The sequence below is a fragment of the Carya illinoinensis genome, chromosome 12 (genome assembly GCF_018687715.1).
Source record: "Carya illinoinensis cultivar Pawnee chromosome 12, C.illinoinensisPawnee_v1, whole genome shotgun sequence".
Taxonomy (NCBI): Eukaryota; Viridiplantae; Streptophyta; class Magnoliopsida; order Fagales; family Juglandaceae; genus Carya; species Carya illinoinensis.
This window is the reverse complement of record NC_056763.1, coordinates 28,841,771-28,971,904: the sequence shown is the minus strand read 5'-3', so window position 1 is coordinate 28,971,904 and position 130,134 is coordinate 28,841,771. Positions and strand designations below refer to the sequence as shown.

At 35.0% G+C, this 130,134-nt stretch overlaps 12 protein-coding genes and 1 pseudogene across 15 annotated transcripts; 7 read left to right on the top strand and 6 right to left on the bottom strand.

Moving 5' to 3' along the window:
* Window positions 1-5,698: 5,698 nt before the first annotated feature.
* LOC122289394 (RING-H2 finger protein ATL77-like) lies at window positions 5,699-7,519 on the bottom strand. Its single transcript, XM_043096365.1, has 3 exons — window positions 7,452-7,519; window positions 6,405-6,456; window positions 5,699-6,283 (listed from the first exon to the last, which is right to left on the bottom strand). Exons 1-3 carry the CDS (start codon window positions 7,517-7,519, stop codon window positions 5,699-5,701), a joined length of 705 nt encoding a protein of 234 aa, XP_042952299.1.
* LOC122290503 (thioredoxin 1-like) lies at window positions 7,497-9,434 on the top strand. The gene is made up of 2 exons (XM_043098254.1): window positions 7,497-7,891; window positions 8,892-9,434. Exons 1-2 carry the CDS (start codon window positions 7,648-7,650, stop codon window positions 9,203-9,205), a joined length of 558 nt encoding a protein of 185 aa, XP_042954188.1. The 5' UTR covers window positions 7,497-7,647; the 3' UTR covers window positions 9,206-9,434.
* A 4,442-nt stretch (window positions 9,435-13,876) lies between these two features.
* Window positions 13,877-16,515, top strand: LOC122290501 (E3 ubiquitin-protein ligase RMA3-like). Of its 2 annotated transcripts, XM_043098251.1 has the most exons (3): window positions 13,889-14,032; window positions 15,027-15,453; window positions 15,595-16,515. In XM_043098251.1, exon 3 carries the CDS (start codon window positions 15,606-15,608, stop codon window positions 16,389-16,391), a length of 786 nt encoding a protein of 261 aa, XP_042954185.1. In that variant the 5' UTR covers window positions 13,889-14,032; window positions 15,027-15,453; window positions 15,595-15,605; the 3' UTR covers window positions 16,392-16,515. The 2 variants fall into 2 exon arrangements, with proteins under 2 accessions (XP_042954184.1, XP_042954185.1); XM_043098250.1 differs by lacking the exon at window positions 15,027-15,453 and having other exon boundaries at window positions 13,877-14,032.
* A 30,023-nt stretch (window positions 16,516-46,538) lies between these two features.
* On the top strand, window positions 46,539-75,457 carry LOC122290495 (probable leucine-rich repeat receptor-like serine/threonine-protein kinase At3g14840). Its single transcript, XM_043098236.1, has 24 exons — window positions 46,539-46,879; window positions 47,005-47,173; window positions 49,671-49,742; window positions 49,836-49,907; window positions 61,483-61,554; window positions 61,653-61,724; window positions 61,917-61,988; window positions 62,139-62,210; window positions 62,315-62,383; window positions 62,485-62,559; window positions 62,688-62,768; window positions 63,566-63,640; window positions 64,128-64,193; window positions 65,021-65,104; window positions 65,201-65,242; window positions 65,377-65,426; window positions 65,768-66,153; window positions 66,299-66,494; window positions 73,253-73,390; window positions 73,556-73,674; window positions 73,801-74,011; window positions 74,152-74,389; window positions 74,532-74,682; window positions 74,963-75,457. The coding sequence occupies exons 1-24, from the start codon at window positions 46,786-46,788 to the stop codon at window positions 75,338-75,340; spliced, it is 3,054 nt and encodes a 1,017-aa protein (XP_042954170.1). The 5' UTR covers window positions 46,539-46,785; the 3' UTR covers window positions 75,341-75,457.
* Window positions 75,458-76,122: 665 nt separating this feature from the next.
* On the top strand, window positions 76,123-79,044 carry LOC122289393 (annotated as a pseudogene).
* A 2,143-nt stretch (window positions 79,045-81,187) lies between these two features.
* On the top strand, window positions 81,188-84,243 carry LOC122289060 (putative pentatricopeptide repeat-containing protein At3g15200). The gene is made up of 2 exons (XM_043095971.1): window positions 81,188-83,012; window positions 83,876-84,243. The coding sequence occupies exon 1, from the start codon at window positions 81,347-81,349 to the stop codon at window positions 82,997-82,999; it is 1,653 nt and encodes a 550-aa protein (XP_042951905.1). The 5' UTR covers window positions 81,188-81,346; the 3' UTR covers window positions 83,000-83,012; window positions 83,876-84,243.
* A 4,862-nt stretch (window positions 84,244-89,105) lies between these two features.
* On the bottom strand, window positions 89,106-92,448 carry LOC122289104 (protein CUP-SHAPED COTYLEDON 2-like). Its single transcript, XM_043096047.1, has 3 exons — window positions 91,392-92,448; window positions 91,006-91,289; window positions 89,106-89,959 (listed from the first exon to the last, which is right to left on the bottom strand). Exons 1-3 carry the CDS (start codon window positions 91,570-91,572, stop codon window positions 89,348-89,350), a joined length of 1,077 nt encoding a protein of 358 aa, XP_042951981.1. The 5' UTR covers window positions 91,573-92,448; the 3' UTR covers window positions 89,106-89,347.
* A 6,559-nt stretch (window positions 92,449-99,007) lies between these two features.
* On the top strand, window positions 99,008-101,869 carry LOC122289009 (homeobox-leucine zipper protein ATHB-52-like). Of its 2 annotated transcripts, none has more exons than XR_006236072.1 (2): window positions 99,008-101,191; window positions 101,337-101,869. XR_006236072.1 is itself a non-coding variant. In XM_043095879.1 (2 exons), the coding sequence occupies exon 1, from the start codon at window positions 99,152-99,154 to the stop codon at window positions 99,671-99,673; it is 522 nt and encodes a 173-aa protein (XP_042951813.1). In that variant the 5' UTR covers window positions 99,008-99,151; the 3' UTR covers window positions 101,337-101,869. The 2 variants fall into 2 exon arrangements, 1 of the variants encoding a protein (XP_042951813.1); XM_043095879.1 differs by having other exon boundaries at window positions 99,008-99,673.
* A 389-nt stretch (window positions 101,870-102,258) lies between these two features.
* LOC122289008 lies at window positions 102,259-105,132 on the top strand. Its single transcript, XM_043095878.1, has 4 exons — window positions 102,259-102,788; window positions 103,264-103,479; window positions 104,616-104,641; window positions 104,733-105,132. The coding sequence occupies exons 1-4, from the start codon at window positions 102,423-102,425 to the stop codon at window positions 104,971-104,973; spliced, it is 849 nt and encodes a 282-aa protein (XP_042951812.1). The 5' UTR covers window positions 102,259-102,422; the 3' UTR covers window positions 104,974-105,132.
* A 2,377-nt stretch (window positions 105,133-107,509) lies between these two features.
* On the bottom strand, window positions 107,510-110,290 carry LOC122289007 (eukaryotic translation initiation factor 5B-like). Its single transcript, XM_043095877.1, has one exon. It carries the CDS (start codon window positions 109,880-109,882, stop codon window positions 107,690-107,692), a length of 2,193 nt encoding a protein of 730 aa, XP_042951811.1. The 5' UTR covers window positions 109,883-110,290; the 3' UTR covers window positions 107,510-107,689.
* Window positions 110,291-113,694: 3,404 nt separating this feature from the next.
* On the bottom strand, window positions 113,695-117,729 carry LOC122289726 (reticulon-4-interacting protein 1, mitochondrial). Its single transcript, XM_043096953.1, has 7 exons — window positions 117,200-117,729; window positions 116,526-116,753; window positions 115,892-115,965; window positions 115,193-115,352; window positions 114,985-115,104; window positions 114,776-114,884; window positions 113,695-114,132 (listed from the first exon to the last, which is right to left on the bottom strand). Exons 1-7 carry the CDS (start codon window positions 117,428-117,430, stop codon window positions 113,951-113,953), a joined length of 1,104 nt encoding a protein of 367 aa, XP_042952887.1. The 5' UTR covers window positions 117,431-117,729; the 3' UTR covers window positions 113,695-113,950.
* Window positions 117,730-118,052: 323 nt separating this feature from the next.
* Window positions 118,053-123,234, bottom strand: LOC122289725 (protein SAWADEE HOMEODOMAIN HOMOLOG 2-like). Of its 2 annotated transcripts, XM_043096952.1 has the most exons (10): window positions 123,086-123,234; window positions 122,839-122,954; window positions 121,791-121,876; window positions 121,666-121,711; window positions 121,441-121,588; window positions 120,126-120,201; window positions 119,933-119,984; window positions 119,348-119,491; window positions 119,114-119,233; window positions 118,053-118,639 (listed from the first exon to the last, which is right to left on the bottom strand). In XM_043096952.1, exons 2-10 carry the CDS (start codon window positions 122,890-122,892, stop codon window positions 118,262-118,264), a joined length of 1,104 nt encoding a protein of 367 aa, XP_042952886.1. In that variant the 5' UTR covers window positions 122,893-122,954; window positions 123,086-123,234; the 3' UTR covers window positions 118,053-118,261. The 2 variants fall into 2 exon arrangements, with proteins under 2 accessions (XP_042952886.1, XP_042952885.1); XM_043096951.1 differs by having other exon boundaries at window positions 122,839-123,219.
* Window positions 123,235-124,948: 1,714 nt separating this feature from the next.
* On the bottom strand, window positions 124,949-126,975 carry LOC122288871 (transcription elongation factor 1 homolog). The gene is made up of 4 exons (XM_043095684.1): window positions 126,845-126,975; window positions 126,436-126,506; window positions 125,254-125,275; window positions 124,949-125,150 (listed from the first exon to the last, which is right to left on the bottom strand). The coding sequence occupies exons 1-4, from the start codon at window positions 126,955-126,957 to the stop codon at window positions 125,066-125,068; spliced, it is 291 nt and encodes a 96-aa protein (XP_042951618.1). The 5' UTR covers window positions 126,958-126,975; the 3' UTR covers window positions 124,949-125,065.
* Between the last annotated feature and the right edge of the window lie 3,159 nt (window positions 126,976-130,134).

Here is a 130,134-nt window from a genome sequence, read left to right as displayed (position 1 = left end):
AATCCTCCAAGAAATTATTATCTTCTTTGTCGTCATATTTATATATAGTTCTTCCTTTTATTATTAATATTGCTAGTTATATATATATCCTTGTTATTTGGCAAGAATATTAGTCAAAGAGACCCAGTACTAGTAATTAGCAGCATAAGGGAGATCAGTTCGATCGAATACGTTGTGGGTACTCAATTCAAACAACAAGATAAGGATCCACTCTTATTTCAAATGAAATCAATAGTATCGGTTTAAAATTGAGTTAATAATTTACATCAAAAAACCTTAATTTATAAATTTATTTTTATTATTAAAAAAAAAGGTATCATTTCTATTCAGATTTGCTCGATAAAAACAAAATAGTACATGATCTAACATCGGAGCATTTAATGCTTTGGAAATGGAACCCCGACAAATGGGAAAAGTCGGACTCTTCTTGATCAACCAAGCTGGTTGAATACAAATATTAGATGCATGGAACTTGTTCATGCATGTACGTAGTACTTAATTACACTACGCCGGAACAACTACTTGACACAATTGCTTCTGCAGGAAACCTTCGAAACAGATAGCACAGACGTCAACTCAACTCGATTCTATATCCGGCGGCCGGCTTCCATAATAAATTGGCGGTGGTAGCTAGTGTTGAGTCAACTTAAGTGTGAATGCAAATAATGTATAGCTGATGCACATGCAGAGTTTGATGTTTTGTTGTATTAGACACCAACTGCAGCCACCAAATCACTCACACGATTTATGCAGCAAATTTATACACCGAAAGAAGCCTCCCTCTTGGTCAAAAGTTGTGGGAGTTTGTTCCTCATGGCTCCTCCTATAAAAGGAGGTTATTTGCTGAACATTAAGGTCATCCTCACTGCAGTGAGAGATCAAAGGCAGTGAGAGAAGAGAAAGAAAGAGGGATGTGAGGGATAGATGAGAATTTGTAGATTTTTATAAATCTTGTACAAATTCTATAAAAGAAGCTCCAGTGGACGTAGGCAATTTGCTGAATCACTTTAAAATTATTTTCTGTGATTTTCGGATTGGCCGGAGGCGCAACAATTGGTATCATAGCTCTAGTTCAAACTGTCTAAAAATTCAAGTTGGTCAAAATCAATTTTTGACAACTCCAGGGTGTTCCTCACGTCGAGACGAATCTGTTGCCGCAAACAGAATCGAAAACGGAGGTTGGAAGAGCCCACACGCACCCCGAGAAGATAGGCGCGTGCATCTGCTGTAACCCACGTGCCCCATGCGCACTAGAGGAAGAAGACGAGTGGGAAACACGCACACACACGCCCCCACGCGCGGCTGGAGGAAGAAGACGCGTGGGAGACACGCGCCCACACTCCCTCACGCGCCTAAAGGTGCTCCGCGCATGTACGTCACGCACCACAGACGTCATAGACGCGCGTGCACTGCACGCGCCAGATGATCTGGTCCGTCTGTTTTTTCAGATCTTTGTTGGGCTAGATCTAAGCCATTCGGAGTTCGATTTCGACGATCAAATAGTGCTTTCTAACTATTTGGAACATTCCGGACTCATCCGTACGGTGAGAATATTGATATTTGTCATCGATACTTTTGATCTGAACCGTCCATAGTTGCATATCATTTTGGCCTAGATCTACGCCAGTTGGAGTTCCATCGCGATGATCAAATAGTGGTGACAAACTATTTGGATCATTCCGGACTCATCCATACGGTGGGAATGTTGAGATTCACCATCAGTACATTCGATCTGAACCGTCCACGTGTTGCAGATCATTTTGGGCTATATCCACGCCAATTGGAGTTCCATTGTGATGATCAAATAGTGCTGACAAACTATTTGGATCATTCCAGACTCATCGGTACGGTGGGAATATTGAGATTCGCCATCGGTACTTTCGATCTGAACCGTCCACGTGTTGCAGATCATTTTGGGCTAGATTCACGCCAGTTGGAGTTCCATTGCGATGATCAAATATTGCTGACAAACTATTTGGATCTTTCCAAACTCATCGGTACGGTGGGAATGTTGAGATTCGCCATCGGTACTTTCGATCTGAACCGTCCATGTGTTGCAGATCAGTTGTGGGCTTGATCGTAGCCAGTCAGAGTCGTGATGGACTCATTTGTTTTGGGCTTGATCGCAGCCAGTTGGAGTCATGATAGACTCATGTGTTTAGGGCTTGATCGCAGCCAGTTGGAGTCGTGACGGACTCATTTGTTTTAGGCTTGATCGCAACCAGTTGGAGTCATGATGGACTCATGTGTTTAGGGCTTGATCGCAGCTAGTTGGAGTTGTGACGGACTCATTTGTTTTGGGCTTGATCGTAGCCAGTTGGAGTCGTGACAGACTCATTTGTTTTGGGCTTGATCACAGACAGTTGGAGTCGTGGCGGACTCAATTGTTTTTGGCTTGATCTCAGCTAGTTGGAGTCGTGCCAAACTCATTGGTTTTGGGCTTGATGTCAGCCAGTTGGAGTCTAATGTTGCTGGACTCAGTTTGTTTGGGCTTGATTTAAGCCAGTTGGGATCGTGAAGTTTGAGGAGCAAACTTCAAATCATTGGACGATGCTGATTAATTTATTATATAAGCAAGTTTTTTGCAGTCATACAACTCATGGAGCATAATATTATTAAGAGGAGAACCGCAATGGATTTCATTGTAGCTTTCTTTGAAAAGCCAATTGCAAATAACAAAGTGCATATGAAGAAACAGTTCAACTTTAGAAAAGGCAGAAGGTACTATTGTTGCCCAATAGCATTTGGCGTTGTGGTCAAAAGGTTGGGAGGTCATGAGAATGGCTATGAGTAATTCTGCAAAGAAGTCGAAGTTGAAATTTCTTAATGTAAGAGATCTTATCCTAGATAAGGAGGTGTGCAGAAGTGATTCTGGAAAGATCTCGAGTTGTTGGTCCTAAATATTGATAGTAAGGACAGAGGCAAGTCAAGATTTGGACAACAGATGACTCGCTAGAAATTGTGGCAAGACAGGCCACAAGAGACTGCTAAAATCAGGAGAAAATTGAGAATGATGCTGTGAATATGGTGACTGAAGAAATACATGGCGTTGCATTTCTTGCAGTGCACAATGCTGTTAAAAACAGCTTGAAGACAGCAGTTATTTAGTAGTGTTTTCTCAAAAAGACATTGAAGGTCACGAATGATTCATTGGTCTTGGCTCGTGGTAATGGTCGTGTGAATTAGATGAGGAAGTAAAATGAACTCAGTTTTACTTTTCCTCATCTAAACCTGAAAAAATCTACATAGACCACGACATGAAGTACATGTGTGAGAAATAGAAACAAAACGTTAGATGTTCCAGGGATATCTACACCTAAAGTTGATCACATAACTACCAAGACGATCAGACCTCCATGGTAGTTACTACCTTAAACTATATCCTGCTGAATGAAGGTAGTGAACTATGGTATGAAGAAAATCTTGCAAGAATGGAGATTATGCAAGTCGAAATTAGCAGAGACTGCACACAAGATGGGCACATCGACTGAAGACAGAATATGTTAGCAGCAGGATGGGGAGTCAGTCGCCCAAGTCAGAGATGGAGACCTCAGCAACAAGTTCTCTGATATGTGTCAAGGTCCGTGCGAGACCATTGATTCCCAGTGCAGTGGGAGATGTGTTGCCCTATATAGATGTGTTGATTAAGGGCATTGTACGTGATGAACTAAAGTTATACATCACTTTAGTTAGTCTTCTAAGATGAAGACATGAGCTGTAAAATTGTATAGATGATAAGGGATCAAGCTAGAGATAGAGGCTAGCATGTTGAGAACCAGTCTCCAAGTTAGAGATTTGTGTGATTGTAGGATTTTGGAGTCTGGTTTGAAAGCTGTAAAGGCACCAGGCAGATTGTTCGCTCGGATGTGACTCGAGTGAAGCTCAGTTCGCTCAAGGTGTGCATGAGTGCGGACTCATGGACTCGAGCGAAAGAAGAATCCTAGAGAGTTGAGATTGTGCAGTAAAGTACTTGTAAATCTCCTCTGAAGAAAATCCCTTGCAAGTTTCGTGGATGTAGACGATGCGAATACATTTGAAAATGCATTTGGAGATGCATTTGGACATCTATTTGAAGACGTACCTGTAGATGTATTTGATAGCAGAAATATCTCATGTCAAAGAAAGAGGGACGTGAGGGAGAAATGAGAATTTGTAGATTTTTATAAATCTTGTACAAATTCTATAAAAGAGGCTCCAGTGGACGTAGACAATTTGCTGAATCACTTTAAAATTATTTTGTGTGATTTTCAGACTGGCAAGAGGCGCAACAGCTAGTTTCACCGCTAGCTGCTACTTGCTGCAGCACCTTTTGTCTTCTATCTGCCTGTGACCCCTCTACATGCAGTTCTATATATCCAGTGAATCGAACAGCTAGCCTAAAACTGTTTATAAGACGAATGACTCTGCTTCAAAAAACTCACACATAGGACCTCATCTCACACTTGATAACTCAACAGATGCTCATGATCAATATAAGTTGCATGCAGAAATCAAATGATGTTGTTGGTAAACTTCAAAATGACATTATCTTATAAGAAACAACAACAATCAGATCACACTAATTAGATGTTCTTATCGGCAGTTTAGTTCATATCCATTGTATCATATTCCAACTCTTGTATGCCTATGAATTGATTAATACAACACAGTTTCATATTCTGGCCGCTTAAACTATTTTTCTGCATTTTATATCTTCATTTAAACTCTATAAAAAATTAGGTCGGACTAAAGCTTCATGCATGGATCGCAATCATGCATGCGAAAAGCATGTAGAATGAATCCGAGTTGATGAATCCTTAGTTCTGCTTGTTCTTCAACAATATCGCCATGCATGCTATGCTGCAAAGTCTGATCTCCTGGTCATCTATCAATGGCCAGCAAAACAACTCATGATCGGAAACAACATAAATTATAACAATGATGCATGCTGACATTGTCGATGGTGACGAGAAAACAATCCATGCATGGGTTAAGGCCGGAACACAATAATACGTTAAATTATGGTAGAATTAATCTAAAATACCTGCGGAAGCCGTCTTTTTAGCTACGCTGCAAAAACTCCCTTCGAAGGAAGGAATCAGAGCCAGAGGATAGAGAGTCTAATTAGTTTTTCTAGTTTAATTACATTGCAGATCTAATTAATAACAGCCAAACTATATATTCTATTCAAGTATAGGACGTTGCACAAATACCATTTTTCCAGTACTTGGACGCGGTGCGCGATCATTAATAATCATTATTATAACAATCCAGATATGGCAGCAATAGGCCAGACCACATGAGATTGTTGGCAGCACCCCCCCCCCTTTTTCTCTCTCTCTCTCTCTATAGATTCACAGTCATTGTTAAAAGCTGAGACAGTATCGCGATGGTCGTCTTCGCCTTTAATTTCTATCTTAATGTATCGAAGGGTCTTGTTGATATATATGGTAGCTGGCCGGGTCATTGCGAAAGAAGTGAAAATATGGTCCATGCATGCAAAGACTCAAAACATAAAAGAAAAAGCAACTGACCAACGACACAAGAACAGCAGGGAAAAAAATGCCTAAATATATAAATTAATGTACAGGTGTTTAGAGTTTGTTTCTTGTTCTTCTTCAATCTTATTCTTCTTTTGTTTTTTTTTTTTTTGTTTTTTGGTGGTATTTACTGGCGGCTCTGGACACGAAGAGGCAGCTCATGATGATCATACGCCCTGCTAGAGAACACAATTGCGGCAAACAGGACAAGTTATCTTATTTCTCAACCAGTGGTCAATGCAATTGGAATGAAAAATGTGATTGCACACTGGGAAAACTTGACATGAGTCGCCAACTGCAAAATCCTCCAAGCAGATGGCACAATCAGTACTACAAAAACTGGCCGATTTTATACCATGGCTTCCATAGTTTACCAAAGTGGGCAGTTTCTTTGAGGCCCTCAGCCTTTGCCCTCGTCTTTCACCTACGTCCCTCATAAACCTATCTAATATTCCAAACACCCGGACATTGTTTTCTTCTATAGCTTGATAAAATGCAGCTGGATGAGATATTGGATTAGAAACATTCATGTCTTGTCGATGAATTCCTTCTCCTTCTTCAAGATCATACCCAGGCCTCACCTCTTTCAGCCATTGAAAGAAAGCATGTAGAATGTGAGCAAGGATGAGGAAGAACAACATCACGCTAATGCACATAATGATGGAAGTTGGGAGATCAAGAGTTATTGTAAAATGAAAAGGAGGAGAAGAAAGTGCTGTAGCAAAGCGTGGTGGAACGACCTTGCCATCGGCCATGGGAATAAACTGTGAGAACAAATTAAGATCGGCCATATGTTTTAGATAGCCAGGGACGTCTGTACGTACGTGCTTCGACTCGGGATTTTTTATAAACAACCAAAACCGAGTGCCAACCGAGATTAAGTACCGTCTGCGTCCAAACCTGTATGGGCTGTGGATTCCTATTATGGGCGCCTAGCCTTCAGATAATAGCGGACATTATGGGAGACCTTTGTCAAAGGTAGGCTGGCAGGCTCTGTCAAACAGTCACGTCCACTATAGATAGTTAATTAAAGTTGAATTTATTAGAGTATTAACCCTTTTTTTCCCTAAGATTACCATTTTTATTATAAATTTGTCGTGATTTAATTTATTATATTAAATTATAAAATTATTTTTATTATAAAATAGATCAAACCTATTATATCAAATTGAGTTAATTTATAATTTATTTTTTTTTATAAAATTTATTTGTGACTCGAGAATCCGAGGGGGAAAGGGGGGAGATGTAAAGAGGGCCGTAGATGGACCGTGGGCGTGGGCTACCAAATAATATGATAAAAAAAAAAAAAAGTTTTGTTCTTTTTAAAAAAACGAAGGAGAATAATTGGGCTTTGATGGTGACGAAATGTCCATGTCCTTCGGCCCATTTCGATTGGATCAATTAAATATAATGATTTTCAAAAGCATATACAAAACGATATAACTTTTGTATATTATCTTAAAATAATATACGTATTTCTCAGAAAAAAAGAAATTTTGAAACGTGAAAGATCTATAATGAGAAAAAAACAATACTAATCTTATATATTTGGAAAGATAATGAATATTAATATTGAATTTTAATTCTCAAGATATTTAGTTTAAAATAAGAAATAAATAGATAGCATAGCATTATTAATCATTAATATAATGCTATAATTAAGATAAAAATTATTATAATGGATTTATCATTTAAAAACGAAAACTGTTATATATATAAAGAGATTATATAAAATAAATATATAAATTAATGTGATTTTATAATTTTTATTATATATATTTTTTAATAAAATTAATTTTACAATTTAACGTATCACATAGTTTAATTTTAATTTTGTGTTATCTTTTTTGATGAAGTATTTTCCCTTGCAAGGTCCTTAGTCCACGCGGCCTGATCCTATTGGGCACCGGACCGCACTGCAGCAGAATTAACCTGAGAGTAACCCATTTCCTCACCCTCATCCTTGCAAGTGCCCCACTGCCACCTCGCTTGTCATCCATTCCCGATTCCCTCACCAAAACACCAAACCCTACTCTCTCTCTCTCACCCCGCATTCTCGTAGATCCCAAACCCTCCACTTCACACCCATTCTTTCTCACTCTTCGTAGGGCTTTGATTTGCTATTGCCATGGCCACCGTGCTCGAATCCCTTATCGTGCCTCGCGCCGCCACTCTACCCTCCCTTACTATCTCTCCGATCGCGGCCTCTTCGCTCTCCGCCCGTAGATTGCCCCGGTTCGGAGGCCTCAGGGCAAGACCGAGTTTCTCAACTCGCTCTTTTGGCTCGGCGAGTCCGATCCCGAGTTCGGGTTCGCAACTCGCTCGTCGTGGTGGCCTAGTCGTGTGCGAGGCTCAGGACACTGCTGTCGAAGGTCAGGATTATTCTGTGCTCCAGTGGCCTGCTTGGCTTGATTCTTTTATCCTTTTTTTTCAATTATGTTTAATTTGTATGGCAAGGAAAAGAAAATCATAGAAAGTTTGGAAATTTTACGGAGTTAAAAGACATAGCGGAGTAAAGCGATAATGAACTAATCTCAGACTTCGTAAGTTAGATTATTTCTGCTCATTTTTATGTTTTCTGAGCAACCAAACATATTGCTTCTGTTCCCCCTTTTAACTTAAATTTGTTCTCGTAACGTTTCTTTTTCCTGTTTAGTTCCTTTGATTTTTGCGGGGACTACTCTGGATGAAGAAATAGTGATACTTTCGAATTATTACTTCGAAGCGCCTTCGGTGGCCAGAAAAGTTCAATTGTTTCCGGGTTTCATTAGCTGAGAGAATAGAACAGAGGAAGATTTTATTAGTAGGCAATATTTTCTTCCGATAAATAAGAACGTAAAATAAATTTCTTGGTAGGGAAGTATTTTGATAATACTTGCGTATTCTATGGGATCTGGTTTAGGAATATCATGAAGCGATACTTGTTCAGTCGAGTGTTCGACCTGGACCTGGTAGTGGAGTAGGACTTGGGCATGCGGTATCACTTTGTAGGGAAACGGAGACAGTTTTTATGTGGCTTGTGGCGAGGAAGAATCTTACCAGATATAGATTAGAGACATCCAAGTGACTCATCCAAAAAAAAATTGAAACATATCCAAGTGGTTGCCATAAAATTTGGCTTCGGTCCCCTGGAGTCAGGCCCGCCACTGACAGAATTCAGTAGTTGATAGCTACCTTCATACACTCTTCTCTAAGTTCTCTTCACACAGTTGAGGCAAGCAGGACTTTGTAGCCTATCTTTGGCAATAGTGAAAGTTTGCTTCTCCTCTTTTGGTGTTGTGCACTCTGAACCATGGCTGATCAGTGTCTCTTTCGATGGTTTGACAAAACTCTTAACAAAACTAAAACTTTGTGTTATTTGGACAATTGCAGTGGCTGCTGTGACAGATGCAAATTGGCAGTCGCTCGTTCTAGACTCTGAGTTCCCTGTTTTGGTTGAATTCTGGGCCCCTTGGTGTGGGCCATGCCGTATGATCCATCCTATCATTGATGAACTGGCAAAGCAATATGCTGGGAAGCTCAAATGCTACAAAGTTAATACTGATGAGAGCCCATCAGTTGCCACACGATATGGAATTAGAAGCATCCCAACTGTCATAATCTTCAGGAATGGTGAGAAAAAAGATGCAATTATTGGTGCTGTTCCCAAATCCACATTGACAACTAGCATAGAGAAATTCTTGTAGAGGTGGCAAGTAAAGAAAGCCTATACTGGAATCGAGCTGTTTGTAGTATTTATTTCTTTTCTTAGTTTCTGATGTCCCAAGATTGGAAACATTGTACCCACAATAAACTCATATTTGCTCTCCTGTATAGTTATCAGATGCAGCTGTATCTTCTGTTACCTTAGGAGAATGTACTTGCAAATATACTTGTTTGAAATGTCTTAAGAGTATTCTCCTGTGCATGAGTTAATATAGCTAGCAACTGTTGCCTGTTGGCTTATGTTTCTTTATATTATTGTGGAAGACCAAAGGTAGAGGGGACTGGGGAGGGTTATATTAGTTGCTTTAACAACTAGGACTCGGAACACAGATCTTCGTACCATTTGGTTAATGGCTGCTGCTATGCTCGCCTTCATCAGAGGAATCAAGGCCATGAATCTTGCTAAAGAAAAAGGTAAAGATTCGGCTGTGTTTGAGTAGGGAGATGACTCTACTTTTATTTAATATGTTATCATTTCACCTGTTTTTCACTGCTTTTTATTACTATTTACTATTATATAATATATCATTATATAAGGCCATTTTTTTCCTTCTTATTTATATCTCTATTTTTCTTTCTTATAACTCTATCTATTACTATAAAAATAAAAATAAAAAACTAATAATTAAATGCAAGGTTTTTCTTTTTTGTTTTTCCTAGTTGCTGTTGCAAATGTAAGTCTCTTGCCGCGTTGATTGGATGCAGGTGGAGGTTTGACAGAGGAGCCAGAGGAAATGACTGATTTTATTGGGGGTTAGGGATTTTTCGACTTCTAAAGAATTAAGAGGGAATTTTTTGTTTGGGGGGGGGGGGGGGGGGGGGGGGCGGGGTGGGGTTAGACTTACCTTTTATATATTTATATAATAAAACAACAACATGCCATGTCAAGCGAGAAGTGAAAACGGTAAGAGGGAGCAGTAAATATAGCATTACCCTTTATATATTTCACTCTAGACCCCAAAAGACAAATGATCTTGTTTTTATTTATTCTTGAGTTTTGGTGTTAAGAAGTATTGTGAATAGTAGTGAAAAAGTAATAAGATAATATTAAATAATAGTAAAAAATAACAAATAATAATAAAAAGTAAGTAAAAAATATACTTGAGATATGAAGAATACGAGAGACTTTCAATACCCAAATATTGGTAATAAGTCTGCGTATTTAAAAAAAAAAATGGATTATTTATTTATCTATTTATTAGAATTGAAACATGTTTTTGTACCCTAGATTAGCTGCGTGAATGGAGGAACGGGGTTTACCAAATTACCAGAACATTATTAGCCGTGGGATTGGGTCGAATTTCTGTCGTGTTGGCCGAGGTGTTAGCCCAGATGTTCGTAACTTCATATCCGTTCAATTTACGAGCCATGGCTGACAGCTTCACATTTTTCTTTCTTTTTTATTTTTATTTCTTTAAAACATGATTATTCCAGATATAATAATATAAAATAATGTTATATCATGTTTATACTCTTTTTAAAAATAAATAAGATTTATTATTAAAAAAAAAAATTTCTAATGTAAGTTCTATATTTATCTTTTTTTTTTTTTTTTAAGTAACGCGTAATACTTGAATATTTTAAAATTGTAAATATCAAAATTTTGAAAATCATGTCGTACCGGCCGATATTTACCATGCTGGTTACTGTTCTTACACAATGAGGTATATGTTTCGTGCTGGGTCAAACACTTGTAGTATCAGTACGTTTCGATTAATACTAGCCAATTTTTAGTGTACCATCCAAAATTAATATATTTTTGTAATTAATATAAAAATATTAAATTTTTTTAATTTTCACTCCAATTCTTAAGTCTAAAGAATATTTTCTTAACTTTTTTTTTAATCTCCTTTTTTCAAGAACTGAAAAATCAAATCTCTACTTTCATTTTTATAATGAAGATAAGTAATTATTTTTTTAATAGTTAAATTAAAAACTTAAAAATATTATTAAGTTTTATAAATATGTATTTTAATTTTTAAAAATTTATATTAATATTATTTTAAAATATAATTTATATATAATTAATTTATCTATATATAAAATATCTAGAACGATACTCGAAACAATAACGATTGGGAAATATTTAGTTCAAAGCCTTAACCATATTCAAAACTTTAGTAAATATCATCTTTCAGTAATAAATTATAGCCGGAGAAACTTCTGCAAGCCAGACGTCACTCAAACCATTTAAAGTCAAAATGTTTGGTTTATAAAAATTAAAATATTTCATTTCATTTTATATAATTATTATAAATTTTTTAAATTTTTATATAAAATATAATAAATAATTTTTTTTTTTAATTTTTAAATAAAATTAATATTAAAAAATTATATTATAATAATATTTTATTTTATTTTTAATAAAATATTTCATTTCATCTGTGTGTAATTAAAGTTACTAAACGGTAATCTACGCAGGCGAATCAGAGCATAAGATCCAACGGGTGCCCGCGTGTCATCAGTCCACCTCACGAAATCGTTGACAATTTGATCCAGCGGTCACATTCTTCTGGATTGTCACGTGGTAGGTTCGGCCATTCAATTACGCTCTCCCTTTAATTAAATTATTTTAAATATAAAAAAATAATATCTTGAGGAAGCAGTCATAGTTTATAACATTTGTCCATTGTCACCAAATCTACGCCTTTGACTGCTCCATCTACTTGCTTTCCCTCTAGAACCGTTTCCTTTTCTTTCTTTCTTTTTTTTTTTTTAATCAAACATACTTAATATTATAAAAAAGTCTGAATACAAAGAAAATTTAAGGTGAATTATTTCCGCTATCGATAAACAAATTGCATCTATAAAGATTTTTTAAATTAATATTATTTTTAATAAAATATATTTTTTGATCAATTATATTAGATTAATATATATATTAATGCGAGTTGGGCTTATAATTAAATTTTTTTCAAATTTTAATTAGATTTGTTAATTTCCAACGCGTTCGTACAAGCCATGTGTCGACGCTATATAGATCAACTTTATTCTTTGAAATTATTTATCGTCTCCGCCTTTGCTGACATTCATGTAGCCACCTATCTCAATGAATGCGAGGCTCCATATTTCTATGGTCTTGAAAGAAATTCAAGGGCCTGTTTCGTGTATAAAGCATAATTAATATTATATAATAAACTTGGTTATGATGAAAATTCGAGCCTAATGCTAGTCGTTCATTCGAGCATTTCGTGTCTATCGTGGATTAACATCATTTCATGACTTCAACTCATGTAAATAGGGAAAATCATTAATTTTAAAATTTAAAATTATATTTTATTATTTAAATAATATATATAATTTACTTTACACGCATGTTTAAAACTATAATAACTCACTCCAAATTAACTACTAAAATTGCAATAAATTATATAAAGTGTTTGGGTGCAGAACACGAAATATCGTTATTGTAACTTTGAAAAAGTAAAGAGTTGCATTAAAACGGCATCTAAAGCTAGCTACTCTAGCACTATGCCTTTTATGAGAGAAGAGTTTTGGTTCAAAGAGAGAAAGGGCTCTATTTAATATTTATTTAAAAAAGAGGATAGCTTTAGGCCTTGTTTGAATTTAAACAATATATCACTCATTTTATCTTAATTTATTTAATTATTATAATTTTAAAACAAAATAACTAATATTGTGGTGGAACAAGAGGAAGATTATAAATAAGTTGGCTTGGCCAGTCCTACTAATTAATTATGTTTAAATTTTAAATTTTATAAATTTAATCTTACTATTTTAAATGATGTAAATACTATATTCTATATATCAATTTGAAAATATAATAATTCAAAAGTAGATGTAAAAGTAAATGCATTTCTTTGGGATTTTCACTAGAGACTCCATATATATTATTTTAAATATATAAAATACTTAAATAAAATTTGATTGATATAGATAAAAATTCGGCCGTTGACCAGACAAAATTATCGATGTGAATTCCACCGATCTACTGATCTACACATGTTAGTACTATTACTGATATTTTGATAATTGCCTCGTTTGTTACGTAATTTAAGTGAGGTGAAATGTTTTATTGAGAATAAAATAAAATATTATTATAATATAATTTTTAGAGTAATGTTATATATCATATTATCATTTTATTTATATTTAATTATATATGATATAGTGTATTTATTATTATTTAATGATAAAAAGGTATGTAATAAATAATTATTTAATAGTATTAAATATGTCACATTTTATTTAATAAAATATAAATAAAATGATAGTATGATGTATATAAATTTTCAATTGTTTGATATTAATTTTATGAGTAATACGATACATCACACTATCATTTTATTTATATTTTATTATGTATGATGTGATATATTTGTCATTATTTGATAATAAATAAATATGTAATAAATGATCAGTCAATAGTAATAAATATATTATATTTTATTTAATGAGATATAAATAAGATGATAACATAATATATATAAAATTTTTGTAATTTTATTTTAAAATTTTAAAAATTTGAATTATGTATTGTATATTATTTAAAAATTTAAAAAATTATAATAATTAAATAAAATAATATACTTAGATTTTACTATCACCAAACCAGCGTAATTTACACGCCATTCTAATTTGTTTAAGAGGTGATTGTAAAAGATAATTTTACTACGCGTTAAGCGATACGTTGAACGCCTCTATATATTTATAAAAATAACCCCACCCTGTTCAACAGTACTCAGATCTCAACCATTCCATTTCTTCGCGATTCAACGTCTCTCCCATAAGAGTTCGGTTCAAGGTTTTGATTCAGAGGCCCTTTTCTTGTTCTCTTTCTAAACGAGGTATGATTGTTTTGTTCTACTTCCGGCTTTTTGGTGTGCTGGGAACTAAGAATTCTTTTGGTATGCTTATTTGATTGCGGTGTTTTGAGTAAACAATGGGTTTTCTTTGTTGTTTTCGGATTTTATTTTTTCCTAATAATGATCGAAAACGATGTCCAGTCCCGGACTTCGTTTCCTAAATCAATCCTTTGGGAGTTTTTATAATCTGTTCTATATGATGGGGAGTTTATTTTGTGCCGAGAGTTTTCTTGTGAGAAAAGTTATCTCTTTGGATCTTAAATTTTATACTTCTTTTTCTGGTAATATTCATCGGCTGAAACAAGAAGGGCCGTACATATTTTCGAGGGATTGAGGGTCATTGTTCTCTTCATGGCAATATTTTCTCTCGTTGTCATTAGGCCGAGGTGAAGTTGAGGGACAGGAAACAAGAAAATATTTTTACCCATATTGATATATTTCTGTCGATGAAGTGGAGACAAACGTTGAACTGCTGAACTTTCAGTTTATCCTTTTTGGTTTTAGAAAACTGCGAAGGGAGACGGTAGGATCTAATTATCAGGAGGATCATCCTTTCGTTTCGTGGCTCGGGCCCAACACCACACCCCCCCCCCCCCCCCACAAAAAAAAAACAAAAAAAAAAAAAAAAAAAAACAGAGGGGGCATTAATTTTGGTCCCTCCTCCTTTTCAATTTGACTTAATGGAGAGATGAATACTTATATTTTAAATTTTATTTTGACTTTATTGATGATTTGATGTAAAATATTATATATTTAAAATTGTTTATAAGTTGTAAATGGGTTGGTGGTGTATCATTAGTCTACTGTATAGGCCATAGTTTGATCAGTCTGTAATTATCTTAGCTTAAATGTATAAAATAAGTTTGAATCAGAGGTCAAATAAGTGTTTTCAATTTTGATGATATCTTTTATTCGCCCAGTCTGGCCTTCGATCGGCTATAGAAAATCATATATTTTGGATTTTTTGGTGTTGTAGACAAATCCACATGAGCGGAATGAATTGAATTATTAAGAAGACCTGGTCTTTCCAATGAAAGAGAGGTTTTTCAGTTGTCTACTGCCAGAATTCCAGAATTCTGGAATTGATGCGCGTCTGTAAATTGTAATAGATTTTCCTAAAGCTCAAGTGCTCCTCGGATATTAGAGGTGCCAGATAGGAAAGGAGTGCTGGGTTGCAGGGGGGCCTAGCGTGGATTATGCTGCAGGAATAACAGACATAATTCTCTCTTTTACTTCTTAAATGTGATGACGATAGGCAAGAGTCCATATTTCATATTCTTCTTAGCCGTGATTCTGGGGTCCTTGAAGCTTGTTTTTTGCTCCTCCTTCATCTGTTTGTAGCCAGTCTGGCAGTTTGACATTCCCTTTTCTCTTGTCATTTGATGATTGCCACTAACTTAACGGTAGATTATTTGATCTTGGCCCCTCCCCTCCCTTTGTTCCTATTCATTCGTTCAAAAAATATATCCTGATCTTTTATTGATCAGTTTCTATGCATATTTCTGCATCCAGTATCATCCTAACGAGGCCTCATTTTGTAACAGAGTAAATAGCTATGGAACATAATTTCTTTGAGCCCGAGTTACATATTGAATCAACTGGAGATGTTTCTTTTCATCAGACATGGAAATCCATTTCTGCCCCAACATCAATCTCAGACGGTGAAAATGGCTGCTTTGATTGCAACATATGCTTAGATTCAGCACATGAACCTGTGGTCACTCTCTGCGGTCACTTGTACTGCTGGCCATGCATTTACAAGTGGCTTTATGTACAAATCTCCGCGGATGACCCAGAGCCGCAACAGAAGTGCCCCGTTTGTAAAGCTAACATCTCACAGACATCGTTGGTCCCCCTGTATGGCCGGGGTACCTCACTTCCAGATTCTACTGGCAAGAAACCCAACTCGGGCCTTGTCATACCCCACAGACCAGCTCCTTGCGGATTGAACACTCTTACTTCTGCTACAAACTCTAATTTGGATTCCAGCCAGCAACTTCACCCAAATTATTTTCAGTCACAGTCACAGTCATTTGATCACCAGCAATATTTTCCTCACATGTATGGAGGTTCAGCTGCAGATGCATCAACTTTTCTTGGGGGTGAAGCGATGGCTGGTTTATTTAGTCCAACAATTGGCATGTTTGGGGAGATGGTATACGCGAGGATGTTTGGGAGCTCAAATACAACTGTGTACCCTTATCGTTATCCAGGTTCCTATCCTCGCACAGGGATTAGCAGTACTAGGATGAGAAGGCAGGAAATGCAGCTTGACAAGTCTCTTAATCGACTTTCCATTTTTTTCTTCTGTTTCATATTTTTGTGTTTTCTTCTTTTCTGATGACGTTTGCGTTCTGGCTTTGCCCTTTATCGTCGCCGGAAGATGTAACAATTTGTGCAGTAGATCACATAAATACTTGTATCGATTTTGCAACAATTCCACTATTTTTTTTTTTTTTGGTGTATACAATTATGTGACATTTTTTTTAGCTGGATTTACGATGAATTATTGGTATGTATGTATCTGCCGCTTACGATCACCAGTGGAGACAGGAATTTGATTGGATTGGGATTGCATTTTGAAGGAATTTGTGCCAATATTGTTAATGCAGAAGACTTTGGTATCAAGAGGAACAGACAGATGTTCCTAAACATTTGCGCTCCCTTCCTGCCTAGTGAAAACACAAATGGGAATGTGTAAGTTACCTATATATTTACATAAAGTCAACGTGACCAACCCAAGAAATTTGACTAAATTATAACACCACTTGAATAAATAATTATTTTAAATATATCATATCAAAAGATGTAATTGATGATGACAAAATTTATAATGAACAACATATAAATCTGGATAAAAAAAACTATTTATTAATATATAGTTTAACCAATTTTTTAATTTATCTAAAAAAGAAAAACCTTTATCATCAATTTAACAACTTTAATTTAAAACAAAGTTGTTAAATTTTGTGCGTCGGTGGCTCTGCATGACTGGGAAAGCTATCGTTAATTTCACTGTATATTTCACAGTTATATATATTTTAAAATAAGAATAATTTTATGAGATATTTTACGAAATATTTTTTTTTAAATATAATTATACGAAATATTATTAAAAGTAGTAGGTTCATCCTTTCTCTAATTTAAGCGTGCGCAGTTGTTTGAAGGCAAGCATGATTCTTAGCTTTAACTTCACCGCTTGAGAGTTGAGATCATGAAGCAATCAAAAGAAAAATAAATTATTTATTAATTATAAAATAAAATAATATATATTTTTAAAATTTTTATTTTAAAATTATTTTTTATTTTAGATTTTAAGATTTAAAAAAAAAATAGATATGATTTTTTTTAAAAAAATTGTTAGTTGTGAACGAGACGTTATTCTTTAACCTAGTGTCAAGTAAGGGAGTTTAAAAGCATTTAGCCAATTTATTTTAAGGAAAAATGATTGATCCATACGAGTACTATATATATAAATACCTTAAATTATAAAATATATTTTATTGTAAAATAAATTAAACATATCACACTAACACGTGTTAGTTTATAAACTTATTTTTCATACATCTAACAACTGATCTTTAATTGGAGACTTATGAAACAGCTCGTCCTGAAGATATCAGAGAAAGAGAGATGACAACGTACATGCCCACAAGGCGGTATGAGTATTCGGTGCCATTGACGACGCAGTTTGCTGTAGTTAAGAGCATCTACGTCCGATTCTTTATTTAAATCTTTATAATTTAATACAAAGTTATATTTTTTAAAATTTATTTTTAAATTTTATTCATTTTCTAAAAATTTCTTACATCCTATTCTTCACTTCTACCTCTATTCTATTAAATAATATTTTTTTATTACTTTTTTCTCTCTCTTCTATTTACAATCTTAACTATTAACTATTTTATCTTATTATCTTTTTTTCAAATATCACTTTCTATTAAATATTTATATGATTTTGTTTATCCAATACAATATTTTTTTCAAACCGAAATTCGTATTATAAAAATAATAATAATTTTTTAATTAGTACATTTTTTAACATGATAGCAAATTTTTTTAGAAGAGTACTCTTTATCAATTTCTTTAATGGGAATATGTAATCACGTATTGATAATAAAATTTTTTAATTGGCTATAACGGTAATATTTTGTCATTTATCCAACAGTATTATTTTTTGTCTTCTCTCCAATGGTAACTTTTTTTATCTTCTCTCAAACGGTAGCATATTTTGTCTTATATATAATGATAACTTTTTTTTCTATAAATACGCATATTGCTAGCATTCACATTCTCACAAACTCAAGTCTCATTTCATCTATAGAACCAAAATTCTATTGTATCTTTTGATCTCCTACTCCCTTCATCAAATAACTCGTACATTCTTTCGCAAATTGTTGACATACGTATCTTTTGAAGAGAATAATGATGTTCATAATGAGGAGGCCAATGGACAGTCATTGAGGCATTGTGGCAACAGCCAACATCGTAAATTTATTCGGCGTAATCATATTCAGGGGCACGAGTGCCTATTTTGTGATTATTTTGCAGAAAATCTCGTATATCTCTCGAATCTATTTCAAATGAGAATTCGGATAAGCCATCCCCTATTTTTTCATATTCTAAATGAGGTAGAGTTTTACGAGCTATACTTCGTCCAAAAAAGAGATAATATTAGAAGACTCAGTTTATCTTCTATGTAAAAAATAACCGCAGCACTTAGAATGCTGGCGTATGGGGTTACTAGAAATTTTATGGATGAATAAATACGTATTGGTGAAAGCACAGTAATGGAGAGCCTCAAAAAATTCTCTGAGATAATAGTAAATATTTTTTCAGATGAATATTTACAATTTTCAAATACTAATGACATAGCTTGATTGCTTGTGATTGGTGAAAAACGGAGATTCATTAAATGTTAAGAGTAATTATATTATAACATTTAAAATATAATTATTATCAACATTTAACAATATTTTTTTTAATATTAATTTAATTAAAATATAATATGAGTCCACGTCAGCCACTGTAGTGACGGCCGATCGAGTTGATATATCATTTCATTACTTACGAGGAATATTGATCCCCTAGAATGGACCTCCATCTTCTAATTTGTCTCTGTAACCAGTAGTGATTGAGGTTCATTGTACGTCATCGAACTTGAGTTTACATAATAAAAAGTTATATATGTTATTGCTAAAATGATTGAAATTAATTTCAGTTTAAAATTAATTTGTTTTTATAAATTAAACTTTTATATTATATATTCGTATATATAATATAACATATATATAATATATAGTCTAATACTATATAGTAAAAATATATATTATATATAATATACTATATAAATACTATTATATAATATTAAATAATATACTTATATAATATACTATAAAAAATTCTATATACTATACTACCATCCCACTTTCATCCTATTAAGTATAATATGACACATTTATCATTATTGAATGATCATTTATTACATGTTTCTGTATCATCTAATGGTGATAAATAAACTACATTTTATTTAATAAAATAAAAATAAGATGAGAGTGTGGTATATAGTATTACTCACTATATTATATATATAGTATATTATATATGTTATTGTTAAAATGATTGAAATTAATTTCAGTTTAAAATTAATATTTTTTATAAAATAAACTTTTATTGTAAATTTATATTATCATGTCAATATTATACTATATATATTCTTTACTTGTCTTTTTTAAATTGGGAAATACTCAAGGCCGGTCGGGTGGGGTATTTGCTTTTACACCAACCAATATGAATTCACTACATAAGATGTGCACGAAAGACACATGTACCTGCATGCGGACCATTCTGTTAGACCCTCTAAAAAAGTGGTATCGGGCCAAGCCTCGATACACTCACTGACGTGCCTAGTCAGCACTACTGATGGCCATGGCATGATGGCCCATGCCATGGCAAGCCCATGCAACAGCCAGCCAACGCCCATGGCTCATGCCATTGGCCATTTTTAGCATAGGCCCACACCAATCAAGCCATGGGCCCCACGACCAGAATAATAATAATATTTTATTATTTTATGTTATTTCCTTATTTTAGTATTACTAGGAGTTATTTCCTTATTCTAGTATTTATATATTTCCTTATTTCCTTATTTTAGTACAACTAGGAATTAATTCCTAATAACAACTAGGAATTAATTCCTTATGTTAGTGTTACTATGAATTAATTCCTTACTAAGATTTATTTTCTTATTCAAATACCATTAGGAGTCTCTCCTTGTAAGCCTATATAAAGGCCACCATAGTCCTATTTTTCACTATCTTTTGACAAATTTCTTTGTAGACGGCTTATTTGTTCTTGAGATCTCCTTCGGTGCTTGGCACTTGGGCTATTTGAGTGCAACCCGTGTGAATCCTAAATAGAGATTCAACACCTTAACGTTTGTGGACGGGTGTTGTTTCATCTATCTATTATGAGCAAGTTTGTTTATCTTTTCTATTATTGAGTTTCATTCTTGTTATTTACTTGTTATTTGCATTACTCTTTTTGTACTTAATATTATATATCACGCCCCATATCATCCCAACACACTAGATCTACTTTGCCAAGTAGATCTAGCCTTGTTGGACTATTCCCTTCATATTTCCTTCACTTCCATATCATCCCATCACCATATTAGCCTCCATATACCTTCCATAATCCTAGATCTAAACCCTTTCATCATAAAAACACTAGATCTACATTAGACCTAGTGCATCCATATTTCCTACATAAAAACCTAGCCTCCATAAAGATTTTCTATATTTTAGGAAACCTTAAACCCTAGTCTCACTTCCATATTTATCATAATACCACCCAAGGGGCGCCTACCATAGCCAAATCATACATTCGGCCATCATCATACCATCACCATACCATCATCATCCCATACACCATACAATCCCACCAAGATCAAATTCACAAACCACAACACCAATCATCCATATTCACCAAATCTCATCACTCAAGTCTAGACTCAAGTAAGAGGGCACGCAAGAAGAATAGGCTCATCAGTCATAGTTGGGTGAAGCGGATCTAGAGAACCATAGTATTCAGGGACTAGACCGAGGTCCCTAACACATTCTTCTTCCCCTCCCTCTCTCCCCCTAAGTTATTTTCCCCCTTCCTTCCTCCTCACGCGTACCATTCTACTTCCCCTCCCACTCTCCCCCGAGTTATTTTCCCCCTTCCTTCCTCCTCCATATTTTCCCCCTTCATCTTTTCCACGAATTCTTCAAGCATGTCCTCTCCCATTCCATTTGCAACCCTTTCTGAAGAGTTCTCTCTCCCTTTCATTTCGAAGCCCAGCCAACAAACACCACCCCCTCCCTCTCACGGTGTCAATTTCACCACCCCCTCCCTTTCGCAATCTTCTTCTTGAGTGGGTAAGTTTTCAATTTATGCATTTCACATGTCAGTTTGTGGTATGATTTAGGGTTTTATTTATGAGTTTATTTTTGCATTTCATGATGAGCTCCATCCAGAATTAATGGACCAAGCATCTAGAAAAATGCTTTCTTTTTGTCTAGCTTCCATCTCTATTCTATACCGTAATTAGTTTTTGAATGGCACACACCCACATAAACACATTTCACATGGAGATTGTTTAGTTATCTCTTCAAATTCAAAAGCATTGAATATTGGTGCTTAAATTTGTCACCTTGTTAAGTCATAAATTTAGTCATAAATTTCTGGTAGATAGCATGTGCTTAGCAATTTGCATGACATTGTAACAGAGTTTGCAAAAGTATTTTAGTGTACTTGATGTTTGCGTAAAATTTGATTTTATGTTAAGATCACTTTAAATGTACTTCTACTAATTGAATTGATAATTTGTCTTGAAATTGCCGTCAATCTCATTACTTTGGCGGGGAAATGGTAGTCGAAAATGCATACTAATTTGTTCCTGTGAATGATACTTGATAGATTCACTATGTACATATGTACATGTATATGAGCATAGCTTTGTGTATACGTTTTTGTCTCCAGTCTTTATTAACTGTATTTATTTAAATTTGGTGGCATGGCTTGTCTATTCTGTGAGTGTTTTTTATGAGTGGAAACGTATAATGGTGTTTAGTGGTGGGAGGTGGTTAATACACAAACTTTTGTCCCAACAGATTCGAGAGAGCAGAGAGGAAGTAGTTATATTATCAAGTGTGTATCTGCATTATACAATTGTAGATATCCCTGGAAGTAGTAAGTGTTGTTTAGGATTTTGGTAGAGAGGGTTCTGCAGGAAAAAAGACTAGTGTTGTCATACATGAATTATCTTATGAATTATCCCACGTTGCCCTTTTTTATTTTATTTTTTTTATTTTTCTTTCTTTTGAACATTCAAAATTATGTGATTAATAATTTCTTTTAATAATGAGTTTTTGCAGAATACTGAAACTCCTTCAAAGATCAACCTCATCAACTGCTTGTCTGCCATCCAACAACCATTATATAGACATGAGGTTGCTGCTGAATACGGAAGAACTTGAGAGCAAAGATAGAAAATCACTTGCACATCCTTGTGGAAAAAGAATGATAAATAAAGTGAACGATAATGTAAATCTGTTTAAAGACTTTCCTCCCACTTTACAATGTGCATGTATGCAATATAGTTCCTGACTTGGATGGCACTTACAGATAAGTTTCACTAATACATTCGTAATTACTAAAGATTTAGAACATTCCAAGATATGGCCATAAAATCATCTGCACGCATATGCCTTCAAAAGCATGAAAGTGCTCAGGTTTGTGGGAATTATGTGATACTGACCAATTAGAGTCTAGTATCCGCCAGAATAAAAGATAATACGGAAATCATCTAACTCAAACGATGTCCAAGCATCCATAATTTTCTTTCAAATCAAATCTACCTCTATTACACCACTATGTCAAATTAAAAAAAAAAATGTTGCATATATTAGACAAATGAAGAGATAGATCTATAACTCAAACGGTAAGATTAAGAGGTTATAACTAGAGTGCATATCCATACACACAAACAGAGTGCATATCCATTAGTTTCACACAAAAAGAGTGCATATCCATTAGTCTCACACAAAAAGAGTGCAGAATCCATAAGTCTTAGACAAATAGAGTGCAGTATCCATAAGTCTCACACAACCATATCCATCTCACATATCACTTGGCTTATAGTCATCTAGTTTGAGAATTTTTTTACAACCAAGACAATGAAAATGTTTAATGAGTCTAATGATCATCAGGCATATGAAAATTCCACAATGAGTCTAATGACATTGCTGGGTCTTGCATATTCCTACAAACTAGAAAAATAAAGATTAGAATAATTGACACAAAAAAGTCAAGTTAAATAAACAAGATCAACGTAGTATTTATACATATCAAATGTGGTTGACATCGTGGCCGGATTTGGAGAGAATATAGTGGAGCTTGGTTCCCCCATATTCCTACCAAAAAAAAAAAAAAAAGCATCAACCAACTAGCAAATGCCCTTCTTACATGCCAAGTTAAAAAAAAAAAAGATAGTCAAGTTAAAAAAATAAGATCATCGTAGTATTCATACATATCAAATGTGGTTGACATTGTGGCTGGGTTTGGAGAGAATATAGTGGAGTTTGATTCCCCATATTCCTACAAAAAAAAAAAAAAAAGCATCAACCAACTAGAAAATGCCCTCCTTACATGCCAAGTAAAAAAAAAACGAAGTTAAAAAAAATACCTATGTGAAGGGCATTTGCTTCTTACATGCCCTTCAATAATTATGTGTAAAACTCGACTGTCTCATTTATCAGTAAAGCACATCCAAATATCACAGATTGATGATGATGGTTAACCCCATTGAATGGAACAAAGGGCATCTTGTAGCGATTTGTCAAGTATGTAGCGTATTGCCCAGATGACTAACACAAGAGGGGGGGTGAATTGAGTTGTATTAAAAAAATAACTATTATAAATTCAATATACAATATAAAATATAAAAAAAATATGAAATAACAATATGTTGAACTCAAGGTTTCAAGTTTCATGTGATTATAAATCTACACATGGATTTTGATGATAACAAATGAATTCAAAGAATAAAGAAGTCTCAAGCTCAAGTTGTCTACACAATGGAGTCAAGCACATCAAGGAAACAAGCATGAGCAAGAAGGGAACAAGTTCACATTAAAATTATAGAGTAATGTTGTAAATCTCTTCAAAATTCGAAATTAGGATTAATACTCAAAATTAATATTTTATCATAAAGCATTAAAATACATTTTCCACATGTGCATGAATATTTTTGAAAATTAAATTTGAAAATTTTGAAAGATGATTGATTGTCATCTTTTGCATGTGCATGCCTTGATTAAAGGGTTGAATTTTGAAAATATTAAAGATGATTGATTGTCATCTTTCACATGTGCATGTTTTATTTGAATATTTTCAAAAGTGATTGATGCTTTTTTAGACTTATACAAAAAGTAAAAGATTAGGTTTGAATTTTTTGAAAATGAAAGTGTGCTCATTTTGTCATATGCCAAAAGTAAAAGATTAGGTTTGATTTTTTTGAAAAAGTGAATGATGTTGTCTTTGACAATTGAGAAAGAAGAACCTTTTATTTGAATTCTTTGAAAAAGTGAATGATGTTGTCTTTGACAATTGAAAAAGAAGAACATTTTATTTGAATTTTTTGAAAAAGTGAATGATGTTGTCTTTGACATGTGAATCTTTTTAAATTTGAATATGAAGTCTCATATGCCTATAAATAGATCATTTGAGAGCTTCACATTTACAACACCAAGAGCATACAACATTCATTCAAAGCTTTCATTCTCTCTTCTCTAAACATTGAGCCTTAATCCTTGTTCATTTTGAGAGATATAGTTTGCGCTGTATTGTTCTTATTTCACTCGTTGAGGAGTGTTTTCTGATAACCTACCCACTATCAGCTTTTGTATCAGAAAAAGGGTGTGTATAACCCTTGTGTGTGTAGAAAGTATCCTATACAGGGAATAGTTGAATCACCACGTGTAAGGTGATTGCAAGTGTAGAGGGTGTTCTACACGGATCCTTTGTAGCGGTGTTGTTCAAAGGTGTAATAGGTTTCTATCTCCACCTGAAGGAGGTTGAATAGTGAATTTGAGAATCCTCAAGGGGTAGCTTGAGGCGAGGACGTAGGCAGTGGGGCCGAACCTCGTTAACATACTGAGTTTGCTTCTCTCTTACCCTTACTCTTTATATTTATTGTTATTTCATATTTTGTTTATATTTTATATTATATATTTGATTTATAATTGTTATTTTTTTTAATACAACTCAATTCACCCCCCCTCTTGTGTTAGTCATCTGGGCAACAATTGGTATCAGAGCTAAGAGCTCTATTATAAGATTAACTATCTTTTGAGTTAAGATCTTATGGCTAACATTGCAGCTTCATTTGGTGAAGGTCAATCTAGTAGTCGGCCTCCACTCTTTTGTGGAGATAATTACTCATTCTGGAAAGTTAGAATGAGAATATTTCTTCAAGCTCAAGGTAGAGAAATATGGAAATGTATTGTAAATGGACCTTATATTCCAACAAAAGTGGTTGGTGGAGTAAAGGTCAAAAAGGAAGAAGAAGAGTTTGATCGTGAAGACGATAGACTTTATACTTTAAATTTAACTGCTATGAATTTATTATATAATGCTCTTAATGGAAATGAGTTTAATAGAATAATGAATTGCGCTACGGCAAAGGAAATTTGGGATAACTTGGAAGTAACTTATGAAGGAACTTCGCAAGTCAAGGAATCAAAAATTTATATTCTTACTCATGAATATGAAATGTTTAAGATGAATAATGATGAATCTATTTCTAGTATGCACACTCGTTTTACTAACATCATAAACAGCTTGACAGCTCTTGGCAAAGTTTATTCCAAGGTGGAGATAGTAAGAAAAATTCTCAACTCTTTACCAAAACGTTGGGAATCAAAAGTTACAGCGATTCTTGAAGCTAGAGACCTCAAGAAGCTCGAAGTCAATGAACTCATCGGGTCACTTATCACCCATGAGTACACATTGAAAAGAGGAGAAGAAGAAGGAAAGCCAAAGAAGAGCTTAGCACTTAAAGCTGTTCCTCATGAAAGTGAAAGTGATGAAGATGAGGAAAATGACGATAAAGATGAAGAAGTTGCGATGATAACAAGAAGAATTCAGAGGTTCTTGAAGAAAAATAGAACTCCTCCGAGGAAATCTTTCAAAAAGTTTTCCAAGAAAGATTCAGGTAAAAACGACACTTTAATTTGTTATAAATGCAATAAACCTGGTCATATCAAACCAGATTGTCCTCTGCTAAAGAAAGATCGAAACAAGGGCAAGAAAGCAATGAAAGCTACATGGGATGATGATTCAAGTAGCTCAGATAGTGAAGCAAGCAATGAAGAATCAACAAATCTTTGTCTTATGGCTAAAGATGACATTGAGGTAACAAATCTTGATAATATTGAAAATCCTTCATATGAAGAATTGCAAAATGTTTTAGAAGAGATTTATGAGGAATTTGAAAAATTAGGTATCAAGTATACTGCTTTGAAAAAGAAAAATTCTTCTTTAACAAACGAAATTGAAATTTTAAGAAAAGAAAGTATCATTTTGAAAGATGAAAATCTTGAATTGAATAAGAAGAAAACCGATTTAGAAAATATTGTTGAAAACTTTACGAATGGAAAAAGAAATTTTGAAAAACTTCTTGGTAGTCAAAGATGTGTTTTTGACAAGGCAGGTTTGGGATATATGCCAAAACAAAAATACAAACCTTATAAAAATTTCTTTGATAATCATTCTACCTCAAAGACTAATATTCAAAATTCTTTTCATAAAAATAATTTTGTCAAAAAAGGATATTATTATAATCATTCAAGTTTTTCATATATGTCACATGCTATTTGTAATTTTTGTAATAGAAATGGTCATAATTATCATACTTGTCCTATTAGAAGAAATCATACAATGACTATTAGGGCCATATGGGTACCTAAAAATCTTGTTTCTTCTAATACTAATAAATAAAGGACCCAAAGAACTTGGGTACCAAGAAAAATCATTTTAATTGTTTTTATAGGTATGCATGAAGTCATCCACAAGCAAAAATAAGTGGTTTTTAGATAGTGGATGTTCAAGACACATGACGGGAGACAAGAATAAGTTCTTTGATCTTAGATCTAAAGAAGAAGGACACGTGACATTTGGAGACAACTCGAAAGGGAAGATCGTGGGAATAGGTAAAATTGGTAATGAATCTTCTCTCATAATTGAAGATATTCTACTTGTTGAAGGTTTAAAACATAATCTTTTGAGCATAAGTCAATTATGTGATAAAGGATTTACAGTTACTTTTAAAATGGATAAATGCATTATTTTGAATGATCATGATTGTAATATTTGTTTTATTGCTTTTAGAAACAATAATGTTTATACAATTGATTTTGAAGAAATTACCTCACAAGATGCTATTTGCTTGTCAGCTCAAAATGAAACTAGTTGGTTATGGCATAGAAGATTAGGTCATGCCAACATGGAACTTATTTCCAAACTTTCAAAAAATGATCTTGTGAGAGGTTTACCAAAAACATATTTTCTTAAAGACAAAATTTGTGATGCATGTCAATTTGGTAAACAAACAAAAACTTCTTTTAAAACTAAGAAACATATTTCCACTACTAGACCATTGCAACTGATACACATGGATCTTTTTGGACCAAATAGAGTTGCAAGTTTAGGAGGAAAATATTATGCATTTGTTATTGTTGATGATTTCTCTAGATATACTTGGGTCATCTTTCTTGCTCATAAAGATGAGGCACATAATGCCTTTACCAAGTTATGCAAGAGAATTCAAAATGAAAAGGGCTATACTATTTCAAGTATCCGAAGTGATAGGGGAAAAGAGTTTGTTAATAAAAATATTGAAACATTTTGTGATGAAAACGGTTTTATTCATAATTTTTCTGCTCCTCGAACTCCTCAACAAAATGGGGTAGTAGAGAGGAAAAATAGATCTCTTCAAGAGATGGCAAGAACAATGCTCAATGAGAACAACTTGCCTAGTTATTTTTGGGCCGAAGCGGTAAGTACTGCATGTTATGTTATAAATAGAGTTATGTTAAGGTCTAAATTAGATAAAACCCCCTATGAGCTTTGGAATGAGAAAAAGCCCAACATTGGTTACTTTCATGTATTTGGATGCAAATGTTTTATTTTGAATGACAGAGATAATTTAGGCAAGTTTGATGCAAAATCTGATGAATGTATTTTTCTCGGGTATTCTACTAATAGTAAAGCTTATAGAGTATTCAACAAAAAGACTTTAACTGTACAAGAATCTATGCATGTAGTATTTGATGAATCTAATTCTCCACTCTCCAAGAAATCTATTGATGAAGAAACAGAAGGTATAAATAACACAGAAAGTCTCAATCTCAACAAAGAGAAAGCAATAGAGGAAGTTCAACATGGAGCCATCAGGAAAGATCATCAAAATTTAATACAAGATGCAACCAAACAGTGGAAATTTGTGAAAGATCATCCAGTGGAACAAATTTTGGGAGAACCTTCACAAGGTGTAAGTACTCGATCATCTCTTAGAAATATTTGTAATCATACTGCTTTTCTATCTCAAATTGAACCCAAAAATATTGATGACGCACTTCTTGATGAATCTTGGATTCTAGCTATGCAAGAAGAGTTGAATCAATTTGAAAGAAATGATGTTTCGACACTTGTTCCTAGACCCAAAAATTATACTATTATTGGAACAAAATGGGTTTTTAGAAACAAGAAAGATGAGTCTGGAGTCATTACTAGAAATAAGGCTCGACTTGTAGCCCAAGGTTTTAATCAAAAAGAAGGAATCGATTATGATGAGACATATGCACCTGTCGCAAGATTAGAAGCTATTCGAATGCTACTTGCATATGCTTGTTATAAAGATTTCAAACTTTTTCAAATGGATGTTAAAAGTGCTTTCTTAAATGGTTTTATAAATGAAGAGGTATATGTTGAGCAACCTCCAGGTTTTGAAAATCATATTTTCCCAAATCATGTTTTCAAACTCACAAAAGCACTATATGGACTTAAACAAGCTCCTAGAGCTTGGTACGAGAGACTCAGTGGTTTCTTGATTGAAAAAGGTTTTTCAAGAGGAAAAATCGACACAACTCTTTTCATTAAATATGAAAATGATGATATTCTTTTGATTCAGATTTATGTTGATGATATAATATTCGGTGCTACTAATGAAAATATGTGTCAAGTTTTTGCTAAGACTATGCAGGAAGAATTTGAGATGAGCATGATGGGTGAACTTACATTCTTTCTCGGATTGCAAATTAAGCAAGCAAAAAGTGGGACATTCATCAATCAATCAAAATATATTAAGGAATTACTGAAGAAGTTTGGGATGGAAAATGCTAAGGAAATTGGAACACCAATGAGCCCATCAACTAAACTTGATAAAGATGAATCCGGTAAGCCAGTTGACTCGAAGATATATCGAGGTATGATTGGTAGCTTATTATATTTAACAGCCAGTAGACCAGATATTATGTTTAGTGTGTGCTTATGTGCACGTTTTCAATCATCTCCAAAAGAATCACATTTAATTGCAGTTAAGCGCATTCTTAGATATCTTAGTGGTACAATTAACCTAGGGTTATGGTACCCTAAGCACACATCTTTCGATCTAATCAGCTACACAGATGCAGATTATGCTGGCTGTAAAATAGATCGAAAAAGCACTAGTGGAGCATGCCATTTCTTAGGTCATGCATTAGTTTCCTGGTTTAGTAAAAAATAAAATTCTGTTGCACTATCTACTGCTGAGGCAGAATATGTTGCTGCGGGTAGTTGTTGTGCTCAAGTTCTCTACATGAAGCAACAACTTGAAGATTTTAAACTCATGTATAATCACATTCCAATCAAATGTGATAATACAAGTGCTATAAATCTTTCAAAGAGCCCAATACAACATTCTAGAACTAAGCATATTGAAATAAGGTATCATTTTCTTCGAGATCATGTGCAAAAAGGTGATATAATGTTAGAGTTCACAAACACACACGATCAGTTAGCAGATATTTTCACAAAACCTTTACCAGAAGATAGATTATGTATGATCAGAAGAGAAATAGGTATGATGCATACTATGAATATCTCTTAAAAGATAGACCAGAGTCAATAAAAATAGAGATAGATTTTTTTTAATACTTTTACATAAATTTGAGATTCTTAGCCTCATGTTTGAGACGCTCATTCTCTTCATACAATATCATGTCATTCTTATTCATGGGAACCGGCAAGCGGAATGAAGAATCTAATAAAGATTTCAACTGTTTATTCTTCTGCCGAATGATTCCTTCCCTTGTGTGAGACTCTTGAACAATTTGTTGAAGTACAACAATTTGTTCTTTGAGCTTTTCAACTTCGTGATTTTTGGCTTGTAGCCGCTGAGAAAAAGCCACAATAGAGGAAGAGTAGCGAGTCCCAAGACTCACCAAGTCATAAATAGCATCAGAATCTGACTTATTAGTCAGATTATTATTTTCTTGCTGCAACATGGCACCAATGGTAGCTGCAGAAAGAACAGGAGGTTGAGATGCAGAATGCCTCATGGATGGATCTAGAGAAATGTTAGAAGAATGAGCCATTGAGAAAAGAATAGAAGGCTTAAAACGAGAATGCTGAAGGAATGCAGATGAGTTATAGAGATGAGATGAAAACTTGATGCGGATTAGATGAACTTCAGGACTGATTTTATAGAGATAGCATAAAGAATAAGACAAACTATTTTCTCTTCAAATCTTATTTAGTCAAAAGAAATACAAGATATGCTGGACACACATTGTCAAAAGTTTTCTTACTAAGCCAGCGAGATTAACAGTAGATTGTCCCTATTTTTCTAGTAAACGATGAACCTCTGCTGTTATCTGCCGATGTTGACCTTGTATCTGAACCCTTTCTCGTTCCAGCTCTTCTATTCGTGGTTGCAGATCATGAGCATACCAATCTGCAAATTTTTTCAACTCTTGGTTTTCTTGCTTTAGCCTTTTATTCTCACTATCCTTATTAGCAAGCTTCTGTCGTAACTCAGATATTTGCATGTTAAGATGATCAATCTCACTCACCCTCGCCATTAACCTTCGAGACATGATCGTAACAAAGGCAGCATATTGATTACTAAGCATTCTTGATTCTGCAATAATCTCAGAATCAGCCTTACTAGAAAAACGGTTCACTGCTCCTATCATGGTATTGACGGCCTCAGGAGAGAAGATTGATGATTGATGCGTCAAGGGTTCCTGATTCAAGTCTGGAACATTAGTGGAAGAGAATTGCTCAGCCATTCTATCGTTGTGGAAAAACAGAACTCAGGTCAAGAAGTGATTATTTTTTTGGCATCCGATAGATGAAAATGATCATTTTTTTATAGAAACTCGGAGCCTTCAATCCCGTTTGTCAACAACATCAGGCGATTGTTTAAATCTTCAGCCGTATTAAATTCATAGAGTTAGGCCTCGAGGCTTTGCAGCACTTGTCGGGTCACGGACGGCTCCATTTTTCAACTATCTACAGTGACTATTAAACGCATCGTTTTCTTTAGTCCATTTACTTGTTGCGGATCCTTTTTAATGATGCCAAAAGGGGGAGAAGTGTTAGACTAGAACATTAACATTGTTTAAATTGCTAAACTTGTTATATATGCTTGGAATTATATTTATACTTTTGCTTGAAAAACTAACGCATATTTTCAGGGGGAGCTTAAGTATTAATATAGGTTTCAAGTTCTATCAAATATTTGTCATTATCAAAAAGGGGGAGAATGTTGAACTCAAGGTTTCAAGTTTCATGTGATTATAAATCTACACATGGATTTTGATGATAACAAATGAATTCAAAGAATAAAGAAGTCTCAAGCTCAAGTTGTCTACACAATTGAGTCAAGCACATCAAGGAAACAAGCATGAGCAAGAAGGGAACAAGTTCACATTAAAATTATAGAGTAATGTTGTAAATCTCTTCAAAATTCGAAATTAGGATTAATGCTCAAAATTAATATTTTATCATAAAGCATTAAAATACATTTTCCACATGTGCATGAATATTTTTGAAAATTAAATTTGAAAATTTTGAAAGATGATTGATTGTCATCTTTTGCATGTGCATGCCTTGATTAAAGGGTTGAATTTTGAAAATATTAAAGATGATTGATTGTCATCTTTCACATGTGCATGTTTTATTTGAATATTTTCAAAAGTGATTGATGCTTTTTTAGACTTATACAAAAAGTAAAAGATTAGGTTTGGATTTTTTGAAAATGAAAGTGTGTTCATTTTGTCATATGCCAAAAGTAAAAGATTAGGTTTGATTTTTTTGAAAAAGTGAATGATGTTGTCTTTGACAATTGAGAAAGAAGAACCTTTTATTTGAATTCTTTGAAAAAGTGAATGATGTTGTCTTTGACAATTGAAAAAGAAGAACATTTTATTTGAATTTTTTGAAAAAGTAAATGATGTTGTCTTTGACATGTGAATCTTTTTAAATTTGAATATGAAGTCTCATATGCCTATAAATAGATCATTTGAGAGCTTCACATTTACAACACCAAGAGCATACAACATTCATTCAAAGATTTCATTCTCTCTTCTCTAAACATTGAGCCTTAATCCTTGTTCATTTTGAGAGATATAGTTTGCGCTGTATTGTTCTTATTTCACTCGTTGAGGAGTGTTTTCTGATAACCTACCCACTATCAGCTTTTGTATCAGAAAAAAGGTGTGTATAACCCTTGTGTGTGTAGAAAGTATTCTATACAGGGAATAGTTGAATCACCACGTGTAAGGTGATTGCAAGTGTAGAGGGTGTTCTACACGGATCCTTTGTAGCGGTGTTGTTCAAAGGTGTAATAGGTTTCTATCTCCACCTGAAGGAGGTTGAATAGTGAATTTGGGAATCCTCAAGGGGTAGCTTGAGGCGAGGACGTAGGCAGTGGGGCCGAACCTCGTTAACATACTGAGTTTGCTTCTCTCTTACCCTTACTCTTTATATTTATTGTTATTTCATATTTTGTTTATATTTTATATTATATATTTGATTTATAATTGTTATTTTTTTTAATACAACTCAATTCACCCCCCCTCTTGTGTTAGTCATCTGGGCAACACAATAAATATAAAGAGTAAGGGTAAGAGAGAAGCAAACTTAGTATGTTAACGAGGGTCGGCCTCACTGCCTACGTTCTCGCCTCAAGCTACCCCTTGAGGATTCTCAAATTCACTATTCAACCTCTTTCAGGTGGAGATATAAACCTATTACACCTTTGAACAACACTGCTACAAAGGATCCGTGTAAAATACCATCTACACTTGCAATCACCTTAAACGTGGTGATTCAACTATTTCCTGTGTAGAATACTTTCTACACGCACAAGGGTTATACACACCCTTTTACTGATACAAGAGCTGATAGTGGGTAGGTTATCAGAAAACACTCTTCTCAATGAGTGAAATAAGAACAATATAGCGCAAACTATATCTCCCAAAATGAATAAAAATTAAGGCTCAATACTTAGAGAATAGAGAATGAAAGTTTTGAATGAATATTGTATGCTCTGGATGTTGTAAATGTGAAACTCTCAATGAGTGGAATATGACAAAAATGGCACACTTTACTTTTCAAAAAATTTAAACCTAATCTTTTACTTTTTGCATATGACAAAAGGAGCACACTTTACTTTTCAAATATTTCAAACAAAAACATCTACCTTTTGCATAAGTCAAAAAAAGCATCAATCACTTTTGAAAATATTCAAATAAAATATGCACATGTGAAAGATGACAATCAATCATTTTTAATATTTTCAAAATTCAACTTTTTAATCAAGGTATGCACATGTGAAAGATAACAATCAATCATCTTTCAAAATTTTTAAATTTAATTTTCAAAATATTTATGCACATGTGGAAAATGTATTTTAATACTTTATGATAAAATATTAATTTTGAGTCTTAATCCTAATTTCGAGTTTTTAAAAAATTTATAATATTACTCTATGACTTTAATGTGAACTTGTTCCCTTCTTGCTCATGCTTGTTTACTTGATGTGCTTGACTCCATTGTATAGACAACTTGAGTTTGAGACTTCTTTATTCTTTGAATTCATTTGTTATCATCAAAATCCATGTGTAGATATATAATTACACAAAACTTGAAACATTGGGTTCAACAATCTCCCCCTTTTTGATGATGACAAATACTTGATAGAACCTGAAACCTGTATTAATACTTAAACTCCCCCTGAGAATGTGCGTTAGTTTTTCAAGTAAAAGTATAAATATAATTCCAAGCATATATAACAAGTTTAGTAATTCAAACAATGTTAATGTTCTAGTCTAACACTTCTCCCCCTTTTGGCATCATTAAAAAATATCCGTAACAAGTAAATAGACTAAAGAAAACGGTGCGTTAGTAGAAACTGTAGATAGTTGAAAAAACGGTCCGTGACCAGAAAATTGTGGCTGGAGATTTGAAAAAATCGCCTGATGTTGTTGACAAACAAGATTGAAGGCTCCGAATTTCTAAAAAAATGTCATTTTCACCAATCGGAAAAAAATCACATTACTCTTTGACTTGGATGATAGCTCGTCTTGTTCTTTATGCTATTTCTATAAAATCAGTTTTAAAGTTCATCTAATCCGCATCAAGTTTTCTTCTCATCTCTATAACTCATTTGCAGTCCTTCAACATTCTCGTTTTAAGCCTTCTATTGTTTTTTTAATGGCTCATTCTTCTAACATTTCTCTAGATCCATCCATGAAGCATTTTGCACCTCAACCTCCTGTCATTTCTACAGCTGCCATTGGTGCCATGTTGCAGCAAGAAAATAATAATTTGGTTAATAAGTCAGATTCTGATGCTATCTATGACTTGGTGAGTCTTAGAACTCGCTACTCTTTCTCTATTGTTACTTTTTTCTAGCGGCTACAAGTCAGAAATCATGAAGTTGAAAAGCTTAAAGAACAAATTGTTGTACTTCAACGAATTGTTCAAGAGTCTCACACAAGGGAAGAAATCATTCGGCAAAAGAATAAACAGTTGAAATATTTATTAGATTCTTCATTTCGCTTGTCGGTTCCCATAGATAAGAATTACATGATATTGTATGAAGAGAATGAGTGTCTCAAACATGAGGCTAAGAATTTCAAGTTTATGTAAAAGTATTTAAAAAATCTATCTCTATTTTTATTGACTCTGATCTATCTTTTAAGAGATATTCATAGTATGCATCATACCTATTTCTCTTCTGATCATACATAATCTATCTTCTAGTAAAGGTTTTGTGAAAATATCTGCTAACTGATCGTGTGTGTTTATGAACTCTACTACTATATCGCCTTTCTGCACATGATCTTGAAGAAAATGATATCTTATTTCAATATGCTTAATTTTACAATGTTGTATTGGGTTCTTTGAAAGATTTATAGCACTTGTATTATCACATTTGATTGGAATGTGATTATACATGAGTTTAAAATCTTCAAGTTGTTGTTTCATGTAGAGAACTTGAGCACAACAACTACCCGCAACAACATATTCTGCCTCAGTAGTAGATAATATAACAGAATTTTATTTTTTACTAAACCAGGAAACTAGTGCATGACCTAAGAAATGACATGCTCCACTAGTGCTTTTTCGATATATTTTACAGCCAGTATAATCTGCATCTGTGTAGCTGATTAGATCGAAAGATGTGTGCTTAGGGTACTATAACCCTAGGTTAATTGTGCCACTAAGATATCTAAGAATGCGCTTAACTGCAATTAAATGTGATTCTTTTGGAAATGATTGAAAGCGTGCACATAAGCACACACTAAACTTAATATCTGGTCTACTGGCTGTTAAATATAATAAGTTACCAATCATACCTCGATATATTTTCGAGTCAACTGGTTTACCAGATTCATCTTTATTAAGTTTAGTTGATGGGCTCATTGGTGTTCTAATTTCCTTAGCACATTCTATCCCAAACTTTTTCAGTAATTCCTTAATATATTTTGATTGATTGATGAATGTCTCAGTTATTACTTGCTTAATTTGCAATCCAAGAAAGAATGTAAGTTCTCCCATTATGCTCATCTCAAATTCTTCCTGCATAGTTTTAGCAAAAACTTGACACATATTTTTATTAGTAGTATCGAATATTATATCATCAACATAAATCTGAATCAAAAGAATATCATTATTTTCATATTTAATGAAAAGAGTTGTGTCGATTTTTCCTCTTGAAAAACCTTTTTCAATTAAGAAACCATTTAGTCTCTCATACCAAACTCTAGGAGCTTGTTTAAGTCTATATAGTGCTTTTGTGAGTTTGAAAACATAATTTGGGGAAATATGATTTTTAAAATCTGGAGGTTGCTCAACATATGCCTCTTCATTTATAAAACCATTTAAGAAAGCACTTTTAACATCCATTTGAAAAAGTTTGAAATCTTTATTACAAGCATATGCAAGTAGCATTTGAATATCTTCTAATCTTGCAACTGGTGCATATGTCTCATCATAATCGATTCATTCTTCTTGATTAAAATCTTGGGCTACAAGTCGATCCTTATTTCTAGTAATGACTCCGGACTTATCTTTCTTGTTTTTAAAAACCCATTTTGTTCCAATAATAGTATGATTTTTGGGTTTAGGAACAAGTGTCCAAACATCATTTCTTTCAAATTGATTCAACTCTTCTTGCATAACTAGAATCCAAGATTTATCAAGAAGTGCGTCATCAATATTTTTGGGTTCAATCTGAGATAGAAAAGCAGTATGATTGCAAATATTTCTAAGAAATGATCGAGTACTTACACATTGTAAAGGTTTTCCTAAAATTTGTTCAACTGGATGATCTTTCACAAATTTTCACTGTTTGGTTGCATCTTGTATTAAATTTTGATAATCTTTTCTGATGGTTCCATGTTGACCTTCTCCTATTGTGTAGTCTTTGTTGAGATTGAGACTTTCCGTGTTATTTATACCTCCTGTTTCTTCATCAATAGATTTCTTGGAAAGTGAAAAATTAGATTCATCAAATACTACATGTATAGATTCTTGTACAGTCAAAATCTTTTTATTGAATACTTTATAAGTTTTACTATTAGTAGAATACCCAAGAAAAATACATTCATCAGATTTTGCATCAAACTTGTCTAAATTATCTCTATCATTCAAAATAAAACATTTGCATCCAAATACATAAAAGTAACCAATGTTAGGCTTTTTCTCATTCCAAAACTCATAGGGGGTTTTATCTAATTTAGACCTTAGCATAACTCTATTTATAACATAACATGCAGTACTTACCGCTTCGGCCCAAAAATAATTAGGCAAGTTGTTCTCCTTGAGCATTGTTCTTGCCATCTCTTGAAGAGATTTATTTTTCCTCTCTACTACCCCATTTTGTTGAGGAGTTCGAGAAGCAGAAAAATTATGCACAAAACCATTTTCATCACAAAAAGTTTCAATATTTTTATTAACAAACTATTTTCCCTATCACTTCGGATACTTGAAATAGTATAACTCTTTTCATTTTGAATTCTTTTGCATAACTTGGTAAAAACATTATGTGTCTCATCTTTATGAGTAAGAAAGATGACCCAAGTATATCTAGAGAAATCATCAACAATAACAAATGCATAATATTTTCCTCCTAAACTTGCAACTCTATTTGGTCCAAAAAGATCCATGTGTATCAGTTGCAATGGTCTAGTAGTGGAAATATGTTTCTTGGTTTTAAAAGAAGTTTTTGTTTGTTTACCAAATTGGCATGCATCACAAATTTTGTCTTTAAGAAAATTTGTTTTTGGTAAATCTCTCACAAGATCATTTTTTGAAAGTTTAGAAATAAGTTCCATATTGGCATGACCTAATCTTCTATATCATAGCCAACTAGTTTCATTTTGAGCTGAAAAGCAAATAACATCTTGTGAGCTAATTTCTTTAAAATCGATTGTATAAACATTGTTGTTTCTAAAAACAATAAAATAAATATTACAATCATGATCATTCAAAATAATGCACTTATCCATTTTGAAAGTAACTGTAAATCTTTTATCACATAATTGATTTATGCTCAAAAGATTATGTTTTAAACCTTCAACAAGTAGAATATATTCAATTATAAGAGAAGATTCATTACCAATTTTACCTATTCCCACAATCTTCCATTTCGAGTTGTCTCCAAATGTCACGTGTACTTCTTCTTTCGATCTAAGATCAAAGAACTTAGTCTTATCTCCCGTCATGTGTCTTGAACATCCACTATCTAAAAACCATTTGTTTTTGCTTGTGGATGACTTCATGCATACCTATAAAAACAATTAAAATGATTTTTCTTGGTACCCAAGTTCTTTGGGTCCTTTATTTATTAGTATTAGAAGAAATAAGATTTTTAGGTACCCATATGACCCTAATAGTTATTGTATGATTTCTTCTAATAGGACAAGCATGATAATTATGACCATTTCTATTACAGAAATTGTAAATAGCATGTGACATATATGAAGAACTTGAAGATTATAATAATATCTTTTTTTGACAAAATTATTTTTATGAAAAGAATTTTGAATATTAGTCTTTGATGTTTTTCAAAATTTCTTTTTTCATTTGTAAAGTTTTCAACTATATTTTCTAAATCGGTTTTCTTCTTATTTAATTCAAGATTTTCAATTTTCAAAATGATACTTTCTTTTCTTAAAATATTAATTTCATTTGTTAAAGAAGAATTTTTCTTTTTCAAAGTAGTATACTTAATACCCAATTTTTCAAATTCTTCATATACCTCTTCTAAAACATTTTGCAATTCTTTATATGAAAAATTTTCAATATTATCACTCAATGTCATCTTTAGTCATAAGACAAGGATTTGCTGATTCTCCATTGTTTGTTTCACTATCTGAGTTACTTGAATCATCATCCCATGTTGCTTTCATTGTTTTTTTGCCTTTATTTCAATATTTCTTTAGCAGAGGACAATTTGAATTGATATGACCAGGCTTATTACATTTATAACAAATTAAATTGTCACTTTTATCTGAATCTTTCTTGGAAAACTTTTTAAAAGATTTACTCGGAGGAGTTTTATTTTTCTTTAAGAACCTCTGAATTCTTCTTGTTATCATCGCAACTTCTTCATCTTTATCTTCATTTTTCTCATCTTCGTCACTTTCACTTTCATAAGGAACAGTTTTAAGTGCCAATCTATTCTTTGGCTTTTCTTCTTCTTCTCCTCTTCTCAATGTGTACTCATGGGTGATAAGTGACCCGATGAGTTCATTCATTTCGAACTTCTTGAGGTTTCTAGTTTCAAAAATCGCTGACACTTTTGATTCCCAGCGTTTTGGTAGAGAGTTGAGAATTTTTCTTACTATATCTACCTTAGAATAAATTTTGCCAACAACTGTCAAGCTGTTTATGATATTAATAAAACGAGTGTGCATATTAGAAATAGATTCATCATCATTCATCTTAAACATTTCATATTCATGAGTAAGAATATAAATTTTTGATTCCTTAACTTGCGAAATTCCTTCATAAGTAACTTCTAAGTTATCCCAAATTTCTTTTGCCGTAGCGCAAGTCATTATTCTATTAAATTCATTTCCATTGAGAGCATTAAATAATAAATTCATAGCAGTTAAATTCAAAGTATAAAGTCTATCGTCTTCACGATCAAACTCTTCTTCTTCCTTTTTGACCTTTACTCCATCAACCACTTTTGTTGGCATATAAGGTCAATTTACAATGCATTTCTAGATTTCTCGACCTTGAGCGTGAAGGAATATTCTCATTCTAACTTTCCAAAATGAGTAATTGTCTCTACAAAAGAGTGGAGGTCGACTGCTAGATTGACTTTCACCAAATGAAGCTGCAATGTTAGCCATAAGATCTTAACTCAAAAGATAGTTAATCTTATAACAGAACTCTTAGCTCTGATACCAATTGTTGCCCAGATGACTAACACAAGAGGGGGAGTGAATTGAGTTGTATTAAAAAAATAACTATTATAAATTAAATATACAATATAAAATATAAAAAAATACGAAATAGCAATAAATGTAAAGAGTAAGGGTAAGAGAGAAGCAAACTTAGTATGTTAACGAGGTTTTGCCCCACTGCCTACGTCCTCGCCTCAAGCTACCCCTTGAGCATTCTCAAATTCACTATTCAACCTCCTTCAGGTGGAGATAGAAACCTATTATACCTTTGAACAATACCGCTACAAAGGATCCGTGTAGAACACCCTCTACACTTGCAATCACCTTACACGTGGTGATTTAACTATTCCCTGTGTAGAATACTTTCTACACGCACAAGGGTTATACACACCCTTTTATTGATACAAGAGCTGATAGTGGGTAGGTTATCAGAAAACACTCTTCTCAATGAGTGAAATAAGAACAATACAGCGCAAACTATATCTCTCAAAATGAATAAAACTTAAGGCTCAATGCTTAGAGAAGAGAGAATGAAAGTTTTGAATGAATGTTGTATGCTCTGGATGTTGTAAATGTGAAACTCTCAAATGATCTATTTATAGGCATATGAGACTTCATATTCAAATCTAAAAAGATTCACATGTCAAAGATAACATAATTCACTTTTTCAAAAAAATCAAATTCAATTGTCAAAAACAACATCATTCATTTTTCAAAACCATCAAACATAATCTTTTACTTTTGGCATATGACAAAATGAACATACTTTACTTTTCAAAAAATTCAAACCTAATCTTTTACTTTTTGCATATGACAAAAGGAGCACACTTTACTTTTCAAAAAATTCAAACCTAATCTTTTACTTTTTGTATATGACAAAAAGAGCACACTTTACTTTTCAAATATTTCAAACAAAAACATCTACCTTTTGCATAAGTCAAAAAAATCATCAATTATTTTTGAAAATATTCAAATAAAACATGCATATGTGAAAGATGACAATCAATTATCTTTAATATTTTCAAAGTTCAACCATTTAATCAAGGTATGCACATGTGAAAGATGACAATCAATCATCTTTCAAAATTTTCAAATTTAATTTTCAAAATATTCATGCACATGTGGAAAATGTATTTTAATGCTTTATGATAAAATATTAATTTTGAGCCTCAATCCTAATTTCAAATTTTTAAGAGATTTACAATATTACTCTATGACTTTAATGTGAACTTGTTTCCTTCTTGCTCATACTTGTTTCCTTGATGTGCTTGACGCCATTGTGTAGATAACTTGAGTTTGAGACTTCTTTATTCTTTGAATTCATTTGTTATCATCGAAATCCATATGTAGATATATAATTACACAAAACTTGAAACATTGGGTTCAACATAGCGTCAAATGTAACAACGTCTCCAAAATACTGATATGCTGCTCTTGATCTAGCATCTGCCCAAAAGCAATTCCCCATCGACCCATCTTCATTAAGTTGGATCGAATATACGAAGCCTGGATTGTTACGTTCATTTTCTAAAAATTACTCAATTTCCTTCTCCAAGAAGCTGCCTCATTCTATTGCCCAAATAATTCTGAACGTCATTAGCAATGCAACCAATGTTATAACCACCACCTGACTCCTTACTCAAGACGGACATTATTTTCCGTGTTGGTATCCCCGACTTATTTAACGTGTCTATCAAATTTTTTTGTGCTGATGTCATCCGTCTATACCTGCGAAGCAAACTTATACTCATACGTGTTAACAACTCATAATTATGCTGAAATACAAACTTGGACACAACCCATTTATCTCAATCATTCTTTATTGTCATCATCTCCTTACACCCACACTTTGTTTCCGCAGCCTCAAGTCTTGCTCTCTCTTTAAGTTTAAAATTATAACGACGGGATCCTTCTCTCGAACATGCATACTCTACACCAATTAATGATCCGTCTATGTTTGACAACCGAGTATGATTTGTTCGAATGCTAAAACCAGTTCGTCTGGAAAATGCTTTTATAGCAACCATGTGCATCCTTTATATCATCAAATTGTAGACTCACATACGGTTCCACATATGAAAATGACATTGTATGACCTTCCTTGGACATATTCTTATATTATTCAACCTTACCATCCTCTTCAATCATCTCAACTTCATCGGCACTAGAATTACAACTGTTTAAAATCTCAACATGATCTCATGATGTACTCATCATTCACTCAACCTGATATGATTTATAGGGCAAAAATAGCTCAATAGACAATCAAATTAGGTGTAGTATATATAGCTCAATACAAAACTCTAGAATAAAAAAAAAAAAGATTTCAATGTAAAACTCATTAGAAAATCACACGATGTATATATATGTGCTGCTACTGTATGTGGCGCACCACACAAGTTGAAAAAAAAAAAGGACAAGGAAATGTCACGAGACCACTTAGTTTGCCTTATAGACCATACATGCATAAGGGTCACAACACATTTATCATCATAACAAATAATTGATACATAAAAATAATGTTAGATAAATTAATATATATATATATATATATATATATATATATATATATATATATATGATCTTTAGATTTTAAAAATATAATCGTTTCAAGCTTTCATATGATTAAAAAAAAAAGTTGCACATTGTAAAATAAAAAAAAAAATTATAAAAAAAGAAAAAAAAGAGAAATGACTACATACAGGTTCACCTTTCAGATGATTAAAAAAAATTGCACATTGTAAAATAAAAAGAAAAAAATTATAAAAAAAGAAAAAGAAATGGCTACATACAGATTCACCTTTCATATGATTAAAAAAAAAGTTGCACATTGCAAAATACAAAAGAAAAAAATTAAAAAAAAAAAGAAAAAAAAAAAGAGATATGACTACATACAGGTTTACCTTTCAGATGATTAAAAAAAAGTTACACATTGTAAAATAAAAAGAAAATAATTAAAAAAAAAAAGAGAGAAATGGCTACATATAGGTTCACATTTCATATGATTAAAAAAAAATTACACATTGTAAAATAAAATGAAAAAAATTATAAAAAAAAAAGAAAAAAAAATGTCTATAGATTTACCTTTCAGATGATTAAAAAAAAAGTTGCACATTTTCCTTTATTATATTCATAAACCCTAAAATAATTGATAAATTTTATAAGATAAAACAAGAATAAAAGATTAAATAAATAAAAAGTTTTACTTTTTATAAAGTTTAACCAACACATAGGCCCACAAATCTTGAAAGCGAAACACCAAACCCCACAAATCTTCGGAAACTAGAAGTGCAGAGAGAGATGGTTCGAACAGATATATTAAAAGAGTGAAGAGCAGAAAGTGGAAAACCAAAAAGTTATTAAAGTCATTTTATCACATGTGTGAAAGTGCATAAAGAATCATGAAGAGTAACCTATGTGTTGTACTTGGATTGGCTGGTGTAAAAGCTTCTTTACTCACCCGACCGGCTCCAAGTGACACCCTTTTAAATTTGGTTCAATTTCATCAACTTGTGTAAAGTTGGGCCCTAGTTGATTATGTCATGATTTATCTAGCAATAATAGAGGCACTGGTCTTATCTAGCAATCCTTTCAGGATCCGACTCGCCTCCAGTTTCATAGTAACAGAACATCTCCTGTTAAAACTTAAACGGCCAGCATAGAAAAATAAAATCCAACCATGCTAAAAATATACTTGCAATTTTAATAAAAATAAATTTAAAGAGACCATTGCTATGTTATTTATATGTTTGTATATAAATATTAAAAAAATATATAAATATATTTGATACTAGTTACCATGTTTAATTGATAAATAGATGGTTTATTATTATTATTATTATTATTATTATTATTATTATTAGTGTGTTTAATAATTAAATAAATATATTTTTTAATTTTTTGGTTAAAAAAGTTATAGTTGATGCAATATGTTGGGCGTAAAGTTATTGATGACTAGCGTGGGAGACAAAATTTCTTTATTTTTAATATTAATATTTTTGCAAGTGCCAGGATAAAAGATATTAATATATTTTTGTTTTTCTACTATTTATAATAAATAATATATTTATATATCAACACATAAATAATGTAACAAAAATAAGAATCTTTAAAATTTATTTATAGTAAAATTTTGACAAAAATGAACAAATAAAAAATAAATAAAACATGTGCCCTGCCTCTCTCCAACCCTTTTTTTTGGTTTAAAAGAAGCAATAATATTCATTGAATCTACTAACAAGAGATGTCCTATTACTTTGAAACTGGAGGCAAGCCGGATCCCATCATTCAACGCACGCAGGCTGCGGAAGAAGTTGAGGCCCCAGTTAAAATTATTGTAAAGGCGCACCGGCCTGAGTGGCTGCATGAGGACCACAGGTCCTCAACTCGATGTCCACAGGTGTTCATGAAGATCTGTCCCAAGTTTTTCAGAGGGACTGCATCAGTCTATTATGCATGGCCTACAAAAGACTTTTCTAACCCGTCTCTCTCGACTTTATTTGCCCAATTTCCTCGAACCCGCTTCTTCGATCCCTCGATGTCGGTAAAAGATGTTTGGGAGTATTTTTATTTTTTTATCTTTTCTTTTGATGGGATGTTTGGGAGTGCTTTTATATATGCAACTTGGGGCAGATTTTCATGAACAACTGTGGAAATCGAGTTGAGGACCTGTGGTCCTTCGTGCAGCCACGCAGGCAGGTGCTATACAATCATACAAAGTTGAGTTTGATTTGGATACTGACAGAGTGCAATAATATTTTTTTTAAAAAAAAAGAAATAGACATCGGGCTCATAAAATATAAAATAATTAAATATTTCATATATAGATATCTCTCCAGAGGGAAGACAGATGCATACGTAAGTGAGAATATTAAAATATAAAATAAATAATAAAATTTATTTCTTTTAACCAACTGAATCTATTTTATTTCAGAATCTGTTTTCAGCAACCAATATTGACAATTAGTCGCGATTCCGGATTTTAGGCATTAAATTCGTAATTCCATTAACAACTTAGCATGTAATAATTTTTTTTTTTTTTTCATGTACAGCTTTAAACTGTTACTAGGACAATAGTTTTGAATTAAATGGAAAAGAAATAATTTACTAACATGAAATTATAGATAAATTATAGAGCAGGTGGTATTTATCATTATCCAATATATTATATTAATCCTCTTTCTAGAAAAGTTTGATATTGGATTTTTTTTTTTCAAATAAAATTTTCAAATGATTAATTGAAATTAGTATTTTTGTACCTTTTCATATCATCTGACCGTGTCTCCAGCATTTCTCTTTCTATATATATACATCATACATATATCTTCTATATATAAAAAGTGTGTATGAAACGGAAAATCTTATTTTAACGATTTTTTTATTTTTCCGTTAAAGTTAACACCGTTTGTTTAAATACGTGTGAATGTAATTGGCATATAGAATGAAGACATAAATGTTGAGAGAAATAACATTTAATGTTGTTATATGATTTATTAATCACAATAATTACAATACTTAATAGTTTATATAATAATAAGTAATTAAAGATTAGTTATTATATTTTTCTCTTTTTCCTTAACATATACACGTGTATTAGGTGCATAAGACGTGAATTCCTAAGTACATTTCATTAAATCAGATTATTGAGTATTCTAAATTTAAAAATCTCATATAATATATAATACAAGTGTGTTTAATCAAAGTGTTTTTTTTTCCATGGTAGTAGGACGTAACTTCCACTAAGTCATATTCCACACGTGGGCTTGCCATGATGGGTACGTGACAAAGGTCGTAATCCTTGAGCTAATCAAGAAATAGTAAATTCGGCCAATAACTTCAAAATATATTTTAGGATTTATATATACGCTATATATAAAAAATATTATACCACAAATTTTATAAAAAGATTATATTTTAACTTTATGTTGATCCTGATCGATTCAACCAACAGCAAAATAAGAATTTCAATGTTGTCTCTACTGATCGTCTACAGGATTATATAAATTGATGAATTATAATACAAACATCAAACGACACATATTTTGAACTACCGTTTGTGTTAGACTTTTATTAAATTTTTCGTATACATATTTGCTAAAATTATGGATGTTATAAATATGTATTAGATTATATGATATTTTAAACTAATTTTTTTTTATCTTCTCCAATATGCCTTAAATTATTAAGTGATATCGATAATTTTTATAAAATATATATTATTTTTTACAAATAATCATTTCATAAAATTAGACAAACGTGCTTTGCACGTTGCTCCCACCTAGTATATATATATATATTTAAAGTTGGCCGGTGTGATAATATGATAACCTGATGATTATGATCTATTAATTATGAATTTTTTTATTTATAAAAAGAAGACTTAAGTCTCAAATTGATTAGTAAACTTAAATATATAAAATATATTTTTTTGAAAACACTGATACTAGTCTTAATTTATAGTCTTTATTGTGCGAGTCATAAAGAATTTACAGTCTCTGTCAGCTCGTCCCTGGCTCCCTGCCTGTCTCCAACGAAAGGTCCTTCCTTTCATTTGCTCTCCACTTCTGCTTACGTCCCAATTAAATTCAAACTCCTATCGTCACTCTCTCGCAATACTCCGATCTCCTTCGTACAACTTTTCAGCCATTCGTGTACGTACTACTTTCACTTGCTAATTGGGTATATATGCTGTGAAGTTGGTATTTTCGTTGGAAAACAAATATGTTTCTTGTTCGGCTTCTTCTTGCTTCAATCATCGTGGCCGTTTGCTTTGCAACTTATGTTTCTGGAGCCTATAAACTGCCCGGTGATGAAGGTATACACCCACATGACACACAGATATCTCAAAGCCTTTTTTTGTATCGATTATATTATATAGTCTGCTCTGGCCAGGAGTGAAGTGGGTTTGCTAGCTTAATAATTCTGGAGTTTAATTTTCAGTTGAAGCTTTACGTGATATATTCAATACGTTGGGGAAAGACTGGGACTTCTCTAATCCTTGTAGTCATGATGTAACAACATCGACGGCCGGCTTGAATATTTATGCTGCTGTTAATTGCAGCAACTCATGCGTCATCAATGGCAACAAGTCAGACCGCGTTGTGGGCATGTACGTTGTCATCTCTCCTTCTCTAATCATCTTAATGACAAGCTGTTTCATAAGTCTCAAATTTTTTTTTTTTTTTATATAGGAAAACACTTATCAATAACAGAAAAAAACAGTAAAAATTGTTAACGTGATATATATGCTTAATTTATTTTACAGTCAAATGTATTTTATAATTTAACTTATTCACGAACTTGTATAATTCAATTATTTTTTCAAAAAAACAGTAACTAAGGTCTTGTTTGTATAAGCATGTATTTTCAGATATTTTATTTTCAAACATCAAGCATAAAATATCTTTTTTTTTTTTTTTAAAGTTTAAATTGTTGACTTTATGATCTAATCATTATAAGTTTCTTAAACTTTTAAATTCAACATAAAAGATAATTCAATTTTTTTTACATCTCAAAATAAAAATTTTATTAAAAAATTATATTCAAACAATATTTTAACTTTATAATATTTTTATTTAAATTTTTTCTCTCATTTTTTTTAAAACTCAATAAAACATTTTAAATCGAACAATTTATAAATAATCTTAAATATTCTAATTTCCAAATGATTCATAAATGCTTTTAAACTCCCTTGCTCGACACTATTTTAAAATATAATAATATTTGTAAAAAAACTAAAAATTAAAAATAAATAATTCGTTTTCCGAACTCAATTCTCAAGCGAAGTTAAAAGGTTAGAAACTTGGAATGATGGCTTGGTTGGAAACCGCTAAAACACAAACTAACGACCGCTTGCCCAAACATGCATTGAGTCGCCGACACCGAAATATAATTATGAAAAATATTAAACACACGTAACTTTTTATAATACTTTCTATAATATTGATTTAAAAGGAGTGGTGTTTTTGTAAAATATTTTATAAAACTAATATCGCTTTATAAAAATATCCTTATTTTATATTAACATGTATTGTGAAATGTGTTGGGTTGATATCATTACCCATACAAAATTCATCTATTCATTCTCACGCTTACACACGTACACCTGTCAGATATCAATTGGGTATTGGTGATAAGGTTGACTTCGTTTTATTAATCTCATATAGTGATTATAATTTTTTTAAATTTTAAAATAAAATATAATATTAAAATATAATATTTTAATTATATTTTATTCAACTTTTAACTTTCATATTATTTTACCTATATAATCAAACAAGAAAAATTCAAAGTCAATCTTCTATCTTTTCCTTGAATGACTTGCTCTTATGGTAAAGTTAGCTAGCATTAGGGTTGGTTTGGATTCCGAAATAAGATGAGATGAAATGATTTTAGATAAAAGATAAAAATTAAATAAAATATTGTTAAAATATTATTTTTTAATATTATTATGGTTTTGAAATTTAAAAAATTTGAATTGTTTATTATATTTTGTATGAAAATTTAAAAAATTTATAGTGATAAAATAAGATGAGACATGATATTTTCTGAATCCCAATGAGACCTTAGTGTTCCATGCTAAAAAGTTTTTTTTTTTTTTTTTTTTTTTTCCAAATCAAATCAAGTAATACTTATTAATAAGCTTCTCTTTGCATAACAAAGATAAATAAGCCATGTAAATACTTTAATAAATATGTTATTCACACAGCTTTATTAATAAGCTTCTATTTCCATAACAAATACATCTTTATTGGTTTTCATGTTCTTTTGATCTTACTTTATTGGCTAATTATAATTTTGATAAATAATATTTGCAGTCATAGATTAAGTATGTAAGCGCTACGCACTCATTTAAAAAAAATAAATAAAAATCGGATCAATATGAAAAAATTAATTTTTTAAAAACAGACCCCGCTCTTTTTCAAAAAGAATGCGTGGCTCTTGCATAATCTATAATTGTATCTAGCACTATCCTAAATTTATATATGCTATCCTATTTTATTATATATTACAAAATAGTTTCTTCATTCAGAGATGCATGCTGTTTATTATAGATTTTGTCATAATCAATTACACCTTTTGATTTAATATAATTTAAGTAATTATCTATTTAAGTAGTGAAATCATTCAATGCGTGTCACGTAAAGTATAATTGTGTTTAATAAAATTAAAGATAAAGAATAGTATTACTCTTTTAGTATGATTATAGTCTTAAAAATCAAGATTTAGTTGCTATATATATAATATGTATGCATTGTAATCTGAAAGTTAAGCACAATTATTGAAAAAAGAGTAGTGATAGAGAAGTACTCTGTTACAACTTTGTTTTAAATTGATGACATTTTTATAAAATAATGATACTTAAGCAGTTTGATTTATTAAAATGTCATCTGCTTAAGATAAAGTTTTGAAACAGTTTTAAAAAATGATTATATTTTTATCAAATTTTTTTTTTGTGATAGAAGCATAATTATTTTACAACTTTGTTTTGAATTGATGACATTTTATAAACAATGATACTCCTATAGTTACAATTATGTTTTATAAAAATATTTTTATTTTTATCATTTTCCTTTTAAAAAAACTATTTTCTACTGGAATTTCAGAATTCTCAAAGGACAAAATCTAGCAGGCACTCTTCCTCCAAATTTGGTGAAGTTACCTTGCTTGCAACTACTGTAAGTGTATTGTACTTGTAATGTTTTCTTTCATAAACTAACTTACCTATACATTGGAACTCATTTCTTTATCTCACTTTACCGTATCTACAGTGACCTCAGTCGCAACTACCTTAACGGTTCAATCCCGTCGGCATGGGGCTTCGTGCCGAAGCTGGTCCAAATGTACTCCTCTCCCCCTTATATAAATTTCCTACAAATTCTTTATAAAAAGTTTGTTTTACTAATAAATTAATAGATTTTTTTAAGCTTTTTGAAATAGAGTCTACTTTTTTATAAATGAATTGTGTAGAATTTATTTACGTGAAATTTGTATAAATAATTTCTCTATTCATTTGTTAATTTAGGTTAACATTATTCTCGTGTGCAGGTAGCTAACTGTACGTTACATATATATATATATATATATATATATATGTATATATAGATTAATGGCAAGAATTAAACATGAACAGATATTTTTGGCGTCTCAGACTGCCGATGCATGAAATGCTTGATATGAAAATTAAAGAAATAAAGAACCAAAACTTTCAAATATTATTAATTGAAAGTAAATATTCAAACAAAACTTTAAACAAAACTTACACAAGCTTGAAATAAAGAAAAGAAGAGAAGGAAGGTGAATTTGAGCTTGCAAGTAAGTTGGGAAGCAGTTCTTGCTGAAGGTTTCTTCGGCTAGAAAGTTCTGCCCCTTAAATGAAATGAAGAGCCCTTTTATAGAAGAATGAAGCCCTTTTATAAATAGTGAACCCATAATTCACGAAATGAACAGTGAAAGTGAACAGTAACTTTTTTACTATTCACTTTTCAGAAAAGCATGCACTCGTCGAAAATAGTCTTGTCTTCTTTCGCCGAAAGTGAAATATTCCTTCTGCACTCAAAGTACCGAAAGCATTTCTGTCTCAATGTGCTGTCTGATTGTGCCGAAAGCAAAATGAAATGATTAAAGCACCGAAAGCATTTATGTCTTCAATGTGCTTGTCTGATTGTAATGATCAAACCATCAAACCATCTTTCCGCCCCCGAAAAGTTGTGACTCCGAGGTTGAGAAGAGGCCACATGGTCAGGCATGATTCAATTATCACCCAGTCTAGGGGGATAGTCTTCTAAGTCATGTCCAAAAACATTGCTGTATGGAGCAGAGGCTGCCGAATCGGCTGACGAGGCTTCTGACTCCTTATTCGAATCTTCACTATTGGAGGCTCCTTCAGTGGATTTCTTCAACAATTCAAGTTGTAAAAGTAAATCCTTCTTCGTTTGTTTTGAAGAAGAGGATGAATCAGTAGAATCCTTCTTTTTGGCTGAAGATGATTTCTTCTTCTGCTTTGATGAAGAACTCTTAGATCTTGAACTGGAAACTTGATCACTTAAACCTGGAATGGCTGGATATGTAATCAAAACTTGAACTGGGGTGGGGGAGGGGAATTCCTGTTTATCCTTGAGATTAAGAACAACAAGGGGAAAATCAACTGAAATCCTTGAAATAATGTCATTTGTATGGGGAAATTTATCCCACCATTTGACAAAATATTGACGAATCAAGATATGGTCTTTTTTTGTGTATTGCCATCTATAAATCCAAGGAATTTTGTATTTGGCACAAAAATGGAGTAAGGGCGGGAGTAGAATGTCTCGTCCTTTCATCTTTGATACACTGGAAATAGTAAAATGTTTGATAGCCTGTTGAAGACTATCAGGAAATAAATCATTAATGGGGCCAAAGAAATGCCACCATTTCTAAAACCACAAAGGAAAAGATTGTTTGCACTTCTTGTTGAAATTGAAGAACCAAGAGTGCTGCATAACTGGGTTTTGAAACAAAGGAAACTTTAACCATGCCTCAATATAATCATAATAATTATACTGAGTGTTAGAATCCTTGATTGTTTTGAAGGTAGAAGGGTGGGTTTCCCATTCTTCCTCTGTTATGACTGAAAGAATATAAAAATTGTGAAAGATGATCTTTGAAGGATCAACTTTACAATAAATAGGTTTAATGGAAACGGAACGAGGTTTTTATTTGGGTCTTCTGGGATCCAGTGGAAACCTCGAGGAAAATAATCAGAAGCAATCTGGAAGGGATCTGTTTTTACCTATTTCTCAATGTAAAACAGAGTCTGAAACCAGGCTTTTAAGAAATATTCTGCTTTGTTAGTAGAGGGAAATCTGGGGTTTACCGTAGCCAATGGATTCGCATACACATCGTATGGAGCGGCTAAGGTAGAAGCAAAAGAACTGGGGGGAATAGGCCTAAGAACTTGTCATAAGCTGGTAAATCTATTGGCTATCTCCAGTGGGGAGGAAGCCAAAGTTGATGCAGATGCCGGAGGCATAAGCATTGGTAAAACAGGTACAGGGGGTGGTGAAGTAACCGGTGGAACTGGTTTCTTCTTCTTACTCATGTTTTCTGCAAGAATTCACGGGTAAGGAAATCAGGGATCGAATTATCAGAACCTTTGATAAATTCAATATCAAAATCAAAAACAATTAAAATAGCTTGCCATCGTGCAAAAATATGTTTTGATGCAATATTTTTAACATCTTGTTCTAAAACAGTTTTAGCAGTTTTGCAATCAATGCGTAAAAGAAAATGCTGATTAAGCAAATCACTTTGAAATTTAGAAATACATAGTACTACAGACAAAATTTCTTTTTTAATAGTACTATAATTATGTTGTGCATGGTTCCAGGTTCCAGAATGGAAGCGAACAATCTGTTCAGAGGAGCCTGGTGAAACAATTTGTTTCAGGATGCCGCCATAGCCTGTGTCAGAGGCGTCAGTTTCGACAATCTTGAAACTGTTTGAAGTAGGAATTCCAAGACACGGAAGAGTTTTGACATGTGTCTTGATTTGTTTAACAACTTTGGTGTGAACATCAGTCCACGGAGAAGGATTAGAACGCAATCTCGCAAAAAGAGGGCGACATTGTTTTCTCATATCCTTGTAGAAATCTGAAATATAATTCAAGGAACCAAGAAATCTTTGAAGTTGGTTTTTGTCAAGGATGACATCAGGAAACTTGTCAGCAAATTCAATGGCTCTTTGGATGGGCCTGATTTTGCCTTCAAAGATGTCATAACCAAGGAATCTGATCTTGGTTTGAAACAGTTTAATCTTTTTGCAGAAACAACAAGTCCATTTCTTTTGATGATCTCAAAAAACGTTTTAAGATGTTTCCAATGTTCATCAATAGATTTGGAGAAAACAAGAACATCATCTATGTAGACGATGGTGAAATCAGTGAATGATAAGAAAATATCATTCATAATATTTTGAAATTCACTCGGAGCGTTCTTCAGCCTAAATGGCATGACGTTCCACTCATAGTGACTGAAAGGAGTAGTAAAAGCAGTCTTATACCGGTCTGACTCCCTAATTTGGATCTGCCAAAATCCGGACTTAAGGTCAAACTTGGAGAAAACAACTGCATCACTTAACCTATGAACCAAGTCATTCTTGTTAGGAATGGGATACCGAATCCACTCTAACACCTTGTTCAAGGGTTTGTAATTAATGACTAAACGGGGTGTACCTCGCTCAATCTCAGCATTTTTCTGAACATAAAAAGCTGCACACGACCAGGGTGACTTACTATGCCTGATGATATTCTTAGCAAGAAGATCCTGGATTTCATTTTTACAAAACTCCAAAGTTTCTCTATTCATTTGAATAGGTCTTGCTTTGGTTGGAATTAAATTTTCAGAGAAATTTTTAACATAAGGTAATGAAACAACATGTTTTTTCCTATGCCAGAAAGCATTAGGAAGTTCTGAGCAGACCTCATAAATCAAAGTTTTTTGAAAATCTTCAATTTTAGATCTAAGCAAGGGATCATGCAAATTATCAGAAACACGTTTGAACTTGATTTCTTGTTTAAGAAAATCTAAATGTTTTCTTTTTGCAGAAAGCAAAAATATAGATCTTCTAGCAGTATCACGTTCAAATTTAGATGCAAACTTAAACTTAACTTTCTGTCCAAAGGGGTCAGTAGTGATCTCATCGGCTTCAGAAAGAAATGGATAAATCATGTTAAGAAAAGGCATACCAAGAATAACATCATGAGTTAAATTCTTAACAAGCACAGAAGGAATTTTAAAGCAAACATTGTCCTGGCACACATGAGCTGTGTTCAGTTCATAACGAATCTTCATCTTAGATCCGTTTGCCAAGAATAAATTCTCTTCGGACTTTTCGAAATAGGAGGTAGGAACTAAGCCTTCTCGGATACAATTAAGATCCGCTCCTGAATCGATTAAAGCAACAGCAGAGAATCTGTATTCATGGTTAACAACAATTTCTACCAAACAAAACCATTTCTGTGGAACAGAACGGTGGACTAAACAAATTTCCTTAGTTGGACCAGAGGGTTCAGCATGATCTGACTGGTTTGATTTTTCACCAGAAGGACATTCATGATCAAATTCTTTATCCAGCTTTAAACATGCCAAATCTTGCTTAAAAGATGCATTCTCAGATTTGAGATTTTTGATCTCTTCTCTGAGTTCAGTAATCTCTCTTTTTACAAGAGATACTTCATGCTGTAAATCATTTAATGAAATGTCTTTGGGTTTTTGTTTTTGAAAACATCCCAAAGTTTCTTCAGAAGAAATCTTGCCCTTGGAAGTTGATGGTTCTTTACGAGTCATTGTTTCCTTTAGCTTTTTGAGATATTTCTCTTTAAGCTCAGGGTCTTGGATCTGTGAGATAATCGAGAGGAGCATGTTTTCATGTTCCTGCTCTTTATTCAAAACAGGTCCTTGCTCTCTTCCTCCGTCTAAAACATTAATTGTTTTGACTTTAGAAGCACAACAAGAATCATTGCATCCAAACTTGATATTTGGTGAGTTAATATGATCAGAGTCCGAGTGGTAATCAGATCCACTAGAACTAAGTTCATCATCATCCGAAGATGTAGGAGATCCATGTTCGAGTAATCGAAACAGATCTTCTTGATCAACGGCATTGATATTTAACTCATTAAGCTTCTTTTTAAAACCCTGTGGCTTTTTTGTACACTTATTCGCATAGTGTCCAGGTTGGCCACAATTAAAACATGTTCCCTTTGCAGGGGTTTTTGAAATCTTTTTATGGAATGGTTTCTTTCTGGAAACCGATTTTGAAACAGGTTTTTTATAAAACTCCTCACGGGATCTGTTATAGTTCCTGCGAGGTTTTGAAAACTTTTTAGAACTCTTTCTGTGCTATACAGATGGAGCAATAGGAGGAAGGCCAAATTGTTTGCAAAAGTTTCTCATCTCATATTTGGCTTTCTTTCTATCTTTCATCTGTTGAGCAATCATTCTTTGATCATTGCACATACTAATACCAAGTTTCTGAATCATACTTACTATGTCACCGTAAGTATAATTATTATAATTCAGATAACCCGTATTATCAGTAAGTGAGTCCTTTACCTTAATGGCAAACAAATGAGGCAATCCATCGATGAACTTTTCTTTCCAATAAGGTTTTTGGGAATCTTCTCTAAGCATAACACGAGACATAAAAACATCTTTATACCAATGATAATCAGACATTTTATTGCATCGTAAGTTATTCAAATAATCAGAAACTCTATTTGTGATGTTGGAAGGGGTTCCAACAAAATGTTTAACTATGGTAAAAATCAGGGTATTGACACCATCGGGGGACCCTTGGGTTCCTTCCCTTCGATCCTCTTCAGGTGGCAAGATGGGTAAACCATCTGTGTCTCTTTTGACAGCAGAACGAATGGTTTCCCTTCCTTCGGTAGTGAGATGTTTGTCCCACCAAGAATGAAGCATCCCTGAAAATCCACTAGTCAGGATATCAACAATCTCAGTCTGGCTGAGTTTGTTGTTGTAATAAGCAATAGCAACCATGGACATACGATTCAGAGTATTGAGGATTTCTTGCTTAGAGAATCCATCAATATTCCATTCATACATTTGGTCAGCAGATACGGAGAACTGAGAGTGTGAACCTTTCTCTTCGTACTGTAAATCTGGAGGTGTGGGTCTAGAATACCAGTTTTTCGTGAGACCTATTGGTTTAATGTCTCTCGAATATATCCTGGCAAGTTCGGGTTTTTCAACTTGAATACCCTGAAACTCTTTTTCAAGTAAATCAATTTTCTGAACTAAGGAATTATCAGACAAAGAAACATCATCATCAGAATTCCAAGTATGCACAGAAAAGGAATCGTCAAAATTAACCCCTGGGCCGTTTCTGTCTATAACAGAACAAGAGGGTTTTTCTTGCTTAACTTCAGCAAGCATCTGATCAAGTTTAGCCATTGTATTGGTCACTCCAAAATGGATTTTTGACCTATCAGCTGGCAGGACGATCAAAGATTTTTCAATTGTTTTCTTTAAAGCAGGTTTTTCAACTATATCCTCTATACGGTCAAGCTGTTGACCTATTGTATGGAGGGTCTGGTTGACGAAATTATTTTATTCTATTATCTTCTTTGTTTCTGTAAAAACATTTTCATTCGGACCTGGATCCGAGATTTTAAAAGGTGAAGCTCTCACTTCTTTTCCTTTAACAGAAACAAGGATGGTTTCTAAAGGAGGGTGGCTGGTTTTTACAACTTTCCTGCCTTCTTCTTTAGTAAAACTTGTTTTTAAAACGTTCAAATATTATTTTGAATTATCTTTCTTTGAAACATAATGATTTTCAAGGAAATCGAAGAACAAGATGTGCTTGTTATCTTTGTACATCTTTTTCTTCCATTCTTTTCGAATCTTCTGTTTCTCAAAAACTGAGTAAATCTTATGATAAGTTTTTCGCTTATCATGGTTTTCTTTAGACATAAAATCTGCATGTAAATTAATCATATCAATTACAAGCAATTCAGAATCTAAATCATCCAATGCTTTATCCAAAACACATAGACTGGGATGGATAGGAGCAACCATATCAGAAGCTGTAGGAGATGTTGATTCAGCATCATCTTCTACTTGTACTTCTTCCTTTATGGATTTACCTTTTTCTTATGTTCTGGAAACAGGAAAAGTTTGTTCTATGGTTTTAACATGAAACGAGCTTTTCATTTTTTATTGAATCCAAGTACGATGATAAAGAGAATCAATTTTGATCTTTGGCATATGCCATTGATCAGAACTATTTGAATCATTTTCTGAAATCTCACAATCTTCTTCATTAATAATATCAGGAGGCATACCTGACTGGGAACTAGCAAATGAGCTAGATCTATACATCTTGCTCACCTTGGTAATTACTGAAACAAAATTCTTTGGTACATCCTAGACCTAGGTCTTTTCTTTTTCCTAGTTGCAGGACTCACACATACCGGAGGGCCACAAGACCAAAGCACAACCTCTATATCCCTTCAACGTCCTTCACACGCCTACCCGACTCACACGGACCACAAGGAACTCCGGATGTATCTCGTAGGGTCTATTCGACTGCGGTGGTGTACAACAGGAAAGAGAGAAAATAACTAGAAACAGAATGAACTTAGAATGTTTCCAGAAATTATGGTATCAGAGCCATCTTCTGGTTCTGGATTCTAACAGCTTTGTTATATCTTTATCTCTTTCTTATCTTGAAGCCAAAGTTGATGCAGATGTCGGAGGCATAAGCATTGGTAAAACAAGTACAGGGGGTGGTGAAGTAACCGGTGGAACTGGTTTCTTCTTCTTACTCATGTTTTCTGCAAGAGAGAACATGAGTAATTCTACTGGAGATAGCCAATAGATTTACCAGCTTAGGATAAGTTCCTAGGCCTATTCCCCCCAGTTCTTTTGCTTCTACCTTAGCTGCTCCATACGATGTGTATGCGAATCCATTGGCTACGGTAAACCCCAGATTTCCCTCTGCTAACAAAGCAGAATATTTCTTAAAAGCCTGGTTTCAGACTCTGTTTTATATTGAGAAATCGGTAAAAACAGATCCCTTCCAGATTGCTTCTGATTATTTTCCTCGAGGTTTCCACTGGATCCCATAAGACCCAAATAAAAACCTCACCTATTATCTTGGAATCTTGGTTAGCACCGGTTCCGTTTCCATTAAACCTATTTATTGTAAAGTTGATCCTTCAAAGATCATCTTTCACAATTTTTATATTCTTTCAGTCATAACAGAGGAAGAATGGGAAACCCACCCTTCTACCTTCAAAACAATCAAGGATTCTAACACTCAGTATAATTATTATGATTATATTGAGGCATGGTTAAAGTTTCCTTTGTTTCAAAACCCAGTTATGCAGCACTCTTGGTTCTTCAATTTCAACAAGAAGTGCAAACAATCTTTTCCTTTGTGGTTTCAGAAATGGTGGCATTTCTTTGGCCCCATTAATGATTTATTTCCTGATAGTCTTCAACAGGCTATCAAACATTTTACTATTTCCAGTGTATCAAAGATGAAAGGACAGACATTCTACTCCCGCCCTTACTCCATTTTTGTGCCAAATACAAAATTCCTTGGATTTGTAGATGGCAATACACAAAAAAAGACCATATCTTGATTCGTCAATATTTTGTCAAATGGTGGGATAAATTTCCCCATACAAATGACATTATTTCAAGAATTTCAGTTGATTTTCCCCTTGTTGTTCCTAATCTCAAGGATAAACAAGAATTCCCCTCCCCCACCCCGGTTCAAGCTTTGATTACATATCCAGCCATTTCAGGTTTAAGTGATCAAGCTTCCAGTTCAAGATCTAAGAGTTCTTCATCAAAGCAGAAGAAGAAATCATCTTCAGCCAAAAAGAAGGATTCTACTGATTCATCCTCTTCTTCAAAACAAACGAAGAAGGATTTACTTTTACAACTTGAACTGTTGAAGAAATCCATTGAAGGAGCCTTCAACAGTGAAGATTCGGATAAGGAGTCAGAAGTCTCGTCAGTCGATTCGGCAGCCTCTGCTCCATACAGCAATGTTTTTGGACATGACTCAAAAGACTATCCCCCTAGACTGGGTGATAATTGAATCATGCCTGACCATGTGGCCTCTTCTCAACCCCGGAGCTTCAACTTTTTGGGGGCGGAAAGATGGTTTGATGGTTTGATCATTACAATCAGACAAGCACATTGAAGACAGAAATGCTTTCGGTGCTTTAATCATGTCATTTTGCTTTCGGCACAATCAGACAGCACATTGAGACAGAAATGCTTTCGGTGCTTTGAGTGCAGAAGGAATATTTCACTTTTGGCGAAAGAAGACAAGACTACTTTTGACGAGTGCATGCTTTCTGAAAAGTGAATAGTAAAAAAGTTACTGTTCACTTTCACTGTTCATTTCGTGAATTATGGGTTCACTATTTGTAAAAGGGCTTCATTCTTCTATAAAAGGGCTCTTCATTTCATTTAAGGGGCAGAACTTTCTCGCCGAAGAAACCTTCAGCAAGAACTGCTTCCCAACTTACTTGCAAGCTCAAATTCACATTCCTTCTCTTCTTTTCTTTATTTCAAGTTTGTGTAAGTTTTGTTTAAAGTTTTGTTTGAATATTTACTTCCAATTAATAATATTTGAAAGTTTTGGTTCTTTATTTCTTTAATTTTCATATCAAGCATTTCATGCATCGGCAGTCTGAGACGCCAAAAATATCTGTTCATGTTTAATTCTTGTCATTAATCTTTGAGCTTATTTCATCTTCTCTCTATCTTCACTTACTTCCGCTTTTTATGGATATATATATAAGTCGTTATAAGTCATTATTCGTGGCTTTAAGTTTAAAGGCATATTTAGATGCTTAAAGTATTTTTAAATTTTGTGAATAATAGCGAAATGGTTTGAGTGAAAATATTTTATTAAATTTTAGGAAAAGAGAAAATTTTGAATAAAAATATATTTTAAAATAGGGATTTCCTTAGGACCGGTCGGGCTGGTTATACTTAAATAACAGCCTGTCAATCGTGAACCGACACGTAGGACTTCCTCCAAGACTTCCGTAGACCAGCACTACACGTGAAACGATTTCTTCCCAAACGTAGGACTTCAAAAGCGATTTCTTACCAAGCTCAGCTTCAGCTTCGTTGTCTTCAAGCCCTAACTACCTCACGTCGAGCTCTCTAATTTCTCTTCAAGCCCTAACTACTTCACGTCGAGCTCTCCTATTTCTCTTCAAGCCCTAACTACTTCACGCCGAGCTCTCCGATTTCTTCCGAAGCGATTTCCCATTCACAAGTCTGCTCCTATGTGATCTGATCAATTTTTGCTTCGCTTTAGAATTCAATCTTGTTAGGTTTAGGTTCATAATCATCATTTTTTGCGATTTCAGGCAAAACAATAGGGTGCTTATGGGCGATCCGTGCTGGGTAAATTCATTCATTGCATGCTTTCCTCTTAGCTTGGTTGCTTTCTTTTGTGAAAGGCATGTGAGTGAAACTGTGCGGTAGCAATCGGGGTACATGAAAGGAGGAAGGAAGAATCTGAAGAGGGCAGCAGAGGAAGACAAGTTCAATCTCCAGGATGGTCAAACCATCATGCAAGTGCTGTCTCTTCGAGGTTCTAATCTCATTGAGGTACTCTGTTTTTCCTTTTTTTTTTTTCCTCAACTGTTACCTTAGCAGTTGCCTCTCTGTGTGTGGTGTGTGAGGAATTAGTGCTAGCCCGACAAAGTTCTTAGCTTTTTGCATATGATGTTAGTTAGTTATTTGAACCTTTTATCTGCTTTGCAATTGCAGTTATTGGAATTTGGAAGTCACTGGACTTTCAAGTTACAAGTTCGAAATGGGTTTAGCAAGGTCCTTGAATCTTTCTAGGAAAGCTACTCCAAAATAACCATAATATCTGATATGGTTATGTCAGATATTAGTGTTGTTGTTTTCTCTCCGTACATTTAATATTATTTCCTAGGGACAGCAACGTCGGCGTCGGCTTCAGACTGAGAAGGGGGCGATTTTGACCTACGTCGGCGTCGGCTTCGGCTTCGGCTTCACAGTCAGATTTCTGGGTCGCCGTCGGGCTGAGCTTGCCGGTCAGTTCGTCGTGCTCACAGTTTGATTTCTGGGTCTGGGTCGCCATCGGGCTTAGCTTCCGGGTCAGTTCATCGTGCTGATGAATGGGAGAAGGACTTACGGGAATGGGAGAAAGGCATAGGCAGATCGAAGGGGAGAAAGGTTTCCGTGTGCCCGAGTGCATTTTCCTTTACCTTGCCTTATCCTACGTGGCGACTCATGAATGGAGGGCTGTTTTTAACTCATTTACAGCCCGACCGGTAAGAAGCGTTCCTCTTTAAAATAACTATTGTACTGGAGTTTGTGAAAATGAATATATAAAATTAAAAAATTGTTTGAGTATAATTTTTTATTTTAGAATTTGTAAAACTTGTATTGAATTTTGTGTTTGAGTATTAATGATTAGGTAGTGATTAGATTAAAATTTTAAAATTAAAAGGATTTTATATTTTAATTATGTTAGAAATGAAGTCATTAGATAGATTTTAAGAATTTTAAAAAGCAAATTGTTTCTCCCACTAAAGGTAGCCACTGATTGTGGATTTTTATTTTTTATTTTCTTAATAGTTAAGTAAATATTTTTTAATGAATTTATGAATTTTATTTTTTTTAAATATTTAATGATTTTAAAAAAATATTTAAAGAAAACAAAAAAAGAGATGAATAAAACTTTTATCTATTCGGTAAGGGTTTCTCGGCGGCCTCCCTACGTGAAATTAGCACCGTCTTTTTAAAAATTCTCATTTGCTGTATTAAACATGCCCTAAATTTCCTTGATTCTTGAACCAATACTTCCTTGTACTAGAAGGATTTTAACATAGGGTTTATATTGCAGTTCCCTTTTAGGAAACCGATTAACGGGTCCTATCCCTGGAGCTCTTTCAAATATCAAAACCCTAAAGAGCTTGTGAGTTTTGATTGCATCCAATCTCATTTCAATATTTGAAGAGTTTTTCATAGTATTATTAATTAAAGTTATGAGGAATTCGATTTTCTTCTTTGTAGGACGGTTGAGTTCAATAAGCTTTCTGGAAATCTTCCTGCAGAGCTTGGGAATATGTCCTCCATAGAAAATCTGTAATATGAATTTCATATTCTCAATTGCTAGTTCCATCTCTCTTATTTGCAGTGAGAATTACTTGGATTGGATTTTCTGTAGAAAAGAGTGTTGAATCCTGATAATATTGCTGATAATTAAGCCATTGGATGGATTAATTACTAGTACTTTTACTTGCATATTTATATTTTATCTGTTGTTTTCAATCATAGTTTTCTCAGCTCAAATTATTTTACCGGGCAGCTACCTACTTCATTTGCAAACTTGACCTCTTTGAAAGATTTGTAAGCTTCTAATTACTTCTTTCTATATATATCTAGATTAATTTCCACGTGCTGAAATTTCAAGTTACTTATAATTTTTGCATCTTTTGAGATACACATGACACTTTTTTTTTTTTTGTCTTGTCCATCAATGATTAAATGTAAATGCAGCCGGATCAGCGACAATCAGTTTTCTGGACAGATTCCCAATTACATTCAAAGATGGAAAAACCTCACAAAATTGTGAGATATTCCTTTTTTGAACTTTTGCAAAGATTTTGTTGTTATTATATTACGAAAATCGTGTATTATCATGATTGATCAAATCCAAATATTGCAAACAACAGATTTATTCAGGCTAGTGGTTTGAAGGGGCCAATTCCTTCCCTTGATCCTTTGGAAAAATTAACTGACTTGTAAGTATGAATCCCTATTAATCTCACAGCTATATATATATGTAATCATCTCGGTATAATATGATTTGAACGACTATTCTTTGTTGAATTTTGATATACAGGAGAATCAGTGACTTGAATGGATCTGAAGTAATTTTTCCGTTGGAAAACATTAACGTAGCACGATGGGAAGTATTGTGAGTTAAATATAATATATATATATACACATATATGTTTTGACCAGTTACATAATTTTCCAAAGTAACAATCCTTATATATGGCTACTCAAGTTTTACATAATTATTTACTTATTTTTTTTTTCAAGGATATTGAGGAATTGCAATCTTACTGGACGGCTACCCGAACCAATATTACCTCCCGGGGCTACGACAAAATTGTCAACCTTGTTAGTATAGTACTTCTTGATCATCTTCCAGTACTATTTCCCAGCCCGTTTTATGATATTTTATAAACCTTCGTGAAATTAATAGCTTGATTGAAAGAAAATTTAATCGCGCCGCTTGAAAGGACCGGAGCTGTTTGCAAAATCTTTTAGGGTTCTATATATTTATTTTCTAAGAGTATTATTAGTGGGTTCAACAAAGTTAAAATTTGGCAAATATTTGACTAGGAAGCATAAAAATGGATTGTAGTGGACTCAACAAAGCTACAATAATTTTAGTTTTCGTCAATTTCACTAGCCAAATCTGTTGAGTCGTAGTTACTGGCTAAATATTATTTTGGTATAAAAAATTCTCTTTTCCTCTTGCTTTTCGATTCTTACCTGTTGCATTTCCTAGTTTTTATTTCTTAAACATATTTAATCATTTGCGCAACTTTTTACTTTAATTTGCATCTATACTAAAAAAAATATATCAATTAAAAAAATATGACATTTATTAAAAAAAATGACCGTTGGCAAATTTGATCCGTTGGAATAATATAACGTTAAAAGATTAATGTGTAATTTTTCAATAATGAATAAATATTCAAATTACAATTAGAATTAAAATAAATAAAGATGTTAAGATCAATATTTTAATAGAATAGTGATAAATTTGTTAAGTCTGTTATTTGGTATCGTTGAAAAGTAAGTAAGTAGCTAAATTTATAAAAGTTAATTTCTTAATCTAATTTTGGCCAAACTTGATGAGCCAACTACTAGTGCTGCTCTAAATCAGTTAGTTATAAATTCTCCTGCAGAGATCTCAGCTTCAACGGACTAAGTGGACAAATCCCAAGCAACTTTGCAACACCACTACATTCTGTAGCCGACATGTAAGCAATATTGTAGAAAGAAATTATAGATTCATGATTTCATTCAAATTAAGGTTGACATCGCCTAGCTAAGTATTGGCATATTGGGGATGTAAAAGGCCCATTAATTTAGAATAGCCTGATCAATTAAGCAATCTCTCAACCCACTTTTCCAGTTTAAGTAGTGTTCACTCTTAATATAATGTAATCATTAAAACGCGTGCCCTGTATTATTATTGATATGTTTAGCGTTTTCAACGTGTTAATGACTTAGCTCATCACATATCAATATTACTGATTTAGTCATTTCAATTTCTCTAGATTGAAATTTATAAAATTACTACTTATTTTAAAAGTTTAAACAGATAAAAAGAAGTAAGTTTAATTATTTATATTGTCTTTACAAGATTTGTCTCATCAGAGCAATTTACACGAAGAACACTAGCTGTAATGCACAAAACTGCGTATGTAATGATGCTGACTAGTTAATTATACTGATTCTGTACAGATACTTAACCGGCAACTTGTTCACTGGACCAGTACCTGATGGGATACTGAATGGAGGAAAAAATATGTAAGCTTCTCAGCCAAATTCCATATCTATATTTGAGCTTTCCTGGAATGCGCGGTAGGCTGGCATTTAAGACTATATATATAATTAATTAGTATGATAGTAAGGCCGCTGGCTTGACACTTCTCTTGTGTGGTTATTTTTCATCAGCGTATGATCAATAAGAAAGCGTTCGCTTTGTGAGACTTTTTCCTTGATTTCTAAGCTCAAAGAAGAGTTCTTAGATCTAGCATTTGGAAATTCTGCTTTATAAATACACTACGTACCTATCATCAGTATCACAATATCCCAATTACTAGCTTAAAAATGGATGAATGAAAAAAGTTCTCACCGAAACCAAGTTCTGTACAATTTTACTAATGCTAATATCTCCTTTTAAATTCGTGACTCATATATTTGTATTATTGCTGTATTTGGTCATCCAAGTTGAAGGGAAAGAACTAGTCTCCTTACTGGTTAATTTCGAATCGAAGGTTCTGGTATTTGTTTATGCGATTAGTAGCAAACATAAATATTATGACTATGAAGAAGATGATCATTATGATCATTTTAGGCAGTATTTGTAATTATTAGATTATGATAATTAATTGATTATAAGCTGCATACCCCATTAAGAGTAATGGATTGAGCTTGCAATTGTAAGCTTAATCTTTTGGACAATATACAAAAACGAACTATATATGAAGAATAAGAAGAATATTTTGAATATGATATGATCATCTTTCCAAGAAGTTGATGATCTGTCATGTAAAGTAAAAGTAGTACTTCTGATGATTAGATCATGCTGCACTATGGAAGACGATGAAACACATTGCATCTTTTGTGTGCAGCGATCTTTCATATAACAAGTTTAATTTTACAATTCATGAAGAATCGGAATCAACATCATCATCAAGTTGTCGACATGGGCAAGGGTACGTAAGACTTTCATCTAATAATATAAGACGCACATGCATGCATTGTCACATATACTCAGTGAACTTTATCTTAATTGGTGTTATTTTCCTCAGGATCAACTTGTTCGCAAGTTCCTCGATGGACAAGATTGAACCGTAAGTATTAATTTGTTTTATAAGTTTTTCTAAGGTCAACTTTCTTGTGATGTATGACACAAATCCAATTTCGTTGATGTTATATTGATGCTAACTTGTTGATCTGGATCTTCATTGTATTACGTACGTACCAGTGGCAATATTGTTTCGTGTTTGAGGAGCTTACCGCGTTCATGTCCCAAACGTAAGTTGAAATGTCATACACTTCCTGATCTAGATTGTTAAATTCTCGTGGTTACATCTTGGTCAGTACTAGTGTATATACCATCCTAATTTATAGCCAAAATGCGTATAATTTCTGATCAGTAATATGACATTTTGCTTAGCCAAACTTCTTACAGTTAGTAAATATATTGATTTAAAAAAAAATGATCGAAAAAAAGAGGTGGAAGACCATAGGTTGAAAACTCGTCTGAAATTGTAGAGGTTTTCTTTTTTTTTTTCCCGTTTTTCTTTTTAATGAAATTAGGCTTGTTTTGTCTACCCGATGAAAACGTGTGGTTAAGATGTTGCTTTTTGTCTCAGATCGCCGGTACAAGCTTCATATAAATTGCGGCGGAGCAAAAGTAACTGTTAATAAAAGTATTAAATTTGATGCTGATACAAATCCTGGGGGACCTTCAAATTTCTTCCTCGCACAAGACTGGTCGTCTAGCAGCACTGGTCAATTTATGAACGATGGCCGCTCCATAAAAGCTTTCATTTTGTTAAATTCATCCGAACTCTCTACGAACGCGACGGATCCCAAACTGTACATGACAGCGCGCATTTCTCCTCTCTCTCTTACTTATTATGCCTTTTGTTTGGTAAATGGGAATTATACAGTAAAGCTCCATTTTGCGGAGATAGTGTTCACTGATGATGAAACGTACAGCAGCTTGGGTAGACGTATATTTGATGTTTACATTCAGGTTAGTTGTTATTACCACATGATATACTTCCATGCATCTTCTTCCTTAACCAATTTCCTGTGTTAACATTGTTGCTAGCATGAAACAATTGTTAATGCATGAACATGTAATTAATAGATTTGAACATTATATATATATATTGTAGGGAAAGCGAGTGTTGAAGGATTTCGATATTGTAAAAGCGGCAGGTGGGGTTCGTAAACCAAATATACAAAGTTTTAATCCTGTCGTGACTAATAATACCCTAGAGATCCGTTTCTACTGGGCTGGGAAGGGGACAACTGATATCCCATCCAAAGGAGACTATGGCCCTCTGATTTCAGCCATTACTGTGGATTCTGGTAGGTTTTCTGTTGAATATTGAGCTCTTGCATTCACTTCTAATGGCCTGGTTTGCTCATGGATCTATGCTTTTGATTTTACTTTTCTTTCTGTGGATAATTTAAGGCAGCATGATGACACACATATTTCATGGAACATGCCACACTCATTAAATTCCATCAATTCATTTTTTATGGTGTTCATTTCAATGTTTTCCACATTTTGGGAAAAAAATCATATAGATTATTAAAATTTCAAATTAGAGTACTGACTCAATAAAGTTATATTTTTGCCAAAATTTAACTAAGTTGCATAAAAACTCATTGTAGTAGACTCAACAAAGTTACAGTGATTTTAATTTTGATTATTTTCACTGGCCCAATCTTGGGCTGGCCAAATATTATTTTGGCACAACAAATTCTTGTTGGGCATGTACACATATGTACTGAACTAAGGTCTAGCATTCATATGTTTTCCCCTATGCCACTAGATTGGTAATAGTAGCGTGTGAATTTTTTTAGCTTAAGCGTACCTAGGATAAGGTGAAGACCAAAAAAGATGTGAAAATCTGCTAGCAAGCACCCAAACACGAGCTTGATGGAGTGAGAAATACAGCTATTAAAAAATTTATCAATTAAAAGAATATGACTGTTGTAAAAAAAATACCATTAGAAAATTTTATCAATTGGAATAATATGAACATTAGAAAATTAATGTGTAATTGTTTAATAATGAATAAATATTTAAATTAAAAAACACATGAAGAAAAAATATTAAAGAAAAGTCTGGCCTATTTTGGAAGTCTTCTCTCTCTTTGTTCTCTCTGAAAAAAGGAGGTGAAGTTGAGTGAGTGTGTGTGCGTAAAGGGCACGAGTGTCAGAGGTGGTTATAACAGAAATGTGCAAAAAGTGAGAATATTCGGCTGAGGGAATAAAAAAGGCCAGAAAAGTGGTGGTTGTTCAGCCGTGATAGGTGGTGAGTACTGGGAAGTTAACGGTTTACGATGAATGATTTGGAGGAAAAATAGAGGAATTTCAAGCTGACAGAGGAAGAAGTTACTGAGATCATTTTCGAGGATGAAGAAGATAATGAACTGAGGTATAAGGAAGATAGAAGTGTGGTGGGGAAAGTATGCTCATCTCGACAGATTAGCAATGAGGTGCTGGGGTCAACAATGGCAAAAGTGTGGAGGATAAGTAAGGCAGCTATCTTTCTTGAGGTACGTCCAAATACTTTTGTCATTGTGTTCGAGACGCATGCAGATAAGGAGAGGGTATGGGGGGGGGGGGGGGGGAGATCGTGGCTGTTTGATAATCAACTCTTAGCTATGAAAAGATTTGATGGCTTCACTCCCCCTCATCGAATGGTTTTTGAAACTGAGAGCCTGTGGGTAAGGATGCATAATTTACCTTTGGCTTGCATGAACAAAACCAGAGGAGAACAAATAGGAGGAACAGTGGGGTTAGTGGAGAAGGTGGACACGTTAGAAGATGGAAGTGGATGGGGACAATTCATGAGAGTTCAAATTCAGATGAAAATCATGGAGCCTCTACCGAGGGGAAGAACTATAAAGGTGAAAGGGGAGAGTATTTGGATCCCTTTTAGTTATGAGAAGCTTCCTAAGATATGTTTCGAGTGTGGATGCATAATGCATGGTGATGCAGGGTGCACAAGGCAGGAAAAAACTAATGAAGGGGTGGGTCAGTTTGGTGTGTGGATGAGGGCTAATCAAGGTGGGAGGGTGAAGATTTACAAAAAAAACACTTATGAGACTAGTGAAGTTCAGTCAGACAAAATGAGTGAGGGAGGGGGAGAGAAAACTGGGATGATCATGGGAAGCTCGGGAGGAGTAAACTGTTTGGTTGATAGGGGGGTAACAGATGATCACACAATGAATGACACACAAGAAAAAGTAAGTGAAGGGAGGAAGGGGGATAGGTTTAGCTCACTGCAAGGGGAAGAGAGAAGAGAATGGGAATGTAAGAAAGCCAAAGAGAAAGAGATAGAGGTGGCAAAGAGTCTTGGTGGTCAGGTTAGATTGGAAGAGGCTGAGGAGGAAAATGAGTTAGAGGTTGAGAAAGGTGGCTTACTAAAGAAAGGGTCGTGGAAGAGGAGAGCAAGAGGAAAGGGGATGAGAATGGAGGGAGAGAGCAAGACTCGTGGGGGAACAAAAAACGGTAGTTGGAAAAAAGTAAGGAGTGAGGAAGGGAAGGTGCTACTTGATGGTTCAGAAGGTGTGGCGGAGGCTGGAAACCAGCCCCGCCATACATTATGAAAATCTTATGTTGGAACTGCCGAGGGTTGGGGAACCCTCGGACAGTTCAAGATCTCTGCAACCTAGTAGAGAGTAATAAACCCAATGTGATTTTTCTTATGGAGACTAAAAGTTGTAGGGTGAAGTTTGACAGTTTGAAAAGGAGGCTCAGGTTTGAAGGCTGTTTCACAGTGGATCCTAAGGGGAAAGGAGGTGGATTGGTACTTCTATGGAATGACAAGGTTAACACAGTTATAGAGAGTTACTCTCAAAGGCACATAAATGCATGGATTCAAGGTGAAGGGTCAGAAGAGAAGTGGTTGTTCATTGGTTTTTATGGGCAACCTGAGGTGACAAAAAGAAAGGAATCCTGGGACCTTCTAGATGCTTTGGAACCAAATGGAAGGGTGGGTTGGTGCATTGCAGGGGACTTTAATGAAATATTGACTAATGATGAAAAAGAGGGGGGGAGAGCAAGGCCTGAAAAACAGATGGAGGACTTCCGAGAGGTTATTTCAAGAAAAAGTTTGCATGACTTAGGATGGAAGGGTGAGAAATTTACCTGGAGCAATGGGCATGCAGATGAAACCTTCACCCGGGAGAGATTGGACAGAGCTGTTGCAAACACAAAATGGTTAGAGAAGTATAAGGATGTTTGGGTGGAAGTACTACCTGCTAGAACTTCAGACCACAAGCCTTTACTGATTCATGTCTTGCAAGGAGACAGGAGGAGGTGGGTGAGGAAACAGGGGTTCAAATATGAAGCAAGCTGGGATCTAGAGGAAGAATGTTCAGAGGTGGTTAAGGGAGCCTGGATTAAGGAAGATGGTAGTAGGAATCCCTTGGAGAAAGTAGAAAATTTATTGACCAGAAGTAAGACAGCCTTGCAGCAATGGAGTAGGAAAAACAAGAGGGGGGCAGAAAGTGAACTTGAAGTCCTTACAGCAAGGTTAAAACAGTTGCAAAAGATTGAGTGTAGACAAAATGTTGTTGAGATCAGAAAAGTACAGGAAGAAATAAGCTTGCTATTGGAAAAAGAGGACTTAAGGTGGAGACAAAGAGCAAAGGTAAACTGGTACAGGCATGGAGACAAAAACACTAAGTATTTTCATGCTTGTGCTAACCAAAGAAGGAAAAGAAATACTATAAAGCAAGTTATAAATGAGAATAACAGAATGGTGAGTGGAAGTGAGGATATTGAAAGAGCTTTTGGCTATTATTTTGAGGATCTGTTCAGGTCTACTGAGCCCACTAGAGAGGACTTGGAAGGCTGTCTGAGTAGCATGGAGCCAAAGGTGACTCAAGACATGAATGATAGGCTTTTAAAGATTTTTTCAAGAGCAGAAGTTGAGGAGGCATTGAGTCAAATGACTCCTTTGAAGTCTCCTGGCCCTGATGGCTTTGGTGCTTGTTTCTACCAAAGTCATTGGAACCAAGTAGCAGATGAGGTGTGTGTTGCTGTGCTGTCTGCTCTCAATGGCAATTCATGGCTTCCTAAGCTGAATCACACGTTTATTGCCCTTATTCCTAAGCTGAAAGAGCCTAAGCATGTGAGGGATTTCAGACCTATTAGTTTGTGCAATGTTTTGTACAAACTAATTTCAAAAACCATTATAAACAGATTCAAGAAAGTTTTGTCTAAGATAATTGCCCCAACTCAGTGTGCATTTCTACCAGGGAGGCTTATTTCAGATAATATCATGTTAGCATATGAGATGATTCACTCTATGAAGACCAGAAAGAGAGGGAAAGAAGGAAATATGGCAGTAAAATTGGATATGTCTAAAGCCTATGATCGCATTGAATGGCTTTTCTTGGAGGCTGTTATGAAGAAACTCGGTTTCAGTGAGAAATGGATTGCTTTGATAATGAGGTGTGTAACCTCAGTAACCTATTCTGTACTGGTCAATGGGAAGCCGGGGCAAGTAATTAAACCTTCAAGAGGTTTAAGGCAGGGTGACCCTTTATCACCTTACCTTTTTATATTATGTGTAGAAGGGCTGAGTTGTCTGCTAAACCAGTCAGAAAGGAGGGGGATAATCAAAGGTTTTCAAGTGACAAGAGGAGGCCTGTCTATAAATCACCTGTTGTTTGCAGATGACTGCATTCTGTTTGGTAGAGCTTCTATTGAAGAGTGGCATAAGTTGCAAGAGATATTGAAGACATATGAAAAGGCCTCGGGTCAGTTCCTTAACAAGGATAAGACCTCTATTTTCTTTAGTACTAATACCTCTTTAGGTACTAAGAACAGAATTTTGCAAGCAAGTGAGTCAGTAGCATGTGGAAGCTATGAAAGATATCTTGGCCTGCCTACAGTTGTAGGTAGATCAAAGTTCAACACATTCAGAGTAATAAAAGAGAAGATTTGGCACAAAATCACTAGCTGGAAAAACAACTTTCTATCTCAGGCTGGTAAGGAAGTTCTAATAAAAGCTGTTTTGCAAGCCTTGCCCACATATACAATGAGTGTTTTCAAGTTACCTATGAAGCTTTGTAATGAGATAAACAACATGTTATCAAAATTTTGGTGGGGCAAGTACCAGAAGGAAGGGGGAATTCAATAGAGGAAGTGGGAAACGATGGCAGGGCAAAAAGGGAAGGGTGGCATGGGGTTTAGGGACCTGAATAGCTTCAATCTAGCTTTATTAGCTAAACAAGGTTGGAGATTCATTCAGTCCCCTAACTCTCTGGTCTCAGCTATCTATAGAGAGAAGTACTACAAACATTCCAGCTTCATGGATGGAAAATTGGGCTCTAAACCTTCTCTGATATGGAGAAGTATTTGGAATGCTTGTGATTTGATCAAGGAGGGAATGAGATGGAGGGTTGGTGATGGCAAGAAGATTCGAATATGGGGGTCATAAGTGGCTGAATACACCTACTTCCTATGCAGTTCAGTCACCAGTAGCAGTGCTAAGAGCAGATACAACAGTTGATGAATTAATGGGGGAAAACAAGGGGGAGTGGAATGTAGAAAGGATTCAAGCTATCTTTCAGGAAGAAGAGGCAAAACAGATTCTAAGCATCCCACTAAGCAAAGGTCGAACTGAAGATAAGGTTGTTTGGGGTCCATCTAAAAAAGGGTTTTTTTCTATGAGAAGTGCCTATTACCTGCAGAGGGAGAAAATAAGAAGGAGCAAAGGGGAGTCTTCTATGGATAAACAGGTTGATCATGGTTGGAAGAAGATATGGGAGCTCGAAGTGCCAAATATGGTGAAGGTATTCTTGTGGAAGGCAGCTAATGACTTACTAGCCACAAAGAAAAATCTGTACCAAAAAAAGATTGTGAAAGATCCCAGTTGTCCTATATGCCTTAGTGAAGAGGAGTCTGTGATGCATGTACTATGGGAATGCAAAGCAGCAAATGATGTATGGGCAAACAGATTGAGTGTACTGCAGAAATGGCAAAGGACTGAAGGGAACTTTATGGTTTTATGGGAAAAATTGATGGAAGGGCTGGATAGAGAAGAGCTAGAAGTTGTAGCTATACAGATGAGGAAGGTGTGGCTGAGAAGAAATATTTTCGTCTTTGAAAACAGACTCTCATGCCCAAACAGATTGCTCTTATCAGCTGCAGAGGCACTGGAGGATTTTAAGCAGGCTAACAAATGGAAAAATGCAGGGATTCAACCAAGGATTAGGCCAGTTCATAATGCAACCTGGATTAGGCCTACAGATGACTTTGTAAAGGTGAATTGGGATGCCTCCTTTGATATCAAGAGGGGGATGATGGGAATGGGGGTGATAATGAGAGATGTTAATGGAGAGGCTTTGCTTGCAGCATGTGACAGAAAGTTCAATGTTCAATCAGCAGAAGTGGCAGAATGCTATGCTCTTTGGAAGGCTCTGAAGGTATGTAGTGATTTGAATGTGCAGAAGGTGATTTTTGAAGGAGATGCTAAAGGAGTTATATCAGTAGTGCAGAGTGAAGAAGACAATTGGTCTGTCATAGGTCCCTTAGTTGATGACATTAGGGATGTGCTAAGTAATAGGAAAGGGTGGAGTTTACAGTTTGCTTATAGAGAAAGGAACAAAGTTGCACATAATTTGGCAAAATTTGCTGTAAGTTTAGAAGAGGAAAAAATTTGGATAGAGGAGGTACCAGACTGCATTATTCATAGTCTGGATATGGAAAGGAGATGTAAGTTTTTGAATTCATAAATGAAATTGAGGTTCTTTGATTAAAAAAAAAATATTTAAATTATAATTAGAATTAAAATAAATGGAAATGTCAAAATTAATATTTTAATAAAATAATGATAGATTTGGAGAACTTGTTATTTGGTGTTGTTGAAAAATAGTTAGCTAAATTTGTAAAAGTGAATTTTCTAATTAAATTTTAGTCAAACTTTATTGAGTCCACTACTAATGTTCATAGTGGAAAAAAATAATGTTGTTGCTTTTAACTTTTGAAACTGTCGGTCATATATTTCTTAGTTGGATGGTTGATGATTTCTCTTATCAATTAATGCCTTGACATTCATTTTAAACTATAACTCCTAAATATATATTTTTTCAATGCAGACGATGAACCTTCAAGTATACCTAGAGGGGCAGTGGTTGGAATTATCATTGCCGGAGTTTTTGTTATAATATTATTTATTGTGGCTATACTCTGGTGGAAAGGCTGTCTAGGAGAAAGATCAAGTGCTACTGAACATGGTAGTTTCAAGGCAATTAATATTTTTATTATCAAGCAGTTTCCCTTCTCTATAATCAATATGTAGAAGTTTCATTAAAATATTTTTCATGTGTACCATAAGGTATGTTAAGTATTCTTCAAATTTCCTATAGATACTTGCCTATCTAACTTGGCACCTTCCTCAGATTTAAGAAGCCTAGACCTGAAAACCGGAACATTCACCTTAAGGCAAATCAAAACAGCCACAAACAACTTTGATGCGGCAAATAAAATTGGGGAAGGTGGTTTTGGTTCTGTTTATAAGGTATAGTAGAGAAAATAATTTCCTTTGATTGATGCGAGTTGAACTCTTCTTAATTGTAGCTCTTTCTTTTTGAAGTATCATTGTTTAAGCATCAAAAGAAGTACTATGTTTTCCTTATGTGCGTAGGGCCTTTTGTCTGATGGCACCATGATTGCAGTCAAACAGCTTTCTTCCAAATCAAAGCAAGGAAATCGTGAGTTTTTGAATGAGATCGGCATGATTTCTGCTTTGCAACATCCACATCTTGTAAAGCTCTATGGATGCTGTGTTGAAGGAAATCAATTGTTATTGGTATACGAGTACATGGAAAATAATAGCCTCGCTCGTGCTTTGTTTGGTAAAGTTTTATCTTCATGCACATAATTCCTTTGTTTACTTGTATGCGTATTTACATGCAATCAATGATAACATGCATGTATCATGTATGCATAATGGTAATCCTAATTAAATGCTTTCTATTAACTTGACTGATTGAAGGGCTAGAAGAATATCAATTACAATTGGATTGGCCAACAAGACATAGAATTTGTGTTGGTATAGCAAGAGGTTTGGCCTATCTCCATGAAGAATCAAGATTGAAGATTGTCCATAGAGACATCAAGGCTACTAATGTCTTGCTTGATAAAAATCTCAACCCTAAGATATCCGACTTTGGTTTGGCCAAGCTTGATGAAGAGGATAATACCCACATTAGCACCCGAATTGCAGGAACTTAGTGAGTTATATTTTATAATGCACCTAAGACCTTTGTTTTAAAGAAAAATAATAATAATTAGAAATGATTGCCTTTGATTATATAGCAATGTTAGAAATTCCCGATGCTGAAAATGCTACATGTTGATCTGTAATTTTTTCAGTGGTTATATGGCACCTGAGTATGCGATGCGAGGTTATTTAACTGACAAAGCAGATGTTTATAGTTTTGGAATTGTTGTCTTGGAAATTGTCAGTGGGAAGAGCATCACAAGTCACCAGCCTGTGGAGGAATCTCTACATCTTCTTGATTGGGTAATTTGAATCACTTTTTGTCTTGAATTTCTCGCTTTTACACTCTTGTTTATTTTTATTTTCTTGTGTTTGCTAATATTAAAAATGTGGACTAGCTAGGGAAATATTTCACAACAAATATAAAACAGAAATATCCAATTGCCACACTTGCAGAGCATGAACGAAGAATAAACTCCAACTTCTATTATCAGTTTCCCGAGAACTATTTTCTAAGAGTACTCTACAAAAGAGCCATTTTTCCTCTGAAATTGGTTGCTTATTCTATAATTTTTTTATGCAGGCACTTGTTTTAAAAGAGAAAGGAAATCTGTTGGATTTGGTTGATCCAAGATTAGGCTCAAATTACAGGAAGGAAGAGGTTATGCGTGTGATTAATGTGGCTCTCCTATGCGCTAATGTTTCTGCAGCAGTTAGGCCTACCATGTCCTCAGTGGTGAGCATGCTTGAGGGCGGCGTGGTTATTCCTGAGTTGGGTCCAACTTTAAGTACCATAGATGATGAAAGGAAAGTGAAGGCACTGTGGGATCATTTTCAAGATAAGAAAGAATCGAGTATGAGAAATAGCCAGACCCAAAGTGTATTAACAGATGACACATTGATCACCGGTTCTTCTACATTTTCTGTTAATCAATATCCAATCAATATGGACTCTAGTTAATAGGAGAAAAGGATTTAGATAAATGAGCAATACTGCTCTTCATTCTTAGTTCGTCGTCTTTATAAATTGCAGTACTACTAATTATTGCGACATATTTTAAGTACAGATTGTTGCATAGATCAAGCACTTAAACGAAAAATCCCTTAGAATATGAAAGATAATCTGGTGTACTTGAATGAAAAGTCACATTATTATTTAATAAGTTTTTTGGGACTATGCCGTTGTGGAAGAAAAGAAACGTTTTTTGTGGCATAATAAATCTGAGTTAATTGCTCGCATGGGCATCTGAAAAACCTTGTACCGGATAAGATAAAACAATATTAATTATGAATTTGTAAAATACATCAATTCTCCCTAAACTATCATTTAATTTCTGAATCACTCCTCAAACTATAAAAAATATATATAATTAATCTACCGCATGAAATAAATGGAAAAGAGATTATTGAAGAGAAAGTGAGTTTCTTTTGTCTTCGAGTAGATTACCAATTAAATACACACATGATCATCATGTTACACATATATTTTACATATTATATATATATATATATATATATATATTTCTGCATCATTATTTCTACACCTTTGAAGTCCTAAATTAACTATTCTAGATCTCTCTCTAATATATAGATGATCTCTCTCAACGTAAGCACACCACTTACGCCATGGAACATTGGATTAAAAGCTTTTATTTTTTTGCTTTTGCATTGTCATGTTACTCGTTTCCAGCATTCTCTCTCTAATATACAGATGATCTCTCTCAACGAAAGCACACCACTTACGCCATGGAACATTGGATTAAAAGCTTTTATTTTTTTGCTTTTGCATTGTCATGTTACTCGTTTCCAGCATTCGCCAATGCAATTCCAAAATGGAGCAATTGAGTATGTTAATAGGTCATGATGACGATCTTCATTTACAAACGGGTAGCTGTGATTTCTTTGGAGGAAGATGGGTTTATGATGATTCTTATCCTTTGTACAACTCAACATCTTGCCCATTCATTATGAAAGAATTTGACTGCTATAAAAATGGGCGATCGACTTGATACTGCTTATCTCAAATTCCGATGGAAGCCTCGTCGTTGTAAATTGCCAAGGTCAATCGGTAGTACCCACGTATATATGCAATCGTTAATAATATGTGTACATAATTCCATCACAAACCTGCATCTTATGTTCATATATGGTCTAGTAGTGTCCTAATTGCGGGTTATGTAACGTCCGTCTTAATTTAAATATTTAATTTTTTGAATGTCCTCGTGTACACGGTTCTGCTTGGCTCTTGAGATTTTTCAGATGAGAATTTTGAGTTTTAAAATTAAATATTAAAATATTATATTTTATTATTATTATTATTTTAGAATTCGAAAAAGTAGGAAAAAATTTAAATTGCTTATTATATTTTGTATGGAAATTTAAAAAAATTGTAATGATGAGATGAGAATTTTGTGTTTAAGATAAAAATTTTTTGTGACCAAACAATACCGTAGATTCAACAGTCAGGATTTCTTGAGAGAACAATTCTATAGCCAACCGTGATGTGTTCCCGCCGCGGCCTCTTGGCTGACATGGCATTTTATTTAAAAAGAAAACATAACCGGGAAACCAGATTTTAGTCCGTGAAATGAAAAACTTTAAACCAGAGAGAGAGAAATCTCATTTTAATGATTGCACGCTCAAGTTCAAATCTTCTTTGCTCATCTTTCTTGCTACCAAGTTGGCCATTCTACACTAACCAAAGGTGCCAAAAGTTGGGTTTATTTCCATTTCTCATTGCAATCTTGTTCTGCATGATTGCACCTGCTTAACCTAAATTTGTTTCAGTGAACTTTTTTTTTATCTTTGCCCCACTGCTTATGATTTATTGAACTAGAAATAAAGCCTGAAAACTTCAGTAATTTGAGATCGAATTGAGACTTTTCAAGTTCCAAGTGTCTTCTTTCAAAATCCCTCCAAAGATAATACTGAATCTGATGTAGAAAGCCTCAAGGAGAAAAATTCGACCCAAAAATTAACAAAGCACATGGTTGTGTTGGAGTCCTCTGTATTTCCTCAGTATGCAAAGTGCCCAAAATCTCACCTATTATTCATCACATTTTGCAGTACACATTTTTTTGAATGGGATACATATTTTCTTGTAATTAAATACCTAAATATCTTCGTCGTATTAATGATATAAAAAAATTATTCCCAAAAGAGAGCTTCCTTCATAGAATTAAATTGAGGGAATTGAAAGGACGTGGCATATGGTAGATTCTAATAAACCTTGGAGCTATTCTACACCTTATATTTACTTGGGCACTGTTTCAGTTGTTCTTCTCAGCTCTGTGGCTTGTTTCTTGACCTCTTTTTGCATTGGATTCTGCTTACACTGTGTCCTTGATTCCGTAGAACCGATGCCTGGTTGCTTTCTTTCATAAGAAAGATTCTTACTGGCCCAAATTCTGAATAACCAACCGTAAGAAAAATCTGGTGCGACGAAGAAGATGCAGACTCTCTCTCTCTCTCTCTCTCTCTTCAGATTTTGCAACTGGGCTTTACTCTGATTTTTACTCAACTCACAGCTCATAGAGAATGTTAGACGCCTTTCTCTTTAAATTTTGCAAACTGGGTTTTACTCTATGGCTTTTACTCAGCTCACAGAGAAAAATGTGGACTCTCTCTCTTCTGCGTTCTTAACTTTTACTCTCTCTGATTTTTACTCAGCTCAAAATGAAATGCTACACGCCTCGTGAAGAAGAGGATCCCAACGAAGAAGATGCAGACTCTCTTTGGGCTTCAAACTCTTTGTGGATTTTACTCTCTCTCAAACCAGATTTCAAATTTCATTTTTCTCTCTCTGTGATTTAGTTTTTATCATTTCACGTGGTTGAAATCTACTCTCCGCTTATGTTTTTTATTTTTTTACATGAAATGCCACATTAGCCAAGAGGCCGTAGCGGGGACGCATTGCGGTTGGCTATAGAATTATTCTTCTTGAGAAGGTTTAAGGAGAAGAAAATATTGTTCGTTGGGGACTCTCTAAGCCTCAATCAATGGAAGTCTCTCACATGCATGTTGCATGTTTCGGTGCCCCAAACAAACTATACTCTTAAGAGAAATGGTGCTCTCTCCACATTTTCTTTGCAGGTGAGTAGCTAGGTACTTTTAATGTCGCATGATCGAAGTTGCGTCGCACTTTAACCTTAATTTGATGGGTTTTCTTCAACACGGTCGGTTGCATCGATCTACTTGTTATAAAGGGGAATTAATGCTCTACGATTGGGACTTTTTCAGTGTGAGTGACCATGTTAAACGTATTGGCCGGAAGGCCGTCACCTTGGTTAATTTTGTAAAATCACCACAAATAATTAAATCTACATGTATTAGTTTAATTTTTTGAGACTTACAATGATGATTTTGCAAATTTAAATAATTAAATCAACTGATCTGTCTATTGGATATGATATATGATTGATCATCATCTATGCATATTACATAGGAATTTTAATTCTTGGATGATGGTTGCAGGAATATCGCATTTCTGTGGCCCTATCTCGTAATGGATTTCTAGTTTATCTGGTAAAATAAAAGATGAGTGCAGTCCCGAAGCTGGACTCCATTAACAATGGTAATGCATGGAGAGGATATGACATGCTTATTTTCAACACCTGGCACTGGTGGCTCCATATCAGAAGAATACAACCGTACATATGTAATTAATGGAGAGAAATGAAAGTTATGATTATAAGTATATAAGTATATAAGAAATTAAATTATAAGTATATAAGTATCGTGTAATTATTTAAAAAAATAAATAAATTTGAGATTTATATAAAAAAATTTAATTTTTTTAATAATAAATTACACTATTTTAATTTTTAAAATGATTGCATAATATTTATGTACTTTATAATTATATATAATATTATTTTTTTAAAAATATTATTATTGTTTGAAAGTTGCAGGTGGGATTACATTCAACAAGGAGAGAGAATATATAAAGATGAGGATTTCACTGCAAGCCTTCCAGCTGACGAGTGCCGTTACGCCGTATATGATTTTGACTTTGTCACGAAAGATCATTGCCAAAAGAGCAGGATTTTCTTATGGTCCTATTTCTGTTAGCTAAAGATGTAACTTGTTTGCCGGGGGGAGGGGGTGTTTAGACGACACGACACCTTTAGTTCATTTCAAGTTTTAAATTGATCATTGTCAATTAATTAACTTTGGAATGCTAAAGTTTGCATGAAACATTTTGAGTAATCTAATCTAATCTAATCTAGTTTCTTCTAAGCAAATGATGGTGCATATTTAGAAGTGGAATGATGGAGAAATAATATCCTGTAGCATGAAAAAGTAATATGCTAGAATGCAGTTAATAAAAGGATGACTAGACTTCTTGATATCACTGACCCAAAGTTCCTAATCAATAGGTAACTTATTTTAGTAGTCACAATTAACTTCTAAAGGACATTCATGTGAGTTGCTAGTTTTAAAATTGAACCCAGCAATAAGAATTTACTCTACTGCTTTGTATTATAAATTGCAGATAGGCTAATAGCCAAAGCTTAATTATGTCTCCAGAAAAAAAAATTTCCCGAACCATACTCCTTTGGTCTTCAAAATCCTATATGTGCAATGTAAACCACTCCTGTATGTAATCCCCTTTCTTTCAGCATTGTGCTTTTACAGCTTCATCTAATAAATTGTTTGGCTGGAGAAAACTGTGAAGTTAAGTTCAGTCATATACTTGACACATATGCTACTTATATATATATATATATATACGTACAAATGCCATCCATTTTTAATACGTTAAGAAGATCTTGAAATAATTCCCATTTAGCCGAATTACATAATTTATCTAAAAGAAGCTGAAACAAAACCCGAGTCAAAACTAGCTGGTGGCAAGTTATGAGATTTCTGAAACTGTTTTACCAAGGTTTGATATTGATGAATATAAACACAAAATACAGTTGATTGGATAGTATTCAATATAAAGGGGAAGCTTAATTCTTTTACTTTCATTTGAGTTGAATGCATCCTACTATGTTTAATTCCTCATGCTATTTTTAGTCATGGCATGTAGATTGTGATTGACTCCAATACAAGTATAACCTATTAGATAGTAATTATGCTTGTTACAGTATAACTTTCGACTCAAATGGGTCATCAACATGCAGTGGGTGATTAAATGAAGAATTGTAGTTCATTGTTTAGTATAAGCATGTCCTGTCACGGGTAGAATTATCTTGCTAGCTAATTTTTAATTGTTGCATAAATGTTTTGTTTATGATCTCTATTATTCCTGTCTGTAGCTTGATTTTAATTCGCTTCTTAAACTATCATGCTTTGTGGAGGGTGAACATTGACCACTTTCATGGAACTAATAGTCTTATTGCACAAACCCTACTCAGAGTTAATAAATTCGACACCCATGAAATTCGATTGATTTGATCAAAGTTAAAAGTCCAAAATTAAATCTCAAGAATTAATCTATTAATGGGGGATTTCTGGAGTTTCAAGGGCATCAACCCTTGACCAGAAAATAAGATCAATGAAACTCTATTGGTATCATTCCCTCATGCTCTCAATAGCAACATTGGAAATCTTACAAAAATTCAACAGAATTTTTTCTCCACACAACCCCCCTAGTCATCTTAGTTTTAAATTGAAAAAGTAAGGGTTATGAGTTATACAAAATTTCATAAAAATAAACTTATAAATTGACATAATTTTATACGATAAGTTAAATATACGTTACGATAAAAATAATTTTATAATTTAATATATAACATCAAATCACGTCAATTTATAAAATCTATTTTTATGAAATCTCTTTACAGCTAAACATTTCTCAAAATTGAATGACTGGGACGATCGTAAGCTAAGGTATCGCCTAACTTGCCACTGAAAACTACGGCGGGAAAGAATGGACCGCAAAGTAACGAGCGATGCTCAAAATTAGAATCTGATCATAATATAATGCCACATCGATTCCACCCATTCAAACAGGCCCATCATGCGGTACTCAAAATTCCAACCGTTGAGAGCATTTCCCCGGGAAAACATCCAACGTGAATTGAAACTCAAATTTCAAGCACTCTCCAGAAATGATCGCTCTCGCCATCTCATTTCACGCAAATCCCTCTCTCCCCTGGCCAATATTCTTGATCCTTATAGCCCAAAGAGTACGAATTCTGCAACTTTCACAAGAAGATCCGAATTTCGTTTCCCAGGAAGAGCCGAAACGACTCGCTTTGTGCACTCAGTAGCTGATTCTGATCAACCCAGCGAGTTTCGACGAGACCCAGATCACCAATCAACTATCTTTGTTCAAAACCTACTCAAGTTTCGAAGGGACAAGCCGGCAGAGGAGATTGAGCGTGCTCTCGATCTATGCGAGCTTACGCTGAGCGAGGATTTGGTGCTGAACGTACTTCAGCGGCATCGTTCGGATTGGAGACCAGCGTATGTATTTTTCGAGTGGGTTTGTAAAAGAGGAGGAGAAGGAAGTGCTTACTCACCTGGGTCGGTTGTCTACAATGAGGTTCTTGACATTCTTGGGAGATTGCGGCGTTTTGAGGAGCATATCAAAGTGCTCGACGAAATGTCGAGCAGAAAGGGCCTGGTCAATGAAGAGACCTATGGGATTTTGATCAATAGATTTGCGGCTGCTCATAAGGTGGAGGACGCAATTGGTATATTCAATAGGAGGAAAGAGTTTGGATTAGACAGTGATTTGGTTTCATTTCAGAGGCTTTTGATGTGGTTATGCCGGTATAAGCATGTGGAGGCTGCGGAAACTTTATTTCACTCAAAGCGATACGAGTTTGGTTGCGATATCAAGACCTGGAATATCATTCTCAACGGCTGGTGCGTGTTGGGGAATGTTTACGAGGCAAAAAGATTTTGGAACGAAATAATTGCATCTAAATGTCGGCCGGATTTGTTCACGCACGGGACTTTTATAAACGCTCTGACAAAGAAGGGGAAATTGGGCACCGCGATCAATTTGTTCCGAGCTATGCGGGAGAATGGTTTGAACCCAGATGTAGTGATCTGCAATTGTATCATTTATGCGCTTTGTTTCAAGAAGAGGATCCCTGAAGCTTTGGAAGTTTTTGAGGAAATGAAGGAGCGGGGCTGTCTACCAAATGCGGCGACTTACAACTCGCTAATCAAGCACCTCTGCAAGATAAGGAGGATGGAAAAGGTATACGAGCTTTTGGAAGAAATGGAACAGAAGAAGGGCAGTTGTTTGCCAACTGATAAAACCTGGAATTACTTGCTCAAGTCCTTGAAGAAACCAGAGGAAGTTCCAGAGCTTTTGGAAAGGATGGAGAGAAATGGGTGTCAGATGACTTGTGACACATACAATTTGATGTTGAAGTTGTATATGGATTGGGATGATGAGGCAAGAGTAAGATATACATGGGAGGAGATGGAGAGAAACGGGATGGGACATGACCGTCGATCTTATACTATTATGATTCATGGCTTCTATGACAAGGGGAGAATACGAGATGCGCTGCGTTTTTTCAGGCAGATGGTATCGAAGGGAATGGTGCCAGAGCCAAGGACCAATATATTTGTCAATGACATGAACGACAAGTTGAAAATGAGAGCAGGAGAAGAAGTGGAAATTTCAGCAGAGGAGGATGGGAGCTCATAGAGAGATAGAGAAGGTAATACTTCCTCCAACTTTGAAAGTTGAACTAAGCTTGTAAATCCCTTACTAGAACGGAACAAAATTATTACAAGAATTTTGGGTATGGTAAAGTTCTCACTCTTTATTTGTCTTGTTAATTCCTCATTATTTTTCTCAGCAACCAAACTAGGAGTTGATTCTGCATTTACCTTTAGAGAAGCATTGCGCGGTAGGTTTTTGTAGAAACTGAGCGACCTGAATGTACTTGTCATCTTAACTGATTCGAAGAAAAAGAAAAAGAAGATGCACTAAAAAGTGAGAGAGAATTGCTCAGCTTTGAGGGGAGGGTCAAACAAGCTAACAATAGGGTTGCCATCTCTGTCTCTCTTGCTTGGTTTTTATCCGTGGGAGGAATCTGGTCAGGGGGTATGCTAAACTTAATATAAACGGGTGCAGCCTTGGCACTCCGGGGGGTAAGTGGAGGAGAAGAAGTGATTTGGGATGAACAAGGAAACCTGGTGGGGGCTTTCTCAGCTTACCATGGAGAAGGGACAAATACAAAGGCGGAATTCCTAGCCCTTAGGGATGGCCATGAGCTTTAGAGGTGATCCAGGTTAACAAACAAGTCTTACCTTCCATATTTAAGAAATAGATGATAAAAACTTAGAGAGATACCAGGATGGGGGAAGGGAAAAATACTTGGAAGGTGGACTTGTTCCCATCAAATAGTCAGGAATTCTTGACAGTTTCTAGCTGGAACAATCTGTTCTTCTTGAATACCTCGATTAAGCGTCAAAGAATTTCCAGCCGCTACAATATAGTATTCATCTCTACTTGGTAATAAATAAAGCATCCGCACTTTTTGGATCTCACGTAAATTTTATAAAATGGGCTTTCTAGCCTTCTAGGTACTCCCAGTGACCAATTCTAGCATGAATTGCTAAGGATCCAACAAGGGGAACATTGGAGTCCTTCAGACGTGTCAATCGAGCAAATGCGTCCATAAAAATATAAGGCAAACAGATATGGATTGGATGTCAAGACTTGGCAGAAGAAAGAAGGGCGCCTTAATAAACACAGAATGGCCCAATCAAGAAGCCTAGGAACCCACTTAAGTCCACTTTCACTGTATCACTCTCCGCCGCAATAAATCATATATATTTGAAATAAACCCCATGCAGAGGTGGATCTCTACATTCCAAGTTTCCAACCACCTAGCAGGATGGCGTGAACCATCCCTAGGGCGGTCGAACCACCTCTTTTGGTGGTGAGAAGACTTTTTTTTTTTTTCCAATTTTCTTTATTTTCTTGTTTCTCAATTTTCTTTATTTTTCAGTTTTCTTGAAATTAATAAAGGACTGGTGTTGAGGGTGTAAGTCTAGGCTTTATGTCACATTTTAACTGTAGAAATATTGCTGTAACAAACTACACATGAGACAGTATAATAACAGCACAAAACAACATCCCGTCTAAATTCGGGTCTGAGCCCGCCCAAAAATCTGGGTATCATTGGGCCCAATCTATAAGTTTACCATTGCTCTATTCAAACAAGCCATGACGTATTCAACTTTTGTAAATCAATCCTTTACATTCCAAGAAGGTATTGCTTTTTATTTTACTTATATCCATTTTTTTAATATTCCATTGACATTAAAGACTTGGAAAAACGAGACTTAAAAATAAATAAAATAAAATATTTCAAAACTATTAAATGTACGACTTTGGGTTTAATTGTTAGATTTATTTTATTTGTATATATTTTATTAATGTGATTAGTTACGTCATTTTTTTAATATAAAATAATTATTTTAATCAATCTTATCAATGTAATATGTGAAAAATACGTAAAAATAACAATATGCATAGCTCTTTTGTATCAAAGCACCAGCTTAAAAATAGAATTTTTTTAATTTAGAAATAGTGCATAGTTTGGGACAAAAAAACTCAAAATTCCAACTATTTTTGTAAGAGAAATGCTGGTATGAGTTATACCGCTGACAATAACAATGTTGTTTTTTTTTTTTTTTTTGAAGGGGGATAACAATGTTGTTTTGATAATGAGTAATAGTATATATTATACTATTTTTTTATTTGTATCTTATTATATTTGATGTAACGTATTTATTATTATTTAATGATAAATAAATATGTAATAAATTATTAATAATAATAATAAATGTGTTATATTTTAATTAATAAAATATAAATGGGATGGTAGTATAATAGATAAAATATTTTTTTAATAATTACATGCTTCCTCTTTTGCTGTTCATCACGAGGTGTAATGGAGCGTTTTCAACCTGAGGTTAAAGTCCAAAAACAAGTTGCACAAAGAAGGGACACCCGCGTGCTGTGCCATAGCCATATGCAATGGGAAGGAACCTACCAAAGTAGAGTCCCTGAGCAGAGACGAGATAGCCATAAAAAGGCAGAATAATGGAGTAGCTGTGCCTCTTTTATTTAGCCTTGATAATGTACGTATCAAGGTCGCAATTAATATGTTGACTTGACTCTTTCCATCTCACAATCATTACGCACTGGCCTCCTCCACCCACCAATATCTTCTTCCCACGCTTCAAGACCAACTGAAACATATTATGATTTACAATTTTATTCATCTTTTGACGTCTTTGAACGAAGATTTCGTCTTTTCTCTAAAAATGAATCATTAGACAGCTATATCTATACATACGGTATCATCATGCCTACTTTATTTTATACTTGAATTTCTTTTATGAGCGAAATATTAACTTGTTTAAAAAATAAAAAATATTGTGAGTTCGGCAAAATTTTTAAATTGATTAATATTATATACAATTTTAAGGTGTATAAATCTTGAATATTTTTATTTAAAAAGGTGAGATATATTATAAAAAATTTATAATTTTTTCAATAATAATACATGAAATTTATATACTTTAAGACTACATAAATCATGTTCTTATTAAATCTAACTTATATTGTTTGCTACTCATCATAAATTCTAGCATTCGGTTCGCGGATATAGCAAGAATGATCGATGATCAACTAGAGCTGTATAAAGGCTTTGGAGCAAAAGAAAGGTCCAATTTGCGAGCATCTAGTTTTCTAGATCAACCAGGATATATAAAATTCGAACTGATTTTTGTAATTTCATTTGGAAAAAAAAAAAAAACACATTTTCAAAATCTTAATTAAGGAGAGATTTGAGAAAATTGATTTTTTTTATTATATTTTATATAAAAATTTAAAAAAATTGTAACCATTCTGAGATAAATTATATGAAATATATGTGTACGTGCGTTGGCAAATATAGCGAGCATGACGTCGAACTAGCTAGGTAAACGTAGATGCCCTGCCCATGCATATATATTTAAAAAGAAGTTGAACAACTCCATCGTCTCAGATGGACAACGTCCGCAGTGTGGACCTCCACTAATTTATGCTTCCCACTCTGGGAATCACGGGCATCACATCTTCTTGTTTAATTTCGATCTGTTTGGAGACCAACGTAATATTTAAAGTTAGGTTTTCTTGCATTTATATAAATATGCTGCAAGTACTCAATATCGATCAAAGAAATAAATGGGAGGCTGCAAACGAATAATGATTATAAATGTACACACCCATTTCTCTGAAGAACAGTTATTAGCAGTGTTCTACAACTTAGGAGGGCCCGACCAGGATCGAGCCATATATATATGCACGTATATTTGTGTATATATATATATATATAGCTGGGAGGGCCCGGACTCCGGGGGGGCCATGCACGGTCTCTGCCTGCAGCCAGCGCCTCCTTCCGCCGCCACTGTTTGCAGGTCTCGTACTGGTATCTGATCACTACTGTTTGTAGTTAGCATGCATGGGGCGTCCATTAAACATGCAGTTAATACGTCTCAGTGGTCTCGAATATATATTTTTCTAAATAATAATAATAAAAATAATAAAAGGAGTGAGGATTCCAAATTAATATATCCAAAGTGCAAATTAATAATCAATGGCTGGTATATATATCTAATTCGCAGCAAATGAAACGCATACTCACCAGGGCTATCTGTAACTTCTCATCATGAAGCTCGAGGGATTTTTAATATTTTTATTGTTTTTTTACAGTGGGTTTTTCGAGTTTTTTGTTTATTAACCCTAACTAGTTGGATAAAGTTTTACAGTACTATGTCTGGCATGTCAATGATATGAATATAGTTTCATTCCCAACCCCACGAAAAAGGTGAAAAATTAGCTAGTGATACTGAGTCTGAAAGGCTCTGGCTGTCCTACAAAACACCACTAGTTTTCACGGTTTATTAGCAGAATTATATGGTATAGGGTTATCCATTTTTATGACTGATATTGTACGAGGCACAAGACGAGATATATACCGCGACAATATTGTCACCATCAATAATAATTTCCTGCAGCTAAGGTAGTAGCTAGCCCATGTTGTTGCATAGCCTGGTCCATCGCCTCCCTTTTGATCGGTATCTAACGCTCACATAAGAGCGCAATACAATGTCAGTGAAAGAGCATTGAATTTGTCCCTTCCTCAAGCGGGGCTGAAGACACAGTCCTCTCGAAAGGTTTTGCTTGCAGTTCCCCCCCATGTGGAAGTTAACCGTGCTGCCCACCCTCTTGAGTCTATATTCAACCGCCCATTAAATGTCGTGGAAAATGTTGAAAAGGACAAAAAGACAAAAAAATGCCACAATTTTCTTTCTCGCTTTTCATATTGTATTCTAGTGTTTAATACAAAATATCGTAAAGTATAGTCATAAAAATAAGCCCGACAACCCGCCATTCGGTAACTCTCATTCATGTTATAATTAAGAGTAATCACGTTAAGCTCACGGTTGAATTGATCCGACTCTTTTGTTAGAGCATCTATGTAGGTTTTTTTAAATTACTTTTTATTTTTAAATTTAACTTGTTTTATTAAAAATTGACCCACATTAAATTAACCAACTCATTTTTATCCTAAATATGAGTTACAGTAATTTTATTTTTAAGTTTTATTACGTATAAGCAAGTTTGTGCATCAATTTGCATACCGATAATTTTTTTTATTTAAAAATATATAAATTTTTTTTAGAAAAGTAGAAAATCTCCTATCTCATTAAATTATTTCTGTCTTCAATTCATATCATTTCGTTAAACATATGCCTTACATATCAATATCGGTACACAAATTGGTGCATGAACTCTACTTACAAGAAGATTTTTCTTTTATCTTTTTCTTTAAAGATGAAAAGTCATGTACCAAGTCTATAACAATTGTTTATTAATTTCATTTTTTTCTCTTATGTTATTTTGTTATATTTTGAGATTATTATATTACAGATATGAGACTTATGGATTGTACATATGAAAATTTTATTTACATATGAGATTTTATCATCTATGTATATATGTGATTATTATATTATAAATTGTTGGATTATGAAAATGAAAATGAATATGATTATTGGATGTTATTGAATATTAAGAAAAGAAAATAAAAAAAGTAATTAAAAATAAAAATTTATTAAAGAAATATAAATAATAATAAAATAATATTTTATTATTATAAAGAATATAATGACTAATACAACGTAAATTTTTTAAGTATCGAGTGATTTGCTAAAGTTAAAAGTTACATTTCTTCAAATTTTAAATAAATATTGGGATAACTAATCTAATGTCAATAGTCATGCATCAAATATATATACTTAAGAGTTACATTCACTTCACTTAAATGAAAACAACTCAGTGCATGAATTAATTGATTCTCATCGGCTTCCCAATATATTTCCTCGTAAAGTCCGAAATGTCTGGATCTGCAACGATATTAATGTGTATAGTACTCGACCCTTTGGAAGAAGAATCGACCATTCATTTCTTTAAATCCATGCAAGATCTTCATAAATCTATCACGGGTCTTCTTACATGGTTTCCAAAGCAAATGGCTTAATTCTCTATTATATTTTAAGCTCGTTTTCTATATATACACCAACAAGCGTTGATCATCATCTCAATCGAATCCACCACAGTACATGAAAAACAGTCCGATATGCATTTATTAAATCGGATAGATATTCCCACTTCACAACTATTGTTAAATCGATAATATAACAAAAAATATATATATTAAACTGAAAACTCAAGTAGATATTAAAAGGACACAGTAAAAAAGTAGTTCAATTAATGACATACAATTAAACTAAAATTAAAGCACAGTAAAGCAATGAGTTCACTTTACCAGGAAGTGAATCATTGTATTAACTAGAAGAAGATAAGCAGTTTAATGGCGATCGAAAAGGGGCCTACACAATATCAAACCGACTTTATAACAACAGTACTTAGTACTAGAGCTTCGTTATCACTGTGTTCAGGCCTAGGTATATAGAAACATGAAACTTCTTAGTAGGTCCACATGCAGTCAAGCTCAGTGGGACCCATTCCCGCTCTGCCACCACCGGTGCCATCGACCTTTAGGTCCTCCTGCATTGGCCATGTCCCAGACGAGCTGCAGAGGCCAGGTTCGGCGGGACCTCCGTGGAGCATAGGCACCGTGCCCTGCGAGAAGAAGAATGGCAGCTGAAGGTTGTCCTGCAAGGACCTCAGGCTCGGGAAAGTCGAGACTCCAACGTTCGTCGGAAACCGCGTGAAGGGGTCGACGGAGGCAATCGCAGGCAGTGGTGGAGCGAGGTCGAAGCTAGGGTTGAAGTTGGTGGCAGCAGCGGAGGCGGCTGCTGCGGCTATGGTGGAGAAACAGGACACGTGCTCCCTTGCAATTGGGCTGTCGTAAGAGCAGCCGTCACGATCGTTGAGGTTGACGGAGGGCGCGGCAGTGGCGGTGGGGTAGGGCGAGGAGTCAAGCAGCGGCGGGAGGGAGACCGAGGTAGGTGAGCTGGGCTCTGGGTACAGGGTAACACTAGCAGTAGAACAGATCAGGCGAGTCTTCTTCGATCCAACACTTCCTCCACCGCTGGATCCGCTCTTCTGAAACACCCGGGATATGACCCACTCATCCTGTTTGAAATAAATTTGTGTAAATATCTTGCAGTAAACAATGCAGTGAAAAGGAAAAAGTTTCTAAGAGCAAATGAAAATACAAAGATTAAGATATAATCAGAAAGGTTAGGGCACAAAGTCGCCTGCCTTCAGTTCGTTTTCATATGTTTATGTACGTTTTAGATTGACTTGATCATAAATGTACTCGTTAGAAAGCCTCCTTATGAAGATCCTAATTGAACATATTACTAGTTAAGAAAAGAAATAGTGAAATACCATAGAAGCACAGCTTAGGAATGGCACAGAAATTGTCTCTAACAATTATAAATATGAGTGCAGAACCCATTCATACGTGATTTCATCCTCCACCCACCATCTACCACTGATTTATGGGGAGAGAGAGAGAGCAACGGATTTCCTGTGAGTTATCACAACTGAATCATCTTATATTGCAATACAATCAGATACAGAAGACGAAGCGATCAAAGTTTGCATGCATTAAAAAGTTTGTGGGCGCCGAACCGAGCATTTCTAGTTTTCGATATGCGAAACGTTCTAAATTCCAGAATCAATGAAGACACCAATGCTTTTAATTTTATCCCGATGGAAATAATGCTATAAATTTTGTTTACAAAACCAGCCGAAGTGAGAGAACGAAACGTTAACAATGGCTCGAGTACTTCTACCATTTACCATTCAAGTCCGAAGCAGAAGGAAGGTGGAACAGAACTACGATCAACAACTACCGAGGAGCGGGAGCATTCCGAACAACAGAACTATCAACTGAAAAACCTACCCTAACCTTTTCAGACTTTCCCTGAAAAAACCCATCATCCATAGATACATTGCCGTAAATAAAGCCTAAAATCGCGGAAAATAAAAAAGCTAACGCCTAAGACCAACTCCTCCAACGCTACGTAATTTATTTATATAAATAAAAAACAATAATACGTAACCTCTACAATAGTAATGGAGCCTTTATGCTGGAAAGTGGAAAGAACAAAACAATCTACTCACGCACTCAGAGAGAGAGGGAGAGAGGGAGAGAGAGCGAGAGAGAGAACCTTGGAACTCCTAGAGAGGTAATGGTAAGCAAATTTGCCTTCAAGTCGGTACTCGTGCATGACCCAGTTACTCTTCTCTCCTTTAGGAGCTCTTCCTCGGTAGAACACCAGCGTCTTCTTCATCCCCACGAGAGAACCAGTCTTGGAGCTGTAAATCTCCCTGTCTTTCCCAGTAGCCTTCCAGTATCCAGCCTCAGTAGCCCTGTTAGTTCTAAGGCCAGTTGGGTACTTGCGGTCACGCAGGCTGAAGAAGTACCACTCTTTCTCTCCTATCTTTGCTTTCTCTGAAAAAAAAAAAAAATACAAGGTCGAGAAAAATATAAAATCTATCAAACTTGTGAATCTCGTTGGTGACCAGAAATGAGCTTTGAAAAAAAAGTAAATACCAGGTAGCTCCCATGGCTCGCACTTGTTGAGGTCAACTTCGGCAATGGCTCTGCCGGTGAAGTTGCTGTCCAAGACTTTCTTGAGGAGGTAGTATGTGATAAGTTCTTCATCAGTTGGGTGAAAGCGAAATCCAGGAGGCAAGTGGGCATCCGTGTTATCAAAATAGCCGTAGGACTCCATGGAAATCCAGCTAGAAGTCACAGGCTAAAAAGAAGCTTAATGAGCCAAAAAGCTAAAGCAAGGAGTTTGATAGCCTTTAGAGACTGGCAAGGGTTGTCAATAACACAGGTCAGAATCTTGCTTCCAATCTTCAAGAATCTGTGAAAACCAATTCAGAGAACGACAAGGAGTTGGTGAACTCAAGATCAGAAGTCATAGTGGAGGGAGGAGAAGGAGGTTTGCTCTGGGTTGTTGTTAGTTTAACTCATAGGTGGGGTTGAGAAAGAGAGTGATCTTATATGGGTTTCATGGGGATTTTGATGAATCGGGTGGCAGGGAGAAAGGCGAAATAATAAGGTATGATATGGCTGGAAAATCTCTGTGTTTTCTCTGCCCTGTCCTTTCCTGTTACTCTGATCACTCTCTCTCTTTCTGCTGTTCTGCCAAGGTCCTTATCATGTCCATATAGCTAGAGAGAGAGGGTGATGTATGTGTCTGAAGAGTGGCTCGGGGGTTCTGCTTTGAGTATGCGTGCGTGCGTGAGAAAGTGTGCAGGTATTCCTCTGTCAGTGAAGAAAATGAAAGGGAGGGAACAGAAAGTATTTTACGAGAGAGGTCCTCTTGTGGTGGAAAGGAGGGGAGAGGGAAGATGGGGGAGAAAGATAAAAAGAGAGACTTTCACCATGGATATCAATAAAGCTGTTTCAAATCTCCCCTTGTCAGCACAGTGCGTAATTAAATAATCAAATAGACAAGCCAAGCCAAAGGTTATCACACGCCATCTTCTTTTGGTACTCTCTCACACACACAGATACACGCACTCTCTCTCTCTCCAACACTGTTTCTCCATGAGATTCACTTATGATCGTCTTTGTTTTCGGGCATTTGTTCATTTGTTTGGATTCCGATGTCCTCCAGCCAAAGTTAAAAGAGCATATATGGTTGCTGCAACCTACATCTAATAATACGATTTCACTTTTTTATCACTTTTCCAAGAACTGCTTTTGCCATTTACTTATATATATATATATGACATTTTTTTGATACTGAGGTACAGCAACAGTTGGACGCATAAGACAACTAAGTTTCCCCCAGGAAGCAGCTAAAAGCAAGGTGGATAAAAAAAAACAAAAGAAAAAAAAAAAGTTCACCAGCCATCGTGTTGTAAGCTTTTTGTATCCTTGTTGGCTATTGGAATGGTTGGGGATCGTTGCTTGATGCACCCTCATATATATATTATTCTATTCTTCAATGCACACTACGTACCCCTTTTGTTTATATATGTATATTCACATGCAAATTCGATGATATATAGTCTTGTATTGAAAGGATTTCATTGTTCTACTGTGGAACTGTTGCTTGATCATATTAAATCTACTATGAGATATGTAAAGTGAACAATGGAGAGGATGAAGTTATCTATTTGCTGTATTGTTGTAGATGTTCCATCTATTCCAGGGGCAAAAAAAAGGTACAAATACAGTCATTTAAGACTGTTTCAGTACTTGCATGTGCTGCATGTTGATCGTCCTGATGATGCTTAGTGAACAGTGAATATCGTGAGAAAGCAGAAGTTGATACAAATCTCACATCTTGTTGATCTAATTAAATGTTCAATCGTAATCGGTTTCTGATTAAAAAGTAAAACTGCAAAGTTCCTTTTATAAGTAACAACAAAATAACCAATAGCCATCATTTTCAAACTACATGTCAAAAGTAGCAAAATATTCTGTTCTCTATAGAGGAAACAAAAGTCCATCATAATGAGTATCTTAACTCCATATTTTTGTCTTCTCCATCTATGCCCACGCAAAGATCAGCTGTTCCCAAAAAAAAAAAAAAATTTGAAAAAATGGGAAGGAAAAATGACTGTATTTGCATATCTGCACTGCAAAAAAGAGTAATAACGTAACCCAACACTCAGCAGCTATGTGCCATGAAGATGAAAACATAGATGCATGCCCAGCTCTTTAAACGATCGAAATACCGGATTGATTAGTTGTTGGAATCGCCGAATCGATTTGTTGATTTTACACCCAAATGAACCATCACCCATTAAATTGATTAAGATTTCTTACTTTTTAGTAACATAAAAGACTGTGAATCCCAAAAAGAATGGTAGACAAAAGGTGGGGCTTCTTTTTCTGGGTTCTTTTACACGAATTCTAACACTGTGTGAGTTCAAATCATCTGGATTTCGACCGAGGAATAAATGATTAATTAAGCATATGTATATGTTTGTATTGAGCAATCCCATCTATCCATCCAATCCATTCCATCCATCACAATCAGTGAGAGATGAAGGGGGAGAGGGATTGATGCAATGAGATTTTGACACATCATGCTCGGATTTTGAGAGTACAGCTCCACTCTCAGGCTTTACATCTAATCATCTCTTCAATCTGCAATACTACTGTCCGGGGGTCTCCCTCTTGTCGCTACCCTTCTTCTTTGCACCATCTCCTTCGCTACTCCCTAACAGCATTTACCCAAAAAAGGCCAAAAGGTTACCCCCCACCATATATTCTCTTGTTTTGGTCACCTCTGCCTGGTAGCCGCTAGGTTTTCCTCGACCCTTGGAAAAAAGAAAATGAATGAACACATTGTTCCATTTTCACTCCTTCGTTTTGCTCTATTAATCTTTTTGTTGTGGTCACCTTCCTTTATAATTTGACATGGCTCAATAAGGATTTTTTTTGTTCATACGACAGAGTTTTTAAGACTCACTTAAGAAATTTAAAAAACCAACACAACAATCCACCATTATTTTTCTTGATTATATTTTAATTTAATCAAGAAAAACTTAAAATTTGATATGTATATATACGTGCTTGCCGAGATTAAAACTTTTTGTTTGTTTTTCTTGATTAGATTAAAATATATACATATCAAATTTAATAAGAGAATTTTTCAGAAATTTAGTTTTGTTTCCGTTTAAAAAATAAAATTAATAATAAAAATAAGAATCTAGTTTTGTTGCCTTTTAAAAAATATAAAGGAAAATAAGAAAATTAGGGGGCACGAGGATTAATTAGAAATGGGTGATGCTATTTTATGGGCCTTCTATATAACTTTTATTTCTAGGAAGGCCCGTTACAGGCCCATATTGTGCCCTATACCTCTTTTAACAAGAAACCAGGCTTAGATAATGGATCCTAGTAAGCAACAAGCTGCCTCATTTCGCATGGAGCTTCACTTCATTAATCAAAATACTTTTGGGACTATCTCCTCTGGGGAAGGGAAGCCTTATCAGAGTATCAGAATGTCCAGACTTCTCAAATTCATGCAAAACAGGTCAGAGGGTTTCAAAAGTGGGAAAAACCAGCTTGTGACATTATTAAAATGAATTGGAATGCTTCCTTAGATATGAAAAAGAAACAAATAGTAGTGAGAATTATTATAAACGATGAAGAGGGAGAATCGATGGTTGCTGTATGTGACCAACAAAATTATGTTGAAGATCCTATGGTGGTAGAGTACATTGCTCTGCATAAGACTTTGAAATTATGCATTGATCTTAATATAAAGAATGCAATTTTTGAAGGAGATACAAAAATTGTTATTATGGCAGTTAATAGGGAAGAAGAGGAAATGTCTTGCACTGGTTCATTGGTTGAAGATGTTAAGTTTTTCTTTAACAAGAATAGAGATTGACAGCTGCAATTTACATATAGAGAGAATAATACAGTAGCACATTCTTTAGCTAGGACTACTTTAGGTTTGTTAGACCAAAAAATGTGTATAGAAGACATGCCAGTCTTTGTTGTGAAGGATCTGGAAAATGACAAGCGTTGTAGTAATGAAATTTATCAAAAAAAAAAAAAAAGCTTTTGGGACAATTTGATTTGGTTGGTTCTCTATAATGTCAATTATAAATTTAAAAAAGACAAGTTTCATAAGATTCTTTATATAAAAGTAGATCCAATTAAAAAATAAAAATAAATTTTTATATTTTTTATGATAGGGTTCACCTTTTTATAAAGAGAAATTATTCACAATTTTTTTTAATAATAGATTCTACTATTTTTAAAAAGATTATGGCTTAATATACGACTGTTTTTTATCTAGTACTTTCACAAATCATCACAAAAGGCAAAGGAAAAGGATAAAGTTTGAAAACTTTTTGTTGCTTTGAGATGTACAAATGACAACTCCTGATATCTGACTACTTTTGAAATGTGGAACATCGTCTTGTTGCCGAAAGCTTGTAGAGATTCCTCTCATTTCTTGCATCTAATATCAGAGCAGAGATACCTTTAAGAAAGTAGCAGGATTCCGATGGTGTGACATGCACCTACTCTCCTTGCAAATCAATCTTAAAGAGTTAGACCAACAGAGAAAGGTTAACGGGCAGAATGATTGAAAAAGAGTATTATCAATCCGGACTTTCCACATCTAAATCCTCAGGAAGTTTACACATTTTTGCGTGATGATCACTTGTGGGCGCAGTTTTGAATGCATGCTGCGTTTCTTCGCATGTCAATGTCCGGCTAGCTGCCATCTTTGGATTTGAATTCTGGGGAGTTTTCATTGTGCAACTTCAGAGTAAATTCACAAATTTTCGAGCAAAGATTAAGTTTTGCCTATTTTTTTAATTAAATTGAGATTAACTGTTAAAAATTAATTTTTTTTATGCGAATTTTATATTTAATAATTTTTTTAGTTCAAAATTAATGTGCAGAATTAACATATTTTATGACCATAAATATTACTTCTGATTGAAATATTTTGTTTACATCTCTTTGAATTTGAACCGTAATAAATGTTGGAAAAAAAATTATTAGAAATTCTTGTACTTGTATATCATGTGTGTCTTATCAGGCCGAGAACATTTTCTAGAAATTATGTTGGTTGAAATCAACTTCAATCAACTTGTCTCGCTTGTTGGCAGATCAACTTCCTCGCCAGTACTCATCGGAATCACATGCCAATTGATTTGTCTCACTTCTTGGCCCACATAAAAATTTAAAAAAAATAAAATAAAATAAAATAAAATCCTAGAAATTAAAAGAATAATATGTATAGGGTACGTAGTGACAAATGATATTAGACAATCATCGTGAACCACATGAATTGTTGTTCAGTGTCGCTGCACATTATAAATACGATTATTATTTTGGTTGGGCTATCAGTTTCGAGCTTAATCAACTCTTTAAGTTTGAAGGCTGACTTTTTTAAAAAATAAAATAATATAAATTGTTGTTTGGTAATCAAATACAGAGGCCAAAGTCATTATAGGTTACGATTAGATATTGGGCTGAATTGATATGAATTGAGTTTTTTTATAAATAATAATAATTTAAAATGGTAGAATGAGTTTTGTAAAATCCTTCTAAGATAAATTTAGATGTATTTGAATGTTAAAATAAGTTTAAATATTTTTAAGAAAAGTTGAAAAAGATTGTAGATCGTGTGTAAAGAGGTGTTGAGTTGAAAAATGTTATGGGTCATTGGGTCCCATATATAAAAAAGTCTTGAGTTAAATGATTTTTAGTAATTTGAAAGTTTTATATTTAGATGTTAAGCTAGATGCAAATTTAAACTCAACCCAAATGAATTGAGATAAGACCATATTCCAAACGAACGGGACAGATGTACATGTTTAGCGTGCATGGCTTCTTTTATGTTCTGGGTGAACAACTAAAGAGATCTTTATAAGACATACTTGGTACGATATTGACGGGCTGCTTTTTTTTTTTTTTTTTACGAGGAAATCAGGAATTCAAAAGAGATACAAAGGACTCCAGATTTGGAAAATGGATTAGCCCACATGATTGTTTTGGGCGAGAAATTATGTTGTTTATAATGATTTTTTAAGTGACACTATCGGGTAGAAAATAGTAAAGAAGTTTAAAAATAAGAAAAGAATTAATGATGAGCATGAATGATTCACATTTTCCCGATTAATTATCTCATGATTCCCTTGCTCTCTTATATATATCTCCACCACCTATAGACTATAGTCCTGATCACCGATCTGTTGTGCCGCCTCAGTTTCCACGTTCTTTCTCTTGAAAGCCATGGAAAAGAGCAGCTATTCTTCTCATGATCAGGAATCAGCTGTGTGATATATGGTAATGATCTTTAAAAAGTTAAACAGGCTGATCTGTGATAGTACACTGCTTCTATCCCCATTTTGTTGTGAAGATGGAGTTTGGAAATGGCAGTGATCAATTTAAAGTTCATGTTTTCTCATCACCATCTGAGGTGAGAACTCATTACCCAATCTTTTATATCACTCTGTACTGTATCAGTCTTTCATACCAAATAATTAACCATCCCTTTTCATTTACGTCGTTTTATCAATCAGTTGCTTGAAAAGCTAAAGCAACCATATCCAGCAATGTATTCCAGCGCATTTTGATGGAATTATTCTTGATCCAACCATGATGGTAATCACATGGTTCATCGAGGGCATGGTATTTTTTGACACAGCCATTATTTTAGATGGGTGAGCATTATATAATATTCATGATCTTTGGTTCATATAAACTCATCTGATCTGCTAAGCAAAAGTTAAGGTCTAATGCAATCCACTCGGGTCAGAATTGGAAATATAACTGTGGAGGAAGCCAAAGATGCGCCTGAAATGAGGTTTGTAGGAAGCACGCCGCCTATAATGCCAATCATCATGTGGGATGAACAACCCATTAAAGATGGTAAGAATTGTCCTCTATGCCTTAAAAGAATAGATGCTTTTCAGATGCTCGGTATCAGATCAGGGTTTTCCTTCTGTATGTTTGATCAACAATGTGACATTTTTTCTTTCAAATCAACAATTCAACCATGAATGAGATTTCGAAACACTTTCATGTTTGATGTTTCCTAACAGGCAAGGTTTGGAGAATTGACAATGGCACTCTGATCTACTTTGGAATGATATGGTAGCAAGGGCTAAAATGCAGAGGATACCTGTTCCGTATCAAGTGTAGTCAAAACCAAGTATAAACTAGGGAGGCTGAAAGAGTGGTTTCATCTTGCTTTTAGATGCCTCATTCCTCCTCCTCCTTGTTGCAGAGGCCTTCGCCATTGTCGCCTTTTTTTTTCCCTTTCTTTTTCTGTATGAATGTGGGGAAAAAGTTCTGAATAAAACGGTATCGGCATGGTCATATGGAACTTATATATTTAGCAGATGTACAAATTGGTAGCCAAAAGACGGGCTAACTGAACTGCCTTGCTTTCTTGTATTTGAAATTTTGAAGCTTCGAAGCACTGCCCCGCATGCCAAAATCTTGAAGTAGGGGCGGACCTATGTGATCAGTTGGAGCATCAAAAGTTATAAAATAAATTAAATAAATAGTCACTAATTCAGATTAGCATATAACGTTTGATTGTTTGTATACTTTCACGATCGAGTAGGGCCGCCCCCACATGAACGCCACGTGCGTGCATGCATGCATACGAAGGAAGCCACCTCGCTATAGATTAGACCTGATAGAGACTCTCTCGCTTGAATTTTCATTAATTTTCGGTCTCCCATTTTCTTCGTAGGGTCTCTGCCTCCACTAGTTTCTTAACCGATCGAAGAGCACCACTTTCACAACCATAATCCTCTCCAAAGCTTAATCTCCCCAACTTCCCAGAATTATTTCAACAAGTGATGGATTTCTGTCGCAGCCAAAACCGAAAACACCCATCCAAACACAACAAAAAGAGGCTAAATCCTGAGCAAGTGAGGCTCCTGGAGAGAAGCTTCACTTCTAACAGCAAGCTGGAGCCTGAGCGCAAGCTTCAGCTCGCAGAACAACTCGGTGTGCCCCCGAGACAGGTTGCTATTTGGTACCAAAACAAGCGAGCCCGGTGGAAGACCCAAAGCCTTGAGCTTGAATACAACGTGCTTCATCAAGAGCTAGAAAATGCATTAGTTGAAAAGAGGCGGCTCGAGAAAGACGTGGAGCGGCTTAAAGGAGAGTTGGCGAAAGCTCAAGAGAAGGTTCTTGCTTTGAATCAAACAGGGTCGGCTCAGGTTTCTTGTACTTCTATTTCTTTTGACGAGGCTGCAGGAAGCTCAAGTTTGCATGACCAGGGTGCAAATTGTACTGCAGAGAAAGGCGAGGGTTTCCCACTTGATCAGGACTTCTATGCTTGTTTGATTGGTGAAAATGGGTCAAGCTGGGATTAAGTGGGTATAGCAAGAAATGTTCAATGATTTTTTGTTTGAATGATTCCTGAAAATTCGTACTTTTCAGTTTTTTACTGCAAATTTTAATCAGGTATGTGTTGCGCATGCATCCTCTAGAACAAACAGCGACGACTGACGCATCAATGAGTAAACAAACTTCCAAGACCGACTTTGTAGACGATTGGGTCGAGTTTGATGGAGAAGAACATGAATATTTAGTGAAAATAGTAACTGATGGAAATGCCTAATTATGTGCTATATATAGTCCATTGCATATATAGGAGCCATCTCTGTTCTTCTACTTCAAATTCTCTTTCCTTTTGGGATTCAGAGATTGTATTTTATCTTTACCTAGTTATATTGCGTGTAACTTCAGTGTGGAATAACTTCTAAACCTCCCAAATTGTAAATGGGCATCTTCAATTTGCCTGAGCAGTTACGCACTGCCATTCGAGCAATTAGAGTTGCTCTAACAGAGCATTGTATCAGGTTGATTTAAAATGTGAAATCTACTTTCCAAAGATTTGCCCGAGATTACAGCTCTTAGCACCATTGAGAAGAGAGAGATGTGTACTCAGTGGGAACTGCACTATCCGTGCGAGTATCTAGATAGATAGACTTTACCGGTATTCATCCATGTCATATATCCTGACCTAGGTTTAACACGATCCACCTATTGCTAATAGTGTCTGCACTCTCCAGGTGGGACTGAAATGATTAGCACCCAAGGCTCTACAGAACATGACTTGGACTTAACTTTTACCCGAAGCCAAAAATTTCTGAGGTGCTCAACCATATTTTGTCTGTCTCTGCTCATAGGATTCTCTCCATGAGAACAAGTTTGTGATTATGATATATAATTGCAAGAAGCAGGACCAGGTTGAAATCCTTTTGTTTTGACTCTCCAGTCTTCAGCAGATCTTCAACAGATGGGGAGAGTCGGAGACACAGCAACAGGAATTAGGTTGGTTGTGCCAAGCCATGTCTGCAAGCTTAGAATGAGACCGATCCTAACGTAGAACTCAATCTCATGTTAAACATGGCAAGGCTCAGGGTCCACGCTTTGATTTCTGCCTGATAAATGGATCTTTCGCAATTCTCTACAGCCTTTTTGTTAGACTTAAATATATATCCCTAGTCGTTAGACTTAAAAACACGAAGTCCAACTTTCACGTAGAATGTTCTTTGTTTCCACTTTCAAGTTCAAGCAGATGGGGTCAAACCACACATGGCCTCCCTCAGTTAGCCCATTTGCAGCCTTATTTTTTATTTTCCAATTAGGTGGGATGTTGATCTTCAATGGATAACGTATCAATTAATAAATGATCAGGGATGGGAAGAACCCTCACGTGGTATGCTTTTAATTTGTTGAGGGGTAAAAAGTTGGGCAAGAATGGAGTCTATGGATGACCCTTTTCAGTCTTCTTCTAGTGGATATGAAAAGGTTGAAACTCTGGATCTGTTGGAGGAGTGTTGGTTCTTTGGGAAGTCGCTTAATAGAAAAACAAGGATGTAAAGGTGCTATTCAGATCCTTCTTCAATCAAGTTGTTTGATTTGAGGCCTAAGCTGTGCGCATTTGTGTTGATGATTGTATGGAAGTGAGTTTTACAATTTCTGCATTATCTTGCTTTTATAATGATGAACTTGCATTCTGGACTCTAGGGCATGACACGGACGGTATAGTCTTGCAAAATACAGACCAACAAGGAATCCGGAGGTGGAAACCAATAACTCGGGCTGCACCAACGACATGAGGCGGCAACTCCTGAACCAAACAAAGTTGAGGAAGAGCAAAAGCGATCTTGAGTTTGAAGAAGTACAAGGTTTCACATTCGACAAAGACTTCAACCCAGATGTGGTTAAGATACTTCCTGGTTTGCAAGAGAAGAAGAGTGAGGAATTGGAGGAAGATAGGTTGAGGTGGCCTTATCTTTCCGAGGCATGGTTTGTGCAAAGCTGTGCCCCTCCAATTCCAAACTGGGCTTCCGATGTATGGAAGACGTGAAGGCACAAATAAAGTTTTTGGGCTAAAGCTGTGGCTTTGAATGTGGGCTAAGAGTGCTGCAGATCGATCAACAAATGAAATTTGACACCAGAATGAGATTTGCTATGCCTATCATGCTAAAACTATCTAATCCATAAGAACTCTGTAGTCTGATAATTTTATTTTATTTTATTTTTTTCTCTTTTTGCAATTCCTTGTTACATTAATTTTAAGGAAAAAAACTTAATCGAAATCCTAAATTTAAAAAAAAAAAAAATTAAAAGTCTTGATTTCTTCTCCTTTTTCAGCAGAGATTTCGCGACCACTTATCCTTAAAATCATAGAAAAGTTATTGATTAAGAAAATGACTTGATGCATCCTTTTTTTTGGATGGCGTTTGGTTTGAAGTTATTCTCTCTCTCTCTCTCTCTCTCTCTCTCTCTCTCTCTCCATGGAACAAGTTAATTTCTTTCAAGAATCATAATAAGAGGGGAAAAAAAAAAAAAAACTGTGCAAATAAAATATTATCTGATGAAGAAAAGGTGAGAAAAGAGTGGAAAAGAAGAAATAAAAAAACATAAAAAATCTAAAATGCATGCCGGATATCATCACCTCAAATCCCCACCAAAATCTAAGCAGCTAAAACATGAGATATTATCGTATCTTCTTCTTCCATTCCGAAACAAGAACAATATATTTCATATTTTCATGAGACAGACCCAAATCATCGAGAATCGAAATCTGACATAACCACAAAACCTCCAATGTTGCAGTCTCTCTCCTATCACTTCCTCAGTCCCAACTTCCCCATCTCCCTACCTCACCTCCACAATTCCTCTCTTTGCCCATCCCCTCTTCTCAGCGTCCCTTACAGACCCACTAATCTCCACCATGTCTCAGCCCTCCCTCGCACTGGACCCGAGACATGGCTTGCCCAGGTCCCCGAAACTACATCCACTGCTGCACCGGAGGAGGGTCCTATCGAGCTCCCACCGTCTACTCCTTCCATTTTTGCCTCCACAGACGACCCTTCTCCTATCCAAGTTGCCACCAGTGTTCTCCTCACGGGTGCCATCTCTGTATTCCTCTTCCGCGCTGTCCGTCGCCGCGCCAAGCGTGCCAAAGAACTGGTATTCATCCTGATTCACTCCTTTTTTCTGAGTTTTGCAATTTTATTTATTAAAATTCTTCACTTATGATTTTTAGGAATGGGTTTTGGTGGGGTTTTGTTTACTCTAATCCTGCATTTGCGTTTGTTATGAGAATTGAGGTGATATCAATGTGGTATGGAAGGGGACGGAACGGTAAAGTTGGTAGAATTTTCACATTGACACCTTCCACCATGAAATTTGAACTGGGAGTTTTCATGCTCGAAAAATTTTCAAAATTCCCCACATAGCTTCAAATGCCGCATTATGGAGTTCATTCACTGTATACATGTGGTTTATCATTGTTACGAGCTGCGTCCAATTGATTTTTAGTTCATTTCAATAGTTCCGCGTTGCTAAGTGTTATTATGACTTCTTTCAATTCTGCTTTTTTGTGTGTTTGAGTGGTATTGAGGGTGTATTTGGATTTTGATGAAGTTGGTTTTGGCGGGTCTAGAAAATTAGGTCTTCGGGAGTGAAGTCATTGAAGGAGGAGGCAGTGGATACCTTGAGAGCAATGGGGTCGGCTCCTGTTGAAACCAACTCTCCTCCTTCACCTGTTCAAGCATTCTTGGGTGGAGTGTCAGCGGGCGTGATTGCACTTATTCTCTACAAGTTCGCTACTACAATTGAGGCATCTCTCAATCGCCAGGCGCTTTCAGATAGTTTTTCGGTTTGTTCTTTGATCCCCTACCTTTTCACTACCTTTAGCACCACATTAAATGAAGACAAGTTATAAGGAATTGCACTTTGTAAAAATAATATGATAGTGTTGGAGTCTAGCTCAGTGGTGTGTTGGGTGTGTCAGCATTTAATTCTCAAATAAGATTGGATGGTCACTGGCAGTCTTAATTTCCTAACCACAACTTACAACATTGGCTGGATGTCTGATGATTATCCTGGAGTTGAGAGTTGGAGCTTAGTTAATCCTTCTTCTATGATTCTTTAAGCATTCATCAGACTGGTCACTGAAGCTTTTAAAGTTCCAGCATTTTGATAATCATGTTGTGATGGTTCCAACTGTTTGATATCCATCATAGGATCAGTTTCTTAGAAATTCTTCTTTGGGGTTTCTCATTTCTAATTCCAGATTTCAAAACGGGGACCATTTTCTGAATATAATATGAAAAGGTTTTACTACTTACAAATCCACTGTGTCAACATACTACTTGAGACCCATTTTGGTTTATATAAAATTAAAATACCAATAATTTTTCATCATTGTGGAGTCTACTTCAGTGGTGTGTTGGGTGTGTCAAAAGCAGGCTTACAAATAGATTTTTTTCAAGATGTATGCTCTGCCAGTTACATACGGTTATGTCCATCCTTTGCAATTAGCCAGGCTTTCCTAAATAGGCCTTTGACTGTGTGATTTTATCTTAAATGAATTCGTTCATATTCAGTCTCTAAATAATATTGTTTCCCATATTTGTGGTTCTGGAAAAAATATATTTTCCAGACTCAACCGTTCTCTATCTAGGTGTGTATTTCTATGCAGCATTTTGATAAATGCAAGAAGAATCATCATTTAATTAGAAACCATGTGGTACATCCAAGATACAATATTGTTTGTGCTATATATGTTGTCTACAAGAAAACAAAAATGGAAGAAATCATCTTTTTATACAAGAGCATGTGACAATGGACTTTCCTAAACTAACTAATGAAGGAAATTCTTCAAAAAAACACCTTCTACATTATGATCATACACGGTATGCTTGTCTGTTCAAGAATATCTTGATGATGATTGCTATGTCTTGAGAGGGTCATCATTTAATTCTGACACTAGCTTGTTTTCATAATTTCCAGGTCCGCCAGATAACTATAACCATAAGGTAGTTCCTACTACTACATTCTTCCTGGAAAAGTTGTTGTTGACTTATATAGGAAAAGAAATCGTCATCATCTCGCTTCTGCTGTTTACAGGACTATTGTAAATGGTTTGTGCTACCTTGCAACCTTTGTTTTTGGCGCCAACTCTATTGGGCTATTCCTTTATTCTGGTCAGCTTGCCATGAACTCCATGATGGAAGGTTCTACAAATGAAGAAAACAAAAGCAAAGGTGATGAGCCTTTAGACTCACCAAATTCAACAGCTGAGAGTGCCACAGATACCACTGAGGTAAGCAGCAGCAAAGGAGATCAAAGTTCTAATGATAAACAATAATTGAAGGGAGCTGAAATTGAAGTATAGGAATTTGTAGAAAATATCATCAAAATTACTCAAGCATTTTTATCATCATGGTCTTTACTCATGATAGCTGTGTACTCAATCCACCATGCTAATTCTAGATTATTATAGTAGAAAGATTAATGCTGTTTTATACACCCATTGTGAATTTTTGACTGACAAATTTTTGGTTTTGGTGATGAAAATCATCAAGGAGGGATGATTTAAAGAAGTTTGACTGCTATAACCGTTCCGGGCATGTCTTTCTGAAATCTTCAATCCAAGTCCTTTTTTATTCATAACATCCTGGCTGGTGATCATCGTTTTCCTTCTGTACAAATGATATGATAGCATTATTGACCACCTGCAGTTGTGCTCCCATCCCCTTGCAATCTTTTGTGGTGCACAATGGCCCTATTGACTGCAGTTAGTTCATCCCAAATTTTCCTTAGCCATGTTAGGATTCTAGGCTAGTTAAAATCGATGCGCTGGAGTCGCATTTGTATCAAGAATTTGAAAAATCACCACCACCGAAGAAACAAACGTGGGTATTGGACCAATATCAATAGCAGCAATGTGGTGGCAAAGGAGATTGCCCGTAGCCCGACAGACCAGACAGCACTTCCCCTGTATCAAAATACTTCATGCGCATACCTCACGGCAATATCGCTGTTTGGCATACTGACGAGAAAATTGGGATGGACTACGCTCCTTGTACATTGGATAAGATCCTGGACAAAAAGGCTCCCCTACTGGTATTGGTTAACTAAAATGCCTAATCATTTTGTCTAAAAGCGAATAATTACGACCAAGAAATAACAACTTGCAAAGACTACATACTCTTCTCTTCACATACCACTCGCTGTTGAACAGTGTTTCCATTTTATGACTGAAATACAGGTCTTGCTCGTACAAAATTCAACACTCAAAAAAGAGAAAGGACTCCGAGATATAAATCATACTTCACTGACTTTTGGGGATTAATATTCTATGATCTATCTAAAGCCGCATTACCTTTCAACATGACTGGCCTTTTGGGTTTGGAGCTAGCTGTTGGGAGCAAGCTTCGAGGGATACCCTTGAATGGACTCAACACAATGCAGAGGAAACCTTTACCAAAAAGAGAGGCAAGAGGACCCTTATTTGCTTGTCGTCTGGCACCCCTTTGGGCTTTAGTTTATCCCATTCCTTTACATGTATGTGCCACTATTATTGAGATTGTGATTCTCCAAAACTCTCTCATAGTTGCAAAATGGAGATCTCTCTTTTAACCGAATTAAATCGCCTGATTTTAAAGTGATAAATATATAACATAAATTTTAAAATATTTAATACCACCTGAATAAGGTTATTGGGCAGAGTAAATTTCACATGACCAATTAATGTTTGTGTTATAGGACCAGTTCTTACCACTGGGCATGCCATACAATTCAACTTTCTTTTTTTTTTTTTTTTTTTTTTTTTCATATTTTTAAATATATATATTTTAAAAAATACACCAATATATTTATAATTACTTCTTTAATTATTAAATTTAAAAAAAAATACATTTTTACCGAGCGGTACAGCTCAAGGATTATGCCTGTGTTAAATTCCATTAAGAAATTGAAGAGGATAGGAACTGCCACTAAAACCCAGCAATACGTCGTTCTGGAGCCATATGTACGGATTCTACTTTTTCTTTCTTTTTGGTTCCAAGAATTTGCCTTTGTCCCTTGCTCACGCCTCATAGATCTCATATAAAGAAAACCCACAAAGCGAGAAAAGGTGAAATAAAAATCTATAAAGCACTGGAAAGGCTGAAATCTCTGTCAAAAGAAATGATATTGAACCCATCAACTTCTGCAGCCTTGGAAATTGATTACTGCATGCTATTTCCATATAGATTTTGAAAAGTAAAACTAAGATTGCCAATGCTTCGAAACTCAGGAAATCACACATGCTCATGACATCCATCCTGGCCCGCACCCATTTTGGCCTAATTTATTTCCTTTCTTCTATTTTCTTTTGGTGAGTACAGGCGGAGGCTGTATGCACCCTTTCTTGGTAGATTGAAGACACCAGTTAAGTTTTAACACGATGCAATAAAGATTCAGTACGGTCTAGTTCAATGTGATGGCTGCAAACAATTCCAACGTAAATGTTCTAGGAAATGCAGATTGAAGCAGAACAAATATTAATAGTATTTCAGAGGGTGGTGGCTGCTGATAAGACCAAACAACTACCTAAAATTATTTCCAGAGCCAGAGACAATAATATAATAAAGAGGTAAAGCAAACATCATCGACACCATCAAATCCTTCCCAGCCTGAGTAGTGCCAATTCTCTACTGTCCCACTGGTGTGCGACTGCTCCATGCCAACCCCACCTCTTCTAACATGCACTCTGCTCTCTCTCCATCATCATCTATATATTATTAGCCTCATCCCCCACCAACGTCCAGACATGGGGACGACAGTAAACGAAACAGATGTGTAATATATAAATGTATATATACGTGAATTAATATTATTGAAAAAAAATTAAAAAGGACTAAAGAAAAAGAATTGCTCGGAAACCATTAAGCATAGATTTACAAACATGCAAGCAAGACCAGTAAAACCACCCCCAAAACTACAGTACAACTACAAACAAACCATGTTTAAGAATTTGCCACGGTATTATTTATTTATTTTTAATCTTTTTTACCAGAATTTACCATAATTGCTTCGGTTCAGAATCCGATCCCAGCCGCACCTACACCAAGCGTAGCCGGGCGGTGCGGCTCCATCTTCCGATTCTTCCAGAAACAAGCCTCCGGGGCGAACTTACCCGACGACCTCCTTGGCTCCGACTTGCACCGCGTCAGCACGAACGGTTCATACCCATTGGACCCCACCAGCTTCTGCTCTATCATGCTAGCCATCGAGGAACCTGCTCCCGGAGCCGCCGCCGCAATTGGGAACGAGCATGAAGATCGCGGAGGCTGCAGCAGCAGCTGGTGCGGCGGGTGCGTAGGATTGGAGACCTCCATGCTGACTGGTTTCTTGACCTCATCTTCGCCGTTCGTTTTGTTGGTCGGTCTCTCTGGGAGGCATCGAATGAAGTCTGTACTGCAAACCCAGGTCTCTTTGGAGACCTCCATAGACAGCTTCGGCTCGCACATCATCAACAACAAGCAATCCGGCAAGACTGAACTCCCTCTCTCTGGCTTTTGTTGAATTTCCTGGATATTTGGCTCGAAACCCGAATAATGTTCGTTGGGGATCGGGTATTCGGGTTCCGGCCTTCCATGGGATGGCCCTTCCCATGGCCTCTCTGGCATCTCTTTCTCCTTGTTTGACTCCTCTGCTTCTTTGCCTAAAGCTGCAGGCTTCGCATCTCTTTGTTCTTCTTGCGCTTCTGATTCTTGCCCTGACTGTGCCGATATTACAGAGGAAGGTGAAAAGCGAGCTCCCTTGCCATCTTCTGCTTCTTGTTCTTCGTGGTCGGCTTCGGCTTCTATCTTTGAGTTCTCTTGATCTGCAAGAGCTCTAGGTGGAGAACTCAACAGAGTTTCTTCTGCTGGTACCACCTGGTTCAACTCTAATTCTTCTTCTTCTTTTTCTTCTTCGTCGTCTTCTTCTTCTTCATCGTCATCGTCTTCGTTTTCTTCTTGCTCTAATGGGTGTTCATGCAGCTGATTAATACCTTGTGGACTACTTTCCGAGTTTTCTTCTACCCCCTCATCTTGTTCCTCTGTAACGAAGTTTGACTTCTCTTCTAGGTGTCCATGCCCTTCACCAGCAGAAACCCACTTGTCACGAATTTCATCCTCTTTTTCCTCTGTTTCCACCTCAACTTTTCCTTCCTGTCCTTCGCTCACTTCCAACTCCCCGTGTTGTTGTTCCTTATCTTTGTGACCCTCATCTTCTTCCTGATCATAATCCTCATCCACATCTTTCCGAACTGGGGAGTCCCAAAACCGATTCGCCATGGCCGCCATTTTCACTGGGTCGGATCTGCACCTCATAAGCAACAAAGCATTCTTAGGCGGAATACAAATGCTCACCCTTGCTTCGTCTTCCTCCGCATCCGCAACCTCTTTCCTCTGCTCCTCAATCTCAAATCCCGCATCAAAAACCTCCCTCCTCCTCTGACTCGGATTTCTCTCCGTCACTCTCTCTTCTTCTCGTACCACCAACTCTATCTCGCTCCCCTTGCCTTCACCTTCTTGCATCGCCACCAGCCACCTTGCAAACACAGCCCCGCAAGAACTCCCATTTCCACACTCACCACCGTCCGATCTAGCAGCTTTCTCTTCCTTTTCCCTTTCGCTTGTCATACACGAAGACCGGCAGGGCAGAAAACAATTCAGCTCAGCACCGAAGGCCCTCAAAGCTTCGCAAATTGTTACTGGTAGATGTACCCACCTTTGGTTCCGATGCGGCAAGCCTTCATGCTGCTGATGTTGCAAAATCTGGTGGCTTTGAAACTGACCGTTAGCATTATTCTGAGTGTTAAGCTCTTCATGCGTGACAACACTCGCATTTTGCTGTTCCACTCTCCGAAAGCTCGCCTCACCTCTTCTTTTCGACCTCGTTCTCATCTTTTTCCCATGCTTCTTGGTTTTGACCCTCACCTGGCCAATACAGGTCACCTTGGGAGAAGAGGGCTCTGGGTTTTCGAAACCGTACCCTCGTTTCTTGCCCCCAGTTGGAAACATTGGCGAGGCCTGGCCACCCTTCATGCTGCCACTGCTTCTCAGTCTTCGGCTCAGAGAGGAGGAAAGAGAGATTTGGGATGCCTCTCTGGCACGGCCTGGGCTGAGAATGGATTTGGAGAGCTTCATGGAAGAAGAGGAGAGGCGCGAGGTGAAACAGATGAAGAGCTCGCTGGTGCTACTGCCGTTTGTGCTTGTCGTGCGATGGGGTCTCTCTGACTCCATTCTCTCTCTGTTTTTTTTTTTTTTTTGTATTTGTTCAATTTGTGTGACCCATTGACGGTGAAAAATGTGAGACTGTGTTGGGATGGTCAATATAGATTGGAGACTATTGGGTGTAGAAGATCTTTGTGTTTGGGCAGTATGTTTTGGGGCCTTGGTCGCAGGGGTACAGACTGCAGTGAGAGAGAGCGAGGGTGACGAAATGCTGTGTGTCCTTTGCAAAATTTAACCCAGTGATCGTAGGGTCAGGTTTTGTATATGAGCCTGGCTACTAATAACTTTTCACGACGATAATACCCTTAACCTTTGTGCAAAATCCTGGGGACAATTGCTGCTGCATAAGATAAATAAAGTTCACCACTTCCATCTCGGCAGAGCAGCCCACATGGTAGATGAGAGCAGGATTTGATCAGTTCTAGTTGTGGAATTCTGAAACTTGTAAAGGAAAAGCCAAAAAAAAGTAGAAAGCAATGTTTTACAAAGAAAGTAGCCCACTACTTTTGTTTCGTTTTTGGTTTGGGTCTTTTTCCATCCAATTTTGGTGCGCACACACGCCACCACTATCCTATGATATGACATTGCTTAAAGATAGGAGATGCATGTCCTCCAAACAACTTAGGTCAATCAAAGTTTGTTATTCATTTTGATTCAGAATCCGAACTACCTTTGGTTCCCTTCTTTCAATAGAGAATTGACAAAATCTAATGCCATGGACACGATTCTCAAAGGAACCATCTGTTAAAGTAATAGAGTGAAAAGAAAACTAGCATTAATTCTTACCTACTGGTTTATCTCTGTTGGCTTTGTGGGGGTGTGGGGGGGAAAAATAGAAGAAATGGTATAAGGAGTTAGAACAACGTGGTGGACAGATCAGAGACAGGAGAAAGAAAAAAGAAGATAAAAAATATATATATATGAATTAACATGTAATTTGTCTTTGCTGGGAACATCGAGAACCCATCCGTGTGGTCTTGTGCCCTGTCCCAACCTCGCGTTTACCCCTTCCATCCCTCCCTCCCTCCCTCCCCTCGACAGGAGCCGTTTTCTCTAAACTATCGACAAAAATGGATTTAGCTAAATGACAAGGTGGCATTTTCGATATTAAATTGAAAAAATGAATGTTCTTTTGGAGTGGAGCTCACATGTGAGAGAGGGTTCGAGAGGGACGAGGTGAAAGAAACGGAGGAGAATCCAAAGGTGCACGTGATCGGTAGCCCAATGGCGATGGCGATGTACACGATAATGCATCGATCATACGCCATGGTCATCTTTAGTTATCGTTATTATTATAATTTTAAATTTCTTATAAATAAATAATATATATATTTTTTCTTTGCTGTCAACCTAATCTTCGAACTTTTCTTTAATAGATAAACATCCCTAACTTCTCAAATTAATTTTTTAAATAAAATTATTTTATTATTAAGTCAATATGTAGAATATATATAATAAAATACGTATATAATAAATTTTAAAATTTAAATTTTATAAACCAAATGTTCTCATTTAAATAATATAAATAGTGTACTACACAACACATTAAAAAACCATTACAGTCATAAATAGGTTTTATAAAAATAAATTTATAAATTAACATAAATTCTTGTAATATATTACATTTATTTTATAATAAAAATAAATTTCTAATATAATATATCGCATTAAAAATTATAAATTTCTAAATTTATTTTTATCAATCTCTTTTTACAAATTTTCTATTGAAATTTCAGGCCATTTACACTTTGTGTTTGGGTGTTGAAGTATTCTCAACACTTCTCACTACTATTCATTACTTTATTATTACTTTTCACCTACTTTTTTTACTATTCATTACTTTTTACCTACTTTTTATTACTATTCATTACTTTATTATTACTTTTTACCTACTTTTTATTACTATTCACAACTCTCCTTAACACTTCTCAACACCCAAACCCACCTAAATGTCATCCTGATGATATTCCACGCGCATGGAATGAGAGTGGGTATGAACTGCTTGGTTGTCCCAGTCGTTTGCTATGGAGCCTATACTATGCTTCCCATGCTGAATAAGATGAAAATTTTGAATTTTAAAATTAAATATTAAAATATTATATTTTAATATTATTATTGTATTAGAATTTAAAAAAGTTAAGAAAAAATTAAATTTTTTATTATATTTTGTATGAAAATTTGAGAAAATTGTAATGATGAGATGAAAATTTTATATTTAAGATGAAAATTTCTTGTGGCCAAACAAGACCGCTAGGAGGGCATGGCACAGAGGCCATAATCCAATGCACAAAAGATCACTACACTGCTTTTGCTAAACCCAATAGCTGCTCGCCACGTTCGTAATGGATAAATGAATCCAAAGTGGCTAGTGTGTATTGGTGAGCTTCAGCGTAAACATAAGGACTTTGTCATGGAGTGAGTTTCCCCGTGTATCTAAATAGTTTATGTAAGAGTAGGGGCGACGCTGCCAAAAGCAAAAACTAAACAATAAATATAATAAAAGAAGAAGCAATGTCTCTACTTCAAAGCCAAATGATAAGCAAAATAATGAGTGGGTCAAGGTTTACTTCAAGGGCAGGGGTTTGACCAATGATTTTATACCTAAAGAAGACAGACAAACATTATTAGATTATTAGTTAATTACCACATTTGCTCCAAAAAATAAAAAATAAAAAAAAAAATGACAAAACCAACATGGTGGGCTTTCTAAGAGAGGCCCAAAAAGCATGCAAAAACAATAGAATGTGAAAGACAAAAAGAAGGAATAGGGTTATTTCTTTTTAAAAGGCTGTAGATTAAAGATGATATTCTACCTAAGGCTAAGTAAAGTGTAGGGGAATCACCTATCAAAGTCCCACAAAAGATTAAACTAAGTTCTTTTAAGGTTTCTCGTATGCCTACTTAGGTTGCAGATGGTTGTTTGATGGTTGAGGTGTATAGAAATTCAAGAGCAAAAAGAAGCTAGAAAGGAGGAACAAAGGAAGCTAAGTAATAGAGGCAAGTACTAAGGATCTCTTCTATCCATCTCCTTTCTGTTTCTTCTGTTTGGTCAATGCTGCATTCTTTTATTTGATTTCAGAAGCTGCTTAAATGTTTTGAGATCCTAAAAGTTTACACAATTTAGTTAAGAGGACTGTTAGAAATACAAAAAGATCTCACATACTGATGTGGCACACTATCAATGTGCCATGTATCTTTTTTTTTTCTCTACTTTTCCCCCTTCTCCCTTACGCCTTCCCACCCCCGCCCCCTTTTTTTTCCTCTCTTTCCCCCCTTCTTCCTATGCCTCTCTCCTCCTACCCATTTCCCTCTCCATTTCCCAACCCCTCACTGACGTCACCGTTGAACCTTCCTCTTCCCTCACCGAAGTCGTTGCTGCACCACTCTCCTTCCTTGCCACTTGCCGACGTCACCCTTCACCCTCGCCTCCGCTCCTCACCAACAGGTGTCATATCAGTACGAGGAATTCCTTTGTGGGATTCCTTTGTATTTATAATATCTTCCTTTAGTTAAAACATGCCAAAATAGTGAATGTTCGATGATGCCATGGACTCTTTCCAATGAACCATTTTTAGTAAGTAGGCCCACAGTCCGCCAGGTTCCCTTCACAATTCCAAGATGTTCTTTTCAACCTCTTTTGTACCCATATCCATGTTGCCACAAAAAAAGTAAAAGAAAAGAGAGCTCTAGTTTGAGTTAAATTTCTGGAATTCAATAATGCCTCCCTAGGTGAAAATGGATGTTAGAGATAAGCGTTTCTACATGCACATATAACGGAACTCATTTGGTAATTCTTCAATCTGTCTCCGCTTAACATCAAATTGAGATTGAAACGAAATGAACTATAATAGATGTTGATCATGACAAAGATTCTAAGATATTTAAAGATTGCCAACCCGATAGACAGTTTCCACCATCAAAACTTGCTCAACTCCTATGCAAAATCCTAGTACTTATTGTACAATAAAAGGCTGATATTGCAGTATCCACAGCCAAAATTAAATTTCAATGGAATGGCATTTTGGTGTTGAAGATTTTAGTCTCCCACAACATCGATAAGAAATCATTAAATATTATTCAGTCAAGTTCCAACACTATTTTACCGGGAATGTGCCGCTCGTCTTTGGCCTTGTGAGCCTCTCTAACCTGTGTGATGGGAAATGTTTTTTCCACTGGCATTTTCAGCTTCCCAGCTTCTGAGAGTCTGCGGATCTCATCTAAACCTTCTGAGTCAGCCCTCATGTATGTCCACCAATATTCTGTGCCATTCAAAACAAAAATGCAGGCATTAATTCAATGACCTTTGTGTGATTGCACACGTTATTGTGGGATACAAGAACCAGATGAAAAGGTGTCATTCATGCACTTGAAGGCAGATGAAAATGTGAACAAACATAACTACGATATTTATTAATTTTCAACTTCAACCCTCAAAATTTTCTAGAGCAGAAGCTTTCTCTTCTGATAAAAAGACCAGATACACAATTCAAGCCAGATTTTATACTTACAACAACTACTACCAAACTCTAAAAACGAAGACAAAGGATGAAGCTATTCTGAAAGTTGTTAAACACCCCCCACCCTCCTGCCGGTGGGAGTAAGGACAGCAGGAAGGAGAAATACATGTTGGATCATATCATCAACTATGACTTATAAACTGCAAACCCATAACAAGAGTGCAACAATAAAAGAATTTCATGTATGATCACATTTTCCCTTCTCACTTCCACCTTTTAATGCTTTTGGCATCTGGGTTTGTACATTGATAAAAAATTTAAACCCAACCTACTCTGAGGTTAACAAGGGAATTTTTTGCATTGTAAATGAATTGAGACACTAAAACATGCTCAAACATGTAAAAAATATTCTGCTAAAATAATATGTAAGATATAACCCTTTTACCTATTCCATGAGAATAACGGTATTGAATTTGTTTCTTCAATAAAATAGCTGTGGCTAAAGGAAGTCCAATTGCTAGCCCATACCTATCAGCCAAAGATGCCGCCTCACCCTACAATGAAAGAGGCTAAAAACTTTAAAGGCATACATGGCAGCATTCAGAAAGACGTATACAAAAAATCTTTAGAGAAGATCATGCAACTATCTCATACCTGAAGCGTCATATAGTGTCCACCTCTCTTCAAAAAGTTGATACTTATTCTTTCTGTCTCTGGTGCACCAATGGTGTCCAAAACAGCATCAAACTTCCCTTTTATTGCCAATTCAAGGTCCTGTAAATTAAAGGAAAAAAAAAATCAGTCTTGGTCCCCAAGATCATATGAAATCACTATCTACATAAGGTATCTGAGGAGAGATGACCTCAGCAGTGTAGTCAACTGCCTGCTCCGCACCAGCTGCCAATACTCTACCGATACTTTGACTTCCACAAGTAGCCGTAACATGGCACCCTGCAGCTACTGAAAGCTGAATTGCGGCAAACCCTACTGCTCCTCCACCACCCACCACTAATACTCTTTGCCTGTGAAGATGAGATCAAGGAGACAACTATGAGGAACTACATGATGAAAATATAACATAAAGAACATTCGGTAATTCTTAAGTTGAAATTGCATTTCCTTATATTTCATCCTTTTCTACAAACTTCAAGCAAAGCATAAAATAGGCCAATAGAATTCCAATTATATTAAAGCATGCCAATTACTAAATTCTTTCATAGGGTTAATTTTATCACGACATCCAGCAACATTTGCAATGGAAAAGAAAAGAAATCAATGCTGCTTGGTAAATGAGCATGTCTATATTGAAACAATCAACCAACCAACCAAGCAATATTCAGAACAATCTCATTTTTTACTACTGCAGTTGTTGTAAAATGGTCATCCAAATGCCTGAAATAAAGCATTTTCAGCTATCAACCATTTTGTGGTGAAGACTGCACTATCTATAATGGTGACAGCTTTGTATCTTCATAAGGCACATTATTCATACAACTTGATAAAAGGGGGACAGCTAAGAAATATATGGCAGAGAGAGATAGAGAGAGAGATCAAACCATACCCCTCACTTATCCTAGCAGAACCTTTTAAGGCACGCCATGCTGTCAGCGCAGCAAAAGGAATGGCACTTGCCTCCTAGGAGCATAAAAGTTATATACGAAGTCAATCTCTGTAGACACATGGAAAAATACTAACTTTAACTATTTCTCAAATTATGTGATTCATCATATGTTGAGAGCTGTTGTTAGGCCACATCATGCAGAATAAGAACATCTGGACAGCTTATGAAATGTTATCATCAAATCCACATGGAAGTGCCAAATGACAGAAGGTATGGAAGCAGCAACTGCAATTTTTGCATCAATGCATTCTGAAGAGGTGATTTTCAGAATTCAAAAACACTGCCCCATTAAAATACTAATGATGAGCCAAATATTTTTTTTCTTTACTTTTCTGTAAAATCCAAAAGTGAATTTTTTTAGCAGCCTTAATTTTTTCTCTCTCATAAATTGTCAAAGCTAGCAATTAAAGTCTAGCCACCAATGTTCAGCATATCGTTCAAAAGGACAACAGTACACCAACTTTAATTAGCATTAGAACAGCTTTTATCGTTGAATGGAAATGCCCACACACATGAGACTAACAATTACATCAATAATTCTTCAGCTTAAAACACAAAACGCTACAAAATTTACCACGTGTGTTACTGCAACAGGTTTGGGAGCAAGCTCATCTTCAGAAAGAATTGCATAGTCAGCATAAGTACCCCTAATGGCAGTTGGATGCAATGCACCAAAAACTTCTTGCCCAACACTAAGTGACCGAACTGAAGCTCCAAGCGCTGCAACTTCACCACTAATATCACGACCCAAAATGAGAGGTAGATGTGGTTCAAATATGGAACGACCATAGGCTGATCGCATCTGAAAATATTAAATCTAAAACATTCAATACGTGCTAAGATCAATGGATGATTAAATGTCTAAGCACAAGTGAAGGGAAAGTGGAGGGGGCACTGGGCAGGGACAGGATATTATAGTATTGGTACATTCCGTTACATAGTATTGGTATAATAGTTTGCCCTGTGTGCGGCAAACAGTTCAGCACCCGGATCGAGCGGCATGAAGTGAATGTGTAAATACGTCTGCACACAAGCGCATGAACACACATTGACTAGTATTATAAATTCGTAGAGTCTAGTTTCAGTGGCCAACATCTCTCAAACGCCGATTGATTTCCTTCAGTTTCGTCACCTATTTCCCCCATTTTCTCAGCAACCAAGCATAACTAGAAAAAGATAAAAACCAATCCATCCACCCACATTTAGAAAAGAAATAAAAAAAAAAAAAAGGAAAAACAAAGCGCATACTCTGGTATCGAGAGGGTTAATGGAGACGGCACGAGCGCGGACGAGAACCTCATTGGATTTGAGAGCGGGGACTTCCAGATTGGGACGGAGTTCCAGCACCTCCGGCCCACCGAACCGCGGAAGCACGACGGCTCTGCAGCTGGTAACGATGCCTCTCAGCCCCAAAACGTCTGAACTGGGACTACGAAAATTTCTACCAATCGAGAAGCTCCGAGGTGTCAGAATTCGCATTTTGTAATGTCCGTTTGAGTAATCGGGAGTTCAGAAAAGTGTTCTGTTATGGAATCGGAGAAATAAGAACGAAAAAGAGAAACAAATATCGATACGTAGTAGTGTTTGTTAGGGTTTCGATGAAGAGTGAGGGGGAGTCAACGCAATATAAAAGGAGTGAAGAAGAGAGTGAAGAGAATCAAGAAGACGTGTCAGTACTTTGGTCCGCACGGCAGAGATGGCGGGGGTTCGTTTCCGCTGCGTAATGGAGGACGTTCGCTCCGTGCTAACGTGCACCTCAGGTGATCTTTGTGATAAGCTGCACCTCTTGCCTTTATTTGTTTTTTGTTTTTTTTTTTTTTTTTTCCGTGTTGATCTCGGCTCCAACAATTTTTTTTTTCTGCCATTTTTTTGCCTGTAAATAATTATTAAGAGAAATAATACTTGCAAAATTAAATTTTTAATAATAAATTTTACTTTTTTTAAAGCAATTATACGACACTTACATGCTTCATGATTGTATATAACATTCATCAAAAAGAAAATTTCTTGTTCAACGTTACAGAGGGCAAAATATCTTGTTAGGAAATTTCCCTTGTCCCCCCTTTTTGTGTTAACTTATAATCAACGTTGATTCATTATCTTGATCAATGAAAACAAGAAATAGGGTTCTGCATTCCATGGTGGTGCAAAGTACTCTACCAAAGATAGAAATTAGGGGGGACTATTGACTGAATTGTAAGAGACTAACATGAAAACAGATCCTACTCGGAGTGATAAAAGCTCACTGACAGTTTAAAAGCAAAAACAAATACAAAAATAAAGGAGAGAATTGCATAATTTCCTATCAATCTACAACTTTGCTTCATGTCTGTTCTCAGTTGAGCCAAAAGGAGTAGTGCTGCTGCTCACGACTGCTGTACCCGTGGGAAAATTAGAATTTCCTGCAATGTTCGGGTTGCCAGTTTCAATTTCTTTCTGTTCAAGGGTTACTGTATGAGTGGCTACAGAAATGTTAGCATGGGATACAGGAGCCACCATAGCTGCTTCGCCGGAGTGTTGCTTTTGCATTGTTTCAACAGGAGTAATAGCCCTCGGAGCTGTGACTGCCGAAGGATTTGTGGTAGTTTTCTGCTGGTTGATGGATGCTGCCTCATTCACAGCATGAAGCTGCTGCAGCCTGTAGTCAGTTTCAGGCCGACGGCAAACCTTTCTCAGTGGCACTATTTCCTGAGGTTTAAAAAATCATGAAGCAACCAAATAATTATATACGATCATAAACCACATTTGAATGACATTACAATGCAATCAAAAGCCCTGTTTGAATCCACGTTCATCACCTTAAAATATATAAAATGAATAGAAAGCAAATGAATTCCCATGGCAGCGTGAGATATAAATAACTACATGACAGAGTGCATTTGAGGCTAAATCAATCTAATTGCTAAATAGAAAATTCCTATAGAATGAATGACCATAAAGAAATGGATATTTTTCTACCATTTATAGGCAAGTGATGACCTAAAACAATATAAAAGAATCATCATACTGGCCAAAAAATTATATCAAGTTTATCAAGTAAACCAAGGACCATGGCTGATATAGAACTCAGAGGTGGATAGGGGGAGAGGGGAGAGTGAGAGAGACTAAAATGATTAAAAAACAAAAAGAAAACCTTACTAGAGAATTCAGGCAAGTAAATACCTCAGACTGATCATGATCGTAACGCACCAAAAACCTACAACGGCAACCTCTGACATCATGCCTTCGTCTTTGTGCATCAAGGACATGGGCATCATAGTAAAGAGCCTGCTCTTTACCTTCCTGAAAATTTTCAAAGCATTGAATAAAAAGTTCTCAACATCTGATTAGAATAACTCCCCTTGCTGTCGTTGACTAAATCAATTTCCTACTGCAATTGCATTGAGATAATTCCACCTGAAAACAGAGTATGAGATCTCCGGGAAGAACTGCAACACATTCTGATGATTCGCATGGGAGAGAACGCAGCCTGACATGCTTACGAACATTAACCCACTCATCCTCCTCTGATCCAAAACCAGCAAAACGGACAAGTACTTCCTGAATATCCAGCAAGATTACAGACATGACATGAAACAAACGGTAGGTGAAAAGCCAAGAAGAAAAAATGTAACCCGAACAATAAGAGCAATGCTATCTGCATTTTATTGCACACTTTTAAGGATGATATTTAATATAGTCAAAACAAAATTTGAGGGATTGAATACGAAAACGACGAAAAATCCAATCAGTTATTTGGACTTAAGACCTTCATGGCTCATAACTCAAAATTTTTAAGGTAATTCTCATGACCCCCATTCCAAACCCTAATATGGGCAACTATGCAATATGGATACCTTTTTCTCACAGGAAACAAGGAATTATTCTATGACATTCAATTTACTTAGGTATGTAAGAGATGTAAATAGGACATAAATGTATGGATGGACAAATATGAAACAAACATAAAAGAATTCAATCCACGAGGAACTTGAAACTCACTGGATCACCAGTCTCCAAATGTCTATGGGAAACAAAGGCAGCAACATCATACCTAAGAAAAGAAAAAAAGTTTTAGACTAATTGCTACTGAGTCATTTACCAGAAAAAAAAAATCATATTTATAGGATAGAATGAAGAAAGCATCTAGAAATACAAACTACAGTTCCTACAAAAAATGACAAGAAATACTAACCATGCACCATCCCTCCCAGATCTGGCTTCAAACTCCATTGGAGAATTTTCAGTAGCACCCTTTCCTGCACTTAGAACTGGAGAAAAGAAAATGAGGGCTAGATATATCTAAATATGATGACATAGATGCCTAACAATTTTTCTTTTTATTTTTTATGACAAGGAACCCCGGAGATCTTGTAAATGTAACATGTCTTTTTATAACGTGCCCACATCACATGGATCAAGTTAATTTTCAGCTTTTCACTGATGGGAGGTCGCCCTAGACATTGGCTGCACTCAAAGATTCAAACCATGGACATAGGAGAATGCCCCAAAGACCAAGGCTCTTACTAAACTGGTCTTTAGAAAATGTTGGGGTTGTGAAATGAAGAGCACGCCTATCTACTGCTCTTCCTGTTACCTGATTAACAATGTTTCTTAATGGCTTCTCAGGGTTCGGGGCATTTATGGATGACATCTTTCATCTACCTCACCTTTCACCATTATAGGAAAAGTAAAAGTAAATTAATAAAAGGGATAGAAGATGGGCCATGATTTGTAAAGAATGTGAAGGGCACAGACTACTAGACATCTATGCTTTTTTTTAGAAGTAACTATTAGACATCTCTGTTAATTAGATATTTTGAAACATTGACAGACCAAATAATAGCCAAGACTGCACTTTTGGAGGTAGGTTGTGTTTCTGAAAGACGAGAGCATGACTGTAAACTTGATAACAAATCAGTTCAATTTCTGTATCCTCCTGTGTCATGTTCTATGTTTTACATCGACAGGAAATTTTTAAGGTAACGTGCAAGCAACAAAAAGATGTGCAAGAATCATATCAAACAACATGGCCAACAGGTAATAGTCATTTCCCTGAAAATTCAAACATAGTTGAATATAAATGTTCTCATAAAGCTTTAAAATTCCAAAGTGTTACTCTAGAAATAGATACAGATACAAACATAAACAACAACATGCAGCATTTGGATAACTCCAGAATATTATGAGTTATGGGTGAATATATTTTTTCTTTTCCCAGGTTGTAGAGTTTTTACTTAGACATTATATCTTAACATGCTTCCAAATATACAATAGATGTTATACGAAAAATCAATAAGCTAATTCGCAACACCAGATTATGTGCACCATATAGATAAAAGTTGATTATCAATCATCATGAAAAAAAAAAGAAACTCAATACAATATAGAAGAGTAAATACTTTTTGGGCAAGGAATAGTCTATACTAAATACAGAAATAGGGCTAAAACTTATGGAAGAGAGAAAGGAGGTCTTCAAAACTATGAGCATTGAGTAGGACACATCCTACCTGAAGGAGCAGCTACAGATTGTGGTTGTGGTACATTTCTCACTGGATTTGAATCATCCCGTGGCATGGGAGAGACATTTAACTTCCCAGGAGCCTTACTTATTTTTGCCCTTATAGCATACCGCCTATTTTGAAACCAGTTCCAAACCTAAAATGAAGATTCTAAATGAGAAATGAGACTCTAAGTGATTCCTCATAAGGCAAAAATTGATTAAACCACCATACTTGCTTCATCTGAACTGTAATCTTCCCTTTGCGTTCTGCTGACTCACTACATCACAAGACAATGCATCACAAGTAAAAATTGTAATGCTTACAATATTGAAAGAGACAAAGGCGCAGTGGCGCACCTGAACTTCTCTGCAAGTGACACAATAACATCACGTGATGGCATTGTATTATTGTGTTGTTGCAGAATAACATCCATCTCCACAACCTTGATAAAGTAGCAAGACATTATATGGCATCATGAACACAGAATCATTTGATGGCTAGAGGAAAGACAGAAAGATTAACTCCCATTCGTTTTCTTATCTTTTCTTTTTCTTTTCTGACCCTCTCTTTATTTCTTATTAAAATCCAGGTACAGTTTTTGTTGTATAGGTAGGTGCAGGTGAATTCAAGAATCTTACAAGGAAGCTATGCTTAAGGCATTCTCAGTGTCAGTATTAAATTGAATATTCCAAAAATAAGATGACCGAAAAGGCTGATAAAACTGCACCATATAAGGTAAGAGCACGTTTCCAAAAGTGGAAAAAATGAAGATGACATTAAAACCTTTATTTTCAAAACTGTATCCTAAAAATTATTCCCGGATCCCAACACAACATATCATCGCTAAAATATTTCCAGTCACTGCCTTTAGGTTTTTTGTTCAATGAAAGAAATGCCGCATAAACAAGCACTCCTTCCAAAGTGTTTTCAGGTTTATTTTTGAAGTTTCTGGAAATAAAAACATCTAAAAAAAGTATCCAAAATAGCTTCATGCTACCAAGTACACCGATTACCTTTAAGTTCAAATTTGATACATACATATACATATACACATGCAACAGTAAATTGATAAGCTTATATTAAATCAACCACCAACAGGGAACTTTAAAACCCCAGAAAACCAAAAAAATAGATCCTGCATAATTGACCCATTTAACAGTTCCACCCCTAAATTCGAAATTTAGTACGCGCATACGTATCCAAAACCCAGAAAATCAGGCAGAGAAACCCTGCCAATCAAACTGACCCGTTAAAAAATTTCCACCCAGACTTTAGCTGGAATTCATCCAATCAAAAGAAAAATGCATAAATACATACCACAAATGCATATATAGGTTCCCAGACTCGTACATATTAACATGAATCTCAAATTAGCATGAAAAAATAACTCGCAGAGGAAGATACCTCATTTTGTGCAAAGCGAAAGGCAGGGCCTCCATTGCTAGGAGGCCGACCCATGATCTCTTTCCGTCGCTCTCCTTGTGTCTCCCTCCCAAACTCTCAGAAGCGAAAGAACAAAACTTCAACCAAAAACAAACGCCCGATGGATTTAGATAGATGCAGCGCTTAAGCTCGCCAAAATTTGTATTATTTTTATTATATTATAATAATCATAAGAAACGAGAAGGCCCGGAACGCTGTAGACTACTACCGACTATCTTTGTGTAGACTGTAGAGTGCCTGCAAATTTTCGGGAAGAGACAGTTTGGGCGCAAAGTGCAAACTGCACGAACTAGTCGCCAAAAGTAGAAGACACAGGATATTTGCGCATTATGGCGAGCTGTTCGCATGATGATAATAATAATAATAATAAATTTTATTTTTTTTAAAGCAGAATCTATAAATATCTAATGTTTTTTTTTTCTTTAGAAGAAAACTTATATACATTGAAAGAAAACTGATGCAATATGCAACGAAGGGAGGAAAAATATTCGTTGCAGCTACTGTTTGGCATTGGTCCACACCATAGGTGGCACTGGTTTAATGGCCAAATTTTTTCCAGCTTTCCATTCCACGTATGCACACCATACGTGGTGTTGCTTGAAAAACACTAATAAGCCGCTAGGCTTGTACCATACCATTTCACTTGACTGTTGGTTTTTTTTTTTTTTTTTTTTTTTAAACTTGATAATTAAGAAGGTAGTTATAAGCATATTAGTGTATTTTTTTATTTAATGATTAAAAAAGTAATTAAAAAAATATAAAAAAAAATAATAACTGAACGGCACACCAAACGGTATGCTCCAGGCGGCATAATAGCCGCACCCTATATAATATTCAACATGGTCACAATAAACCAATAAATAAACAACAATCTCATAATACACCAACTACATCTACCGTGACACTGATCATAATAAAATCTAAAGGTCTATGCCACCATTGGAAAGTATCATTCACAAACTGTGCAAGTCAAGCTAAAAGATGGGATAACTCATTTTCCATGCCTACCAACATAAAGAACATTGAAAGAGATAAAAAAATAGACAACAATATTTTTACTTCATGAGTCAAATGACTAAACCTGTTCAGGCCATCCCACCCCCGAGCAAATAGCCTCAACTATGGTAAGTGAATCCTCTTCGAGAATTAAACAAGATATGCCTCGATGAGAAACTAATTGTAAGTCCCTTAGAGCAGCAAGGGCTTCAATATGTTTCACGTCATAAATACTCAACTCTGTTCTAGACATTGTCATGACCATACAATCTTTTTCATCTCGCAACATAGCACCCACCTTAGAAAAGTGTATAGAATTAAACACAGCTCCATCAATATTTAATTTTAAGGTCTCACATGATGGAGGATGCCAACACAGGTCAAATATCCATTAGGAAGGATATTAATTTATTAATAATTCCGAAATATTTCATTTATCAAAATTATATTTCAAAAATATTTAGTAATTATTTTACGAGAGCAGAATCCTCCAACATTTTTTTTTTTTTAATCTTTCAACCTAAATTTCTAATTTTTACAACCTTTTCTGAGAGTCTCATGGTGATATTATATTATATTTATATATATATATATATATATATATATATATATATATTTTAATTCTGATTGAATCTTTTTCTCATGTGTATTCTCACGTCGGCATGTTGTCAACAAATTAACGAAGAATCGACAAATTGATCACTTTGAAATATGATTTATACCACAAGATATAAGTTATTAAAAAATTCGTGTCCCAAACACCAATTTAATATTCGACAAAACCCAGAAATTAATTTATAACCACAAACCAAGTTGCAAAGCGCAGATATTTACCAATGTCATCTGAAAAGCATAGTAAATGCAATAGATGATCTCCCATATAAGGGTGTCAGGAATACAATCTCCATCACTGACAAGGTTCTTTCATTACTTTTTTTTTCTTTTTCTTTTTATAAGAAGAGGACGGTACCCCAATTTTATTAATATCCCTCACTTGTGGCGGAGGAAAACCGTGGTTACAATTCAGACGCTGTGAATTATAAATAAAAAAAAAAAAAAATCTCATGCATCAAAAAACAAACCTAATACTCCCAACAAATTGAAATCCCAGGTTCTCTCAATGCATGCTAACACAATAATCACACATTATTACTCTCTATTTTTGCTCTCCCCATCTAGAAGAGAACCAGAATTATGAACGTCTAAGCCGCTTCCTAGTTGCACCATCATCTTCAAGGTTGTTGACCCGCTCGCATTCGTCAATCCATTCACTATATCTGTGATCCACAAATATGAAATGAGAAAAAGAAAGAAAAATATATCAGAAAAGCAATTCTCTAGTTTTAAAATAACAACATTCATACAAAACTTTCAACTTACATGTCTATGGGTTCAGTTAAAGCTGCAAAACAGAACAAAAAACCAAAAAAAGAAAAAGAAAAGAAAGATTAGTACTTAATTTACTGATTTAATATGGCTAAAAGATTACCCAAGATCCTGGGGGAAAATTCAAAAAAAAAAAAAGGATTATCAAAGACCAATGGATCAAGCCACAACATATAAAAAGGCGTGTAATCCCCAGAAAACAATAAAAAGAGTTCATAATGTATACGTCTCAAATCCCAGAGAGATCAGGGAGAGAGTTTTTCAATCTAGTCCTGTTTGAGAAGGACGTTTTACAAGTTGAAACTCTTTTTCAAACTCAGGCCCCTGATAGCAGTGGCGGAACCATATGCATTTTTTTAAAAAAATCAAAATATACCTTAGTTTTTATTCATAAATTTATAGATATAATGGCCCCCCAAAAATATTTATAATCTCTATATCTTCTATAAAATTTTAATATACTTAGAAATGTTTTTTCAAAATTTTTTTTTCTATAGTCTCAAAATTTTGTATAATTACTATATATTATTTATTTTCAAGAGTGTGGTCTTACCAAAATCAAATCAAAACCAAGTTTGGTAGAAATAATAAACTTACTAATATGGATTCTAAAGTTTTTTGTTAAACAATATTAGGCTTCTTAATTTGGAATCCAAAGTAAAAATACAAGAAAAATCATTTAAGATTGGTGATCTATATGGAAAATAGTTGACAGGTTTTATCCTCTAGACTTCATTGAGCAAGAAAAATCTTATTTAAGGTCTATTATAATATTATATATACTTAACATAACATGAAAATATCTAGAATTTACATAAAACTTAATAAACTAGTTTACATATATACTAGAATGAAAGATGACATTCTAAAAAATCACTTGATTGTTTATACAAAGTAAATAAATTCTGAACATTTCATTATAAAAATAATAATAGATAAATATTATTTCATAAAATATTATCGTCAAAAACCTGAAAACATATATTAAGGTATTTTATTTTTATATGTATATTGCAAATTATTGAAATCTAATTTTATATATATAATTTATGTTTTAATATTTTTAAATTTCAATGTGACGCACGTTAGAAAATTTGGGCCCCTTTCAAAAAAATTCATGGTTCCACCACTGCCTGATAGGTTAATTCCCTAAGCCACGAAATAATAATAAGGTACCTGTTATGGTGGTGCTGAAACTCTCTTGGCAAACCCAACAAGAAGCCTCTCCAATTAAGTTCTTCATATCACTGAAACGGTACAAAATCTTTAAGTTCCAATCAACACTAATATGAAAATTACGTACATGAGCACACAAACTTTACTTCATAAATGCATTAATTAACGATCTAGACACGACTCAAAAAAAATAAAAATGGAAAGATCTTCAGAAGCAAATTGAACTTAAAAACAGGCATGTTCGTAAGTTCAATTTGCTATGTACGTAACCAGAGTCCACAAGTTTATGGAAGATCATGCATGTCAACTCTAATTAATATGACTATAATTCATCAACTACATCTCTAGTAAAAGTAATTCCATCGTAACACTTGTTCCATGAATCTAAATGCAGGATGCTTATACTTACATTTGGCATTCAACACTTGTTCCATGGTTGCAGAAGGGGCAGCTGAAGACGGTATCAAGCTTGTCCATTCGCTTCTTCGGGGGTGGCTTAGCCCTTGATTTCCTTCTCCCCATTTGTCAACTCGATCAAACCTGTTCGATATCCATGTTTCACCACATCAACCGTACCCATGTTTAAAGCCATCAAGTGCATGCAAAGCATGGAATTATTACTCAAAAATATATGTATTTGCTTCCATGGAAGCCTATCCCGAAGATCAAATCTCCTTATAACAGCAAGTGAATAGATGGAAAAGAAGCTGAGAGAAGGGAGAAAGGAATTAAAGGAAAGGAAGCGTACGTACCTACTACCCGCACCGAAGTTGCTCGATCGACGAAGCCTTGAAATATGATTTAACGTAGAGAGAGCGTTCACCAGTATGTACCTAAAAATTTATGTGGATTGTAGTATTTATAGACAATAAAAGAGTACTCCTATTCCTACTTATCTTAAAAAAAAGAGTACTATTCCTATTAGGTCTATGAATCTTATCGCTAGATTTGATCTCTTCGATCACCTTGCACGTCATTTATTAAAAATATAAAATATTATATTTAAATCCAAACAACACATGTAAATATATATAAAAAAAATAAAAAATGAAATTTTAGATTCTTTTTATCTTTTTTTTTTATTGTATTTTAATTTTTTTAATAAATTACATGACATCATCTTATGGTGTCGTGCCAAGATGACCATATGAACCGTAAGTTTAGATGATCAAATAATATTATTCTAAAACAATATGCTTAAATAATCCTCCTTTTGATGATTTTTGTTCGGCTCGGCCAATATGAAAGAAATCTATGATGAGTGGTTTTGGTCAACTTAACGAGAACACAAAGTGTACGTATTGATGTATATATAATACAATCAGGTAGTAGACATAGTATCCATCTCAAAGTTTACAACAGATCATGATAACTCAAGATTACAGCTTATCTAATAACGAAGTTTTAGATAGCAGAAACGTCTTGGGATGATCATAATGATATGTATATTACGTTGTTGAGGCTCTGTCTGGCTCGAATCTGATGAACGAGAGTTCATGTGTGAGATCAAGTCTCGAGCATCTCCTGGACTGTGCGATGTGAGTCAGGCTGGACTGTGTCTAGAACTGGGTTTAACACAATAAGCCAAACTTTCTTTGAAGCTAATGCAGGCAAGTGATGGCATGGTTTTTGTTATTCCGTTAGTTGAGTTACATTTTGATACGAGTATAAAAGAATATTTATAACTGTAAAAGAGGGGTGTAATTGGCACATCACAAGGGATACTTATATAATAACATAAGGAAAGGGCAAGCGGATTGGTATATATGGAGAGCACTCGGCCACTTTGGTATTTTGAGGAAAAAAAAAAAATCTGTTCCTGGGATTGGTGTGTTTGATTTCCTGAATACTTGATCTTGAGGACTGCTGGGACCTTATTTGCAAATTAAAGCGGAAGCTTAACACAGTGTGTAACAAATGGTTTGACGATCATTGGGATTTTGTGGATCTTTAAGGAATTATGTTATTAATTATTTGATGAAAAGGAAATGATGAAGGCTCTTGGTGTGGAACTTATATCAATAAAACAGTGATAATCATCAGAATCAGAAATTTTAATTGACCAAATTATATATTCTGGTTGTTCCACATGCTTAACTCAAAAAGTTTTGCCACTTTGTCCAACCGAAAGTTTATGTTTTGACGCCATAATCTGGAAGCAATTTGATTGCTCATCATTTATAAACAATGAGGAGATCAAAACTGCTACTAAGGTGTACTGCTATTGAAATCTACTGCTACTGAAGTTTCTGGTTTGTTGGTATTGAAATGCGGTTTGGCCTTTGTATTATAAATGTTGGGTGATACTGAATGTTAAGTGGATTTTGGGACGCGCGCGGCTCGGCCTTTGCATTATAAATGGTAGGATTTGGGATGCGGTTTGGCCTTTTGTATTCTAAATTGATGTCCTAAATTGTTGTTGATTTTAGTATTTTGGGATGCGGTTTGGCCTTTTGTATTATAAATTAATGTTCTAAATTGTTGTTGATTTTAGTATTCTGGGCTGCGGCTTGTATTTATGGTCGAAAAATTAATTCGTATTATAAATTGTTTGTTAATTAAAGTGCTTTGATTTTGATTTTGATTTTATTAAAGTCCTTTGATTATAAACTGTTTTTTAATTAAAGTTCTTTCATTATAAATTGTTTTTTAATTAAAGTCCTTTGATTATTGTTTTTTACTTAACCTGATTTTTCAAACTAATTTCAATTTAAGATATATTAATATCGGGAAATTATAATTTTTTATTAATTAATATATGGAGAGTATTTGCAAAATATTAAAAAATTATTATTTAAATATATAATATTATATTATTATTTTAATTTTGGAATGACTAGTCCAATACAGAGCACCATCTCTATTGGTTTAAACTTTAACTAAAAATTATAGTTTTAACCAAAATTTGGACTAGATCATTGCCAATGCCATGACACATGCCCTGAGAAACTAATTGTAAGCCCCTTAGTGCAAAGGACTTCAATATCTTCCACCTTAGGAAGGACATTGACATGACATGACCATACAACATTTTTCATCTCGCAACACAGCACCCACCCTAGAAGAGTGTATGAAATTAAACACAACCCCATCAACACTCAATTTTAAGGTTCCACGTGACGGAGGATACCAACACAGTACAGATGACTATATCTAATGTTATTTAACGAAAATCTTAACTCCTGTGACCATTAGGAAGGACCTTAATTTATTAATAGTTCCGAAATATATCATTTATCAAAATTCTATTTTAGAAATATTTAGTAACTACTTTACGAGAGTAGAATTCTCCAACATTTTTTTTTATCTTTCAACCTGAATTTCTGATTTTTACAACCTTTTCTGAGAGTGGCATGCTGATATTATATTTTATTTTAATTCTGATTGAATATTTTTTCATGTGTATTCTCACGTCGGCGTGTTGTCAACAAAGTCATGAAGAATCGACAAATGGATCACTTTGAAATATGATTTATACCACAAGATAGTTATTCTAAAATTCGTGTCCTAAACCCCAATTTGAAGTTCGACAGAATCTAGAAATGAATTTATAAGCACAAACCAAGTTGCATAGCTCATATATTTACCAATGTCACTGAAAAGCATAGTAAATGCAATAGATGATCTCCCATATAAGGGAGTTAGGAATACAACCCCCATCACCAACAAGGTTCTTTCAATGCTTTTTCTTTTTCTAAA

Bases quoted from the DNA above. Each gene is read 5' to 3' on its own strand.
- LOC122289007 (XM_043095877.1), bottom strand. From the start codon at position 109,882: ATGGAGTCAGAGAGACCCCATCGCACGACAAGCACAAACGGCAGTAGC.
- LOC122289725 (XM_043096952.1), bottom strand. From the start codon at position 122,892: ATGGGTCGGCCTCCTAGCAATGGAGGCCCTGCCTTTCGCTTTGCACAA. The intron at 121,712-121,790 runs GTGCGCCACTGC...CTTGTGATGTAG, and splicing joins TCACTTGCAGAGAAGTTCAG to TGAGTCAGCAGAACGCAAAG. The intron at 119,234-119,347 runs GTGGAATTATCT...GAAAATTTTCAG, and splicing joins ATCTCATACTCTGTTTTCAG to GAAGGTAAAGAGCAGGCTCT.
- LOC122289009 (XM_043095879.1), top strand. From the start codon at position 99,152: ATGGATTTCTGTCGCAGCCAAAACCGAAAACACCCATCCAAACACAAC.
- LOC122290501 (XM_043098250.1), top strand. From the start codon at position 15,606: ATGGAACATAATTTCTTTGAGCCCGAGTTACATATTGAATCAACTGGA.
- LOC122289394 (XM_043096365.1), bottom strand. From the start codon at position 7,519: ATGGATGACAAGCGAGGTGGCAGTGGGGCACTTGCAAGGATGAGGGTG. The intron at 6,457-7,451 runs GTTAATTCTGCT...TATTATCTGAAG, and splicing joins AGGAAATGGGTTACTCTCAG to GCTAGGCGCCCATAATAGGA. The intron at 6,284-6,404 runs GTACTTAATCTC...TTGTTCTCACAG, and splicing joins TACAGGTTTGGACGCAGACG to TTTATTCCCATGGCCGATGG.
- LOC122289726 (XM_043096953.1), bottom strand. From the start codon at position 117,430: ATGCGAATTCTGACACCTCGGAGCTTCTCGATTGGTAGAAATTTTCGT. The intron at 116,754-117,199 runs GTATGCGCTTTG...TAATATTTTCAG, and splicing joins TTAACCCTCTCGATACCAGA to ATGCGATCAGCCTATGGTCG. The intron at 115,966-116,525 runs GTAAATTTTGTA...TTATGCTCCTAG, and splicing joins CTGTTGCAGTAACACACGTG to GAGGCAAGTGCCATTCCTTT.
- LOC122289104 (XM_043096047.1), bottom strand. From the start codon at position 91,572: ATGGAGTCCTACGGCTATTTTGATAACACGGATGCCCACTTGCCTCCT. The intron at 91,290-91,391 runs GTATTTACTTTT...TTTTTTTTTCAG, and splicing joins CGAGCCATGGGAGCTACCTG to AGAAAGCAAAGATAGGAGAG. The intron at 89,960-91,005 runs GTTCTCTCTCTC...TATTTCAAACAG, and splicing joins ACCTCTCTAGGAGTTCCAAG to GATGAGTGGGTCATATCCCG.
- LOC122290503 (XM_043098254.1), top strand. From the start codon at position 7,648: ATGGCCACCGTGCTCGAATCCCTTATCGTGCCTCGCGCCGCCACTCTA. The intron at 7,892-8,891 runs GTCAGGATTATT...GGACAATTGCAG, and splicing joins TCAGGACACTGCTGTCGAAG to TGGCTGCTGTGACAGATGCA.
- LOC122290495 (XM_043098236.1), top strand. From the start codon at position 46,786: ATGTTTCTTGTTCGGCTTCTTCTTGCTTCAATCATCGTGGCCGTTTGC. The intron at 61,725-61,916 runs GTAATATGAATT...TTTCAATCATAG, and splicing joins ATGTCCTCCATAGAAAATCT to TTTTCTCAGCTCAAATTATT. The intron at 74,683-74,962 runs GTAATTTGAATC...TTTTTTATGCAG, and splicing joins CTCTACATCTTCTTGATTGG to GCACTTGTTTTAAAAGAGAA.
- LOC122289060 (XM_043095971.1), top strand. From the start codon at position 81,347: ATGCGGTACTCAAAATTCCAACCGTTGAGAGCATTTCCCCGGGAAAAC.
- LOC122288871 (XM_043095684.1), bottom strand. From the start codon at position 126,957: ATGGGGAGAAGGAAATCAAGGGCTAAGCCACCCCCGAAGAAGCGAATG. The intron at 125,276-126,435 runs GTACCTTATTAT...TCTGTTTTGCAG, and splicing joins TTTCAGCACCACCATAACAG to CTTTAACTGAACCCATAGAC. The intron at 125,151-125,253 runs GTAAGTTGAAAG...TGTGGATCACAG, and splicing joins TTAACTGAACCCATAGACAT to ATATAGTGAATGGATTGACG.
- LOC122289008 (XM_043095878.1), top strand. From the start codon at position 102,423: ATGTTGCAGTCTCTCTCCTATCACTTCCTCAGTCCCAACTTCCCCATC. The intron at 102,789-103,263 runs GTATTCATCCTG...TGGCGGGTCTAG, and splicing joins CCAAGCGTGCCAAAGAACTG to AAAATTAGGTCTTCGGGAGT. The intron at 104,642-104,732 runs GTAGTTCCTACT...TGCTGTTTACAG, and splicing joins CAGATAACTATAACCATAAG to GACTATTGTAAATGGTTTGT.